This window comes from Lactuca sativa, chromosome 8 (genome assembly GCF_002870075.4).
Source record: "Lactuca sativa cultivar Salinas chromosome 8, Lsat_Salinas_v11, whole genome shotgun sequence".
In the NCBI taxonomy this organism is placed as follows: domain Eukaryota; kingdom Viridiplantae; phylum Streptophyta; class Magnoliopsida; order Asterales; family Asteraceae; genus Lactuca; species Lactuca sativa.
The window spans coordinates 189,227,704-189,371,882 of NC_056630.2; positions in this window are offsets into that span (position 1 = coordinate 189,227,704).

The window sequence follows — 144,179 nt, forward strand, 5'->3', positions numbered from 1 at the left end:
CTATTTGATAGCGGAGCGGAGAGAAGTTTTGTAAATCAGAAATTTGCATGCTTCCTTAAACAACAACCACACACACTTAAGGAACCATTCACTGTAGAAATGCCTAATAGGAAGACTGAGAGCACTAGTAACATATACATAGGATGTACTCTAACTCTAGATAGTCATTCATTTCCTATCGACCTCATGCCGATTTCGATTAAAAGATTCGACGTCATTATCGGCATGGATTGGTTGAGTCTTGATCGTACCAACATCATGTGTTACTAAAAGGTTGTACGCCTTAATCATCCGTCTAACGAAACTCTAATTATCTATAGCGACAAACCCGACACTAGCCTTAGCATCATCTCAAGTATTCAAGCTCAAAAGTACCTACGAAAGGATTATCGTGCATTCCTTGTACACGTTGTCGATATGAGCGAAGAAACCAAAGATCTGAAAAACATTCCCGTAGTACGCGACTTTCCCGACATCTTTCCAGAAGAACTGTCAGGGTTACCCCCGCCGCGATAGGTTGAGTTCTGAATCGACTTCGTTCCAGGAGCTACCCCGGTAGCCAAATCGCCTTATCGACTAGCACCAACTGAGATGCAGGAACTATCCGGTCAACTTAACGAACTGCAGAACAAGGGCATTATTAGACCATGCTTCTCACCCTGGGGAGCATCGGTCTTGTTCGTCTAGAAGAAAGATGGATCGTTTGGAATGTACATCGACTACATAGAGATCAACAAGGTAATGGTTAAAAATCGTTACCCTTTGCCTCGCATAGATGATTTGTTTGACCAACTGCAAGGGGCGTCTTACTTCTCAAAGATTGATCTGAGGTCCGGGTATCACCAATTGCGAGTGTTAGAGGAGGATGTTCCAAAGACAGCCTTCCGAACTCGTTACGGACAGTATGAGTTCGGGTGATGCCATTCGGATTGACGAATGCACCCGCAGTATTCATTTATCTAATGAATCGAGTATGTCGTCCTTACTTGGATCAGTTCGTCATTGTCTTCATCGATGCATACTTATCTACTCTCGAAGTGAGGAGGAACATAGTGAACATATGCGGCAAGTCCTAGGAACCCTACGAACAGAGAAGCTCTACGCGGAATTCTCTAAATGCGAATTTTAGATCCGAAGGGTCGAGTTCTTAGGACACGTGGTTAGCGAAGAGGGAATCCATGTAGACCCTTCCAAAATTAAGGCTATTGAGAATTGGTCAGCACTGAAGAGACCTACAGAAATTCGCCAATTTCTAGGCCTCACTTGCTACTACCACAGATTCATACAGAACTTCTCCCGAATTGTGAAACCCCTTACGACGTTGACCTAGAAGGGTGTGGCCTTTAACTGGGAAAAGAAACAAGAGTAGGCATTCCAAACGTTGAAACGAGCCTTGTGCACCGCATTGATACTATCCCTTCCCGAAGGAATAGAAGACTTCATAGTCTATTGTGATGCATCAAATCAAGGACTTGGGTGTCTTCTGATACAACGAGGTAAGGTCATCGCCTATGCCTCAGGATAGCTGAAGACACATGAAATGAACTACACCACACACGATATTGAGCTAGGAGTAGTAGTGTTTGCTCTAAAGATCTGGAGGCACTACCTGTATGGTACCAAAAGCACGATCTTTACAAACTACAAAAGCCTACAACACATATTCAACCAAAAGGAACTTAATATGAGGCAACGACGGTGGGTCGAGTTACTCAATGATTACGAATGCGAAATTCGTTATCATCCGGGTAAAGCCAATGTAGTAGCATACGCCTTAAGTCGGAAAGAATATTTTGGTCGAAGAGTCAGATCACTGAACATGACTATCCATTCGCATCTGTCCACACAAATTAAGGAGGCTCAGCTTGAAGCTTTGAAACCTAAAAATGTGGCGGGTGAATCCTTGCGAGTGATGGAAAAGAATCTGGAAGTCAAGGGTAGCGGAGCCTTATTCCTCATGGACCGGATCTGGACAATGAAACATGATGACTTCAGAGACTTGGTCATGACCGAGGCGCACAACACTCAATATTCCGTCCACCCGGGTTCAGATAAGATGCATTTGGATCTTAAAAAGCTTTACCGGTGACCTAACATGAAAGCAGAGATTGCTACCTTCGTGAGTAAATGCCTTACTTGCGCAAAGGTTAAGGTCGAATACCAGAAACTATTAGGCTTACTTCAACAACTGGAGATACCAGAGTGGAAATGGGAGCGGATTACTATGGACTTCATAACCAAGATACCCAAGACAACGGGTCGACTTGATACCATTTGGGTCATCGTCGATAGATTGACCAAATCCGCGCATTTCCTACCACTCAAAGAGACTGATAAAATGGAGAAGCTTACAAGAACTTACATTAGGGAAATTGTACGACTGCATGGTGTCCCTATATCCATTATCTCCGATAGACATAGTAGGTTCAATTCAAGGTTCTGGCAGTCACTACAAAGTTCCCTGGGGACGAGCCTGGACATGAGTACAACCTATCACCCACAGACCGACAAACAAAGTGATAGAACGATACAAACACTGGAAGATATGCTGAGAGCCTGTGTGATTGATTTTGGGAAGGCATGGGATACTCACTTACCCCTTTTCAAGTTTTCCTACAACAACAGTTGTCAAATAAGCATAAAGGCCGCTCCATTTGAAGGCCTCTATGGCTGGAAATGTAGATCCCCTCTGTGTTGGGATGAGGTGGGTGACACTTAGTTAGCTAAAGGACAAGTTCCTGACAACACTCTCATAGGTCCGAAGATCATTCCGGAAATAACGGAGAAGATCGTTCAGATTCGTGAACGATTGACAGCCTCTAGAGACCGACAGAAAAGCTATGCAGACAAGCGAAGGAAACCTTTTGAATTCTAGGTGGGAGACCGCGTTCTTTTGAAAGTCTTACCCTGGAAGGGCTTGATACACTTCAGAAAGCGTGGGAAGCTAAATCCAAGGTACATAGGGCGTTTCGAGATTCTTGCCCGAATCAGCCCAGTAGCTTACAAATTCAATCTACCGCGCGAACTCAGAAATGTACATTCTACATTCCATGTCTCCAACTTGAAAAAGTGTCTGTCCGACGAGACTCTTGTAATCCCACTCGACGAGATCGAGATCAACGAGAGCCTCAACTTCGTGGAAGAACCTGTAGAGATCATGGACCGTGAGCTCAAGCAAACGAAGCAACGCTGCATTCCGATAGTGAAGGTTCACTGGAATGCCAAGCAAGGACCTGAATTCACTTGGGAGCGCGAGGATCAAATAAAATTGAAATATCCTCATCTTTTCGCTTAGTTATTTGTAAAGTTAATTGCTTAAACTCTAATTTCGGGACAAAATTCCCTCTAACGGGTGGGGGGGATGATGTGACAACCCGAAATTTACACTTGTGCAAACCACATAGTGAAACACTTCAAATAAAAGTTAAATACTTTTCTGCTAATTTTTAGCCGGTTTAAAGTCCGTTTGAGTGTTTTCATTAATTATTCTTGAAACGAACGAACAAAAGGAAGTATTTTCTAAGATTTTGGTGAAACAATAAATCGATGAACACCATGTTTAGGTGTTCATGGCCAAACAAAGGGGGGTTTGGGCCGTGAACTCCCTTAGGGCCGCAAACTCATGCTTAAGGCATGAGTTTACTCTCCATTCTTTCATTCCGCAACTTCCTAACTCAAGAACTCCCACCATTCTCTCTCAAGTATCATCCCACATTCTTTACTTCATTTGTTGTTATAACCTTACATCTAGTTGTTATACATCATTTCATCCATACATTCTTTATTTTCACTTAGATCTTCAAGTGTTCTTCAGAACACCAAGAACACCAAGAGCACACACTAGGTTTCTTGGACCTTAAACACCCAATCAAGCTTCTAGATTGTCACTACACAAATCCTAGCTTTTTATACACTTGACATGAACTTGTTGTTAGATAAGGTGTCTAAGTCCATAACTATTTCGGGTGTGTACTTGACCCGACCCGGCATGGTCCATTTGGGTTGCATGGCACCATGCAATTGGATAGACTAAATGAGAGAAATAACACTTGGAGATTATTAATATATTATAAGTTCTAATATATTAATAATATTATTTGATTAGTTTGATCAATAATTAATTTAGAATTAATTAAGTGGTCAAAAGAGAACTAATTAAATATATGGGTTGATTATGTAAATCATCCATATCTTGTATAGTGGGCTAAGAGGCTCCATGGATTATCAATTTGGGTTCTACCCATAGGATGCTCCATGGATGCTCCATGGGAGTTACAAACCCATGGGTCATGGAAATGAAGAGTCATGACACATTAGGGTTTACATGGTGTAACCCTAGATGTGTCAACACTATATAAGAAGCATATTCTCCACCAAAATCGGCTACACTAAGAAACTAGAGGGCTTGGCCGATTTTGAGAAGTGTGTGTTATCTCAAGAGTCTTTCCAAGAGCATTTGGTGTTGTGTGAAGCATTTGAGGCATCACACTTGGGGTGCTAGGCTCAGAAGGTTTCAAGGAACACAAGCAACAACAAGGTAAGTTATTCTATCTATGATTCAAGTTAAAATTGTTCCCCATGTATGCTAGATAGGAATATAACCTTGGAATTCAACTTTGCATGATAATTAGACAAACATAGATCCAAGGTTATTAGGGTTGCATGTACACTTAGGAAGTGTTAGAATGCTCAAAACCCATCAGTGGTTTACATCTAGAAATAAAAAACAAACACAAGATCAAAGGTGTTTACGGCGAAGGCATGTTCTTGGGGCAGAGTGCACCCTAGTCCCTTTGTTGGCCTTGTATACTTGTCTAGATCACTTCCTTGAAGTGTTTAGGACCTTAAACATCTAAAAGATCAAGTCCACATAGATTTTACGGTCGTAAACTCATAAGGAAATGGACCTTAGGCCGTAAACTCTATAAAGTGGTGCCATTGTGCCCCTAATGCTTCCTAAGGCTTGGACTTGATCATACGATGCTCAATCTTAACTTATAAGACCTCAAATCACCAAATGGCACTAATTACCATGAGGTTACGTCCGTAAACTGATGGGGTAAATGACCTTAGGTCGTAAACTCCTTAAGTAGTCGTCCTTGGTCCATAAGCTCAAATGCAATGCCATACAACCTTTAGATACAACCCTAATGTAGTACTAGCACTTGAATCAAAGTGACATCCATGTTTCAAGGTGTCTTTACTTGATTAATTAGTTGTTAAATGACTAATTGGATACATATATGTGTTATTATATGTTAATTAGGATCCGTGTATGTATTCAAGTCTTCACTTGACACTTAGCATCCTATACCATTCGTTCATCCAAACCACTCACGACAGGTGAGTTCATACCCCTTAATTAACCTATTAAATGTGTTTAAATGCTTTTATGGGGGGAGGGATACAAGTTGAATCATATTAGTTAATATATCAATTACATGTGATTAATAACTAGTATGCTAATGGATTTACTATGCTTAAAACTGTCTTGTCAACAAAACTACTTCAAAATGATTTCCAAACACTTTTACATGTTAATCTCGTTATAAAACTTAGCCGCCCATATTCTTAATCTAGTCCCTACAAAGAAAGTTGCCAAAACTCCTAAAGAGATGTGGACTGGTAAAGTACCTAAACTAGACCACATCAAGATTTGGGGTTGCGAGGCTTTCGTGAGACGCGAGACTCATGATAAGCTCGAACCTCGAAGCGAGAGGTGTATTTTCATCGGTTACCCACAGCGATCCTTTGGTTACCTCTTCTACAGACCTAGTGACAATGTGGTCTTTGTAGCAAGAAGAGGAGTCTTTTGAGAAAGAGAGTTTATAAGCCAAGGAGACAGTGGGAGGCAAATTGATCTTGAAGAAATTCAAGAATCAAGCAGTGAAGGAACTTCAAACTCTAGCCCTCAACTTGAGGAGGAAACTCCTGTTGAGCCAATTGACAAATCTGTACCTCTGAGACGTTCCACGAGAGTTAGGAGTACACCTGAGCATTACTATGGATTCCATATTACTGCAGAAGGTGAGACACTTATTAGTGATGGGACACTAGTAAGTCAAGATGACCCTAACAGCTACGAGGAAGCCATGGCAGGCCCCGAGTCTGCTAAATGGAAAGAGGCTATGGATAGCGAGATACAATCCATGTATGACAATCAAGTTTGGAACTTGGTTGACAATGTACCAGGTCGTAAGACAGTAGGGTGCAAATGGGTCTTCAAGAAGAAGACCGACATGGATGGTAAAGTACACACTTATAAGGCTAGACTGGTTGCAAAGGGCTTCTCTCAAATTCCTGGAGTGGATTATGATGAGACCTTTTCTCCGGTAGCCAAGATTAAGTCTATTCGGGTTCTGTTAGCCATAGCTGCATTTCATGATTATGAAATATGGCAGATGGATGTCAAAACCGCTTTCCTTAATGGAAAGTTGGCTGAAGATGTTTACATGAGTTAGCCAGAGGGTTTTGTCAGCAAAGAGTACCCTAATAGAGTGTGTAAGCTTGAGAAATCCATTTATGGATTGAAGCAAGCACCTCGCAGATGGAATCTTTGCTTTGATGAAAAGGTCAAGGAATTTGGCTTTTCTAGGAGTGAAGATGAATCTTGTGTGTATGTCAAGGCTAGTGGGAGTATAGTTAGCTTTTTGGTATTGTATGTGGATGACATACTACTCATAGGAAACGACATTCCAACCCTGCAGGAAGTAAAGTCCTGGCTTGGGAAGTGTTTCGCTATGAAGGACCTTGGTGAAGCTGCCTATATTTTAGGGATAAGGATCTTGAGAGATCGGAGTAAAAGACTAATTGGACTTAGTCAGAGTACCTACTTGGATAAGGTGCTGAAGAGATTCAGCATGCAGGATTCCAAGAAAGGAGAGTTACCCATCCAGAGTAACACCAGATTGAGTAAGACACAAAGCCCTAGCATTGAGGCTGAGATAGCAGAAATGAGTCGAACACCTTATGCTTCGGCTGTAGGATCGATCATGTATGCTATGATGTGTACTCGACCCGATGTAGCTTTTGCCTTGAGCATGGTTAGCAGGTATCAGGCGAACCCTGGCAAGGCACACTGGACTGCGGTAAAGAATATCCTCAAGTACCTGCGGAGGACTAAGGACTGGGTTCTTACCCTCGGTGGGAGTGATGACTTGAGAGTTGTAGGGTATAGTGATGCTAGCTTCCAGACTGATAGGGATAATTTCCGCTCTCAGTCGGGCTGGGTCTTTACCCTAAACGGAGGAGCAATTTCTTGGAAGAGTTCCAAGCAAGAGACAGTGGCAGATTCTACTTGTGAATCAGAGTATATTGCAGCTAGCGAGGCAGCAAAGGAGGCGATATGGCTGAAGAACTTCATTGGAGACCTTGGAGTTGTACCAGCTATTAAAGAGCCAATGGAAATTTTCTGTGATAGTGAAAGTGCTGTTGCCTTAGCCAAGGAACCAAGGGATCATGGGAGATCCAGGCACATCGACAGAAAATACCACTTCATTAGACATCGGATCGAAGAAGGACACCTCGTGGCAAAGAGGGTATCATCAGATGAGAATCCGGCAGATCCCCTCACAAAGGGACTGACTCGGGTTAAGCATCTTCAGCATGCTCGGAGCATAGGGCTGAAGGATGATATTAGATTTAGTAGTTAGATAACCCAGAAATTTGTAAAGTGTAATTGACATTAGATGATGAATAAAAGATGTTTTATTTATGAGTAAAGTGTTGCTATCTCTTGTCGATCGTTTACTATATTTCTTTTGCATGTTTTGACTTCCAGAATAATTTTGTTTGGTATAACATATTATTCAAACCTCCACAGTCGGTCATATGTTGGAAGTAGATATGAATCAAGACTGTCATGGTTGGTTGTAGAGGTCTTGGACAAGGCTACAACAATCATGAGTGCTCATAAGTTTTGAGCATTGGACTCAATCCACGCTCACTGGAATCACTTCATGGAATTCTATCTCGAGTGATCGTGAGACGGTAATATCATATAAGTCTTCAAACCTAGAGATATGATTTGTTACTTACAAGTTGGTTATGCATTGACTGTACGAAACCTCATTGGTAACTCGATGTCATAAAACGTACTTTTGTGTGTAATTCAATGAGTGGTAGAACAAACATATGAGTCGAAGTTTATCTGTTCCTTCTTGGATTAGAAGCTGATATCTGGGCCCCTCGATGATTTTGTTTTGACCCATGTACCGGGCCCGGTCAGAACTAAGTTGATGTGTTCAATTAAGTTCTATGTCAAACAAATCGGAAATCGGGAAACAAATGCTGGACAATAAGCAAGACAATGTTCCATGTATTTGTCCGGCTGATATCTAGAACGGAGGATTATATGATCACTTATCTTAAATGGCGTACCATCATCTTCTCAGTTCCGAGAAACCTTGAAAAGAGCTACGATTGCCGATCGGTTCCTGAAGTACTAGAGATATAGTTATTAGACTTATCCAAGTGGGAGACTGTTGGATAAGGTGTCTAAGTCCATAACTATTTCGGGTGTGTACTTGACCCGACCCGGCATGGTCCATTTGGGTTGCATGGCACCATCCAATTGGATAGACTAAATGAGAGAAATAACACTTGGAGATTATTAATATATTATAAGTTCTAATATATCAATAATATTATTTGATTAGTTTGATCAATAATTAATTTAGAATTAATTAAGTGGTCAAAAGAGAACTAATTAAATATATGGGTTGATTATGTAAATCATCCATATCTTGTATAGTGGGCTAAGAGGCTCCATGGATTATCAAGTTGGGTTCTACCCATAGGATGCTCCATGGGAGTTACAAACCCATGGGTCATGGAAATGAAGAGTCATGACACATTAGGGTTTACATGGTGTAACCCTAGATGTGTCAACACTATATAAGAAGCATATTCTCCACCAAAATCGGCTACACTAAGAAACTAGAGGGCTTGGCCGATTTTGAGAAGTGTGTGTTATCTCAAGAGTCTTTCCAAGAGCATTTGGTGTTGTGTGAAGCATTTGAGGCATCACACTTGGGGTGCTAGGCTCAGAAGGTTTCAAGGAACACAAGCAACAACAAGGTAAGTTATTCTATCTATGATTCAAGTTAAAATTGTTCCCCATGTATGCTAGATAGGAATATAACCTTGGAATTCAACTTTGTATGATAATTAGACAAACATAGATCCAAGGTTATTAGGGTTGCATGTACACTTAGGAAGTGTTAGAATGCTCAAAACCCATCAGTTGTTTACATCTAGAAATAAAAAACAAACACAAGATCAAAGGTGTTTACGGCGAAGGCATGTTCTTGGGGCAGAGTGCACCCTAGTCCCTTTGTTGGCCTTGTATACTTGTCTAGATCACTTCCTTGAAGTGTTTAGGACCTTAAACATCAAAAAGATCAAGTCCACATAGATTTTACGGTCGTAAACTCATAAGGAAATGGACCTTAGGCCGTAAACTCTATAAAGTGGTGCCATTGTGCCCCTAATGCTTCCTAAGGCTTGGACTTGATCATACGATGCTCAATCTTAACTTATAAGACCTCAAATCACCAAATGGCACTAATTACCATGAGGTTACGTCCGTAAACTGATGGGGTAAATGACCTTAGGTCGTAAACTCCTTAAGTAGTCGTCCTTGGTCCATAAGCTCAAATGCAATGCCATACAACCTTTAGATACAACCCTAATGTAGTACTAGCACTTGAATCAAAGTGACATCCATGTTTCAAGGTGTCTTTACTTGATTAATTAGTTGTTAAATGACTAATTGGATACATATATGTGTTATTATATGTTAATTAGGATCCGTGTATGTATTCAAGTCTTCACTTGACACTTAGCATCCTATACCATTCGTTCATCCAAACCACTCACGACAGGTGAGTTCATACCCCTTAATTAACCTATTAAATGTGTTTAAATGCTTTTATGGGGGGAGGGATACAAGTTGAATCATATTAGTTAATATATCAATTACATGTGATTAATAACTAGTATGCTAATGGATTTACTATGCTTAAAACTGTCTTGTCAACAAAACTACTTCAAAATGATTTCCAAACACTTTTACATGTTAATCTCGTTATAAAACTTAGCCGCCCATATTCTTAATCTAGTCCCTACAAAGAAAGTTGCCAAAACTCCTAAAGAGATGTGGACTGGTAAAGTACCTAAACTAGACCACATCAAGATTTGGGGTTGCGAGGCTTTCGTGAGACGCGAGACTCATGATAAGCTCGAACCTCGAAGCGAGAGGTGTATTTTCATCGGTTACCCACAGCGATCCTTTGGTTACCTCTTCTACAGACCTAGTGACAATGTGGTCTTTGTAGCAAGAAGAGGAGTCTTTTGAGAAAGAGAGTTTATAAGCCAAGGAGACAGTGGGAGGCAAATTGATCTTGAAGAAATTCAAGAATCAAGCAGTGAAGGAACTTCAAACTCTAGCCCTCAACTTGAGGAGGAAACTCCTGTTGAGCCAATTGACAAATCTGTACCTCTGAGACGTTCCACGAGAGTTAGGAGTACACCTGAGCATTACTATGGATTCCATATTACTGCAGAAGGTGAGACACTTATTAGTGATGGGACACTAGTAAGTCAAGATGACCCTAACAGCTACGAGGAAGCCATGGCAGGCCCCGAGTCTGCTAAATGGAAAGAGGCTATGGATAGCGAGATACAATCCATGTATGACAATCAAGTTTGGAACTTGGTTGACAATGTACCAGGTCGTAAGACAGTAGGGTGCAAATGGGTCTTCAAGAAGAAGACCGACATGGATGGTAAAGTACACACTTATAAGGCTAGACTGGTTGCAAAGGGCTTCTCTCAAATTCCTGGAGTGGATTATGATGAGACCTTTTCTCCGGTAGCCAAGATTAAGTCTATTCGGGTTCTGTTAGCCATAGCTGCATTTCATGATTATGAAATATGGCAGATGGATGTCAAAACCGCTTTCCTTAATGGAAAGTTGGCTGAAGATGTTTACATGAGTTAGCCAGAGGGTTTTGTCAGCAAAGAGTACCCTAATAGAGTGTGTAAGCTTGAGAAATCCATTTATGGATTGAAGCAAGCACCTTGCAGATGGAATCTTTGCTTTGATGAAAAGGTCAAGGAATTTGGCTTTTCTAGGAGTGAAGATGAATCTTGTGTGTATGTCAAGGCTAGTGGGAGTATAGTTAGCTTTTTGGTATTGTATGTGGATGACATACTACTCATAGGAAACGACATTCCAACCCTGCAGGAAGTAAAGTCCTGGCTTGGGAAGTGTTTCGCTATGAAGGACCTTGGTGAAGCTGCCTATATTTTAGGGATAAGGATCTTGAGAGATCGGAGTAAAAGACTAATTGGACTTAGTCAGAGTACCTACTTGGATAAGGTGCTGAAGAGATTCAGCATGCAGGATTCCAAGAAAGGAGAGTTACCCATCCAGAGTAACACCAGATTGAGTAAGACACAAAGCCCTAGCATTGAGGCTGAGATAGCAGAAATGAGTCGAACACCTTATGCTTCGGCTGTAGGATCGATCATGTATGCTATGATGTGTACTCGACCCGATGTAGCTTTTGCCTTGAGCATGGTTAGCAGGTATCAGGCGAACCCTGGCAAGGCACACTGGACTGCGGTAAAGAATATCCTCAAGTACCTGCGGAGGACTAAGGACTGGGTTCTTACCCTCGGTGGGAGTGATGACTTGAGAGTTGTAGGGTATAGTGATGCTAGCTTCCAGACTGATAGGGATAATTTCCGCTCTCAGTCGGGCTGGGTCTTTACCCTAAACGGAGGAGCAATTTCTTGGAAGAGTTCCAAGCAAGAGACAGTGGCAGATTCTACTTGTGAATCAGAGTATATTGCAGCTAGCGAGGCAGCAAAGGAGGCGATATGGCTGAAGAACTTCATTGGAGACCTTGGAGTTGTACCAGCTATTAAAGAGCCAATGGAAATTTTCTGTGATAGTGAAAGTGCTGTTGCCTTAGCCAAGGAACCAAGGGATCATGGGAGATCCAGGCACATCGACAGAAAATACCACTTCATTAGACATCGGATCGAAGAAGGACACCTCGTGGCAAAGAGGGTATCATCAGATGAGAATCCGGCAGATCCCCTCACAAAGGGACTGACTCGGGTTAAGCATCTTCAGCATGCTCGGAGCATAGGGCTGAAGGATGATATTAGATTTAGTAGTTAGATAACCCAGAAATTTGTAAAGTGTAATTGACATTAGATGATGAATAAAAGATGTTTTATTTATGAGTAAAGTGTTGCTATCTCTTGTCGATCGTTTACTATATTTCTTTTGCATGTTTTGACTTCCAGAATAATTTTGTTTGGTATAACATATTATTCAAACCTCCACAGTCGGTCATATGTTGGAAGTAGATATGAATCAAGACTGTCATGGTTGGTTGTAGAGGTCTTGGACAAGGCTACAACAATCATGAGTGCTCATAAGTTTTGAGCATTGGACTCAATCCACGCTCACTGGAATCACTTCATGGAATTCTATCTCGAGTGATCGTGAGACGGTAATATCATATAAGTCTTCAAACCTAGAGATATGATTTGTTACTTACAAGTTGGTTATGCATTGACTGTACGAAACCTCATTGGTAACTCGATGTCATAAAACGTACTTTTGTGTGTAATTCAATGAGTGGTAGAACAAACATATGAGTCGAAGTTTATCTGTTCCTTCTTGGATTAGAAGCTGATATCTGGGCCCCTCGATGATTTTGTTTTGACCCATGTACCGGGCCCGGTCAGAACTAAGTTGATGTGTTCAATTAAGTTCTATGTCAAACAAATCGGAAATCGGGAAACAAATGCTGGACAATAAGCAAGACAATGTTCCATGTATTTGTCCGGCTGATATCTAGAACGGAGGATTATATGATCACTTATCTTAAATGGCGTACCATCATCTTCTCAGTTCCGAGAAACCTTGAAAAGAGCTACGATTGCCGATCGGTTCCTGAAGTACTAGAGATATAGTTATTAGACTTATCCAAGTGGGAGACTGTTGGATAAGGTGTCTAAGTCCATAACTATTTCGGGTGTGTACTTGACCCGACCCGGCATGGTCCATTTGGGTTGCATGGCACCATCCAATTGGATAGACTAAATGAGAGAAATAACACTTGGAGATTATTAATATATTATAAGTTCTAATATATCAATAATATTATTTGATTAGTTTGATCAATAATTAATTTAGAATTAATTAAGTGGTCAAAAGAGAACTAATTAAATATATGGGTTGATTATGTAAATCATCCATATCTTGTATAGTGGGCTAAGAGGCTCCATGGATTATCAAGTTGGGTTCTACCCATAGGATGCTCCATGGGAGTTACAAACCCATGGGTCATGGAAATGAAGAGTCATGACACATTAGGGTTTACATGGTGTAACCCTAGATGTGTCAACACTATATAAGAAGCATATTCTCCACCAAAATCGGCTACACTAAGAAACTAGAGGGCTTGGCCGATTTTGAGAAGTGTGTGTTATCTCAAGAGTCTTTCCAAGAGCATTTGGTGTTGTGTGAAGCATTTGAGGCATCACACTTGGGGTGCTAGGCTCAGAAGGTTTCAAGGAACACAAGCAACAACAAGGTAAGTTATTCTATCTATGATTCAAGTTAAAATTGTTCCCCATGTATGCTAGATAGGAATATAACCTTGGAATTCAACTTTGTATGATAATTAGACAAACATAGATCCAAGGTTATTAGGGTTGCATGTACACTTAGGAAGTGTTAGAATGCTCAAAACCCATCAGTTGTTTACATCTAGAAATAAAAAACAAACACAAGATCAAAGGTGTTTACGGCGAAGGCATGTTCTTGGGGCAGAGTGCACCCTAGTCCCTTTGTTGGCCTTGTATACTTGTCTAGATCACTTCCTTGAAGTGTTTAGGACCTTAAACATCAAAAAGATCAAGTCCACATAGATTTTACGGTCGTAAACTCATAAGGAAATGGACCTTAGGCCGTAAACTCTATAAAGTGGTGCCATTGTGCCCCTAATGCTTCCTAAGGCTTGGACTTGATCATACGATGCTCAATCTTAACTTATAAGACCTCAAATCACCAAATGGCACTAATTACCATGAGGTTACGTCCGTAAACTGATGGGGTAAATGACCTTAGGTCGTAAACTCCTTAAGTAGTCGTCCTTGGACCATAAGCTCAAATGCAATGCCATACAACCTTTAGATACAACCCTAATGTAGTACTAGCACTTGAATCAAAGTGACATCCATGTTTCAAGGTGTCTTTACTTGATTAATTAGTTGTTAAATGACTAATTGGATACATATATGTGTTATTATATGTTAATTAGGATCCGTGTATGTATTCAAGTCTTCACTTGACACTTAGCATCCTATACCATTCGTTCATCCAAACCACTCACGACAGGTGAGTTCATACCCCTTAATTAACCTATTAAATGTGTTTAAATGCTTTTATGGGGGGAGGGATACAAGTTGAATCATATTAGTTAATATATCAATTACATGTGATTAATAACTAGTATGCTAATGGATTTACTATGCTTAAAACTGTCTTGTCAACAAAACTACTTCAAAATGATTTCCAAACACTTTTACATGTTAATCTCGTTATAAAACTTAGCCGCCCATATTCTTAATCTAGTCCCTACAAAGAAAGTTGCCAAAACTCCTAAAGAGATGTGGACTGGTAAAGTACCTAAACTAGACCACATCAAGATTTGGGGTTGCGAGGCTTTCGTGAGACGCGAGACTCATGATAAGCTCGAACCTCGAAGCGAGAGGTGTATTTTCATCGGTTACCCACAGCGATCCTTTGGTTACCTCTTCTACAGACCTAGTGACAATGTGGTCTTTGTAGCAAGAAGAGGAGTCTTTTGAGAAAGAGAGTTTATAAGCCAAGGAGACAGTGGGAGGCAAATTGATCTTGAAGAAATTCAAGAATCAAGCAGTGAAGGAACTTCAAACTCTAGCCCTCAACTTGAGGAGGAAACTCCTGTTGAGCCAATTGACAAATCTGTACCTCTGAGACGTTCCACGAGAGTTAGGAGTACACCTGAGCATTACTATGGATTCCATATTACTGCAGAAGGTGAGACACTTATTAGTGATGGGACACTAGTAAGTCAAGATGACCCTAACAGCTACGAGGAAGCCATGGCAGGCCCCGAGTCTGCTAAATGGAAAGAGGCTATGGATAGCGAGATACAATCCATGTATGACAATCAAGTTTGGAACTTGGTTGACAATGTACCAGGTCGTAAGACAGTAGGGTGCAAATGGGTCTTCAAGAAGAAGACCGACATGGATGGTAAAGTACACACTTATAAGGCTAGACTGGTTGCAAAGGGCTTCTCTCAAATTCCTGGAGTGGATTATGATGAGACCTTTTCTCCGGTAGCCAAGATTATGTCTATTCGGGTTCTGTTAGCCATAGCTGCATTTCATGATTATGAAATATGGCAGATGGATGTCAAAACCGCTTTCCTTAATGGAAAGTTGGCTGAAGATGTTTACATGAGTTAGCCAGAGGGTTTTGTCAGCAAAGAGTACCCTAATAGAGTGTGTAAGCTTGAGAAATCCATTTATGGATTGAAGCAAGCACCTCGCAGATGGAATCTTTGCTTTGATGAAAAGGTCAAGGAATTTGGCTTTTCTAGGAGTGAAGATGAATCTTGTGTGTATGTCAAGGCTAGTGGGAGTATAGTTAGCTTTTTGGTATTGTATGTGGATGACATACTACTCATAGGAAACGACATTCCAACCCTGCAGGAAGTAAAGTCCTGGCTTGGGAAGTGTTTCGCTATGAAGGACCTTGGTGAAGCTGCCTATATTTTAGGGATAAGGATCTTGAGAGATCGCCCTCTCATGGAACATCCTGGTGCTCACATTAAAAGACTCGGTACCCTGCTTGAGGGTCAAGAGCTCCTGGGCCAAAAATTCCCTTTCCACCGGGGGAATGTACTCACCACGAAACATAATGGTGAACCTCTCCTAAGTTACCGCGGCAAGCTCTGCAGAGGAATAGTGTGCTGTCACAAACATCCACCAATCCTTCGTTCCCAAGCGAAGCTGGTTCAGCACGAACCGAACTCTCAGATGCTCTGGACATGAACACGTACAAAAGCATCCCTCAATGTCAGAAACCCATCTCATCGCAACAATCGGATCCTACGTCCCATAAAACTTTGGTGGCTTCGTGTAGCTGAACTCCCGGAACAACAACGTATCACCACCCTGAGGTCTAGCATCAACAATAGTTGCGGTAGCTGTAGCAGCTGCAACCTCAGTAACCGCTGCGTATCTCTCATCAAACGTCTCAATCAACGTGGTCTTAATAGACCCAAACATCTCTGGAATCTCTGTGTGGATAGTCGCAGCTACCTCCTTGTGGATCATCTGACGAAGCTCCTCGTCACTCACACCGTTGGTCTCTGGTCTGTGGCGTGTCCCCACCATGATGTCTCTAAAACACAACATCAGAATTATCAGAGACTCGCTCGAGCATACTCGCACTCGATAACTCAACCCTACTTGTTCCTTAGTACCCTAAGGATTCTTACTTGGACTGTGCACTGATCCAACGTCTTCAGTAGTACGGGCCCTATACTACCGTCCATGCCGCATTTGTATTCACCCTAAGTCATCCTAGGTTCCCAGATCGCAAGTACTCTAATCTCACTATGCATAGGCTACTCTCTAGCAAACCTCTCATAAGCTCCGCGTTGGTACCTACTCACTCTCAAGCGTCTCCTAGCAGCAAAACCCCTAGGCCAAGGCATCACAAATCAGGCCACTCTAGTCCTAATAAGAATACCTAGCCTACTCTAGAATACATAACATATCATATCATATCTCATAACACATAATATAAGTGTATTTTGGAAAATCACCGTTCGGGCGCAGGCTGATCGTACACACTGTTCTGCTATGCTGTTTCCAAAACCTGGTTAATCTTTTAGAAAAATTTTGGTTTTATTTCAAAAAATTTCTCAAATCCTCAGTTTGAGTTCAAATGCGCTCGAAGGTGCATCTGAATCCCTCAAACCAAGCCTCTAATACCAACTTGTAACAACGTAAATTTCAAAACAATTTTTCACTTTTAAAAATGTAATTTCATTCATAGATAATCTTGCATCTTAATATATCACATATCAAAACCATAAAAACACATCCCAATATCAAAATGTATAAAAACTCCAATAGTGTGTACTGATCATGTCGGCGCCTTCCCGCGATCCTCACTGGTACCTGGAACACATAACAAAAAACATTGTAAGCATAAATGCTTAGTGAGTTCCCCAAAATACCACATATAACACATATTAGTCAGTGGAGGCTATAACTATGTGGGCCCTCTGGCCCTAACTCTGTGGACCCTGTGGCCCTAACTCTATGGACCCCCTAGCCCTAACTATGTGGACCTCTGGTCCTAACTATATAAACTTTGGAGTACATACAACATAAATCAAATAGAAATAATGCAGTGCAACACATCACATACATAACACACAATATACTCTGTCACATAAGTCTAATTACCACTCAAGGTAATGTATAGTGAGAAGACTCACCTCGGAAAATTCGGTAGCCCTCGAACTCGTAAATACTGATCTAGCCTCCGGCTAATCACATAAAATAATTACTCTAATCAATACGACTTTCAAGACTAGGCTAATCCCTCTCCAAGTTCTCTAAGAAAGGTAAGAGACCATTCTACCCCTCCAATATCTCAAAAGTACAAACATTGACTAAACCCTAATAGTCAACGAAGTCAACTCCAGTCAATGGTCAACTTTGACCAGAGTCTTCAAGTGCACTCGGGCGACTCGACGAGACCACGCGGGTCCTCTGAATCCTTCTAAGCCTCTCTTGGCACGTCAAGTCCCTCCTTCACTCGTCAGGTTACTCGGTAACGAATCGCGGGGAAACCCCGACTCGACTCGTCGAGCCCACTTATGTACTCGGCGAGTTGCTCCCATAACAACTCTCAAATGACCTTCTAAGGTCAGATCTGCTTTTCCAAACTATAGATCTGACCTCCCGAAGACCAATAATCACGTAAAGGTCGAAACTTGACTCACATGCAATGCACCCAAGGCTTCTTTTGGTGAAATAACGACTAAAATGGCTTCCTAGGCTCATAACTCCAAAAAGGTGGCATAAAGCATAATGATAGGGACTCTCTGGATCCCTTAAGTTCCAGATCTAAGAACCATTTCACCTTGGGACATCACATATTCCAGATTCAAGCTAAAATAAAGCATAAAGCAACCGTAGTTTGACTAAACATCACAAACACGAGAATAAGCATAGATTGATTCCTCCAATAGCTTCCTCTGAACAAATGTAAGTAGATCCAAGCTCCCTAACTCGCCTAGCTTGTCCTTCCTCATCCTTCTTGCTAAAACACACAACAAAATGGTGAACAATGGCCTCCTTTCTCACTCACAAGCCTCACAGCTACTCTGGTACTATCAAGGACGAAGGTAGCCACAATTAAGGGCCATAAGGTCCTTTAAATAGGGCACAGGCCCGAGAATTTAGGGTTTCAACTCACAGCGCGGACTCGTCGAGTACAACCTTTCTGACTCGTCAAGTCCGTTCATTCATCCAGTCAGCAATCGCGGTCCTACTCGACGAGTCTATACCTCAACTCGTCGAGTTCCTCTCTTTTACCCCAAAATTTAAATGATCAAACATAATACCTGGAAATCCGGATGTTACATAGCATTTCCACCCATCGTCGTTGTCTCATGTTGAGCTCTTTTTGATTGAGAATGTGTTGCAGTCTCTTATGGTTAGTGAAGATTGTGCACTTTGTGCCATAAAGGTAGCGTCTCTAGATTTTAAGGCAAAGACTATTGCCCCCAAAATCAAGGTTGTGTGTGGTGTAGTTGACCTTAAGAGTCTTAAGTTGTCTCTGGAATCTCTTCCTCCGCAACTCTGAGTTGATGGTATCCAGGCCGTAGATCGACTTTCTGAGAAGTAGCTCGTTCCTTGAAGTTGTTTGAACAGAGCATCGATTCGGGGTAGGGGTATCGGTCCTTGATGGTGATTTTATTCGACTCTTGACAGTCAACGCACATACGGAATGATCTGCCTTTCTTCTTTACGAATCAGACTAGCGCTCCCCAAGGTGAGACGCTCGGTCTAATAAATCCTTAACTCATTAGTTCTTTAAGTTGACTGGACAATTCATGCATTTCCACCGACGCTAATCGATATGGGGATTTGGCTATAGGAGTGGCTTCAGAAATCAAATCAATTCTGAACTCGACCTGGCACACGAGTGGTATTCCCGGAAGGTCTTCTGGGAATACATCGGGAAAGTTACAGACTTATGGAATATCCTTGATGTCTTGGCCTTCCTTTTTCTCATCCACAACAGGGGCTAGGAAGTTGTGGTACCTCTTGTGTAGGTACTTATGAGCCTTGATGCAAGGACGATTCAGAGGTTTGTGTCGGGTTGTCATCATAGATGACAAGGGTTTCATTATTTGGTAAGTTAAGTTGAACGTCCTTTTTGATAACACATGAAATTGGTATGGTGACGACTTAATCAAAATATGAAAATGATCTCGTCGAAGTTACTTATTGTGAATGACATTTGGAAGATTCGGGAGGAATGATTGTTTAGAGTTAGAGTGCATCCTATATATATATATATATCCTTAGTGCTTTATGTTTTAGCATTTTCCATTTCTACGGTGAATGTTTCCTTTGGCGATTGGGGTTTCTGTTTGAGTAAATGTTTAAATTGGTGGCTCACGAAGCTTTTCTCCGCACCATTATCAATTAGTATACATGCATATGAGTTGTTTAAGAGGAACGTACCAGTAACCACGGAGGGATCCCTCATGGCCTCCTCATGTCCTATTGCCAGAACCCTTCCCATACCTCTGCTATTTCTGTTTAGTGCCTTCGGGTAATCCTTCATGAAATGCCCGGTCTGATTGCAACCATAGCATGCGCGACTCACCCCAGCATTAGCGGTTTGGGTGGTTTGTTGTGCCATTGCTTTGCAGAAACAGGACGTGTGCCCCTTCTTGCAGCAATTGTTACATTTAATTTCTTGTAGGCTCCATGGTTGTGGTAATTGAACTTGTCACATTTCAAATGATTTCCAGCATATTACTTGGCTAGTGCGGGGGTAATAGGGGCAATCGGGGCGGTGATGGCATGGGTGGTCACTGTTTGATGTGTCTTAGTTGAGTCTTGAGCAGGTTGGCTTTTCTTTTTGTTCCAAAACTTCCTCTAGTGGTCACCTCCCTTTGGTTGTTCGGGTGTGGGGATTATAATGCCTTTATGAACTCCCTGGTTGACAAGATTATGTCTCAGATTCTTGGCCTGTCAAGGGTTCTTGGGTTGGCATATATGACCATCCCTTGGATCTGAGGGGATAGCCCCCAAATGTAATGTTCCACTTGATTGGCCTCTGGGGTGACCATTCCTAGGCACAGAGTTGCCAATTCGTTAAACTTGGAAGTGTAGGCGGCAATGTCATAACCCTTCATGGAGTGTTCCTACATCTCATGTTCCAATTTTTGCATCTCGCTCCTTGGACAGTATTCATCGAGCACCATTGCCTTTAGTGATGGGTTTTGGTCATAAGACATCCTATGTGCTCATACAAACCCTAATGCTTGGATCTAGGTTTCTCTATTGTACATGCTTTGAATCCAAGACTATAAACCCTAATTCTAGCATATGGAAATCAATATTAACATATAATTAGGTATATGATATTACCTGGATTGTTATGTAGCAATAACAATCCCAATTCCTCCCTGAATTGACTTTGGAATGCTTAGAGTCACAAGTGTCACTCCTCTAATGGCTTACAAACACCAAGAGCAAATGGAGAAGGTATAAAGAGAGAGGATAGAGGTAGGAATTCGTCCTTAGGACTTCTTGGGAAGGCTTATACGAATTCATGAGCCTTAGGGGGTTTCTATAGGTGTAAAGATTAGGGTTTTAGTCCTTATCCTTATCTAGTTGCTTGCCCATCAAGCAACCATAAAATAAGTCTTAGAAACCCTTATCCTAGTCGACTTCTAAGGCATTATCTCCTTAAATTCGTTCACCATATATTTAAGATAATCCTTACCTTATTTTGTAACTATCACATAATTACAATTCAGCCCCTCTAGTTTAATTAGTTACAATTGATCACAAAATTAACTCTTAATTAATTATTGACCAATATTAATTAAACAAATATGATTTCTCCTTTAATATATTATTCTTATAACATATTAATAAATCATAATAACCTCTCTCTCTATTTATTTCTCCAATCAAGTAGCTTTAGTGAAGGCAACCCAAAAGGACCATGCACCATCGGGTCAAGTACATACCAAAAGAGTTATGGACTTAGACACTAATCCAACAGTCTCCCACTTGGATAAGTCTAATAACTATTGTGCGTATGACTTCAGATCCTGATCTGCAATCGTAGGTTTCCAAAGCCGCTATCAACTCTGATCCTATCAGATATGCATGTCCTTTAGATAAGGGATCATATATTCCTCCATTCTAGATATCATATGAGATATGATTTCAAATCATTCTCTTTGTACTATATCTCGATTCCCGATTTATGACGACTGACTAATTGAACAAATCAAATTAGCCCTAGCCCGGCCGAGCATTTACGTTAGTCATCACTAAATCATCGAGGGGCCCAAAGATATCGCTTTTATCTTGCTTTGGATAAAAGGAACGAATAAAATTTGATTCAATGCTCGCTTACACTCACTCACTGAATCACACACAATAATATGTTTTATGACACCAAGTTACTAGTGCGTTTACATATTATCAATGTGCAACCGATTTGCAAGATACAACTCACACATCTCGGTTTCAAGAATATAATATGTTATCGTCTCACTAATCACTCGTGATACAATTCATGGAGTGATCCAAGTGAGCGTGGGTTTAATCCAATGCTGAAATCATATTCATAAGCACTCATGAACGTTGCATCAAACATGTGCTTATGTCAAATACTCTTTTAAACAATCCACACACCAATTCACGACAGTCTTCATTCATATCTACTTCCAACATATGAACGACTGTGGCCCGTTCGAATAATTCGATTATTCTTAATAAATTCAATTATTCTGGAAGTCAAAACATGAAAATGTGAAACACAAGAACTCCTTTTATTTATAACCATATCGATTACTCATTTTTTGTCGTTTCGGTTAATCAACTTCTTACTTGAATTACAACACTTGTCCCATGCTCCTAGTATGCACACAATGTTTTCCTATGGTTCTTACTTTTGTGAAATAGATCAAATTGAACACATTTCCAATCATTCTCATTTCATAACTCCAAATCCTTTTTCATAAGTGTGAGAATATCAATTCTTGTTACTTATAAAATATGCTAGATTCTATCATTCTATGCAATGATCCTTTGATAATGTCACCGCACCAAAGTCACAAAGACTATTGCCAATGATATTACAAAGTTCTCCATCAGAGATTGTTACAAGACAATTCCTTAGATATGATGTCTCTCACTCAAAGTACTTTCCTTTGAACATCCTTTTGCATAAAAGTTTCTAATCTTAGACATAGATTTTTCAATATTCAATTCCCAATATGGACACGCTTCCATATTTTCCATATGACAACTCATTCTTAATAGAATCTTATCTATTCATAATAATGTCGATATTGTCCATTCAATATGGAAACATTTCCATATTTTCCAATACTATACTTCCAACTACTCACAAGCGACCAATCCTCGTCGAACTTTGGATTGTCCTTTGATAGTTGTTTAATTCTTTTAGTCAAAACCAATTCTAGTCCCTTTTCCCTCTAAATGCGCTCGACATTTGGAAAATTTTTGAATGGTCAAACATTAAAGCATTTGCAGTAGATCCTATACCCGAAGCGTATGGGACACGACGCATAATGTTTTATTTGCTATGTTCTCAAAATTCGAATTGTGAAGAGGGATGCCGTAATCATAATCGAAATTTTAAGAACACACTATGTACCTTTGACTAAATTTATTAACATTTCTCAACCTAATCCTTTAGATTTGAAATGAAGCATAATATTCTCTCCCTTAATTATAGCAAAACAACTTTACAACCCTTATGACTTTGCAAGGTATAACTCTTGTTTTCTATAATTAATATTGCCAACTTGCAATGTGTGCCTTAATAATCATACAATCATAACATTTATGCTCCCACTATCATGATGTTTATTATAAAACATAACACTTATGCTCCCACTAGCTTCGACATGTATTCATAAACATCTTAACTTTCAGAAAAACAATACTTATTGAATTTCTTAAGTTCATGTTTCTAATACTTAGTGCTTTGATAATCTTTTATCAAGTCTTCTTGAACTTATACACCTTTGCCTTAGATAGTTCATATATGTGTGTAAACACTTGCCAAACCTCAGAATTCAAATTATGGAAAGGGATACCATAACCATGATTGAATTCGAGAATGCAATTTTACAATTACTATCTTCTTAAAGTCTTTCTTAGTGAAAGCATTTCCTCTCAATCATTTTCATGAAGGAGGAAATCTTATGACACTTAGATTTAAATGGTGTATGTGTTCTTATCCATTTGAATTTGTCAAAACTAAAGTTTACGACAAATTCAAACTCATATGGACCGAACTTTCTTAATCTTGATTTCTTGCCTTATGGTAGCACAGCTGCCCACCATGTCTTCCATGTAGTGAAGCAACTCACCTTTTCTTATCAATGTACTTTCCATTGATCAAGGTGCTTTGCCTTTTATGCGTTCAAATGAGAACTCATAGGACTCACATGCATAATTAACTCGATTGGATTGGCACAAAAACAAAATAATGTCAACACGATAGGTTGTAAACCTCAACTCGTGTGCTAGTGATGATCGATATGGTTTATTTGATTTGTTCTTGAAACCTTTCAAGACCATTAAGACTCCCACTGACTCCTTGCATATAAGATTCTCTTGTCAATAACCATTTCTTGACAAACAAATATTCAAGAGTTAGTGTAGCTTTTATCAAAACACTTCATAAATTGGTCCTAGTTGGTCTTTGTCTTATCCAATACATCACAACTTTCCACATTTGATGAATGTTATAAACCTTTAATACTTTTCACTCATTGTCACAATCTTCACTTTAAGACTTGTTATTGGAACGAAGTATGATAGACTTCTTGATTTAACCATTTCTTCAATTCTTGATTACTCTTCTTAGTCATACAATTGTACTAAGACTCATTTAGAGGATCAATTGAGATATGGTTCTTAATCATTAAGACTTATCATCAAGCATAAAAGGTACTCTCCCATCTTCTTAGAATGGAGAAACTTTTATCTTTCTGCCTACTTGATTCTTCCTATTCGTTCTGCCATTGATCTAAACCCTTTAATCAATTCAGAATTACACTTAATCTTGTAAGTATAATCATATTTACTAAACCTTTAGTAAATCATGACGAATATCTTTGATACTCTTATGGTGGACTTGATCAACACGCAACTTTGTGTATTCGATCTCCAAGTCCTTCACTTGACACTTTGTCAATGAATTTGTCTAATTTCCAAATATCAAGTTTCTCATTCATCGTGCAACCAAGTTGCATGATTCCAAATTTCTGTCCAATTGAAACTTGGGCGATGACAAACTCTCTCTATTTGGTAAATTCTCGATTTTCCATAAATAATATAATAATAGAAACATTTTAACATCAATTTTTCATACACGCCATTGCAAGAATAAATAAATAAAATCAAATTTTATTTTATTGCGGAAAAATTTGTCCTTACAATGCAATTCATTGAAAAACTTATGTTAATACATCTTTCTTAGCAATCTAACTCTAACTTTAAGTAGTAGCTTAAGAATCTAATCTTCGAGAAATGCGATCGAAATCCATTCCTTCATGGTTAGATTCTGCTCAATTCTTCTTTTAAGCTCCCTTTCTTTTCTTTGATTCTACAAAACATCAATTGTAATCTTATCACATTTTGTATTAAGAATCTAGAATGAAGCTTAAAAGAGTTAGTCAATGGATTTTACCTATATTAGAGCCATACGTTTCGACTCTCCCATCTCTTAGATCTCTTAGGTAAATGGGGCAGCTTCGTCTCCAATGCCTTTTTCTCTTGGCAATAAAAGCAAATTGACTCTTTTGGAACATGACATAGAACTACTTCAGACATCGCCTTTCTCTTATGATCAAACATTTCGATCATAGCATGTCTTTCGTTGCCATTGTCTATATCCATAGAGGTCTTGAAAGCAGATTCACCAATCAACTTTGCTTTTCTATTGCGCCAAACAATTGCTGATTTAGTAGCAATAAGCATATAGGTGAGATCTATAAGGGTCACGTCGCGGTTCATCATATGGTACTCTTTTACGAACTCACTATATGAGTTAGGAAGTGACTAAAGAACAGCCATCTCCTCACAGACAACGGATCCCAACGTTCTTAACCTATCAATGTGTGACTTCATCCCTAGGACGTGTGCACACACCGACTTTCCTTCTTTATGTTTACTTGCCGAAAGGGCTTGAGTGATCTTGAACTTTTCAAGCCTTTGAACTTGTGGGTTAGGGAGAATAATTGGAGGAGGTGGAGCAAGTGAAGTATGATCTCTTGTTCCTCGATCGAATCGTGGAATATCATCTTCATGTGGAATGCTTGTTCCACGGGATTTGAGAAGACCATATTTGTCAAACTTTGACATCTACAAAACGGGAGAAAACGAATTCAAGTTAGTTGATTGATTGAGTCCTTAGTAAATCACCCAAATGAGATACTAAGGCTAGGACCCAACACAATATTCTACAACTCGGGAGAGGGATGCCGTAACCCTAATTGCAGAATATTTGAAGGTAAGTGAATGACGATTCACTAATTTCCACCACGAAAAACGAAAAAGAAATTTAAGTTTTAAATCTATGAAAACTCCTAGATCCTTTGAGATTCATTGAACTTTCAATGGCATGTTTAAATCTCGATATGCCCCTCTTGTTTGTGACTGGGATGTCGAGGATCACAAAGCGGGTGTGAATAACCATGCAAACTTACATGGTGCCCTCACATGTTACAGTCACCTATTCGATGTGCCGGTAAACCACACATGCTCCACCGAACTATGACAAATATTGAGTCACCCTTTGCTACCTTTGCTTAGAACCATTTAGTGTGCCGGTAAACCACACACGCTCCACTAACGTCTTCGCAAGGGCACAAAGTGTAATTTCATGGAATTGCATCAATTCACTTTTACCTAAGTAACTAAGATTGGGAATTTTATGAAAACATTTAGTTACTTTAATAATTCATTATACTTATAATGGAAGGTTTCGTCCTATCCTACCCATTCGGCTAACGACCCTCCACTAGTCAAGAGTGCGGTGGGTAAGAGTGGATACCCATTTAATCGCCATTTTATAGGCAATTTCCTTAAACACCCCTTATAGACCAGCTTCGTGAATGAGGCCTACTAACGGTAAGACTGACTTTTACTCATACATATATATAATGTTAGACTTTTAATGTTATATATAGTATAGGGTGTATTTTACACTTTTTAAAATACTAGGTGGTCTAATTTAACAATTATACTTTTAATTCAATTAAATTGTAATCCTAAACTTTTATGGATTTATTAAACCTCTTTTAATTATACACCTTAATTAATTAATAAAACCATAAGGGTGTGATTTGAATTTTTTTCGAAAGAATACTAGAGTTTTAGAATTTAACATTCCTAATTAAACTTTTAATCAACTTTTAAATTCAAAAACTTGAGGGCAAGTTTTGAAACATTTCAACACATTAGGGTTTAGAATTTAAATATACATCAACATTAAACTATTAATCAAAATTTAAATTCCAAAACTTGAGGGCAAGTTTTGAAACCTTTTTCAAAACATAAGGGTTTTAACTATTTAAATTTCAAAACAACAAAACTTTTGGGTTCAAATTTAAACTATAAAACCTAAAGGGCAAAATATGAAACTTTTCATAACCACAAGGATCAAATAACAAATAATTCAAATTAAAATTTAATCACATAATTATCCATATTTGATTTGTTTAATGATTTCTTGCAAAACAATTTATCAATTTAGTCAAAATAATTAATCAATTATCACATAAGGAAACAATTATCTTATTAATTGATAAATATCTTCAATTAGATCAAAATTATAGTCAAATATATCATATAATCGGATTAATATTGATCTAGCATGATAAGGTAACCATCCATAATCAAAAACAACAACAAATCTCGAATATACCTCTGTCTGACGCACCGACTCGCCGAGTCACCCTCTGGAACTCGCCGAGTAGGGGCAACTCGTCGAGTCCACAGTGCGACTCGCCGAGTCCATCAAGCAAGACACCAAAAATCGAATTTTTTTATAATATCTCAAGCATCAATACAATAGAAACCAATCAAGGCTCTGATACCACTGATGTGTTTTGGTCATAAGACATCCTATGTGCTCATACAAACCCTAATGCTTGGATCTAGGTTTCTCTATTGTACATGCTTTGAATCCGAGACTATAAACCCTAATTCTAGCATATGGAAATCAATATTAACATATAATTAGGTTTATGATATTACCTTGATTGTTATGTACCAATAACAATCCCAATTCCTCCTTGAATTCACTTTGGAATGCTTAGAGTCACAAGTGTCACTCCTCTAATGGCTTACAAACATCAAGAGAAAATGGAGAAGGTATAAAGAGAGAGGATAGAGGTAGGAATTTGTCCTTAGGACTTCTTGGGAAGGCTTATACGAATTCATGAGCCTTAGGGAGTTTATATAGGTGTAAAGATTAGGGTTTTAGTCCTTATCCTTATCTAGTTGCTTGCCCACCAAGCAACCATAAGATAAGTCTTAGAAACCCTTATCCTAGTCGAATTCTAAGGCATTATCTCCTTAAATTCGTTCACCATATATTTAAGATAATCCTTACCTTATTTTGTAACTATCACATAATTACAATTCAGCCCCTCTAGTTTAATTAATTACAATTGATCACAAAATTAACTCTTAATTAATTATTGACCAATATTAATTAAACAAATATGATTTCTCCTTTAATATATTATTCTTATAACATATTAATAAATCATAATAACCTCTCTCTCTATTTATTTCTCCAATCAAGTTGCTTTGGTGAAGACAACCCAAAAGGACCATGCACCATCGGGTCAAGTACATACCAAAATAGTTATGGACTTAGACACTAATCCAACATTTAGGTCCTCTTAACTCATAGAGTTGTCAATAGCTGGAGTCAATGTTTTACTGTGGCTATTCCACCAGGACAAGGTTGTGTTGGTAAATCTACATGTGGCATCTTTGACCTAGAACTCGTCTGGGCAGGCATAGATTTCGAAGATGGACTCATTTTGTCAAACCATCTTGTCTAAGTAACGACCCGTCATTTCCATGATACGTCCTGGGCTGTCAGTTCATGAATTATTTATATGAGCACATCCACTGGTGCCCTTGGTTTTCTCCCTGATTGGAACTACCAGTCCCGTTCCTCTTTCGTTGTTGTTACTGTTGATTTGGGACACAACGGCTGTTAGGGCAGCCTAGAACACAACAAAATCCATTTGTGGAGGTGGTGGCGGTGGTGGGGCTACTGGTTTGTTGCTCTTGCGCCTGTTTGACTTCCTTGGTGGCATACTTTTGCCCTAAAGTTTACAGGTGGAATGACGATAAGTATTTGATAAGAGTCTAGGAATCGGACATTGCCATAATGAAACGCCTTGTTTAGTATATGTTTCAAGTCTAGTGGTTATTGAAATTTGGAAACAATTCACAATGAAATTTACTATAAGAAGTAAACAATTGCATAACAAATAACAACATCCAATGAAATAAAAATGCATAACTATTTCATTGATACTATAGTACTAGTATGTAGTTTTTGAAAATTTGACCTTTAAGAAGGTCTACATGAAAAAGTAGCACCACCTTACTCATAAATAAAATCAAGACCTGAGTAGGATAAGCCTTACTCACGGCAGGTAGTCTCTTGTGGGCTAGAGGATGAAGTCATGGAAATCTGCATCCCCGCTATCCGGCGCTCAGCTGCAATCACCCTCTCCTCGAGAGCCGAGTGCCACTCCTGGTACTCTCACTTCCGCTCGAGTGGTGGTAAGGTCCACATGGAGACCGTCAATGAGCTGACGTACCCGGGGTAGTCCCTCTCCAGCAATCGAGTTTGTACGTCATTGGCATCACTAGCAGCCCCAAGCTCCATGATTTGATTTTCCGATGCCCTGGTCTGGTCTCTGAGGTGTGTGACTCAATAACGCATAATAGGGAGGGCCCTGTCTGCCGGTCCTCCATGACTGAGGTTATAGAAAGCTCATTCATTGACATATAGAGAACGCTGATGTTGCTGCCTGCTCCACCTTTCCTGGACCTATACCCAGTGGGGCGTCGGTCCCTGGTTGCGCAGTCGGAGTACGAGAAATGGAGCAATGTAAGGAGGATTTATGACTTCGGACTCTTCGTCCGAGTCCTTCACTTCCTCTTCCTCGTCTGCTTCGTTCTCCTCCTCTGGATCGTATTTGGGATCCTTTTTGGGTTCTTCTTCGAGTTCTTCTTCCATTAGTTCCTTAGGATCCTCTTCGTGATCCTATTAGATCCACCCACCATTTCCCTGGTTAGGGAAATAGGGGTCTTCGGGCATGTGAAATCCAGCCATGATGTCTGTGCGAGAATAGAGATATGAGAAATACATGAAAGGATTAAGTGTATGATTTTGTAGTGTTTCTGAAATACTCGTATAGTATTTTAATCTTTATGTTTGATTCTAAAGTTTCTTGGTATTCAGGTGTAATGACCCAAAAATCATGGGTAAAAATTTCATTTTTAAAATAGCTAAAACATTAATACCATTTACTTCAAACTTTACAAACCATCGTTAAGTAAAACATTTATCAGAGCTCATCGCAAAATCATTTATTGCGGAAATCTAAGGTGCGTCCACTACGATCAATCCGAGCTCTTCACTTCCAAATCGATGATACCTGAAACCAAAATTTTAAACTGTAAGCACAAAGCTTAGTGAGTCCCCCAACGCATACCCCACACACAATCCACATAACACATATCATATTAGCTATAATAGTTATCTCTACCACATAAGCCTGCTCGGCACACAAAAACTTGATGATTCCCAATCCTCATTATGTTCTAATGTTCACCTTGCTGACGACTGGTGCTTACCAAAGCTAGAACACCATGAATAACCCTTCCAAAACAACACAATTCCCGAAAACCAACTAACACATCTCGTTTCCCAACACATCAATGACTTCAAAATTCTTAAAAGCGCTATCACGCCCAGACCTCGGAGTCCAACAAACGGGTAGTCTAACCAAAACATGAACGACAACTCTCCCTTCCTTCGACAATCCCGACGGATCTTCCAAACATAATTACTAAGGCTACTGGAAAGTAGTCACAACTCCCTCATTCATGCCCTTAAACCAACCTTAAAAATGACTGGAGCAGGTACACTCACTGCTCCTCCCTGATCGTTAGACAGTCGACCTCCTTGCCGTCCACCTGAACACAATGATAATATAACGGGCTTGCTCCCTATGGGAAATTCCTGAAGACGTGGCCAAACCTGCTACACCCGTAGCGATCGAGATCCCTTAACAGATTCCGCCAACTACTCGGAGCAATCATGGTACACGAGGAATCCTCTTTGTGAGATATATCCATCTAAAGATCCCTCAGTGATTCCTCGACATGCATAATGGCATTTGACAACCCTTGCTAACCAAGACAATAACAGAAAACCGACCCAAGATCAAACTTATCACAATTCCAAAGCGATACAAATACCTGATATCCATCGGAAATGGCGGAAGATAGCATATCCGCGAACATCTGAAGGAATCCTGACCCCCTCTTCCTGTGGTACCTCGACCACCCTAAGAACAAAATGTAATACCTTATTCCAATCCTAATGACGATCCAAACCCTTGGAATGAAACTTCTTGACGTAGTTTCTGCAAACGTTGCACTGCATCTGACCCTGCTGGCCTCTCAATAGTTGATCAAAACTCTTGGGTCTCCGCCCGAGACCCTCCAACAAATTCACCTAACCTGAAACCTCGCATTGAGGTATTTTTAATCAATCTTCCATCCTCAGCTCTGTGATCCATTTCATTCAGGGTTTCGCACTCTTATCCACTTACTTGTTTAATCACCGCGGCTACGTTGCAATAGCTGGAGCAATCTCTGCTCTAAACCTGGCTACAAACTATCCCTGAGGCTTGGTCTCTAATCCCGAATGTTCAATAAGTCGCACAATCCTTGCCTCCTGATCCAAGCTGAACTCAAAATCATGGTAGTCCCTCTACTAACTGGCTCACCACCGGAGTTGGGACCAAACCCTGGTCCTACTCATTCACGCTCATCCTCATTCTGCGAAGCAACTATTTCCCACAATCAAGGCATAACCAAGAGTCCTCCTTTCAATTAGTTTCTCAGATTCTCCAAGACTCTCACTGATTCGAGTATGGATCATGTGCTTTCAGTAGTACGGGCCCAATACTACCTTCCACACCTATGCATACTTTCCTCGACAGTCCTCCTGAATCCTCTGAGTCACTTACTCCACCGATATACTAAACGTTTGCTAAACAGCAAAACAATCTCTACTGTAGTACCTCCTAGGCTCCCTCTAGGTTCCCAACTTCACCGAACCGCCCCACTAAGCTCACTGGAGCATATCTTAGGCTTTCCTAGGTTCCCAACCTCAACCTGCCCTCAGTTGCTGAGAGATTCCCATTAATGTCAACTAGCTACCTCATGAATATAGCCACGTGTAGCATAGATCAGATAATCCTTCAAATAAAAGACCCATCCATAGAACGGTTGGACTCATACAAAAGTTGCGCAATAGGGTCAAGTCCATCACTCTGATATTATCCATTTTGTGCCACATATGACTTAGCGTATTCACTTAATAGTTAACTCACATTAATCAAAGTCCTACAAAGTACAAAGCAAGCAGCATTCAGGTAATCAGTAAATCTAACCCGCATACAGTAGACAAATCAGTCTCTCCACACATCCAATCCACAAGCAGGTAACACCTGTCATTACTCTCATCCTAGGCTCTCCCTAGGGCACTCTATAACCTTCGAAGCTATCATCGAACATTTAGTCCACGTACCACAACCGGTGTTGTCCACATCCATCCATCCATCCACATTGTCAGCTGCCTCATGCATGCAAATTGTACACATAACATGATCTAATAGACCGTCGAATAATAGACTCTACCCTAAGACCACATCAAATAAGGCCAAATCAACTATTCTAAGGCTATAAGATCCTAACCGTGTATAATTTTCAAAACATACACATTCCAGTTACAATTACCAATTATCATTCTCATTCCAGCATGACATCCAATATCCTCATGGATACAAGTATCACATATCAGGCCAACCTGTTGCTGACTACTCAACACTAACATGCAGCTATACTAGCTCATACAACATATACATGCATCTCCCCTATCCCTAACTAGCATGTGATTCATAGATTCATAATCAAATCATAACTGATAACAAATGTAGGTATTTTGGGGAAACTTTCTTGAGCTCGACTGATTGCATGCACCATACCCTTTCTTGTCTTAGAAATTCTTTACTTAACACATTTTCTTTTGAAAGCTTTTGAAAACTTTACAGATCCTCAGTTTGAGTTCAGGCACACTCAAAGGTATCCTCGAATCCCTCAAACCAAGGCTCTGATACCAACTTGTAACGACCCAAAAATCATGGGTAAAAAATTCATTTTTAATATAGCTAAAACACTAATAACATTTACTCAAACTTTACAAATCATCATTAAGTAAAACATTTATTAGTGTTCATCGCAAAATTGTTCATTGCAGAAATCTTAGGTGTGTGCACTATGATTAATCCGAGCTCTTCACTTCCAGATCGATGATACCTGAAACCAAAACTATAAATCGTAAGCACAAAGCTTAGTGAGTCCCCCAGAGCATACCCCACGCACAATCCATATAACACATATCATATTAGCTATAAGAGTTATCTCTAGCACACAAGCCCTGCTTAGAATCATATAAAGAAGCCATGGAAACCCCCCAAGGTCTTACACCTAGCGCCACAGGAACCCCCATGTGGTCTTATTTGCCATGGGAACCCCCACATGGTCTTCTTTAATTAGGAACCACCACAAGGTCTTCATGCCAAACAATACATAATGGGAACTATACATATAAACATATGAGCTAAACATACAAACATATAAGGATGCACTGCAGAACCTCAAAGGTCTTACATCGTGTGCCACGGGAACCCCCACGTGGTCTTAGCCCACTACCATGGGAACCCCCCACATGGTCTTAGCCTGGAAATCCGTGGGAACCCCCACATGTTCTTACGTTCAAGTGCCTCGGGAACTCCCGGTGGTCTTCCATGCAAGTATCATAAAGACAACTAGTATACCAAATACCACACAATCAACTAGCATACTACATGTATAACAGTTTCCCGTGGGAACCCCCACATGGTCTTCACATAATACATAATGTATCAATAGCACATTAGCCACAATCATCACAACTAGATAAATGTGTCGGCCTTGGTGTCTTAGCCATATGGGTATGGTGAGAAGACTCACCTCTCGAATGCTGAAGTGATAAGCTGAAGTATGATATATCCCACACGTTGCTCCTTCTCAACTGCCCATAATCATAAGGTAATTAGATTAACACAATTACGTAAATACCCTCGACTCAACCTCGGTCAATGTCAAGATCCATTGTCAAGGTCAATAGTCCATTTTGATCTCAACTCGTTGAGTACAACAAGCCACTCGTCGAGTTCCTTGATTAACTCATCAACACGCCGAGTCACCCGATGGACTCATCGAGTTCCTTGATGTTTACGGCCATAAACCACCAACCGAACACCCTGAACCGTAAACCCTTAGCCGTGAACCCTTGACCATAAACTCTTGATCTTGAACAAGAAAACCTCTCGACTCGCCGAGTCACTTGCACGACTCACCGAGTCCCCTTAGTCCCTTATGTTTACGGACCTTTTCAGTGGGACTCAAGGTCCCAAACTTCAGATATATACTCTACTAGTGATAATATTTGACAACCTGAAATTTCTATTTCGTACAGTCATTCAATCTAGTTGAAGTCAAAACAGTTCCAACTAACTTTCAAACTTTTAGGAATAAGTTTGATTATTTTAAAGTTAGTACATCAAAAGATATCAGGAGAGAGGATACCCTAGGGTTTATTATGTAGCAATAAGTGCCAAAAACTTAAAGAGTTTGGAGTTGACGGTCCAAAATGGTATCGGGACCGTAAACCCTAAAGACTCTATACGTGAGACATAGATATTTTTCTCACTTTTTCACATTTCCAAGACTAGAGCCATTTCTCTCTCAAGTATCATCCCATTTTTCTTCAAGATCTTCAACTTGTAAGTATTTCTAAGCCCAAATAAGTTGATATCTACCTCAATCTAGTGATCTAGCATGATTTCATCCGTGAAATCATTGCAAAAGTGTATATCTTCAAGTTTCACCAAGAACACCAAGAACACATACTAGTGTTCTTGGACTTTTAGCACCTTTTCAAGCTTCTACCTTGTAAGTACTTCTATCCTAGAGTCTTATAAGCTTTCTTACACTTCTAGACACCAACCAAACACCCAGGAAACTAAGGATCATGGGTTTTTACGGTCCAAGAACATCTTGGACCGTAAACCCTAATTTTGGTGCCAAAGTGTGCCTTATCCTTTCATAAGCCTTGGAAACTAGCCTAGAACCCTACCTTGATGTTCTAGGTACTTAAAAACATCAAATGAACATAAACCATTTGGGTTTACAGTCGTAAACCCAATGAGAAATGGTACAAAAACCGTAAACCCCATAAAGGGGTGAAATGTTGCCCTAAACACTTCCTAAGGCTTAACCATGAAGTAGGAATGCTTAGTATGACTTGAAAGGCTTCAAAACACAAAATGATCAAAGTACCATGATTTTACGGCTATAAGCTCATAGGTTTACGACCTTAAACTCAAGTGGAGTTGGTTACAAAACCGTAAACACCCTTAGATGCCATTTCACTTCCCTTTGATGAATCACATGTGATTCCGACACTTAATCAAGGTGTTTCCTAGTCTCGGAAGGTGTTTCCTTTCATATAGTTGTTTATAAACACTATATTCATGTCAATATGTGTCCATATATGTCATTTAAGACTTGTTGTGTCTCGGTACATCATTCGTGGAACTTCTCATCCTTACATGCATACCCGATTGAAGAACCCACATCAGGTGAGTTCATACCCTATAATGAATCTTTTAACTGTTTTAACTGTTTAAGGGGGGGATACAACTTGAACACAATGATAATTGTGTAAATGTTTGTCGTTAAAAATCTTTCAAAATGTTATTTATGTTATTTATAAGTTGTCAAAACATTTCAAAACTCTTTAAAGTTATCTTACTTTATAGTTATTCAAAACTTTGTTTTAAAAGTATAAACATAACTTATTATATAAAAGAGTCTTTTCAGCAACAGTCCAAGTAGAACATTAGTAAACTAAAATAGGTATAGTTTAGGAGAATGCTATTCATTACTTATACTACAATGAAGCACACAAAGAGTCAGTTCATGCAAGAATCAAACAAACAGTGAAGAGAATCAAACAATACCATACAGAACATGTAGTAAAGAGATACAAAACAGTACCATACAGAAAAAAAAGTTAGGTTTCTATAGCATGAGAACACACAAACAAGATCTAATTATACCAATGAATCACTAACTCATTGTTTTAAACAAAAGCAGATAGTTATATTGGGTATACATGATCATATAACTTTAATGTGAATTACACGGCTTGCAAGAATTTGCAGGGGTCGCGTTTGGTTCCTTTAATCTCTTGACAGGGAGAGCGTTTAGTAGGGGTTCTAGCCTTTATATTATGACTGTAATAAAACAAATATGTTTTTAGGTTATTTAGTACATCCGTATGTCATTATAAACGACATCTGTGTACTTACTTTTCCCATTACTTTCATAAAGTGACAATACCACTTGAAAGTTGAACTATTTTTCTAGTCAAGATAGTTATAAACTAGGGAAAATATACTTTTTACAAATCAACAAAGGAACAGTCGGATCAGCACAAAACAGAAGATGCCTTGGTAGAAGGCTACGATTAAAGGATAGGACCATAATGCTAGTCTTATGATTCCTTAATGTATACATCACAGGATACATATATACTAATAGTTTCTGACAGCTAATAGGATGTGTGCTCTCCGCTTCATTTCCTGTTCCTCGTTGGGTTGTGGGCTTGGAACAGATTCACCCACTCTATTATCTGTCCGATTCCAGATATATGTATGTTTAGTATACATTGAGTCATCATAAGAGTACCAGGTATGGGTCAGGTTATAGGGCACAGAGTCAGAGTGCGGTTTTCTAGTACAAAACATACTTTCCAAAGTCAGTACTTTTGAGTATTCAAAACTAGAAACTTCCCAGTAAAGGGTTTAATCCATTTTATTAAACCGGTACAATTTTGAAGACTTTAGGTGAGTAACTCTATAATACCTTAGTTTATACACCATGTTTATATATATATAACTAATACACAATAGGTATTTAAATGTGTGTTTTCTTCCTTAATTCTTGTTCCTTGTTGGGTTGTGGGCTTAGGGCAGATTCACCCAATTAACTTTCTAATCAATATTAGATTATATATAGCAGTATAAACTAAGCTATTATAAAAGTAGTCACTGTGGTCACTATTTTTACTATAAGAAAAATAGGTTTTCTTAAAGAACTTTTCATATATAAAGGAATCATTACAACTAACTCCATGAGTAACAAGTGAATACACCAGGGTTATATATGACAACGATCTAACAACCAATGGGATGTGTGCTATCCGCCTTACTTTATGTTCCTTGTTGGCTTGTGAACTTAGGGCAGATACGTACAATCGATTGTTTGTTTACTCCGAGACTTATATAACTTGTACCCACTTAGTACCCATAGAATGGCTTGTAGTGTTATTTGACATAACTTTCATTCAAGTATGGCTTGTAGGAACAGGTGAACTTTTCAAAACAGAACTTACAGCTTACACCACTTTTACATATACATTTTCAACCACATTTTACATCTTACTCACATCACTAAAATCTTATGAACTCACCAGCTTAATTGTTGATCAACTCTTTCAAATAAGTTGTATTCTTAGGAGACTATTAGACAATTGCTCGTGCTGGGAAATCAGAAGATGGAGCATTATAGCTTCAAGTCTTGTTTTGTTATTTGTTGATGAATTCTATGTTTTGTGAACACACAGATTGTAAACACTTTCTTTTCTAAATGAAATGGTTGTTCATTACTTGCTTACCATATACATATCTCGTGATACTAAACATGACGTCCTCCACCCCTGAACGTTTTCTCCATTCTGGTTTTGGGGTGTGACAGATTGGTATCAGAGCATTATATATAGTGAACTAAGTATATCAACTGATAAAAGATATAGAGCTATAAATACAATGGGGCTTAAGTGCTCTGGATAATGATATATTTTAGAATATCAATACAAGTTATAAAAATATACCTACTAGCTCATACATGTAAATAATACAACTAGTGTCACGAGGAGAACAAAACTAAAGTAGTTAAAGGTTGGGCCCTGTCGTCAACCTGAATAGTTATGTAATCATAGCTAGGATCAATATAGCCTGGTAAACTATATTCATTCAAGATGTGACTGACATGTGTTTGGGAATGATGTGGTGTTGCAACATTGTTAAAACTTACGAGAACGCCAGAACAAGTACATTCACAGTTAGAATACTATAGGAGTATTTTAGTCCTGATAAACAACTTAATTGAGAATTTAAAGGACTCTTATGGATAAGTCTATAATCTTGCAAGGTATATTCCTAAAGTGTTATATATAATCAGGATCTTATAGACATAGAATCTATGGCCTACGCTTCGCTGTCCATTCTTAAGGATGTAGTGTTGGATTGGGATCACTTATTCGAAGGTCTATTTAATCTTAAATTATATACAAACTTGTGAACCTTGTTCCATTTTAGGAGGATTCTGTAAGGATCACCCCATAAAGTTCCCTTAAAGCTCATAGGTTCTTTAGTCACTTCCACTCTCGCACGACAAGCCCAGATAAACGTAACCACTCCCTCATAGTATACAATAGAAGAGTCCAGGAGGAACAAGGATAAGTTCATGAGAATTTTTCAAGGAAAGATCAGCCGGAGTAACCAAAACGTCTTACACGTCACACTAATAAATATTAATCCTGTTAATTTGTCGAGCAAGTGCAAACACTGTTCACATTACATGTGTTAGGATTTTTTTTCTTACATGCAGCTGGTAACAATTATTCAGGAAACCGATATTCATTCGAGGATAGTTATTTTAAATTCATAGAGTTTATTAGGTATAGACTCGTTTATGAATTGTTTCTAGAACCCTGTGGAAGTCAGGACCTGATACGTCCAGAACCGGGATAACCTTGTCTTTTCAGCTTTCGACTTGTTTCCATTGCTATAGACTTATTTTGTCTCATCTTTGTTTTCTTTTAGCATAGATGCCTCCTCGCAGATCACCCATACATGCTACCCCGATAACTCCCATACCTTCTCCACAAATCGATGCAACAACTCTGAATGCTGCAGTGGCCGCGGCTGTGGCAACAACCATGGCTCAATGTCACCCCATCAGTACAGGTGGAGGTGAAACCCCTGCTGATTCTATGCAAGGTGAAGTCCCTGTGCGCCCGGGAGAGTTCTCCTAGAAGGACTAAACCAGATGCCAACCATTGTCCTTTAAAGGGATTGAAGGAGTCATTACCCTCATGTACTGGTTCGAGAAAACAGAGTCGATCTTCGAAATCTATTTATGCCCAGATGGAAGCAAAGTGAATTTTGCTGCATGGACCTTCTCTGGCAAGGCCCTAACATGGTGGAACAGCCATGTTAAGTCACTGACCCTATCAGTGGAAAACTCAATAGGTTGGTAAAACCTAAAAGAGTTAATGCGAGAGGAATACTCCTCGTTAGGCGAGATTCAAAAACTGGAACAAGAGCTGTGGGATATCACTATGGTCGGCTCAGACATAGTGACCTACACTGACCGGTTCAACGAGCTAGCAACTCTATGCCCCGAGATGATTACCTCGGAGAGCAAGAAGATAGAAATATACATTTGGGGTATGACTGCTCCGACCCAAGGAAATGTGTTGTCTTCTAACCCAGGCACGTTCGATAGTGCTAAACGCCTGGCTCAGCGACTCATCAACCATGGAGTCCGCCATGGTGTAAAAGTCCCTATTCCCGAACCATCAAGGGAAGAGGACTATAATCAGAATTCGGGGAACACGAGGAAGAAGAAGAGAACAACACAAGACACCCCGCAAGAACAACGAGCGAGTACTATGTACGCCGCTACGACACCTACTGCATCAGTACCTGCCAGTCGATATGCTGGAAACCTTCCAAAGTGTGGAAAGTGCAACTTTCACCACACCAGAGTGTGTCGGGAAATGCAGTGCCTGAACTACCACAGAAAGGGCACACAGTCCATTACTGTAGGGCACCGGCTCAACCGATCTCCCAAGTCCCCAGAGCTGAAGAAAACCAAGCCTGCTATGGATGTGGTGAGTCAAGACACAATTAGAGGAACTGCCCGATAATCAGGAACTCAGGCGCGGATGGACACATTCTGATGATCACCGCAGGAGAATCTACGTTGGAGTCGTCGACAAGTAGTGGTACGTTTTCAAAATGGTAATTACTTTTAAAATTAATATTCATATAAGATTAAAATTTGGGGATAACACTTAAAAGTAACTATCACAACTCACATGTTGAAATAGGTCACAGTATTCAAGAGAACTAAAAGATCCCATAGAGAAGCTATTATGGCTCATCATATACGTCAGGGTTGTGCGCAACTAAGGTGTTGCAGACTAAGAGTGAGTGACTTTGATTTGGTCCCCTTTCCTTAATTTTGTTGAGGATTTGAGGCAGAAATACTCAGTCGACTGCCTAGTTCATCTTAAAAATTCATAACTTGTATATGACGAGTGATAGTAGTGGTACCAGGGAGTATTATGGTATAAAGTATCCCCACCAGTTGGTAGAACACTTTTGTTTGTATGTATGCACACATAGCAGTACGATACGTAGGAGTGTTAACTTCAATTAGAAAACAGGAAACACGAGAATAGTTACGAGGAGTACATTGGTGAACATACTACGAGTACAGTATCGAGCATATAAGGGATACATCATCGTTTATCAGACGCTTCTTTCATTTGACTAAAACTTTGTTCAGTATAGAGTCCGTGGTTTTCATTCGTCATGAGTTGGTGTGGTCCTCACCATGCTGAGTTCATATTGTTCTATCGCCTCGATCTGCAAGTTCTCGAAACTTTCGTCCTTCGTATCGAAAGTCTGACCTAAACCTCAGTTTTATCTTTCGTATTCTAAACCCCGTAGTACTTGTATGAAGAGTAGTTTGTTCTCCGAAGCCTTATCGTCAGATGTCTGCAGATTGTCATGAAATACCACTTGTCTAGCAGACCAAGTTCGAGCTCAGAGGCTATGGACGAATACAACCCACCTATTAGTATTGGGTGTATACGTGAGGGTGGTGTATGATTATGATTATGCAGACTTAGTATGTGTGTTTCCGCCCTTTCTCCTGTTCCTCGTTGGGTGTGGACCTGGGGCAGAGTCACACATCCGACCGTCCTACTAACCGTAATTATATACGACTTATATACACGAGGTAACGACAGATGGACCAGGTATAAATCCTATCATGAACAAAAGGGCAAAGTTGCCAAGTCTACGAGTGAGTATTCTGACAATAAGAAGAGAGTAACCCCAGTAGTAATGCTAAGATAGCTAATTTCGGGATAAAATTCCTTCTAACGGGGGGATGATGTGACAACCCAAAATTTCTATATTGTACAGTCATTCAATCCAGTTGAAGTCACAACATTTCCTGCTAACTTTCAAACTTTTAGGAATAAGCTTGAGTATTTCAAAGTTAGTACATCAAGAGATATCAGGAGAGAGGATACCCTAGGGTTTATTATGTAGCAATAAGTGCCCAAGACTTCAGGATTTTGGATTTTACGGTCCAAAATGGTATTGGGACCGTAAACCCTAAAGACTATATACGTGAGACTTAGATATTTTTCTCACTTTTTCACATTTCCAAGACTAGAGCCATTTCTCTCTCAAGTATCATCCCATTTTTCTTCAAGATCTTCAACTTGTAAGTATTTCTAAGCCCAAATAAGTTGATATCTACCTCAATCTAGTGATCTAGCATGATTTCATCCGTGAAATCATTGCAAAAGTGTATATCTTCAAGTTTCACCAAGAACACCAAGAACACATACTAGTGTTCTTGGACTTTTAGCACCTTTTCAAGCTTCTACCTTGTAAGTACTTCTATCCTAGAGTCTTATAAGCTTTCTTACACTTCTAGACACCAACCAAACACCCAGGAAACTAAGGATCATGGGTTTTTACGGTCCAAGAACATCTTGGACCGTAAACCCTAATTTTGGTGCCAAAGTGTGCCTTATCCTTTCATAAGCCTTGGAAACTAGCCTAGAACCCTACCTTGATGTTCTAGGTACTTAAAAACATCAAATGAACATAAACCATTTGGGTTTACAGTCGTAAACCCAATGAGAAATGGTACAAAAACCGTAAACCCCATAAAGGGGTGAAATGTTGCCCTAAACACTTCCTAAGGCTTAACCATGAAGTAGGAATGCTTAGTATGACTTGAAAGGCTTCAAAACACAAAATGATCAAAGTACCATGATTTTACGGCTATAAGCTCATAGGTTTACGACCTTAAACTCAAGTGGAGTTGGTTACAAAACCGTAAACACCCTTAGATGCCATTTCACTTCCCTTTGATGAATCACATGTGATTCCGACACTTAATCAAGGTGTTTCCTAGTCTCGGAAGGTGTTTCCTTTCATATAGTTGTTTATAAACACTATATTCATGTCAATATGTGTCCATATATGTCATTTAAGACTTGTAAGTATTTCTAAGCCCTAATAAGTTGATATCTACCTTAATCTATTGATCTAACATGATTTCATCCATGAAATCATTGGAAAAGTGTAGATCTTCAAGTTTCACCAAGAACACAAAGAACACACACTAGTGTTCTTGGACTTTTAGCACCTTTTCAAGCTTCTACCTTGTAAGTACTTCTATCCTAGAGTCTTATAAGCTTTGTTACACTTCTAGAAACCAAGAAAACACCCAAGAAACCAAGGATCAAGGGTGTTTACGGTCCAAGAACATCTTGGCCCGTAAACCCTAATTTTGGTGCCAAAGTGTGCCTTATCCTTTCATAAGCCTTGGAAACTAGCCTAGAACCCTACCTTGATGTGCTACGTACTTAAAAACATCAAATGAACATAAACCATTTGGGTTTACGGCCATAAACCCAATGGCAAATGGTACAAAAATTGTGAACCCCATAAAGGGGTGAAATGTTGCCCTAAACACTTCGTAAGGCTTAACCATGAAGTAGGAATGCTTAGTATGACTTGAAAGGCTTCAAAACACAAAATGGTCAAAGTAACATGAGTTTATGGCCGTAAACTCATGGGTTTATGACCGTAAACTCAAGTGGAGTTGGTTACAAAACCATAAACACCCTTAGATGCCATTTCACTTCCCTTTGATGAATCACATGTGATTCCAACACTTAATCAAGTTGTTTCCTAGTATCGGAAGGTGTTTCCTTTAATATAGTTGCTTATAAACACTATATTCATGTCAATATGTGTCCCTATATGTCATTTAGGACTTTTTGTATCTTGGGACATCATTTGTGGAACTTCTCATCCTTACACGCATACCCGATTGAAGCACCCACATCAGGTGAGTTCATACCCCATAGTGAGTCTTTTAACTCTTTTAACTCTTTTAACTGTTTAAGGGGGGATACAAGTTGAACACAATGATAATTGTGTAAACGTTTGTTGTTAAACATCTTTCAAAATGTTACTTATGTTATTTATAAGTTGTCAAAACATTTCAAAACTTTTTAAAGTTATGTTACTATATAGTTATACAAAACTTTGTTTTAAAAGTATAAACATAACTTAGTATATAAAAGAGTCTTTCCAGCAACAGTCCAAGTAGAACATTAGTAAACTATAATAGGTGTAGTTTAGGAAAATGCTATTCATTACTTCTAGTACAATGAAGCACACAAAGAGTCAGTTCATGCAAGAATCAAACAATACCATACAGAACATGTTGTAAACAGATACAGAACAATACCATATAGAACAAACAAGTTGGATTTCTATAGTATGAGAACACACAAAAAGGATCTAATTATAGCAATGAATCACTAACTCATTATTTTAAACAAAAGGTGATAGTTATATTGGGTATAGATGATCATATAACTTTAATGTGAATTACACGGCTTGCAAAAATTTGCAGGGGTCGCGTTTGGTTCCCTTAATCTCTTGACAGGGAGAGCGTTTAGTAGGGGTTCTAGCCTTCACATTATGATTGTAAGAAAACAAAAATGTTTTTAGGTTATTTAGTACATCTACATGTCATTATAAACGACATCTGTGTACTTACTTTTCCCATTACTTTCATAAAGTGACAGTACCACTTGAAAGTTGAACTATTTTTCTAGTCAAGATAGTTATAAACTAGGGAAAATATACTTTCTACAAATCGAAAAAGGAACAGTCGGGTCAACACAGAACAGAAGATGCCTTGGTAGAAGGCTACGATTAAAGGGTAGGACCATAATGCTAGTCTTATGATTCCTTAATGTATACATCACAGGATACATATATACCAATAGTTTCCGACAGCTAATAGGATGTGTGCTCTCCACTTTATTTCCTATTCCTCGTTGGGTTGTGGGCTTGGAACAGATTCACCCAATCTATTATCTATCCGATTCCATATATGTGTATGCTTAGTATACATTGAGTCATCATAAGAGTACCAGGTATGGGTCAGGTTATAGGACACAGAGTCAGAGTGCGGTTTTCTAGTACAAAACATACTTTCCAAAGTCAGTACTTTTGAGTACTCAAAACTAGAAACTTCCCAGTAAAGGGTTTAATCCATTTTATTAAACCAAGACAACTTTAAAGACTTTAGGTGAGTAACTCTATAATACCTTCGTTTATACACTATGTTTATATATATATATATATATATATATATATATATATATATATATATATATATACATATAAAACTAATACCCAATAGGTAGTTAAATGTAGGTTTTCTGCCTTACTTCCTGTTCCTCGTTGGGTTGTGGGCTTAGGGCAGATTCACCCAATTAACTTTCTAATCAATATTAGATTATATATAGCAATATAAACTAAGGTATTATAAATGTAGTCACTATGGTCACTATTTTTTCTATAAGAAAAATAGGTTTTCTTAAATAACTTTTCATTAGGTATAAAGGAATCATTACAACCAACTCCATGAGTAACAAGTGAATACACCAGGGTTATATATGACAACAATCTAACAACCAATGGGATGTGTGCTATCCGCCTTACTTTCTGTTCCTCGTTGGGTTGTGAACTTAGGGCAGATACGCACAATCGATTGTTTGTTTACTCCGAGACTTATATAACTTGTGCCCACTTAGTACCCATAGAAAGGCTTGTAGTGTTATTTAACTTAACTTTCATTCAAGTAGGAAATAAAGGATTTCTAGAGGAACAGGGGAACTTTTAAAAGCAGAACATACAACTTACACCACTTTTACATATACATTTTTAACCACATTTTACATCTTACTCACATCACTAAAATCTTATGAACTCACCAGCTTAATTTCTGATCAACTGTTTCAAATTACTTGTATTCTCAGGAGACTATTAGACAGTTGCTCGTGCTGGGAAATCAGAAGATGGAGCATTGTAGCTTGAAGTCTTATTTTGTTATTTCTTTATGAATTCTATGTTTTGTGAACACACTCGTTGTAAACACTTTCTTTTCTAAATGAAATGGTTGTTCATTACTTGCTTACCATATACATATCTCTTGATACTAAACATGACGTCCTCCACCCCTGAATGTTTCCGCCGTTCCGGTTTTGGGGTGTGACATAATACCACGTAAAGTTGCCAACTTTACGTTCATACAAAGTCTCATAATGCCAAAACTACATCAACAAGCTTCTTGCAAGTCTCTAATGCATGAATAAGAATTAGGGTGCACCAAGGAGACAACTGTATGAAAATTGGGACCTAAGAAGGTCTTGATCTGGACTCATATCCTATTGATAGGTCCAGATCCAAACTTGGTTCTATTTTCTCAAAGATTGCCATAATCTTCCGAAGATATCAAAGCTTAAGATAGCAGATGAATACTTCATTCAAGAGTCCAACTCGAAATAAATGCTTGATCTAGAACTTCCCCCTTGATACTTCCTCTTCAAGCTTGGAATCCTTCCCAAGATTCACCAATTTATCTCACCAAGGCTCTCACTTCTCTCACAAGAAGTTTTCGCGGCCAAAAATGCTCTCTTATGATGTTAAGGAAGGCTACAAAGGCGTATAATGATGTTTATATAGGGGCAAACCCCGAAACTATGGTTTTCTCTAAACAACTTTGAGTCGCCGAGTCGGGCCTTCCGACTCGCCAAGTCAGTTGCGACCAGTATCTAATATGTCTCGACTCTACTTAACGAGTTGTCCCCTAACTCGCCGAGTCCATGCATAAAACCTCCCTATGTTGGCAACTTTCCAACCAACACCGGAACCAGGTGTTACATAAGGGTTGGTAAGTCTTCGATTTGTTACCCACCACGACAATTCCTAAACACATGTTGGTCATATCTCGTATAAATATAGTTGATCAGGCTATAGTTATCCGATATATGATTACATAGTTGTCTAGACTTAATCGTAGTGTTTAAATCTTCTAAATACTTTTTATACATGTCTTATTATAACAATGTCCTAGTATGCATTCATGTAAGTATACTTTTTATAAAGATACTGTTATATTTTAAATGTATACTTTTAGTCAGAGTGTTTTAGCCCCATTGTATATATATATATATATATATATATATATATGTATGTATATATATTTATATATATATATATATATATATATATGTATGTATATATATATATATATATATATATATATATATATACACATATAGTTATATATATTGTGTTAGGGCTTATTGTGTTGCGTCTTAGGCTTTTTGTATTATATCTGGCTTGGGCCTGTCCATCCGTGATTATCCTGTAGGGTTAGACTATATATATGCATGCATGTATGCATAATGATAGACGTATTATTAATTACACTTGTGTTTTGTAACCCAAAACACCTCTGTAGTTGAAGTTCTTAATCGAGCTCTTCTGAGGTGTTGAAGCATTAATCATTCAACGTATTCAAGCCATATTCGTGTTCACTTTTACGTGCTTATTTGTTTGCATGCTTAGAATCAATCGATCCTGATAGAACAATGTTGTAACAATTGGTATCAGAGCAGGAGACTGTGTGATCAATACACATTCCTTCTGTATTCAGAATTCCTTAGGGTTTCCGCTTTTATCATATAAATAACAAGTCGTCTTCTTTGTTTTGAAGGCAATATTGTTTTAGATAAAACCCTAATCCGAAGTTTACAAGTTTGATTCTAAAAACTCACCATGTCTCATGACGATTCGCAAACAAATCCGATCAACATGTCAAACAACATTGGATCTACAACCAGGATACCCATACTCGACACTCAAGACTATGAAGTATGGGCGCTTGAATTTGAAGACTACGTGATCGGTTCTGAAGATAATGGCTATCTAATCTGGGAAGCCATCACTCTTGGACCGTTTTTTCATTCGGGAACGAACACAACAGTCACGACTCAACAGGAGTATAACAAGCTGGTGGTAGATGAACAGAAGATGCCACAGGATAACAAAGACAAGTTGCGGTGTAACGTGAAAGCCATGCGAATGATAACATTCACCTTGCAATCTGAAACCTTTCGGTTGGTTGGTTCATGCACGACGGCTAAAGAAATCTGGGATAGGTTGAAAGAACTCTATTCAACTAATGAAGATCTAGAACACTCTACTCGGACCTTGTTGCTGTCAGAATTTGGAGCTTTCATACATAAACCAGAGGAGAAACTCATCCAAACGTTCAATCAGTTCAATCATCTTCTAAGTAGGATGATCAAGCATAGAATAGAAAGAAAGTTGATTGAGCAGAAGGTGACTTTCATGAACGGACTAAGACCTGAATGGATGGCGGTGGTCTCTATTGTAAAAGTGCATAAGCAGTTGAAGTCGTACTCACTTGCAAAACTTATGGGAATCCTTAAGTCCCATGAAAGTGAAGTAACCAAAGAAGCGAAAGTGGTTTCTGGTATGGGATCACTGGCCCTTATCTCAAAAGGAAAAAGTATTGCAAAAGAAGAAGAAGAGTCAGATGTGTCTGAGTATGACCTTACAAGCGAAGAGTATGCTATGATGGTCACCAATCCAAACAAGTTTGCAAAAAGAAAATTTCCTATCAACAAGAACCAAAACTGGCAGGGAAGATATAGCTCTGAGAAGGTGAAGGATGGAGCGAAAATCACCTCTCAACAGAATGAAGACAAGAAGGAGAGCAGACTTGCAGGAGACTTTGGATACGAATGCAATTATTGCCGCGACAAGAACCACTTTGCCAAGGATTATATGCTAAGGAAATTGGCTGAGAAAAGAGATGGGGAAGGTGATGAGGTTTATTACGTGCACAAGTTGGAAGAGATCAAGAACAATAAGACATCTAACAGTGCAAAAGGTAAAATGAATGCTTTGATTGTGCAGGAAAATGTTGATGAAGATGAGTTCGGTGGCATGGAAGTCTGGTCACCGACTCTGAGGATGAAGAGGTAAGAAAGCCTACTCATGGAAAGGATTATGTAGCAAAGGAAGTAGGTTCGGCTGGGAAGTGCATGATGGTCCTTGCTAGATCATCAATCGAAAGTGCAAATGAAGAACCGAACCTGACTGAAAACAAATGCTTCGCAACAAAGCCAATCAGTGAGTAGATCAACGACTGCAATCATTTGATCAAAAAGGTACAAACCATCCTTGAGTCACTTAAAGTACCATTAACAAATTATGAAGAAGAATTAAATGAATTAAAACTTAAATTCTCTAACTTAAGTGGTAGTCGCATGCAAACTCGCTTAGCGAATTCTAACCTAACTGACCAACTCAGCAGGGTGTCTTCAAAGATTGATGAGAGAAGGATGTGGATCGAGTTGAAGGAGGCGGAATTAGTTCAAGCTAGGGATGAAAGTTTTTATTTGCAAAAAGACAATTTGAAAATTTTGAAACAAAGAAATGTTTTTTGTTTAATTGCTAAGCATTTATACACAAATATAGCTCAATTGCATTTATGTTGTGAGATAGGAAAGAAAATTCATAAGATGATTTTGCCATTTCTTGAATTTAAGGAAGACGAGGTAATAGCAGAATGTGAATCTGAAGTATCATCCGAAGAGACGTCCATGTCATACAAAATTGGTCTGGACAAAATAGAAACCTTTATTGATTCAAAGGAACACAAACGTATGTTAAAAGACATTTTAGATGAAAATGATAAGTTGAAAATTAAGTCGGACACAATTCACTCATTTGACCAATCTAATGCCAAACTAGCTTCTGAAATAAAATAGACTTACAAAATACGTCTGAATTTGATGAAGAAAGTGAGATGAGTGAGATATCTATCGAAGAGGTAGTTGATTGCTCTGAGTTTATGAAGAGCGAAACTGAGAATGAGAAACCACTAATCTCAGAAGATTTGGTGGAATTTGCTCGTCTAGCAAAAAACATAAGGAAAAGAAGCTCATGGAAAAGGCTACGGTTTACCAAAAGGTTCAAATGGTGTCGAATCAAGTATACGCAGCTAAAGGAGTTACTCCTAGATAAACAACAGAACTAAGAGTCTTGGTGGAAAATGACAATGCAGAAGGGTGCGAAGATTTCTTCTGGTCTGCTCCCATAGATAATGCAGACGAAACAGTAGGCTTATATGAGCAGACTTCTTGGAGAGTTAAAGGAAGATACATAGCTGAACCCTTAAATTGTAGAGTGTATGAATTGTAAAAGTCGAAGTGGTTGTTTCTTTAGTTTCGCATTTTTAGTTATTTTACTAAGTCATAGTTTTATGTGAAGCGCTTTGTAATAGACTTAGAATATTTTATGTACACTCAGGTTTCCTATAAATAGGAACTGAGGATAGAAGTAGAAAGGACTTTTGCTCTCGAGTATTCTTTCTGCTTAAAGCTTTGTAATCAGTCTTCATCAATATAAGATATGATTAATATTTACTTGTTGTGTTCTTAGTTTTTCAATCATTCAATCATAATTGTGAAAAATCAAAAGTTTCATAAAGTTGGCAAATTCACGAATGATTCATCATCTTTGAATGTCACAACTCAAACAAAAATGAAGTTTGCTCCTAAACAACCAAATTTTCCAAATCCTTCAGTTTCAAAACCGACCAAAGTTTCGTATACAAAAGGAAAATTTGATGTAGGTATGATCAATCTTTGGCTTGAAGGGAAAGGAAGACAATATCAAAATGGGAAGTTTTCAGAGCAACAAATAAAAAATACATTTGAAAGTTCGCAAATAACTCTTCCACTGATAGTTCATCATCTTATAATTCGCAAGTTCTAGTACAAAAATGGAAACCAGTTATCAAAGTTGCGAATGTTGTGAAAGATGAGATGAAACTCAATGAAAATCCAAAACTGTTGAACAACTATATTTCAATATTTCGATCTGATGATGTTGATATAATTGATAGTGTCACAAACAAAGTGAAAACATGGTTTTTAAATTCAAAGCATTTGTTCAAATATACTAATGTAGGACCCAATAAGTCTTGGGTTCATAAATTTTTTCAATAAATGCAAGTGATGTGTGATAAGCAATATGATGTGAAATTGTATATTGATAGTGGTTGCTCTCGTCACATGACTGGAAGAAAGGAAAACTTGCGAGATTATCGAAGCTTGGAAAATGCAGGAGTAGTCAAATTCGGAAATAATCACAAATGTCAAGTGAGAGGCTATGGGAAAGTAACAAATGGACAATTCACTGTTAACATGGTTGCTTATGTTGAAGGTCTTCAACATAACTTGATTAGTGTTTCGCAACTTCTTGTGGGTACTGGAAACCAGGTTGTGTTTAATGAAGAAGGAAGTATCATTTCAAATGCGAAGACAAATGAAGTACTTCTCAAATCTAAAAGAAATGGTGATATGTTTACACTGGACATCAAACCAATCGTGGCAAACCTGTTGTGTGTTAACTATCAAAGGCATCTAATGATGTCAGCTGGCTTTGGCATAGAAGATTGTTACATTTGAACTTTTGCAATATTAACAAACTTGTCACTGAATATTTTGTTCGAGGATTACCTATACTAAAATTTGACAATGATTCTCTGTGTGCAGCTTGCGAACAAGGAAAACAACATACAAAAGGTCATCCGATTGTGATAGATTCAAAAATCCTAGAACCATTGGAACTTCTTCACATTGACTTATGTGGACCGTCGACTGTTGCTACAATCAATAAAAAGCGGTACATTTTAGTTATTGTTGATGATTTTTCTCGATTCACATGGGTATTTTTTCTCAGGTTAAAATCTGAAGTTACTCAGACGATGATTGATTTTATCAAAATGATTGAGATTAGCCTTAAAAGGAATGTTCGCAAAATTAAAAGTGATAATGGTTCTGAGTTTAAAAATCAAACTCTTGATTCATTTCTCATAGGCAAAGGAATTTCGCAAAATTTCTCATCACCATATACTCCACAACAAAATGGTGTTGTTGAAACAAGAAATCGATCTCTATGTGAAGCAGCCAGAACCATGTTAACATATGCGAATCTACCTCAATATCTTTGGGCTGAAGCAGTTTCTACTACGTGCTTTACTCAGAATCGATCATTCATTCATTGCAGATTCAATATTACTCCATATGAAATACTCAACAATCGAAAACCTAATGTCAATTTTTTTTCATTTTTTTGGTTGTAGGTGTTTCATAATGAATCCCAAAGATAATTTGACAATGTTCCAAGCTAAAGCTGATGAAGGCATATTCTTAGGATATTCGCAAAATTCAGTTGCATATAGGGTGCTAAACAAGCGAACAAGAAAAGTTGAAGAAACTTTCAACTTAACTTTCGATGATTACTATCTTAAACAAATGGATAGTAAATTTGAAAATAAATCAATTCTTGTTGATTCAGATACACAAATTGATAATTTTGAAATAAATGATTTTGATTATGACTTAATTTTTGGAATTTCTGACAGGGCAATTAATGCGGAAAACAATGCTCCTGATAATCAAACATTAGAATCCTCAAAACATACTGATGATTCAACAATATCTTGCGAAAGTGTGCCTGAAGTTCGTATGGAGGGGGAGCATACGATTAACAATGAACTCAGAAAGCAAACTTTCTAGGGGGAGAATGAAAATAGGAATCATCAAGGTTAGGGGGAGCATTCGCAAATTCAATAGGATCATCATTTTGAGGGGTAGCATCAAGATGAACATCATGTTGAGGGGGAGCATGATGAAACAGAGACAATTAATCTTGATGAAAATGATGAGTTTCATGAACTAAATGATAATTTTTCTGTTGCAGGATCTGAAAATGAAGATATGTATGAAGATGCACCATTGGAATTTAATCCTGATTTTCCACAACTTGAGAAATGGACAAGAAATCATCCCAATGAACAGGTAATTCGCAATCCACAAGATGGTGTGTTGACAAGAGCTCAAATTCGTGCGAAAAATGAAGTACTGAATGCGAACCAAGAACTGTGTATGTTTAATGTTTTTATTTCGAAAATAGAGCCAAAGACAGTAAAGGATGCTATGGAACAATCAGATTGGGTTGTTGCTATGCAATCTGAACTGGCTGAATTTGAACGAAACAAGGTTTGGAGATTAATTCCTAAACCTTCTGATGTTTCAATTGTCGGATTAAAATGGATTTTTAAAAATAAAACCGACAAAGATGGCAATATTATTCGCAACAAAGCTAGACTAGTTGTTAAAGGTTATTCGCAACAAGAAGGAATAGACTATGAAGAAACATTTGCTCCTGTTGCAAGACTCGAAGTAGTTCGCATATTTTTAGCTTATGCAGCTCACAAGGACTTTGATGTTTTTGTTGGATTAATGTCTAAGTCCATAACTATAATTGGAAAGACTTGACCCGACCTGGCATGGTCCATTTGGGTTGCATGGCATCATGTACTTGGATAGACTAAATGAGAGAAATAAGACACTTATGGTTATTAATATATTATAAGTTCTAGTATATTAATAATAAAAATAATAAGATTATTTAATTAGTATTGGTCAAGAATTAATCTAGGATTAATTAAGTGATCAAAAGAAGACTAATTAAATATATGGGTTGATTGTGCAAATCATCCATACTTATATAGTGGGCTAATGCTCCATGGATTATCTAGTTGGGCTAAAACCCATATGATGATCCATGGATGCTCCATGGTGTATTTGTACCCATGCGTCATGGAAATGAAAGGCCATGACAATTAGGGTTTACATGGTGTAACCCCAAGTATATATGCATCTTATTCTTGACCAAAATCGGACACTAGTGTGTGTAAAAGAAGGGCTAGCCGATTTCATGAAGTGTAGAATTCTCTCAAGTTATTCCAAGTGTATTTGGTGTTGTGTGAACCATTTGAGGTGTCACACTTGGGGCACTTGGCACTCAAGCTTCATGAAGACTTTCTACATGAAAGAGGTATGCATTATATCTTGTTATATTCATTATTTTATATGCTAGATTAGGATAATACCTTGGATGTTCATATTTGTATGTATAATAAAGAAAGAATAGATCCAAGGCATTTAGGGTTGCATGTACACTTAGGAGTGTTAGAATGCTCAAAACCCAACAGTGGTATCAAAGCCTAGGCTTGTTTTCTTGTTATACTTGCAAAAGAAGCTGAAAAATCGAGTTTTGATGTTGTCTGCCCAGCAGACTCGCCGATTCCATGAATGGACTCGCCGAGTCCAAGGCTAAAGGCATCCAACTCGCCGAGTTGGTTCGTGCACTCGACGAGTTGGACCCCCAGACAGCATAAATTCGACTTTTTTGGCTGGAATTGGACTAGGAACAGTACCCTAAGATGTTTTTAGACTTATGAACTTGTTTTTGATGTGGTAATGTTCATGCTAATCCAATTTCAAAGATAATTTTCGATAGATTCATGTTTTGTATTAGTTTAAGGTTTAGACTAATTACATGAAAAAGTTTGATTTGAATTATCTTGTTCTTATGAGTTGCTTCGATTAATAGAAATTTTGAGTGAAATAGTTGTTTTCAACCCAAATTAATCTAAGATTTGATTCTAAAATGTGTTTTTGTAACTTGTCCTCAAGTTATATGAAAAGTCACATTTAAGTTTCATAAAACTCATAAAAGTTGGCAAAGGTTACCAAAATGAAGAGTCTAGTTCGAATTAAATGGTTTTATGACTCCATAACTTGTCCTCAAGTTATGGAGGACCAAGAGTCTCTTCATTAAATAATTAATAAATTAAAAAAAGTGTAACCTTAATTAATTCCATAAGTTATAAAATAAAGAAAAGTTAATTCTTTAATTAGTTTAAAGTCTTCCATAACTTGTCCTCAAGTTATGGAACTTGAGGAGTTTTTGGATTAAAACTACTTTAAACACATAAGTTATGGAATTAATTAGCTTTGAATAGTTTCAAAACTTGCCCTCGAGTTTTGGAATTTGTAAAGTTTTCTCTTATGAATACTTTAATTCAGAGTTAGCCCTTAGAATTTTAAAAGTTAAAATTCAACCCTTATACTTTATAATATTATAAGTTAACTATATATATATATATATATATATATATATATATATATATATATATATATATATATATATATGTATAAGAGTAAAGTCAGTCTTACCGCTAGTACGCCTCATTCACGAAGCCGGTCTATAAGGTGGGTATAAGGTCGTTGCCTATAAAATGGCAACTTAATGGGTGTCCACTCTCACCCACCGCTTGCTTGACTGGTGGAGGGTCGTTAGCCGAACGGGTTTGACAGGACTAAAATTCTCCCTTCATTAAAAGTATTAATGATAAATACTAAGTAACTAAACTCTTAATAATACCCAATCGTAGTTACTTAGGAAAATGTGAATAATGTGCTAATCAATGAAATTACACTTTGTGCTTTGTTTAAGTCGGTTAGTGGAGCGTGTGTGGTTAACCGGCAAACTAACTCGTATTTAACAAGGTAGGTAAAGGGTAACTTAATGTTTATCATAGTATCGATGGAGCGTGTGTGGTTAACCGGAACATCGATTGAGGAGTAAACACTTAAGGGTACCAAGTAATTTTCATGGTTACTTCACACCTTGTTTTGTGATCCTCGGCATCCCAGTCACAAAACCTGAAGGGCATACTCGAGATTGAAACATGCCAATGAACAGTTTAATGAATCTCAAAGATCTAGGAGTTTCAAAACCAATTAAAACCTAATAATACATTTCGTTTATCTTGGTGGAAATTGGTGAATCGTCATTCACCTACCTTCAAATATTTTATAGCTTGGATTACGGCATACCTCTTCTAAGTTATAAAATAGTTTGTTGGGTCCTAGCCTTAATATTTCATATTGGGTGTCATATTAAGGACTTAAGATCAACTATCTTGAATATCTCCCAAAAGATGTCTGGTTTAGACATTTATGATCTTCCTAAATCTCTTGAAACAAGCTTTCCTAAATGAAGATGATGTCCCATGGAAATCATACTTCTTTCACCTCCTCCAATTATTTTCCCTAGCCCACAAGTTCTCGAAAATTTTAATGTCACTCAATCCCTATTGGCAAGCAAAGGTCTATGTGTGATCACATCTTGGAGATGTAGTCACATATTGACAAGCCGGGAGAGTTGGGTGTCAAAGTCTTGAGAAAGTTGGTGGTTCAACTACTTTCTAAGTCACATAGTGAGTTCTTTTGGAACACCTATGAAACAGACTGTGACAAGACCCTTAATGATCTTATCTATTTGATAAGATCAACTTCCTAAAACTTTATGGACATTGACAATGATGACATTGGATATCTAGTAAAGCTCCCTATTCCCAGTGGAAAGGGATCGGCCATAGTCAACTGCCTTGACCAAATGGTAAAGAGAAAAGCTAAGTTTGTGATAGTCCCATGTACCATTACCAAAGGGTCCATATGTTTATATTGCCAAAGGAAGGGGCATTGGTTGCAAAGCTGCCAAATTTACCTAAGGATGTTAATGTCAATAAGTTTGACACTACTTCAGGTAAAGTCCACTATCTAACTCTGCTAAGTTTCTATTCTGAGATTCTTGATACATGATGTGACTAGGTCACATGGTGATATTTTAAGAATCAAAGAAAAGTGAAGAAACTTAAAGAAAGAATATGTTGAATCTGATGGCGTAGATGGATTTCTATCGCGTAGTTTGAAGATCGGATTCTTGAGCTACTTCTTTGGAGTTATGAGATATTGCTTAGGAATAGATAACAACAAGTTTTCATATGGATTGTAAGGATAAGTTTTTCCGCAAAGTTTTAAAATAAAAGAAAATTTTTGATTTTATTTATTTTAAAATATCCTTACAATGGCATTTGAGGAAAAATTGTTGCTTATATGATTCCATTAATTGCAAGAGTGGAAATATGAAATTGATTCCTTCATTTGTGGTAATGTCTAAATTTACCAAATAAGGAAAGATTCTCATCACCCAAGTTTCAATTGGACCGGAACTTGGAATCATGCAAGTTGTATAGCATGATGAATAAGAACTTTTAAGTATTGGAAAATTAAGACTAACTACTTGTTCACATGGATGTGTGAGTCAAGTAACGGACTAAGGGATCGAGTACACATTCTTGTGCACTGATTAAGTCCACCACAAAAGATCGATAAGATTATTCGTCATAATTTACTAAAGCTTAGTAAATATGGTTATACTTACAGGCTAAAGTATAATTCTGAGACATTGGAAATGTTTCAATGTAAGGTAGAGCGAATAAGAAGAATCAACTTAGGCAGAAGGATAAAAGGTTCTCAAATCTGAAAAGATGGGAGAGTACTTTAGTATCAGTTTTTGTGATCATCTTAATGATTAAGAAACCATAGCACAATTAGTTCTCTAAGGAAATCATAGTGCATTCTTATGACTAAGAAGAGGGATCTTGAATTTTTGAAATGGTTAAATCAAAAAGATGAGTCATACTTCGTTCCAATACAAGTCTTAGAGTCATACTCCAAGATTGTAACTTGAGTGACATGTATTAAAGAAGGTTTAAAACACTTGTCAAATGTAAAAGTAAAAGTTTTCTACTCTTGTACAATTGAAATTGGTAAGTTGTGATGTTTTGGATAAAACAAAGACCAACTTAAGCCAATTGTGTGAAGTGTTTGTCTTGGTTAGAATCCACACTATCTCTTGAATAACTGACAAGAAAGTCTTATAGGTCAAGAGGACAGTGGGAGTCTTAAAGGTCTTGAAAGTCTCAAGAACTAATCAAGAATAAAACCTGAAGTTCTTCACTAGCACACGACTTGAGGTTTATAACCTATCGTGTTGACATATTATGTGCCCATTCTAGTTAAAGTTGGCTTTGCATATGAGTTCTTAGAGTTCTCAGTTGGTTGCATAACAAATTGGAAGCAATGGCAAGCCCTTGAGCTGCCAGGTGGCAAGAAGTTAAGATTGAGTTCAATCCATATGAGTTTGGATTTGTCATTATCCCTGTCTTGTGACTATGGTTTTGACAATTCACATGGATAAGAACACATACACCAGTAAATCTAAGTGTCATAAGGTTTCTCTCCGATTCATGAAAATGATGGTGAGGAAACACTTTCCTTAAGTAGATTTTAGCTAGATAGCAATTGTGATATTTGCATTCTCAAAGTCGATAGTGGAGCGTGTGTGGTTTATCAGCACACTAACCTGGACTTGTGAGAAGTGGAAAAAAGCTCTAACCATTATGATTACGGCATCCCTCTTCATAAATGTTTAGACACACAAGTGAGATATCTAAAGGAAGGTGTATGATTTTGATAAAGTCTTATAAAAAACAATCTAGTATCAGAAATCTGAACTTTGGTAAGAAAGTCAATGAAGTATTGATTTCTAGAAGTCCAGCTGATTTCTGAGTACATGTCAAAGCTAGTGGGAGCATAAGTGTTATGCTAATAATCATCATGTTAGTGGGAGCTTGATAATTATGATAAGTATTGCAAGTTAGCAATGTTAATTATAGAAAAACAAAAGTTTCAATTGGGAAAGAGTTGTTTTGCTATAATTAAGGGAAAGGAAATTATACTTCATCTCAAATCTATAAGCTTAGATCGTGAGGTTTTAATCATTTAGTCAAGGAAATATATATGAATTTCATGTTGGAATGGCTCAACATAAGGAAGTTCTGTATATGGGTCCATTATTTGAGTTCTAAAATTCGATGATGATTACGACATCCCTTTTTCATAATCTGAATTATGAGAACTTGGCAAATTGAAATGGACATATTATAGCAAAAGACTGGTTTAGTCTTTATGTGAGACATCATGAATCGTATCCCATATGCTTCAGATATAGGATCGATTACATGTGCTATATTCATCCTTTCTAAAATTTTCCAAATGCCTGGGGCATTAAGAAAGGAAAGGGTTTAGAACTGGATATGACTAAAAGGATTAAACAATTGTCGAGGACAATCTAAGGATTACCAAATATTGGGTGCTCAAGGACAGTTGGAGGTATAGTGATAATTTTGGAAGGACGATATTTACATAATCTGTAAGGAGGCAACTCCTGTTCAGAAGTGATAGTCAAAATGGAATATGGAAATGTTTCAAAGTTAGAAATTATTCAATCTGTGTAAGATTAGGAAACTTAATGCAAGAAGGATGTTTCCAAGGAGCTGATCTCCTAAGGAATACTTTGTAATGGTTGTTGTCGAGTCCTTGTGATTTTGTGCATAATCATTACAAGAGGATCAATGCATATAAGTTTAGAATCTAACATATTTCAGTAAATGACATGAATTTGGAATTCTTGCATTTGTAGTAAGGATTTGGGAGTGTGAAAAGAGAATCATTGAAGTTATGTTCAATTGATCTAGTTTATAAAGTAAAGATCATAGACAAACATAGTATGCATACTTGGTGTATGGCATGACTAGTGTTTAGAAAACATAGTGTACATGCTTGGAGCATGGGACAACTATCGTTTTAAATTCAAGAATAAAGTTGATAGCTGAAACAGTATACAATCAATAATGTGTAATCATATGGTGATAAATAAAAGGTGTTTTATTTATGTTCATAGGTTTTGATACCATATTGGATTTAATTATTATGGTGTTTCATTTTGCATGTTTTGACTTCTAGAATAAACTAGGTTATTCTTCTGGAATCACTAAGTTATTCAAACCATCCACAATCGGTCATATGTTGGCAGTAGAAATGAATTAAGACTGTCATGGGTTGGCTTGTAGAGGTCTAAGGTGTTGGACAAAGGGCTACAAAACTCATCAGTGCTCATAAGTTCTGAGTATTGGATTCAACCAGTGCTCATTGGAATCACTTCATGGATTTTATCACGAGTGATCATGAGACGATAATATCTTATATTCTTCAAATCTAGAGATATGAGTTGTTACTATCAGTTGGTTGTACATTGATTACACGAAAACACATTTGGTAACTCGGTGCTATAAAACGTGTCTTTGTGTATGATTCAACAAGTAGTAGAACAAGCCATATGAGTCGAAATTTATCCATTCCTTTTACCTTCGGGATAAAAGCGATATCTGTGGGCCCCTCGATGATTTGATGATGACAAATGGAAGTGCTCGGCTGGGCCAGGACTGATTTGATTTGTTCAATTAGTCAGTCATCATAAATCGGAAATCGGGAAACAACAAATGGACAGAGAGAATGATTATAATCCATGTCTCAGTTCATACGATATCTAGAATGGAGGATTATATCTGATCCCTTATCTATTGGACAAGTCATTGACAAAGGTCAGAGTTCATCGACAAGGTCAGAGTTCGACAGAAGCTTTTGAGAGCTACGATTGCCAGTTGGTTCCTGAAGTCATACGCAATAATAGTTTTAGACTTATCCAAGTGGGAGACTGTTGGATTAATGTCTAAGTCCATAACTATAATTGGTAAGACTTGACCCGACCCGGTATGGTCCATTTGGGTTGCATGGCATCATGCACTTGGATAGACTAAATGAGAGAAATAAGACACTTATGGTTATTAATATATTATAAGTTCTAGTATATTAATAATAAGAATAGTAAGATTATTTAATTAGTATTGGTCAATAATTAATCTAGGATTAATTAAGTGATCAAAAGAAGACTAATTAAATATATGGGTTGATTGTGCAAATCATCCATACTTATATAGTGGGATAATGCTCCATAGATTATCTAGTTGGGCTAAAACCCATATGATGATCCATGGATGCTCCATGGTGTATTTGTACCCATGGGTCATGGAAATGAAAGGCCATGACAATTAGGGTTTACATGGTGTAATCCTAATTATATATGCATCTTATTCATGACCAAAATCGGACACTAGTGTGTGTAAAAGAAGAGCTAGCCGATTTCATGAAGTGTAGAATTCTCTCAAGTTATTCGAAGTGTATTTGGTGTTGTGTGAACCATTTGAGGTGTCACACTTGGTGCACTTGGCACTCAAGCTTCATGAATATTTTCTACATGAAAGAGGTATGTATTCTATCTTGTTATATTCATTATTTTATATGCTAGATTAGGATAATACCTTGGATGTTCATATTTGTATGTATAATAGAGAAAACATAGATCCAAGGCATTTAGGGTTGCATGTACACTTAGGAGTGTTAGAATGCTCAAAGCCCAATAGTTTTTCAAATGGATGTTAAGTGTGCATTCTTAAATGGAGAACTTGAAGAAACAGTCTATGTTGAACAACCACCAGGACTTATAAATGATGAACATTCTGATCATGTTTACATTCTAGACAAAGCAATGTATGGGTTAAAACAAGCACCAAGAGCCTGGTACGCAACACTTACAAATTCCTTGAAACAATCTAAATTTAAACAAGGATTAGTTGACCCCACATTATTTCGCAAGAAAGTTGGGAATCATCTTATGCTTGTTCAAATTTATGTTGATGATATTATTTTTGGCTCAACTAACCCAACATTGTCAATTGAATTTGAAAATCTAATGAAGAGTCAATTTGAAATGAGTATCATGGGAAATATTAATAATTTTCTTGGATTTAACATAAGACAGAACATGGATGGAATTTTAATCAATCAAGAAAAATACACGAAGAACTTGCTTAAAAAGTTTGGAATGACCAACACCACGAAACTGAGAGTACCAATGGCAGTGGGAACAAGACTAACTCCTTCGTTAGATGCTCCTGCTGTTGACTTAACACTTTATCAAAGCATGATAGGGTCTTTATTGTACTTAACTGCAAGTAGACCTGATATTATGTTTTCGGTATGTAATTGTGCTAGATATCAAGCTAATCCCAGAGAACCTCATTTGACTGCAGTGAAAAATATTTTTCGCTATCTTAAGGGAACAATTTCGTTAGGACTTTGGTATCCTTCGAAATCGGGATTTTTCATTCAAGCTTTTTTCAGATTCTGATCTAGGAGATTGTACTTTGGATAGGAAAAGTACAAGTGGTGGATGCCAACTATTGGATGGGAAGTTCCTAAGTTGGCAATCGAAGAAGCAAACTTGTGTTGCTATATCAACTGCTAAGGCTGAATACATTGCAGCTGCTGCTTGCACTTCGTAAATTATTTGGATTCAGAGTCAATTTCGTGACTATGCAATAAACATGAAAAAGATTCCCTTGTATTGTGATTCGCAAAGTGTAATTCGCATTTCTCATAATCCAGTACAACATTCAAAGACAAAACACATTGATCTTCGATATCAGTTTATCAAAGATCATGTGGAAGATGGGAATATTGAAATTCATTTTGTTAAAACCACTGAACAACTTGCTGATATTTTTACTAAACCTCTTGATGAAAAATCATTTGTAAGAATTTTAGCAGGTTTGGGGATGATTGATGTGAATTCAATTTCAAAATATCAAGCATGAAAGGTCCATTCAGCAGTTATGAGTCAGAATTGTTCAGATGTTACTGTTCATCCAGAGGCTTCGCATGGCTTCGCATCCACATTTCTTTGCATTTGCACACATGAAAACTAAGGTTAGCTTTACGATTCATTTTGTATTTTTTTTATTTTTTTTTGAAAAACTTGAAAAATCCAAAAAGATTTTATGTTTATTCATTTTCATTTTTGAAAAATCAAAAATCCAAAAAGGTATTATTTTGTTATGTTTTTATTTTTGAAAAGTTTAAAAATCACAAAAATATTCTTTAGTGTGTTTTGAGTTTAGTCCAGGGCTTAATGCGAAGAGGTCATGCTTATATGTTTCTATGGGAAGGTATCATTTTTTTTAAATCTGAACTAGTTAGGATGTCCCTAGAAGCATGCTGCAACATGTTGACTCAAGCCTCATGTGACTCTATGTGTGAGAAAAGAAAGCCTTAATGAAATTATCACATGAAAATTTCTTCCCAAAAAGGCTTGTATTCACATTAGTCAAAAGAGCTACCTTACTCTTCTCATATGAGTTAAGAGTTTTCTGTTTGGTCCACAAATATCAGAGGTACATTTGATCTTATAACCAATCTTTTTCATCTCAAAAATCTTCACACAAATCACACACAAAGACGTATGTCCGAGAGGTCTCTGATCAAACCCATCGAGACATAGATATACAAAAATTTTGTGTTTATGATCTGACATCATGAATCCGTGATGAAAGTGAAACCCAAACAACATAAACTTTGAGGAATTGACGGGGAACATAGTTCCAGATATTAACGAAACTTTTGATTCAGTATAAAGTTTCAAAACTCCAAATCGTATTCAATTCGCATGTGTGGTCTTGATCAAAAATTCGCAACCCACGATGTTTGTTACCCAACAAGATCCAGTACAAAAAATTTTATGAATATGATTTCTGTGTGAGTTTCATTCGCAAATCCTAGTCATGTTAAATATTTTCAAAAGCCAACTTGTCACTGACTACACTGGTAATACAAGTAATTTCAGTTACAATTTCTCACCTTATGTTAAGGTTGATACGTAATGAAATTTGAAACCAACCCAAAAGTATCCTTCAAAAGAAGCCCTTTGATACTTATCAAAAAGTATTCGATTGTAATTCACGGGAACATACACAAGATGTTGACCATCTCTCTTGATGATTAACGAAGCAACCTTTAGTTGGGGTTTAACTGCCTTCGTGTCAAATTGAATTTTTGACATCACAGAATTCCAAATTTTTTTTATTGTTGTTTCTCATCTTATTTCATTGGAACACTACACTCACGAAATCCTTGAGGTTTTGAGTAATACCAACTCAGGCTGATGATTTCGCAAATCTGGCATATGACTTCACTTTATATCCCAAAAGTGAAAGAGCCTTGCCTCCATGCGAAGGGTTTTAACGGTTCAAAATCCATAACGGGAAAATTCACAGGTTGTGTACTCAAGATGGTTGGTATTCAGTCCGGTTTTCTAGGAGATGTGACAGTTACTTTTTGCAGCATTGCTATCTTTTACAGTCATGGTCCGATTATCAAGGTGCCACATCGGATAACATTAAATGTATCTCAGTTAAATTTCAAATTGATTTGGGTTACGTATAAAAGGGGATCAAGATCATTGTATATGGTTATGCGAACAAAACTCTCACAATCCTAAATTTCTTCAAACTTCTTCAACTTCATCTTGTTCAAACCCTTACAATGGCTGGTACTCAATCAAACATTGATGAAGTTCTTTTACAATCACTCATGAAGATTCAAAGCACCAACTATCTGGTTGATCCCAATGTATCATCATACCCAGAAGGATTAAAGATGTTAATAGTTGCCTTGAAAAGATCTCCTCTGTCTACTGCAATGTTCAGTTCTTTCTCAGTTCCGATGACTTGGTTGTCATTGGCAGCATCATCGACTTCATACGACTATGCCACTAATGTTATTACCTTCAATCTGATGAACAACAAAAGGGTTAAACTCACCAAAAAACTATTCATTGAGTTCTTGAACATTCCCAACAACCCTCCCTTTGTCAAACCTCTCAATTCCTAAATAATCTTTATGTTCAATGAGATGGGTCATCAGCCAGCACTTGAGAAGATTAGTGATTTCAGAAAGTCTGGATTACCTTGTATGTGGAATTTTGTATTTGGAATTTTCCTCAGATGTTTGACAGGAAGAACAGTAGGTCTTGACAGGGCGTATGGAAGTCTACGCGATGGTGATGGGCTTATACTATGATATTAGTGTCGATTACGGAACACCATTATGGAAGGAGTTCGTAAAAAGTTTGGAAAACACTAATCCTGAGAAAGGTATCTCATGTGCAAGGTATTGGAGCCTTATTCTGGAAAAGGTGTATGAAAAAGAGGGAATTCAAGTTCCAGAGGGTGCTGAGGTTGCGGAATTTTCTTTGTATCAATTTTCGAAGGAGGTGGAGGATGATGAAAGCATTTTTACTCATGTTGCTCGTATTCCAGATGCGATGCTTCGCAAAGTATCATCCACTCACAAAGTGTTGGTACGATACATGAAGACGTTTGATCCAGCTGTGCAGACTGGGATCTTATTGGAAGTCACTGCCAAAACCCCAAAGAAGAAGAAGGCCACCAAGAAGGATGAAAACGTTCAATCTTCGAAACATAGTCAAAAAGAAGAAGTTCAGATAGAGGAGACCTCATCAAAATCAAAGAAGGAAACTATACCCTCAAAATCTGGGGTACTGAAAAACATTCGCAAAACTGAAGTGAGCAGTATTCCAGCTCCTGTTTCTCCAGGATCAAAGAGGAAAAGAGCTCAGGATGTTGCAAAACAGATGCAACAAAATCTGTTGAATAAGCGAAAGTTGATTATTCGCAATGAGTCTTCTGATGAAGAGGTGGTTCCAGACACTCCACCTGTTTCTACGCCGGTAAATGTTTCTCTTCCAATTGTTTCAATTACACTAGTTTCGCAAATTTCCACACAACCCATTTCACTTGAAATAGTCACTACCAAATCAGTTTCTGAGGAGGTACCTATTTTGGATATGGTTGTCAACGTATCTGATACGGGGGCACCTATCACAAGTGTTGCAACCACTCTGCCCGTTAGCCTACCTGTTACATTAGCTATTTCATTACCACCAGTATCACTTCCAACTTCTACCCTTTCTACCTCATCCATTTTTGACCATCCTTTACAAAATCCATTCACAACCTTATTTCCATCACAATCACCTGAAACTCCTCAACCTTCGCAACCCATATCTGATAATGAAACCGAAGGAGGAGATTTTGGAGGAGTATTTGAGGATATACACTTTGATTCAGAGGAGGAGGATATACATGATGATATGCATATGACAGGAAAGCAATTTAATGTCCTGAATCAAAAGTTGAATGCCATTATCCAGTCACAAGTTAATTCTGGCAGAATGTCATCTATATCAGGATTGGAGGTTGATGTAATGATCAAGGCTGCTGAGAAAAGAATACTTGATAAAGTTGATCAGACAGACGAGAATAATGAGCTTCGCATTAAAGCTTAGAGAAGTTCATTTAATGGAGTTGTCAAGGATTTACAAACTGTTGCAAAAGAACGCCATGTTCTGTTTCTGCAGGATGTAAAGAAAGTTCGGGAGGATGTGAACTTCAAGATTGAAGAATTAAGGACAGAACTTGAGAAGGAGCTTCGAGATATTACTTCTCAACAGATTGAAGTACATAAATGGGTTGATGTGGTTGTCTCAGACATCAACAAAGTTTTTGATGCTCCTATCTTTGAAGCGAATCACAAAGAATACAAGGAGAAGTTTGATCAGCTAATTCAACTGGTGACTGAGTTGAAAACCCTGGTTTCGCAATCTTCGTCTCCGTCCATTCTCACTCCTGAATTCTTGTCTCTCAAAGTCAATACTTTGGAACAAGTAATTCAGAAGGCACTTGCTCCGATTGCGAACTTTACCTCTTTATTACTGAAGAGTGCCCCACCTGCTTTCACAGGGGTGCAAGGGGGAGAGAAGAATACAATTAAAGAGGATGATGTGAAGACTGTGGGGAAAGTCATATCTACTCAGCTCAAAACTACTCTTCCAATATTCACTATGCTGATTTCCTCAACAACAATAACCACAAGACCAATTGCCAAAGGAATAACCATTGGGTCAAAAGAAAGAAGTTCTAGTGCGAAACCTCCAACTGATGATGTGGGAAAAGGGAAAGGAATTTTATATGAAAAGTCTAAGGAGGAGAAGAAAGCAGAAGAAGAGGCTGAATTGGAAAGGCTGAGGCAAGTTCAAAGCATAATGAAGCAAAGGGCAAGTGATCCTCCTACAATGAATAAAGGAGATCCTGCAAAGTTATACTCTTATGAAACTATAGAGTCGAAAGTGGTGGGAAGAGAGATGTATGAATTTGAGAAAAAGCCAAAGAGGAGCTACGATATTACGAACTCGGACAAATGCCAGTTGGATTTTCCAATCAATGATATGCTTTTCATAACAGCTCAGTACAAGATTAGCGAGAAGTTTGATAATGCTGATGACTACATACACATGAAAATCAGATTTCATGCTGTATTGGGAAAGAATCAAGATGAAGTATGGTCCTTAATGGAGATCAAAAAAGTGTTGACGATCAAGAAGGATATGATGTTTGAAGACATGCTTTAGAATTTTTGCTATTTTGTCATTCAAGCTGATAACAAGGAATATGACTTCACAATAGCTGACTTCCCTCTGATGAACTGCAATGATCTTATTCAAATGGCTCTTATTTTGAAACATATGGAAGACCACAAGCTCAAGGGATCTGCAACTGAAGTGTTTAGAATCGGTTTCGCACATGTCAAGACTTTTATTGATAATTACTTTGATTGTTTGGCATTAACCGACGAAGAACTCGCAACTAATTTGGGAAGACAAGTGAATGTTCCTTGGGAAGATACCTTGACCCAGTCAGCAATATCTAAGTATGTTGTTGGGGAAATATGCCTGAAACCTTTTGGCATGGTATTTTCAGGAAGAGATACGAAGGGGAAGCCGAAGAAATTTTTGTTCAAGGTCTCGGAGGTTGAAAGATATACTTCTTTGCAATATACGAACTTTATTGTTCGTATGAACAACTGCAAGAAGAATAATGAAGGAGACAAGAGGGAGCTTAAGAAGGTAATTTATTGGTATGGAGAAGTGCGAAAGACAATTCACTCAGCTGTTTATAGGCTTATGGACTGAATAGCTTTGACTGTTTACAAAGGGGGAGATTGTAGAGTGTATGATTTGTAAAAGTCGAAGTGGTTGTTTCTTTAGTTTCGCATTTTTAGTTATTTTACTAAGTCACAGTTCTATGCGAAGCACTTTGTAATAGACTTAGTATATTTTTTGTAGACTCAGGTTTCCTATAAATAGGAACTGAGGATAGATGTAGAAAGGACTTTTGCTCTCGAGTATTCTTTCTTCTTAAAGCTTTGTAATCAGTCTTCATCAATATAAGATCTGATTAATATTTACTTGTTGTGTTCTTACTTTTTAAATCATTCAATCATAATTGCTTTCATAATCTCGATAACAATTCTCATCATCAATAAACCCTCAAGTTCTGACAAACCAAGCACAAGTGGAACCAAATACATTCCTGCAGAACCGAAAGAAGAACCGAAAGCTCGAGTCAAAACAACCGCAACTCAAAGAGAGAAGCAAAAGGCGAGCTTCAATATGCACAAATCACATAAGGAACTGGCTGAGCAAAAACGATTAAGAAATCAAAGATATGTAAAGAATCTAAATGAGCGAAAGAGTTACTGGAATTCACAAAATTCCAACTATGTTCCTCCCAAGAAAATCTCAAAGGACAAGGGAAAGGAAATAGTAAAGGAAAATTTCAGCCCTAGTTCTTACTATTCCAAGTCTAAGAACCGAAAGTCATGTTTCGGTCCGAATGTCACTCAAAACCGAAAGTCCACTTTCGATCTGCAGACTGGTTTCGGTCCTAAGTCAAGATTCGGTCCCCCTACTAGTTCTAAACCTAGTTTCGGCCCTCAGTTAAGTTTCGGTTACAACAAACCTCAAAGCAAAGCAAATTTCAAGGAAAATATCAAGGGAAACGGAAAGCCAACTTCCGATACTAGGATCCATAATAAGCAATCATCAGCTAATCCTATGTGTCAGATGCCATCAAACAAACTAACCAACAAATTCAAATTTAAACAAGATAAAACCAAAATTAAGGTATATACAATTAAAAGAAAAGATCAAACTACTTTGGTAAAAAGAACATACTAAGTTGATATCTCCACTTCAATACCTTTCTCTGTGAAAAAACTCACAAGGACCCAAGCGACTTTGGGTTCCTAAATCTGCTTGAATTTGCAGGTAATAAGTGACGAGCAGTTCGATGAAGAATGGTATATAGAGAGTGGTTGCTCACGTCACATGACAGGAAGGAGGGAAGAGTTAAGGGAATTTCTATCACTGAAAGATGGTGGCTGGGTGAAATATGGAAATAACTCATGTGGTATAATCAATGGATATGGCATGATAACAAATGGAGACTTCACGATTCGGAAAGTCGCTTATGTAGAGGGTTTGCAGCACAACCTCATTAGTGTGTCACAATTAGTTGTCGGCACAGGTCTAAAAGTATCATTCGATGATGAGGGTTCTGAGATAATTGAGAAACAATCCAAGAAGGTTCTGTTGAAATCTGAACGTAAGGGAGAGATGTACCCTTCAAATCTCAAACCCATACGAGGAAAACCAACAATATGTTTGCTGACAAAGGCAAACACCGATGATAGTTGGTTGTGGCATTGACGACTATCGCACCTGAACTTTAAAGACATTAAAAAGTTGGTGCTTGGTGATCATGTTTGTGGACTTCCGCTTCTCAAGTTCGACAAGGACCATCTGTGTGCAGCATGTGAAATGGGCAAACAAAGCAGAAAGAGCCACCCTACACGAATCAACACATAGATAATTCAAGCTCTTGAACTCTTGCACATCGACTTATGTGGAACTTCGGCTATTGAAAGATTTGGTGGAAGTAAGTATATTCTTGTGATTGTAGATGACTTTTCACGCATCACCTGGGTTTTCTTTCTTAAACAGAAATCAGATGCAACTCCCAAGCTGAAAACATTCATTAAGCAAGTGGAAGTACAGCTGAGGAAAATAGTAAGGAATATCAGAAGCGACAACGGTCTGGAATTCAAGAATAATGATTTTGATAGCTTTCTGGCTGACAAGGGAATAACTCATAATTTTTCAGCCCCTTATACACCACAACATAATGGGATTGTTGAAAGACAAAACCGTTCTTTGTGTGAAGCAGCCAGAACGATGCTCAATTTCGCTTCACTTCCATTATGCTTCTAGACTGATGCTGTTGCAACTGCGTGCTATACTCAAAATCGGTCGTTATTGAACAAGAGATTCTCAATTACTCCATATGCGATACTGAACAACCGAAAGCCAGATGTCATTTTTTTCCACATATTCGGTTCAAGGTGTTTCATTTTCAAATTGAAAGAGAACCGAAATAAGTTTGATGTTAAAGTCAATGAAGGAATTTTTCTGGGTTATTCACTAACGTCGAAAGCATACAGAGTGTTGAATAAACACTCAAAACGATTTGAAGAAACTTATCATGTCACCTTCGACGATAGTTATATGAAGAAAGTTCAAAGAAGTGAAAATGACCTGGGAGACATTTTTCCAGAATCAGGACAACTCTCGGTTCCTATATCCAACTTGTTTGAGGAATACATGCACCTGTTTGATGAACCAGAGAAGGCAGCAACCTCAGAAGCTAAAGCCATAGATAACAAAGTTGAAAATCTTTAGAAAATCATCGATGAAGCTGCTAAAGAGATGGAAAGTGAACCTCCAACTGCTAAGAGCAATCCACCATTACAAGGGGAAAGTTCAAAAGCATCAGAAACAAACAATGCTTCTTTCGAGGGGGAGGATTCAGTTTCGTCTCCATCTCATAAAGGCTTAGAAAAAGAGGATAGTTCGGCTCAAAATCCACCTATCGATAGTGCAACTGAGGGGGAGAATTCAACTCCCACAGAGAATGCAACCTTGAGTGAAGACACAGATTATACTTCACCGGTCGAGGGGGAGAAAGAGACCCAAAGTACAACTGACGAAGGCGAAGGTGATCTATCTGAAGTTGAAGTCGAAGTAAATGCTGAATTGGATCCCACATATGATCCAAATTATCCTCCATTAGTGAAATGGACCAGAGACCATCCCAAAGAACAAATAATTGGTGAATATTCTGAAAATGTTCTCACTCGGTCTCAATTAAAGGCGAAACAAACTGCATTATTCTCTAAAGTTGAATTATGTATGTTTCATTCGTTTGTTTCAAAGATTAAACCGAAAACTGTATATGTTGCACTTGATCATTCAGATTGGGTCCAGGCAATGCAAGATGAGCTTCATGAGTTTGAACGAAACCGGTTTTGGATGTTGATACCTACACTAAAGGATGCGTCTGTAGTTGGCTTGAATGGGTTTTCAGAAATAAGTTGGATAAAGAAGGGAATGTCATTCGCAACAAGGCTCGATTGGTGGTGAAAGGATACGGTCAAGAAGAGGGGATAGATTATGACGAAACCTTTGCTCCAGTAGCCAGGTTAGAATCAGTAAGGATCTTCTTGCCATATGTTGCTCATTAAAACATGAAAGTTTTCCAAATGGATGTCAAATGTGCCTTCTTGAATGGAGAAATTGAAGAAACAGTTTACCTTGAGCAACCGCCTGGGTTTGTGAACGAAAAAATCCCTGATCATTGCTATGTGCTAGATAAAGTGGTGTATGGATTAAAGCAAGGTTCGGTTGACCCTACCTTCTTCCGAAAGAAAGAAGGTGAACATCTAATGATCGTTCAAATTTATGTTGATGAAATCATCTTCGGCTCTACGAATCCTAGCTTAACAGCTGAATTCAGAAAGTTCACGGAGACTACATTTGAAATGAGCGCAATGGGTCCAATTAGCGTTTTTTTTTTGGTTTAAACATTAGAAAGGGAACCGAAGGTATATTCATCAATCAGGAGGCTTATACAAAGACCTTACTAACGAAATTCGGTATGACAGGTGACTCAAAAGTGAAAGTTCCAATGGCTTTTGTCACTAAACACCATCACTAGAAAAACCTGCTGTTCACATAACACAATATTGTCAAATGATAGGGTCACTTATGTATTTAACGGCCAGTAGACCGTATATTATGTTTTCTGTGTGTTATTGACATTGTGCTAGGTTTCAAGCTAATCCAAGAGAAACTCACATGGTTGTTGGGAAGAACATATGTCGTTACCTAAAGCGAACCTCATCTCTCGGTCTCTGGTATCCTGCAAGAACTGGATTCTTCATTTAATCTTATTCTGATGCTGATCTAGTAGGATGTGGACTGGATAGAAAGAGCACTACAGGTGGATGCCAATTTCTTGATGGAAAACTTGTTAGCTGGCAGTCCAAGAAGCAAACATGTGTGACATTGTCTACAACCGAAGCTGAGTATATTGCTGCAGCCTGTTGCACTTCTCAAGTAATTTGGATTCAAAGTCAGCTGAGAGATTACGGGCTAAGCATGAAGAAGATACCTCTTTATTGTGACTCGGAAAGTGCAATCTGGATTTGTCACAATCCGATACAACACTCAAAGACTAAGCACATTGCACTTAGCTACCACTTCATAAAATATCATGTCGGAGATGGGAACATAGAAGTACATTTTGTTCGATCTAGTGATCAACTCGCCGACATATTTAGTAAGCCATTACCTGAAGCACTCTTTAACAGAATCTTACAAGGGGTGGGTATGATGGAAGCAGAGTCGGTACCGAATCCTTTATCCTCTCACTAAAAATTAGACAAGCGAAATGGAGCGATCGCTCGGTCTACTTCGGCTCCTTAAATTTTGGGAACCGAAATTAACCGACCGCTCGGTCTATTTCGGCTCCTTAAATTTTTTGGAACCGAAATGCACCGACCGCTCGGTCTATTTCGCTTCATTCAACTTAGATAAGGTTTTGGTTGTATATTATATATGTTTCTTTTCTTGTCTTTAAATTGTCTAATGCTTATTTGCATATTTTTCTTTTTCTGTTTTTATTCTTTTTCAGATAACTTCAAAATCCAAAAATATTTTTCTTTTTCTGTTTCTACTTTTTTTTCAGAAAACTTAAAAAAAATTCCAAAAATATTTTCTCTTTCTGTTTTTATTATTTTTCAGAATGGTCCATCTCTCGAAAATATTTTTTGTTTAGTGTATGTGGTATATTTGTGTGATCTTGACTCTATTCAGTCACAAGGATACAAGTATAACAGAAGTTGGAGCTGGGACAGGTATGATGCGTCTTTTATGAACTACTTAAGGTTCCCTAGAAGCATGCTGCTACATGTTGACCCAAGCCTCTACGACCTAGAGCAAGGCCTTAATGATTCGATCAAAACCTGTCGTTTCTTCCAAATCAGGCTATTCTTATTTACTTGGTCTAGAGCTACCTAACTCTTCTCACATGAGTTAAGAGTTTCTCTGCTTTGTCCTATTATATAGCATAATGTACTTTCTGTTTCTTTCACCATCCTCAAACCATTCTCCATCTACTCTCGGTTCACAATAGTAACCCTTAAGACTCTCGGTTCTTACCACTAAGGTTTATGGTTGCACAACATCTGTGTTTATGATCTTAGATACGTATACCACGTGCTGAGTGAAACCCAAAATTCAACACCCATAATGAATTAACGGTAAATTTCTATATTCAAGCTCTTACTTGTTACCTCATGAAATCTTTTTTCTTTGCGGGGTCTATTATGAATTTGTCTAAAACCCAAACTATTCTTCCCATAATGATCCAATGTTTTTTTTTTGAGATTTTTGTACACTCTATTATCATCACAACATATAACCTGCCTACTTGTTCAACAGACCACATCGGTCTCACAGTTACTTCTTCCAATATTCGGTCTCATTTTGAGAATCGATGTTCGGTTGAAGATAAACCACTGTGAGCCTTTGTCATGACAAGAAGCCTTTCAATGTTTATTTACAAGCAATTGATCGTATTCTCGGGAATCCACACAAGCACTTCGAGTCACATTTGACTTCGAAGGAAGCGATTCTTGCCCGGAATCCCCTGTCTTTCGTCTGATAATCAGACATCACTCACATCCCATACACATTTTCTTTATTTCTTTATCGATTGTCACTCTATTGCATGAAAATTTTATTTTCCAAAGCTTTAGTTGCTGTTGGTTCAAGTTTTGTTTACGCAGGGAAATTCAAGTCTCTTAAAGTCATATTGAAGTTCAATCGACGATTAAGGATAAGTACTTGGTGCGTGAATTTGAAAGGTCCCTATCCGCAAGTGTGCTGATGTATTTCTAATTTTTTGGAGCACCCAACCTGTCACATAGCACTTTTTTCAGGAGACGTTTTAGTGATCACGTCATTATCCTCATGATTTTTCTCTCTCCTAGCAACGGTATATAAAAGGTTTTGATGATTCTTTTTCTTTTACCAGTCACAAAATTTTCTCTACTATAGCGGTGAATTGAACAGTTCATCTTCCTTCTTCGATCAACAATGGCTACTTCTTCTTCAGTTCAAGCTCAGGCAGCTTCTTTGGCTCTTCTCTCCAGTAAGCCAAATCAAAACATGATCATTGAACTCACTCCCTTCTTGTATGATTCCTATATGTTGCACATTGTGGAATGTTTGAAGTATTCTACATTGGTTCTTGCCCTAACCAAATTCGAGGCTATTCCGATTTCTTTATTGTCTCAAGTTTTTTCTTCTGCATCATATGACAAGAAAAGGAACGCATATATTTTCAAATCCACTCCAAGAAGGCCTCTATTTCCAAGGTGAGGTTTTGTTCCTTACTTAATCTTCCCATGGATTCTTCGGTGATTTCTGCAGACTTTATCACCACAACACAACTCTTCTCAATGTTGTATGAAATGGGTCATACCGATGTACTGACAACCATTGCCAAAGTCAAGAAGTCATGTCTGCCATCTCAGTGGAACGGTCTTCTCACTTTTCTGATCAAAGGCTTGGCGGAACGAAGTGCTGGATCAGATGGCACTCGTAAAGCTTTCCTGACCATTCTTTATGGTCTGTATAATGGTCTAAACCTGGACTATGGGTCTATCATATGGTCTCAGGTTGTGCAGAGCCTGAATACTTCCACTCGTCACTCCGAAATTTCATGTGGAATGTTTTGGACTATCATTACTCAAAGGGCCATCGATACTTTGGAAATTCCGGTGATGCAGGATGCTCTCATCGCGTCCATTACATCTTTTCACACGAAGAAGATCATCATCTCGGATCCCACAAAGTTTCATCACTATGGTTCCATTCCGGAGATCATGTACATGAATGTTACAGCTGAAAGTAACATCATGGTTGAGTATAAAAAACTTCCTCCAAAGCAACCGAGAGTTCTAACTCCGGAACAACAGGCTGCTTTGGATGCCCTTGACAAGCCGAGTAACCGAGGAAAAAGGGTAACTGTAAAAAAGGAGACAATTGAGCAAGAAACTTCTAAGCCTTCCAAATCCAAGAAGCGAAAGTCAGAGAAAGGGAGTTATTCTAAGCCGAAGAGATTAAACGAATGTCATGAAAGTTTAAGAGTCCAAATCCTCCACACTCCGATAATGACGATGATGAAGAAGAAGAATCTCGTAAAGAATCTCCAAGAGGTAATACTCCACCCCGATCTCCTACTCCAATAGCAGAAGATAAAATTCCAACCCCACCTCCATCACCAAAACAGACACCTCCCACACCGACACCGAAAGTCCTAGTTTCGGTTGTTCCCACTTCTACAATAGAAACCTCTTTACCACCACCATCAGTTTCTTCTGTTTCCATTCCCATAACACCCTTCTCAACTCCAATTATTACCCCAGTCACTACCACTACACTTCCTGAACAATCAGCAAGTGTCAACGTATCTGATACGGGGACACTTACTAGAACCGAACCCCTGTCATCTCTAAAACTCTCTCTCTAAGCCACTCCACAAAGTCCGATAATACTCTAGGCGGAGACAATGATGAGTATGACTCCACATACTTTATTCCCTATCGGCTCCAATCTGATGAAGATACCGATGTTCCTGTCAACCAACAACATTTATAGCACATTCATGAAAAGTTGGATCAGTTGCTTGGACATATTAATGCTTATGGAGGGGTTATTCTCAAAGCTTTTCTGAAGACTGCTATCGAGCAATATACACAGGCAATGGATAATTCAACTGCTGCCATCAAGGAATCAACTTCTGTCTGCAAGAAAGCATATGCTGATGTTACTAAATTTATTCGCACCATGCAAATATTTTTAGATTCTTTAAAAGGGCATGCTGATATGAATGCTGCCAAAATTCATGAGTCGGTTGAATCTCTCTCACAATCTCTGCAGAATGAAGAACAAAAGTTTGATGATGTTCGGTCCTCTATCCAGGCTGACAACGCTTCTCTAATCAGTTCAGTATCTTCTAAACTGGATTAACTGCATGCCGACATTGCCAAAGAGAGTGCTTTGAAAGAAGAGATAGCTCGACAAACCTTTACAATTGCAGTTCAGCAAGTCCAACTTGCTCAAGCAGAGAAGGAAATTTCTCTGTTAAAAACCGAGAGAGGTGTCAAGGACATGTTCACCAATCTCATTGGTGCTCATGATTCGATTCTGACTGTCAACATCCGCAATCATCTAACTAGCAAACTGCTTCCCGCTCTTTTCATATTTCATGAAATGAATGGTGTTTCGGAGCCTTTCGTTACTCCAAAACAAGGGGGAGAGGGATCTCAGACAATAATTATAACAAAAGAACTGAAGGATCATTTAGCTTCAGGTTCTAGTCCAACAGACAAGCTGAAAAATATTATTAATGACAGTGATAGGGATGCAGATGAAAGTATTGATGATGCCCTTAAACGAAAGAAGAGGGATAAAGAGTTGGATGACAATCTAAAAATCACAAAGGAGGCTGAGGCAACAGAGAAACGCAACAAAGAAAAAGAAGATATCTTGCAGTGTAAGAAGACTCTATTTCCTGAATGGACTCGAGATGTGTTGATCAGTCAAGCAGTTGAATCACCGAGTATCTATTGGTTAGAACCGATTGCTTCTTTTGACTGCGAAAACTCCAAGGACTCACAATTTGATATGCCGATTAGAAGGAAGGCATTTACATTTCACTGTTTTGACTCAACTGTTGAGGTTCCTTTTCCAAGTCCAAAAGTTGACCGAGAGGTCATCGACTTTTACTTAAAGTATGGCCAAACTCAATACCTGACATGGGGTGCGCAGAAAATTATAACTGTCAAGGTATTGAAGCCGACTCCTGCTGACAAATTTGTGAATGTGCATTTCAAGATTACACGAGGGTCTTCAAACTCTGTTTCGATGATATCTTTAGCAGATCTTCCCAATCTCAATCCTCATGATTGGATATTGCTATACAAAATTCTGCTCAATAATACAAACTCAAAGGAGTATGAGCCAATTGTAGAACATTTAAATCCGATGGTAATGAACAAAAAGCAATGATGGATCAGGAGATAGCGAGAGTAATGAACAAAAAGCCGATGGTCAAGCCTACTCAAAAGCCAGGAGATGTGAACAAGATGAGGATAGGGCAAATTGACACAACTCATTTGACTTTGATGTTTAAGAAAGTTGAAGCTCACAAGTTTTTGTTTGCTCTGGTAGATAAACATCTGTTTTCTAGTAACTGCTTGGAGCACATTATCAACTTGATACATCGGTGCAAGCAGAACTCGGATGCTGACACGAAAAATTTCACTGATATGCTTTGTTGGTACATTACCTTTCGGTACCATCTTTTGGCTATCATCCCTAGGATATTCAAGACAGTGAAGAAGTCTTCGGTTGTTAAACAGAGTTGAAGTTTCGGTCCAAAAGACGCAAAAGGGGAGATTGTTAGGGCTTATTGTATTGCGTCTTGGGCTTTTTGTATTATATCCGGATTGGACCTGTCCATCCGTGATTATCCTATAGGGTTACACTATATATATATGCATGCATGTATGCGTAATAATAGACATATTATTAATTACTCTTGTGTTTTGTAACCCTAAACACCTCTATAATTGAAGTTCTTAATCAAGCTCTACTGAGGTGTTGAAGCATTAATCATTCCACGTATTCAAACCATATTCATGTTTACTTTTACGTACTTATTTGTTTGCATGCTTCGAATCAATCGATCCTGATAGAACAACGTTCTAACATATTATATGGTTTGATATACTTAGTTCACTATAAACAATGCTCTAATACCAATTTGTACACCCCCAAACCAGAACGGCGGAAACATCTGGGAGAAGATGACTTTCATGTATAGTATCGTAACAATTGAATAATAGCGATCAAAGCATTACAATCATTGTATTGAATATTTAGTAAGTTTACAGTGTGCTGAAAACTATGTTATATGACAAAAATAAATAACGAGATGCGATGACGTCCCATCCACCAAAAACTCTTGCGGTTACCTGTTTACTAGTTTCCTGAGAATACAAGTAATTTTGAAAAGTGTCAACAATTAAGTTGGTGAGTTCATAAGTGTTTTGTATGAGAAGGATTTGTAACTGTTTCGTGTAAAATGATAGTGTATACTTCCAAAAGATTTGATATTTTCTTTATAAATGAGTTATAAGTCTTAAATCCCAAGACTAAAAATCTAAGTAATAATGTACTGAAAAATGGTGTTATGAAGTTTTATCATTACATAAAACTACTTGAATGCATGTTAACCTGTAAATCAAATGTGTTGTCAATACCCTATGTGAGTTATTATAACCATTGCCTGGACGACGTTCTTCAGGCGTCGGAACTGTTACGACATTTGTCACCCCATACCTGCTGGTCTAACTGTAGCTAACATTTTAGGTGTGGGGTTATCAATCCCGTATAGATCTATACACAAGTGTCACGCTCTCCCTACAAGAGACTTTGGTTATAATTTAGGACTTAATGTGGACTCTGGTAGGTACGGTGATGCTAAATGTATCACAACCAGTTTCAACCGATTTACGTGAACTAAAAACTCCTTTTTCTTGTAAATGAAATAAATATGCCTTTAAATAATTATATATTTCTTTTGAAATGATAGCGTAGTTTTGTGACTCCTAACTATACCAATTATAGTTTGTTTTCTTTGTTTGTTGAGACTATTTATATAATCTTTTATATAAATACAATGTTGTTATCTTGTCTAGTGTCAAAATGTATGGTCAAAACATTTATATTTTTGGGTTGTAATCCACAAAATGGTGAAATAACTATAATGTTCTCCTTTTTGTTAGAAAAGCTATATTTTTCGTAAAAAGCTTCCAAAAACCTTGTAGTTTTACAAATCATAATGGTTCTTATGATTTTATAATATATATTATATTTTGTTTTTTTTAGTTTTGCATTTGAAAACTAATATATCACAAATATTTGTATCAAAGCTAGTAACCACCATAACTCATGCAAATAATATCTTATTTTTAACATAAAGCTGAAACATTGCATGTATTTGTGTGGTAAACCATGAAAAACTCGAAAATGTGGGGGTATGAACACACCTTGATTGGATTTGTAGGCTGTTTGAAGAGATGGTGTGGAGATGTCCGAGCCTAAAACACTTGAATGTGGTATATGAACTCTTTGAAGGTGATATTATCCTAAGAGTTTTAACACATAATAATATGTATAAATATGATGAAACTAACATGATAGTGTCTAAGAACACTAGATTAACAAGAGAACTTACCAAAACTCTAAGAATAAACTTGAAGATTTAATCTTTGGAAGCTTGAACTTGGTTATTTAAGAGTAAATGAAGTTAACAGAAAGTAGTATGTGAATGGTGGATAACTTAAGGGGTGATTCAGCCTTAGATAAAGAAATAAAGTGATGGGATATTTGCTTGGTTGTTTGCTGGACAATTACCTTGATAACTGTTCGATATTAATGTAACAACGTAAATTTTTCAACCAAAATTTTCATTTTTAACACAATAAAAACGTGTATCATAATTCTCAAAACACATATTTCTCAAATGTCAATAAAAGGAAACACAATGCCAAAATCATAAAAACTGTAACATCCGGATTTTCAGGGTTATTATTGTGTAGTTTAATCTCTTGATTAAAAGAGACACTCGACGAGTTGAGGATCCAACTCGTCGAGTCGAGTCGGGCTTTTCATGTGGATTTGATGAGTGGACTCGATGAGTTTGAGGGACTCTCTGAGTAGGTGTTGGGCAGAGAAACCTTAATTTCTCAGCTTTGGGACCTATTTAAAGGTCCTTATGGCCTATATTTGCGGCTATTACACCCTGAGGAACCCTAGAGACCTGAGAGAAAGCATATGGTGCAAGAGGAGGGCTAATTCATCATCTTTTAGTGTGTCTTAGCAAAGGGAAGGATGGATTTCGAGCTAGGATGTCTTGTGGGACTCAAATCTTCTATCATTTCATTCAGAGATGTTGTGAGAGGTAAGGATTCATGTCCATCTTCGTTTGGGTGATAGATTTCATGAATCTAGGGTTTCTTCTCTTCTTTCGGTAAGAGATCTAGAGTATGTGATGCCCCCTTGTGTATATATCTTTAGATCTAGACCTTGAGAGGTCCAAAGAGTCCCTATTTCCCAGCTTTATGCAGTCCTTTATGAGTTTAGGGCTAAGGTTATCATTTTAAGGGTCATTTCTCCATTTATGGCTATATGTGAGTTGCATGAACGTAATGTTTGACCCTTTACGTGTTTATTTAGCTTGGGAAGGTTGGATCTATGGATTAGAGGAACAGATCTGACCTCAGGAGGTCGTTTGAGTATGATCATGAAAGAAACTCGCCGAGTTCATATTTGGACTCTACGAGTCGAGTCAGGTTGCCCCGCGATTCGAATCCAGTAGAAACCCGTTGAGTGGAAGGTTCACTCGACGAGTCGAGTGATGCCTTGATGAGTCAGAAGACACGCATGGACTCGCCGAGTCACCCCTGTGTACTCGCCGAGTCTGGTCAGAGTTGACCGTTGTCTTGTGTTGACTTTTTTTGACTTTGGGGTTTGGTCAACATAGTTAATAGAGGCCTTGGAGGGGTAAAATGGTCTTTTACCCACTATCTGATTAGAGAGGGAAAGAGTAATGGCTGGTTTAATTAGAGTAGAGACTTCGAGTGTTAATTAGAGATATTTTCCTTATGTGTTAGGTGGTGGCGTGTTCGAGATTCAAGTGTGAGGATATCTGGTTTCTGCTTGCCAGGTGAGTCTTCTCACTATACTTTATCTAGAGTGGTAATAGAGTTATGTGACAAAGTTATTGTATGCTATCTATGCAATGTGTGGTACTGCATTATTTCTATGTGATTTATGATGTGTGTATATTAGAGTTAGGACCGAAAGGTCCATAGAGCTAGGACCAGAGGGTCCACAGAGTTTGGTTTAGAGTTATGTGCCCGTGTATTTGTATGCTATTTATTTTATGAGATTTATTGTGATATGTGATATGCATGATTCAGAGTTATCAGAGTTAGGACCTTTGGGTCCATAGAGTTAGGGCCAGAGGGTCCACAGAGAGTTGGGATTGGAGGGTCCCACTGAGACACACTAACCAGAGGGTTATCAAAGTTATAGCCTTGAGTGGCTAATATATGTTAGAGTGGTATTTTGGGGAGCTCACTAAGCTTCGTACTTATAGTGTTTTGTGTTATATGTTTCAGGTTTTCTCAGGATCACGGGACGGCACTGGCTCGATTGTACACACCAGAGGAAGCGTTTGTTTTGAGGATCTTGGTTTATTAATTGATTGAACAAAAGAGTCATGCATTGTAATTTAAACAAAAAGGAGATTTTTATGAAAAGTGTTAAAGAGATAAATGATTTTAAATGAAAATTTTGTTTTAAAAATTTCGGTGTTACAAAAACAATCTCCTACCGGTGTGTACAATAATGCCGGTGCCTTGTCGCAATCCTCGGAACTACATGAAACACATAACACATAACACGGTAAGCATAAAAGCTTAGTGAGTTCCCCAAAGTACCACACACAGCACAGTAGCCACTCGAGGCTATAAATCAATTAGACCCTCTTGCCAATGTGTCTTAGTGGGACCTTCTGGTCCCACAACTCATATGGACCCTCTGGTCCCTCAACTCAGTATCACAATATATTACTCATCAAGCATAACACAATTAAATAGCAAGATATCTCATTACACAGTTCATGCACATAAGACCCTCTGGTCACACATAAGGTTTACCACTCAAGGTAAGTATAGTGAGAAGACTCACCTTGTAAGCTAACGAATGAAAATCTCGCAATCGGGATCGTGATCTCTACTCCCGGGTCTAGCTCCCACCTAACACATAATAATTATCCCTAATTAATATTGGCCCCAAAGAAGCTAGACTAATCCTTCTACAACTCATACAAGGGTAAAAGACCATTTTACCCCTCCAATGGTCAATAGCCCTCAATCTTGACCAAACCCTAAAAGTCAACAGCAGGAGTATGCGGCGCGTACCAGCTGTGTATACGGGGAATACCTCATGGCTAACCAAAAACGGGGAACTCGACCCCCTAAGCTGCGTGTACTGGGATTACGCCCGACGTATGTCCCAGTTTCACACTTCTCATGGTTTTTCGTCTGAATCGGCAAAGACAAAGGCTCAAATCCCATATCTAGATACTCTAATGCCTCTTAATCCATAAGACTTTAAGCCTTTACATGTCTATAAAGGTCACCAACACCCAAATCATGCGATTTCCTTCCTTAAAAGACTCATAACTCATGCATGGTCAACACTTAATGACCAAGATTAGATTTTTATGGCTCAACAACACAAAATAAGACAACATGGGACAAATCTCGGGTTCTAGGGGCTTATCAACTCATAAAGCCATCAACTTTGAGGACAAAAACCCTAAAACACCCCACACATGAACACAACAAAAGAGTAGGAAAGCTTGGAGATTTTTGCCTCCAAATGAAGCCTCTCCCATTGCTATGCTCAGATCCCAGAGCCTGGGCTCTAACTCCTTCTTCTCCAAAGCTTCCTTTCCACTCCAAAAGCTTAAGAACACACCCACAAGCTCTTAAAGGCACTCTCTTGATTCAACAATGATATTTAGCGTTTTGGGGAGGTTAAGTCTCTGGAAATGGTGTGTGACAACCCGATATTTCAACACGATATGTTGGGACGCAAGTCAAATTTAGGTCAAAATTTTATTTGGGTTAAATAAAGTAGAAGGAATCGTATCAAGGTTTCCAAGCATATAAAGAACAATAAAATCCGAGTTATAACGAAGGAGTTATGACCATTCTAAATTTTTCCGTCAGAAAAACGACAATACGAAGTTACGTAAAACTCGAATCGGAGATCGAGCGACTTTTGGCCAAAATGACCTAAACGAGAATTGAAGGTCTCGTCAATGGTATTTCAGCGGTAAAAAGTCTAGCAAAAACCGACGTCAAATAAAGATGTTATGAATTTTTAAAGAAATTTCTTAATCACGTCATTTTAATAAATAAATAATAAATATTATTTCATAATTTGCCAACGGAATCTAAACGAAAGTTGTAGATCATAGTCTCACCTTCGCGGGGATATAAAGAACGTCGAAAACGGAGTTCGTATAAAGGAGATATGAATTTTTGAAGTTTAATTAAAATAATTATAAAATTTAATTAAAAACCCCCGGTATTATCCGAAGGGGAGTCATCGGATAGGACCGAAGTACGCCCTGCGTACCTTCGTACGCCCCGCGTACTGAGATCAAGGGCCTCGGATCGTCCACGTCGCCCTATCCGAGGCATCCGACCCGTCCGAAGCGCCCGACCCGTCCGACCCGCCGACCCGTCCGACCCGCCGTCCCATCCGACCCGCCTCCCCAGCAACCCGTCCCATCCGAAGCCGAGGCAGTCGAGGCTTCGGTCATGCATGACGTACGCGTACGCGCTGCGTACGAGCATACGCCCCGCGTACCGAGGCGATTCAGCCTTCCTATAAATAAGATGCGAGGCTTTCCGAAAAATTTGCTCAATTCTCTCATTTCTCTCGCGGTCTTACCTCGTTTTCCGTGCCCGTTCAAACCCGAAGCTCTGGCCTTTTTGCTCAAGTCCCGAGGGTCGATTTTACTCCCGAGATTCCCGAGAATCCCGAGAAAAATCCGTTTCCCGAGACGAAACTCTGCCCGGTTTTCCATCTCGCTATCTTCAAACTTTCAGGTGAGTTCATACCCCTATGATCCAACCTTTTAAATGTTTTATAAATATTTTTATATGCTTTTAAGGGGGGGAATACAAGTAAAACACAAGATGATTATCATATGTTATATAAAGTTTCGTTTTATACTTTTTATCAACGGAATCGCATGTGATTTATAATTATTATAAAGAAACTTTCGTATGCAAAATGTATCACGATAACATCATATCTTTTGAAATGAAAAGTGTTGTTATTTATATATAAATCAAACACACTGCTTATACTGTATGTATATGTGTCCACCTATCATACTACAAACATACGATTGTTTTGGCATGAAAAACATCAATATTTTGGGATACTTCTTGTTAATAAATCAATCTTATGTGATTTATAACTAGTATACAAATGGATTTACTACAAGTTTAACAGTTTCACTAAACATATTACTTCAAATGACTTTCTTAAACGTTTTTACATGAATTAAGCTCGTTATCAAACTGTCTTACACACTGTAAGCTTCCTTTCAAAATCGGTTACAAAGGTGTTTTCAAACAATGGTTTTCCGTGTACTTAAACTGTCTTATTAAACAAAATACTTTCAATCATTTTATAAACTGACATCAAGTCACAAATTCTTTATTAGACTTTTCAACGGTTTTACAAAACTTCTTTATGCTTCTATATTATAAATTGCATGCCTCTATATGTATAGTTATATAAGAAATGTTTAAAAGACTTAGGAAGGCTATCCACCCTATTTCCATTTCGCGCCTTGAGATGTGGTCTGGTGGGATATTGGGCATTCGTCCGAAAGTCGTTTAAATATTAGTTATATATCATGTATACATATATGGTCATAAATGTTCCATCAGTTAATTTAGTTCCGATACTCGTAGATAGCAATGGTGTATAAACCTACTTGGTCACTCATCAATTACATTTTAGTAAACTATTATAGGAATAGTTTAGAGTAAGCAAAACATTTTCCCTACTACAAGAAATTACACCAGAGTCAGTTCATTCATGAGTCCATACTACATGTTATATGAAGGAACACTCTTATGTGAATACTTATACATGAATACTTTTACATAGACATTATATGGCAAATTACTACTACATGTTATATGAAGGAATACTCTTACATGAATACTTATACATGAATACTTTTACATAGACATTATATGGCAAATTACTACTACATGTTATATGAAGGAATACTCTTACATGAATACTTATACATGAATACTTTTACATAGACATTATATCGCAAATTTCTATTACATGTTATATGCCTAGATACGGTTATATTGTTCGCCTTTCTATCTTTACCTTGTGATTCAATCACATCATCGACGAGATAGACTGGGACTTTATCTCCTAGTACCACATCATACTTTGAGGGACTAACCATTCCGACAACCACTGTTAGCTACAGAGGTAAATGAACAATCTACGGATGTTCTAGGTTGATACCATCGTGGGTATACATAAGGGACTAACTATTCCTAAACCTGGCTGTTAGCAACAGAGGTAAATGAACAGTCTACGGATGTTCTAGGTTGATACCATTTCAGGTATACTTAAGGGACTACTAATAATAGTTAAACAAGGAAAAAACATCACATTTTCAAGAGATGTGTACTTTCAAAACAGTCAGGTCTAGGTAAAAGACTACTTTCAAAACATTCGAGTCTTGGTAGAAGACTACTTTTATACTAGTAGGAAATATGGGATTTTCTAGAGCTTTTCATACTTATAGTAAATATTTCATCATTCATTTACCAGTCTTTCATATCAACTAATCAAAGCAATGGCATTAAATACTTATGAACTCACCAGCTTAAATGCTGATCTACTCTTTCAAAATAACTTGTATTCTCAGGTTACAAATAGACAGGTGTCGATACAAGGTTTAGAGAAGACGGAGCAGTCAAGACTCGTCTTTTATTTTGATAAGTTATCATCATGTCTTGTACTATGAAAGAAAACACTTGTAACTAAAATTATACTATTAATGTAATGGATGATGTTGTTGCTTGTTTACTACTTTACATTTGTTGTGATGCATACATGACGTCCTCCGCCCCAGAACGTTTCCGCCGTTCTCGGTTTTGGGGTGTGACAGATTGGTATCAGAGCATTGTTTATAGTGAATTGAGTATATCAACCCATAAAAGATATACTAACTATAAATACAATGGGATTAAAAATACTCTGATTTAGAGTATATACTTTAAATAATAAGATATTTAAGTAAGTATACGTGTTGCATTCATACTAAAATCAGTGTCACTAGGACAGTACAAAAGAATTACGATTGTTGGGCAACACAAGTAGGCTTAGAGACATATGGTCAAAACTGGGAAGATATAGCCTGATCGCCTATATTATCCGAGGGTTGACTAGCATGTGCCTAAGTTTAAGTGTGTAGTCGCAGCAATGCTAAAATCTTACCAACCCTACCACAATGAGAACAATAGAACATAACATAAAAATTAAAATAATATAGGAGTATTTGGTGTTACTATAAGTACTTTATACTTGAGAATTAAAACGGGATCCTCATTACTAAGTTGATAGTTGCTAAGAGGATACACTAAGGCTACATGTAATTAGGATGTTATAGACTTAGAATCAGTAGTAATTTTGCCTTACCCCTATTCTGTGTGAATTTGGAAATAAGGTCACTTATTCGAAGGTCTATCATGTTTAGATTACACATAGCTGGTATGCACTTCACAAATAGTGATGTAACTAATGAGGGTTTTCTAAATAATTATCTAGATAGTTCGTCTAATAATTATCCACTTACCCTAAATTCTCGCATAGAAATCATAGTTGGACTCCATCCCCTTGACAACCAGTATCTTCCGAATGAAGTCATAACTGGTTGGTTTGGAGAAGAACCAGAGAATGATCATCCTATCCCTTTGGATGATCTCCATGATGAAAACCTTTCAGCCGATGCTAATTCCGAACTAGAGGTTGAGAACCTACCCCGAGCAACTCCCTTTCCAATTCCTAACCCTCGTCTTGCTTTTCAAGGCCCGACGCCTGATTCGGTGGAATGCTTGGAAACATGGAGCCAAGAACAAGATCAGCCCATGCCATTTATTGGTGACCGAAACTTTTACGACCTGAGCAATGGGGGCTCAGCAGGTAGAATCTTGACAATTATGGTCCGCAGAGTGGCCCAAAACGAGATTCAAGGCAGGACAGCCCAACATCAGATTGCCGAAGTTGTCACCGATGCGAGAATGCATACCCTCCACACCACTCATCTAGAAGATGCTCACAAGAGATCAGAAAGAAACCATGAGAACCTGCTGCAAACACTAGCTGAAAACCCGAGCCAAAGTCATAGAGCTCCAAGTACGCCAGAGGGTGTATTAGAGACACCTACTTGACATGGAACGTCAATTGGTTGAACAAAGAATTCACCAGAGGAATTACCGTCGCCAGTAGTAGACGCTTTACTTTATTTCCCTTATAAAAAGAGGAATCGTATTTTTCTGTCTATGCCTAATGTGGCATTTTCTATGAAATTATCTGGTACCGTAAGTACTTTAGTTAGGTCTTTATGCTGTCAGGAACTATCTCCTGTGGATATGATGTAAGACCTTTACAAGGTCATTTTCCTGAACCTTTACGCCGTAAATATCCAAGATATTGACAGCCGGCTAACTTTTGTGTCAATTCCTTCATTCAAGTACTCTTATCATACTCTCATTGGAGTCTATCTGAAACCTGCTTTAGTTAAGTCATTGGACCATAGCAAGTTAGATACGGAGACATTTCCATGTCTCTTTCAGTGGTTGGATTTTGTTTTTCACCAATCCACGATACCTCAACTTGTACAACAAACGTCTTGAGACCATTCTACGAACTTACCTCTATTCATTACTAGGACTGCATCATAGGGATGTAGGTCAAACCTTCGAGAACATCGTCGTACTCTTTACATGAACAATCTAAGTACATCAGGGTCAACCCCTTATACACACACTTCCATCCAGCACTAGGACTGCATCATAGGGATGTAGGTCAATCCTTCAAAAACATACTTCTATTATTTACATGAACGATCGAAGTACGTCTAGGTTCAACCATACTCGCTCACAAATTCATTTTTCTTTTCGTATAACAGAATCATGTCGCCGAAGAAAAACGATCAACCCACCTACCAAACACCAACTCTTCAGATTGATGCAGCTACCTTTCAAGCTACAGTCTCGGCTGCCGTGTCAGCTGTTCTGACCCTCCTTAACGCTAACAACGCGAATGTTAGCGGGATCGTTAACAATAATTCCAATCCAAGTAACATTCAAGTACCTCAACGAGAAACAAACTACCACGACACCCCGAATCCCAAGCCCAAGAATAACAAACGAAAGTTCTGGGCTAAGACTAAAGGCGAATCACCCCAAGGGACGAGCAAAAGACAACAACATGTGGCAACCTTCGCAGCCACGACTTCTGTATCTCATACTACCATCCCTAACCCGGTCAGACAGTATGCTGGCAATCTCCTAAAGTGTAACAAATGCAAATATCACCATCATGGATTTTGTCGGAAAATGCAGTGCTTAAACTGCAATAAAAAGGGACACACCGTCCGTTACTGCAAGAGTCGGATCCAACACATTACTTCAACCACCAATGTCGAAATCTCTCGAATATGCCATCTATGTGGCGTCATGGGACATTTCAAGAGGGACTGTCCAACAGAGGAGAATGATGGTGAATCCGGAGGAGTTTGACCTCATTATGGAAAGAGACAACGAAGGACCCTACTATAGTATAGGTTCACTTCCAACCGTCAGTAATATGTATGTTTTATAAACCATCTAGAACTAGTGCAACTAGAGTCTTACCTGTTGCGAGATCCTGTCTGTATAGGAATTCTCATCCTGCGTATACTTGTCTTTTGTAGTATATCATATTCGCAGCAAGTCTTGTGGTAAATCTAAAGTACCAAACCTTTGTTGATGGTTGCACGGTTGTTTTGTCTGTAAACATCTTTTGTTCAAATCTAATGTCTTTAAGTTTCCTTATGATTACGACATTATCATACTACTTGATTCAATTCTATCCTCACAAAAACAGCTTCATACGTACATCTATTCCTCCAAAATCGTCTTTCTAGCAAAACCGTTATTCCGGAACAACAAAGTACTCGTTCATAGAGCACCTCATGTTTCTCATCCTCTCCAAAGAGAAATTTAGCAAACCACCCGAAGTACCACTCGTTCAATACGTCAAGTTCAATCCAAAGACCCACAGTTTCAAGCTTATTTATATAGGACTCGTATACCCGAGACTACGATTGGTGAGCCTGGTATAGGTTCTACTATGAACTTCAGGACGGAGACTGCCCAAGATTTACAAGTGATTATGCTACCATGCGAATAAACTTAGAAGCCAACACGTGCCCTTTCTGTCGATTAGGACAAGAAAGTCAGATAGAACAAAAGTACCTATCCTTTTTCCTTAAGTCATGAGTAATCATACTTTATTTTAGATCTTCACGTCATCTAATCAACCACAAGGTTCTGACTTCATAATCAGTATGAATTGGTTTTGTTCTTATACAAGAGGAAAGGTCACTGCCTATACCTCGAGTCAGCTTAAGACGCAGGAAGTTAACTATACAACACATAATCTTGAGTCAGGGACAGCAGTAATTATTTGGAAGATCTGGAGGCACTACTTGTAGGATACAAGATGTACTATCCTCACGGGCCACAAAAACATTCAACATACGTTCGACCAAGAAGAGTTATCACACCAGTAAGGCCAACAAAAGAAACAAAGCCGTTCCCCTATAGTGAAAGGTTCGCTGGAAGGCCATGCGAGGATCTAAATTCACTTAGGAATGCAAAGATCAAATAAAACTTCTATCTGTAGCTTAGTATCAATTCTTCTTAAACTCTAATTTCGGGACGAAATTCCCTCTAACGGGGGGATGATGTGACAACCCGATATTTCAAGACGATATGTTGGGACGCAAGTCAAATTTAGGTCAAAATTTAACTTTCCTAAAATCTTATTTGGGTTAAATAAAGTAGAAGGAATCGTATCAAGGTTTCCAAGCATATAAAGAACACTAAAATCCGAGTTATAACGAAGGAGTTATGACCATTCTAAATTTTTCCGTCAGAAAAACGACAATACGAAGTTACGTAAAACTCGAATCGGAGATCGAGCGACTTTTGGCCGAAATGACCTAAACGAGAATTGAAGGTCTCGTCAATGGTATTTCAACGGTAAAAAGTCTAGCAAAAACCGACGTCAAATAAAGATGTTATGAATTTTTAAAGAAATTTCTTAATCACGTCATTTTAATAAATAAATAATAAAAATTATTTCCTAATTTGCCAACGGAATCTAAACGAAAGTTGTAGATCATAGTCTCACCTTCGCGGGGATATAAAGAACGTCGAATACGGAGTTCGTATGAAGGAGATATGAATTTTTGAAGTTTAATTAAAATAATTATAAAATTTAATTAAAAACCCCCGGTATTATCCGAAGGGGAGTCATCGGATAGGACCGAAGTACGCCCTGCGTACCTTCGTACGCCCCGCGTACTGAGATCAAGGGCCTCGGATCGTCCACGTCGCCCTATCCGAGGCATCCGATCCGTCCGAAGCGCCCGACCCGTCCGACCCGCCGTCCCATCCGACCCGCCTCCCCAGCAACCCGTCCCATCCGAAGCCGAGGCAGTCGAGGCTTCGGTCATGCATGACGTACGCGTACGCACTGCGTACGAGCGTATGCCCCGTGTACCGAGGCGGTTCAGCCTTCCTATAAATAGGATGCGAGGCTTTCCGAAAAATTTGCTCAATTCTCTCATTTCTCTCGTGGTCTTGCCTCGTTTTCCGTGCCCGTTCAAACCCGAAGCTCTGGCCTTTTTGCTCAAGTCCCGAGGGTCGATTTTACTCCCGAGATTCCCGAGAATCCCGAGAAAAATCCGTTTCTCGAGACGAAACTCTGCCCGGTTTTCCATCTCGCTATCTTCAAACTTTCAGGTGAGTTCATACCCCTATGATCCACACTTTTAAATGTTTTATAAATATTTTTATATGCTTTTAAGGGGGGGAATACAAGTAAAACACACGATGATTATCGTATGTTATATAAAGTTTCGTTTTATACTTTTTATCAACGGAATCGCATGTGATTTATAATTATTATAAAGAAACTTTCGTATGCAAAATGTATCACGATAACATCATATCTTTTGAAATGAAAAGTGTTGTTATTTATATATAAATCAAACACACTGCTTATAATGTATGTATATGTGTCCACCTATCATACTACAAACATACGATTGTTTTGGCACGAAAAACATCAATATTTTGGGATACTTCTTGTTAATAAATCAATCTTATGTGATTTATAACTAGTATACAAATGGATTTACTACAAGTTTAACAGTTTCACTAAACATATTACTTCAAATGACTTTCTTAAACGTTTTTACATGAATTAAGCTCGTTATCAAACTGTCTTACACACTGTAAGCTTCCTTTCAAAATCGGTTACAAAGGTGTTTTCAAACAATGGTTTTCCGTGTACTTAAACTGTCTTATCAAACAAAATACTTTCAATCATTTTATAAACTGACATCAAGTCACAAATTCTTTATTAGACTTTTCAACGGTTTTACAAAACTTCTTTATGCTTCTATATTATAAATTGCATGCCTCTATATGTATAGTTATATAAGAAATGTTTAAAAGACTTAGGAAGGCTATCCACCCTATTTCCATTTCGCGCCTTGAGATGTGGTCTGGTGGGATATTTGGCATTCGTCCGAAAGTCGTTTAAATATTAGTTATATATCATGTATACATATATGGTCATAAATGTTCCATCAGTTAATTTAGTTCCGATACTCGTAGATAGCAATGGTGTATAAACCTACTTGGTCACTCATCAATTACATTTTAGTAAACTATTATAGGAATAGTTTAGAGTAAGCAAAACATTTTCCCTACTACAAGAAATTACACCAGAGTCAGTTCATTCATGAGTCCAGACTACATGTTATATGAAGGAACACTCTTACGTGAATACTTATACATGAATACTTTTACATAGACATTATATGGCAAATTACTACTACATGTTATATGAAGGAATACTCTTACATGAATACTTATACATGAATACTTTTACATAGACATTATATGGCAAATTACTACTACATGTTATATGAAGGAATACTCTTACATGAATACTTATACATGAATACTTTTACATAGACATTATATGGCAAATTTCTATTACATGTTATATGCCTAGATACGGTTATATTGTTCGCCTTTCTATCTTTACCTTGTGATTCAATCACATCATCGACGAGATAGACTGGGACTTTATCTCCTAGTACCACATCATACTTTGAGGGACTAACCATTCCGACAACCACTGTTAGCTACAGAGGTAAATGAACAATCTACGGATGTTCTAGGTTGATACCATCGTGGGTATACATAAGGGACTAACTATTCCTAAACTTGGCTGTTAGCAACAGAGGTAAATGAACAGTCTACGGATGTTCTAGGTTGATACCAATTTAGGTATACTTAAGGGACTACTAATAATAGTTAAACAGGGAAAAACCATCACATTTTCAAGAGATGCGTACTTTGAAAACAGTCAGGTCTAGGTAAAAGACTACTTTCAAAACATTCGAGTCTTGGTAAAAGACTACTTTTATACTAGTAGGAAATATGGGATTTTCTAGAGCTTTTCATACTTATAGTAAATATTTCATCATTCATTTACCAGTCTTTCATATCAACTAATCAAAGCAATGACATTAAATACTTATGAACTCACCAGCTTAAATGTTGATCTACTCTTTCAAAATAACTTGTATTCTCAGGTTACAAATAGACAGGTGTCGATACAAGGTTTAGAGAAGACGGAGCAGTCAAGACTCGTCTTTTATTTTGATAAGTTATCATCATGTCTTGTACTATGAAAGAAAACACTTGTTACTAAAATTATACTATTAATGCAATGGATGATGTTGTTGCTTGTTTACTACTTTACATTTGTTGTGATGCATACATGACGTCCTCCGCCCCAGAACGTTTCCGCCGTTCTCGGTTTTGGGGTGTGACATGGTGGCTACAAGGAGGTCATAACACTCTTTAAATGGGGGACACCCCAAATATTAAAGTTACAAATTGGGCCTGGTACGCCTCGCGTACACCTTGGTACGCCCGACGTACTAGGCAGCCCTTCGCGATCCAACACGCATGACTACGTTGAACGTACACCCCAGTACGCCCATCATACCCATCTACCACCCCTTTTTCTTATCAAGGACCAATATTGACAATTACTTCAAAGATTAGGGTTCACAAGGTATACCTGGGTTTTTGGATGTTACAATTCTCCCCCACTAGAATCAGACTTTGCCCCTGAAGTCATGCTCCACGTACAACTCTGGATGTTGCTCTCGCATCTAAGACTCCGATTCCCAAGTCATTTTGGACCATCTCCGATGTTGCCACTGAACTTTCACCAAAGGCACCTCCTTGACCTCAGAACCTTCACCCTTCGATCCGGAATCACAATCGGTCTTTCGATGTAATTCAGGCCCACATCAACCTGAATATCCTCTAGTGGTACCACTGTCGTCTCATCGGCTACACACTTCCTCAACTGGGATATATGGAAGGTGTTATGGATCTGACTCAACTTCTTAGGTAGCTCCAAACGGTATGCTACCTTTCCCACTCTCACAGTCACCCTGAAAGGACCAATGTATCGGGGCCCCAGCTAACTCCTCTTCCTGAATCGGATCACTCCTTTCCAAGGAGATACCTTTAGGAGGACAAAGTCTCCAACCTGGAACTCGAGCTCGGATCGCCGCCTATCCGCGTAACTCTTCTGGTGGCTCTGGGCTGTCTGTAACCTCTGTCTGACCTCTTGTATTTGCTCAGTCGTATTAAGCACTATCTCAGTGCTTCCCATCATTCGCTTCCCTACCTCTCCCCAACAATGGGGGTCCGACACCTCCTCCCATATAAAAGCTCAAAGGGAGGCATCCCAATACTCGAATAGTGGCTGTTGTTGTACGAAAACTCAACTAAACTTAGGTATGTGTCCCAACTTCCACCGAGGTCCATAACACATGCTCAAAGCATGTCCTCTAGTGTTTGTATCGTCCACTGACTCTGCCCGCATGTCTGTGGGTGATAAGCAGTGTTGAAGTGCAATCTCGTACCCAACTCCTCATGAAACTTCTTCCAGAACATGGAAGTGAAACACACATATCTATCTGACACAATCGAGATCGGCATTCCATGCCGAGACACGACCTTTCTCACGTATATCTCTACCAGCCTCTCTGCAGAATAGCTCTCACCGATAGCAAGGAAATGAGCGCTCTTTGTCATCTGATCCACAATCACCCAAATTCCATGAACACCCCTTGCGGTCCTCGGCAATTTGGTGATGAAATCCATAGAAATATGTTCTTACTTCCACTGGGGGACCTCTAACGGATTAAACTTGTCGTGCGGACACTGGTGATCGTCCTTGTCCCAACGACAGGTCAAGCACATTTCTACAACCCACGCAACACCCCTCTTCATATAGGGCCACCAGTAATCTCTTTTCAGATCCAAATATATCCTATTGGCCTCGGGATGGATCGAGAATCTCGATCGATGCGCCTCCTCCATCAATATGCTATGTCCCCCGCCCATAAACGGCACCCAAACCCGACTGTGAAAGGTCATAAGCCCTCAACTATCAATAAAAAACTTGGACACCTGCCTAATCACCCGCTCTCTCTTCCGGTTATCCGGTCTCATAGTCGGCCTCTTGGATGGTATCCAATATCGGAGTCATCACCGTCATCCTCATGCATATATCTCGAATCAGGGCACTCTCCGCCGTGCGGCTCAGAGCATTGGCTACCACCTTATCCTTGCCCTGGTGGTACATGATTTCATAGTCATAATCCTTTGCCACATCCAACCATCACCTCTTACACATGTTGCTGATCCATCAGATACTTCAAACTCTTGTGGTCCGTGTATATGGTACACCGAACCCCATACAAATAATGGCGCCATATCTTGAGGGCGAACACTACTGCCCCCTACTCCAAATCATGGGTGGGATACATCGTCTCATGAGGCTGCAATTGCCTCGATGCGTATGCTATCACATGCCCTCTCTGCATAACCACTGCAGCCAACCCTGATATAGACGCGTCACAGTACACCACAAAATCCTCCATTTCCTCCGAAATGACTAACACCAGGGCATCACATAATCTCTGGCGAAGAGTCTCATATAAGGTCTGCTACTTGGGACTCCAAGAAGAAGTAGTGCCTTTCCGGGTCAATCTGGTGAGGGGAACTACAATCTTCGAGAAATCCCTGATAAATCTCCGATAGTAGCCGGCCAACCCTAGAAAGATCCTGATCTTGGTGGGGGATCTCGACACCTCCGATCTCATAACAGCCTCAATCTTGGCCGGATCGACCAATATCCCATTCTGATTAACGAGGTCTCCCAAAAACTGGACCTCTCGTAACCAGAAATCACACTTGGAGAATTTGGCATCAAGCCTCTCCGATCTCAATACCCCAAAAATCTCCATCAGACGCTCCTCACGTTGCTCCCTGGATCTCGAATACACCAAAATATTGTCGATTAACAAGATCACTGATCGATCCAACAACGGCTTGCATACTCGGTTCATGAGATCCATGAACGTTGCTGGTGCATTGGTGAGCCCGAAAGGCATCACCGCGAATTCATAGTGCCCATAACAAGTCCTAAACGCCGTCTTCTAGATATCCTCATCTCGCACCCTGATCCGGTGATATCCCGACCTCAACTCTATCTTGGAGAACCAAGAAGCTCCCTGCAACTAATCGAACAAATCATCGATCCTCGGTAATGGAAGACAGTTCTTGACCGTCAACTTGTTCAACTCTCGGTAATCAACATACATCAGGTGTGAGCCATCCTTTTTCTTGACAAAAAGTATCGGCGCTCCACACGGCGAGCTACTCGGTCGAATGAATCCCTTCCTCAACAGCTCCTGAAGCTACGAGGATAACTCATGCATCTCCGATCGCGCAAGGCGATAAGGTGTCTTGGCAATAGGTGCCGCACCCGAAACCAAATCGATGCGAATCTCCACCTGCCTATCGGGAGACACACCCGACAATTCCTCGAGGTAAACATCCGGAAACTCTCACACTATCGGAACCTCACTGATCGAACTCGGCGTCTCTGTGGCAACTCGTGTATCAATCACGTAGGCTACAAACCCTCTACAGCCCTACTGTAGACTCTGCCTCGCTCTGGAAGCTGAGCAAAATGTTGACCCAGATCGGGTACCCTCTCCATATACCATAAGTACCCCCCCCCACGATGGTCTCGTATGGTCACCAACTGACGCTCGCAGTCGATAATAGCTCCAAATGGGCTCAAGCAGTCCATGCCCACGATGACACAGACATCCCTCATCACAATAGGTACCAAAAATTTCGAGTATACATCCTCGAATCTCCTGAGTAGCAAAAACCACTCGCTCATCAGCTACAAAAAGTCGCAGAGGTCGACTCAATGCCTCTCGTAAGATACTGATGTGCTGACTAAAAGCTAATGACATGAAAGATTCACTCGCACCTGAGTCAAATAACACCAAAGGCTCTCCCTTGAGACCTCAGTGTCTCGGCCTTCACTGGTCGGCTCTCAAAAGCACGCACAAAAGTAGGTGCAGATCCCTGCCCTAGTCCCTGCACTATCTGGGGGCACTCGGCTTTCCGGTGACCAGTCTGGTTGCAATGAAAGCAAACCGAGAATCCCTTGGGGCAATCCTTCGCTATGTTCCCTCCTTACCGCATTTGTAACAGATCCCCATTCGGCAAGAACCCTCGTGACTCTTGCCACACTTGCCACAAGTGCAGACCTTCTGGCCCCCAACTCCGGAATCAGCGGGCTTAGCCCGCTTCATCGCCGGCTGCAACTGCACTGGCCTCTGGTCCTTCCCCCGGGACTCCTCCTCATCCTCCCTGGTGTGAAGCTCAAGCTCAATCTCTCTCGTCCTGGAATTGGCCTGGAGCTCGGCCGATGTCTGGTACGACGAGTTCGTAATGAAATCTCGTATGTCCCTCCTCAGTATGCTCAGGTATCGACTCACACATGCCTGCTCAATGGACACGTGTTCGTGGAAAAACATCTCCCTCTCATGGAACATCCTCGAGATCTCAGTCACCGACTCTATCTTCTGTCTGAGAGACAGAAACTCCTGGGCCAAATGTTCCCTCTCTACTGGGGGAACATACTCGTCTCAAAACATCAGAACAAACCTCTCCCATGTCACTACAACATGATTTGTTGTGGTGAAGCCAGTTGTCGCAAACTTCCACCAGTCCTTCGCTCCCAAGCGAAGATGGTTCAGCGCAAACCGAAATCCCATATCGTCGGGACAAGACCACGTATAGAAACACCCCTTAATATTGGAGATCCACCTCATAGCAGCAATCGGATCCTGCATCGCATCAAACTCTGGTGGCTTCGTGTTGCTGAACTCTCGGAACAGCAATGTGTCACCTCCCTATCGCCTAGCAGCGACTATGGCTACAGTGGCCGCATCAGCAACAGCCTTAGTGATAGCAGCGTATCGCTCGTCAAATGTATGAATCAAGGTGGTACTCTTGATAGACCCAAACATCTCCGGAATCTCTGCTCGGATAGCGGCAGCCACCTCCTTGTGGATCATCCTCCGTATCTCCTCATCGCTACTCCCACTCCTCCCAGGGTTTTGGCGTGTCCTCACCATGATGTCTCTAAAACACAATACAATATAATTAGAGACTCGCTCGAGCCTACTCACACACGATCACCCGTCCCTACTTGTTCCTTAGCATCCCTAGGATTCTTACTTTGGCCGCTCATTGATCCGGTGCTTCCAGTAGTACGGGCCCAATACTACCTTCCACACCACATCAGTGTTCACCCCAAGTCCTCCTCCTCGAATCCCAATTTACAAGTACTCTATGCCTCACAAGCTAGTCTCACAGTAGTTCTCTCATTGGCTCGCTCCTGCTACGTACTCATACTCAAGCTAAACACTAATAGAAGAAATCCCTAGGCTAAGGCATCACAAATTCAGCAACCCTAGTCCTAATATATGAATCACCTAGCCTACTCTCTACCATGTATCATATCACATAAAGTATCTCATAACACAAAATGAAGGTATTTTGAGAAATCACCACTCGGCCCTGGCTGATTGTACATACTGATTCGACTCGAATTCTCTTAAACTCTTGCTCATTTTTAGAAAAATTCATCTCTTTTTGAAAATCTATCTCAAATCCTCAGTTTGAGTCCAAACACACCCGAGGGTGCATCCGAATCCCTCAAACCAAGGCTCTGATACCAACTTGTAACAATGTAAAATTTTCAACCAAAATTTTCATTTTTAATACAATAAAAACTTGTAGCATAATTCTCAAAAGACATATTTCTCAAATGTCAATAAAACGAAACACAATCCAAAAATCATAAAAACAATCTCTTGCCGGTGTGTACAATCATGTCGGTGCCTTGTCGCGATCCTCGGAACTACCTGTAATACATACCACATAACACGGTAAGCATAAACGCTTAGTGAGTTCCCCAAAATACCACACACAACACAGTAGCCACTCGAGGCTATAACTCAATTAGACCCTCTGGTCAATGTGTCTCAGTGGGACCCTCTGGTCCCACAACTCATATGGACCCTCTGGTCCCTCAACTCATCATCACAATATAATACTTATAAAGCATAACACAAGTTAATAGCAGGATATCTCATTACACAGTTCATGCACATAAGACCCTCTAGACATGCATAAGGTTTACCACTCAACGTAAGTATAGTGAGAAGACTCACCTTGTAAGCTAACGAATGAAAATCTCGCAATCGGGATCGTGATCTCTACTGTCGGGTCTAGCTCCAGCCTAACACATAATAATTATCCCTAATTAATATTGGCCTTCAGGAAGCTAGACTAATCCTTCTACAACTCACAGAAGGGTAAAAGACCGTTTTACCGTTCCAATGCTCAATAGCCCTCAATCTTGACCAATCCCTAAAAGTCAACAAAAGTCAACAGCGGGAGTACATGGCACATACCAGCTCTATACGCGGAGCATACCCGGTGGCTAACTAGAAACGGGGAACTCGACCCCCTACACTGCGCGTACTGGGATTACGCCCGACGTAAGTCCCAGTTTCACTCTTCTCGTGGTTTTTGGTCTGAAACGGCTAAGACAAAGGCTCAAATCCTAGATCTAGTTTCTCTAATGCGTTTTAATCCACAAAGTCAGTGGCTTTAAGCCTTTGGATGGCTATAAAGGTCACCAACTCCCAAATCATGCCATTTCCTTCCTTAAAAGACTCATAACTTATGCATGGTCAACTCTTAATGACCAAGATTAGATTTTTTTTGCTCAACAACACAAAATAACCCAACATGGGACAGATCTTGGGTTCTAGGGGCTTATCAGCTCATAAAGCCATCAACATTGGGGACAAAAACCCTAAAACACCCCACACATAAACACAACAAAAGAGTAGTAAATCTCGGAGCTTTTTACCTCCAAATGAAGCCTCTCCCACTCCTAAGCTCGGACGCAAGAGCTTGGGCTCTAGCTCTTTCTCCTCCAAAGCTTCCTTTCCACTCCAAAAGCTCTTGAACACACCCACAAGCTCTCAAAGGAACTGTCTTGCTTCAAGAACGAGATTTAGGGTTTTGGGGAGGTTAAGTCTCTAAAATTGGTGGCCACAAGGAGGCCATAACACTATTTAAATAGGGGACACCCTAAATATTAGGGTTACAAACTGGGCCTGGTACGCCCCGCGTACACCTTAGTACGTCCGGCATACTAGGCGGTCCTCCAAGATCCAACACGCACACGAGTACGCTGAGTGTACACCCCAATATGCCCTGCATACCTGTCTACCACCCCTTTTTCTTATCAAGGACGAATATAAACAAGTTCAACAAAGATTAGGGTTCAGAAGGTATAGCTGGATTTTTGGATGTTACAACTAATTTGCATGGGAAAAGATGGAACTTCAAATCACCAAGTCAACCCCTAATCTACTTTTACAGCCGAAAAACCACTAGGAAAAGGATCAATTTGGTGATTTCGGCCAAGGCGTGACCGAAATCACCTTGTATACCATGTGATTTCGGTGCTGATGGTTTCCTAGCTTGTGAATTCGGTCCTAAACCATTGTCTCATGGGTTTTTCGGTTTTGTATTACCCACTAAAGGGTGATTTCGGTCCTAGGCACAGCGAAATCACTAGATTGTTGGGGTCATAGGCCTAAAATTCTAATTGCAAGGGTTAATTCATGATTTATGCTCTAACTTGTTGACTTTTCAAAGGCTCCTTACAAGTATGATTTTCATGCATATTATTTACTTATACAAATAATGCCCTTGTGGCATTCAAAGTCTTATTGCAACAAAGTTATGTTGTGGTTTTACATTATACATAGATACACCTTAGACATTGTTTGGCCCAAAATTTTCCAGTTGTCACAGTTGGTTTCGAAGGTGTCAGGAATAGAGTCTGAAGTCGAATCTTCTGATGTTGATGGTTTTGGTGATGAAGGTTTTCTCATGAATTCGGAAGATGAAGCTATGGATTATTATTCAAACAACAAAGTTAAAATGTTCTTTAAGAAGCCATTTAACCCAAAGTTCAAATGAAAAAGTCATTTCAAAGGAAACTCATCATCTTGGAAGAATGTTAGAGAAGAGTCGAAGGTTGAGAAGAAAGTGAGTAAGGTTACTGGTGAGAAGGTGGAGAAGAAATGAAAAGAAGATTATAGTTTTGATTGCCACAACTATAAGGGTGTAAATCATATGGCAGTTGATTGCATGTTGAGGATGAGAGAGGAGAAGAAAGATAAAGTGAAGGACGAAGCTTATTATGTTGAAAGGCTGGAGGAAGTGAGAGAAAGGACTAAGGGGATGTCGCTGGAAGCGAACGGAAGTGGTAATGGGGATGGCAAAATCTGGTCATCTGGATGAGATGATGAAGAAATGAGAAACCCCACACACGGGGCGATGTATGCAAGGTATGAAGAGGAAAGTCAAGATGAGGAAAAAATGACCGGAAAATGTTTCGTTTCTACTGCCGCACACAATTATCCAATGACTTCGAAGGTACGTTCTATTATCGAATCCTTTAATATTCCTTTTAGTTAATATGATATTTTTTTGTGTGACTTCGATGATACTATTATCGTATTACTTGTGTTAATGACTTGCTTATCTTTGTTAGTAGTGATGCTGAAAAATCAAAACATGTACTGCTAGAAACACAAAAACAATCGAAGTCGAAGAGGATTATAATAGACAATATTGAGTTGCAATGGAATAACGTTACTATTGATAGGGATTATGTAAGAACTGATAATGTATTTTAATGAAACATTGTAACATCTATTGCAATTCAGCTAAGAGATTGTATGCTAAACTATTAGATTTACATCATTCCTTTGACATTAGTAAGGAACAACTTAGGAAGCTATTTCCCTTTTTAGTCTTTGAAAGGGAGAAAATAGATTCAACATCCTATGATTATGAGAAAAAGACTTATAAATTTGACAAAGTCCCAAATGATTCATATGCATAAGGTATTGTTAAAATAGATGAACGTTTAGATGCTAACGATTTGGTTCATATTATGAATGAGACTTTAACCAAGACCGAACAAATAAAGATTTGAAAAAGACTGAAAATATGACAGCTGACTCTCAACAAAATTTTGTTGATATCGAAGACAATTGTTACAATATCAGTTAAATTGGGGAGGAAGAAGTTGTTGATCGTTCTCAGTTATCTGTCATTAATATCACTTCGACAGCTAACGGTAAGGAAATTTGTAATAAATCAATGGAAAAGGTTAACACTAACCAACCCTCAACATTGAAAGTTCATGACTATGATCGTGTGATTGTCGAACATAGTCAAACTGATAGTCAAAATGATGAAGAAGACGTTCCAATCAAAACAATGATTCCCAAAATTATTGTCGATTAATTTTATGAGGAAACATAATAATTCGAAAAAGTGATGAAGGAAAAAGGTCCTCATTATCTTGAATCGAACTCAGTTGTTTGACAACTTTCAAATGCACCGATGATGTGGTGTTTCCCAATTAGGTGTTTATCACTACAGGCATTGGAGAAAAAGTGAATTCTGAGATCAACAAAATTTGTGTTGAAGATAACAAAGAAGTTTTGAAAGAAGGGTTTTTTTCTAACCAAAGCACGGTTAAGAATAATCTTAACAGGAACTCATCTACTTTTCAAAGGAAAAAACCAAAAATAACTTGGGAAGTTAAGACATAAAAAGCTAATGTTGACAAACAGTCAAATGAATTGGTTTCTCAAAATCAAAAGACAAAAACAAAAATTTTCAATTAACAAATTCAAAAGGTTTCAAAAGAAGAAGGAATTTCGATCTCAAAAGCTCGAAGTAAGGTGTATTGGAAAAATAAAAAGTCTTTTTAGAAATCAAAGAAATTTGCACAAAAATCATCTGATTAGTAAACGACTGAACAAGTTCATACTTTTCCACAAAATAGGTCTTTTGTTCAGCACAAACCCGCTCTAAAACAAAATGCTTTCTCAAAAAGTCATTCAAAAGTTCAAAAACCAATTCAAAAACCGAATGTTCAAAATCTAAGAAATGAGAATTTTGTTCAAAACCAACAACAAAGGGATTTTGTTCCTAATCATCAAAATGCAAGGTTTTCACAAAACAATTTTCATAGAAATGGTTTTAAATAAAATGAACAATGAAATTTTCATTAATTTAAAAATCAAAGATGACTTTCGAATATGCAACAAGTAAATAATCGAACATCTGTTGGTTATAACAAACTTTTTTCAAAATCCTTTTCAAATCCATCCAAACCATCATTTCCAAAAAGAGAATTCAAAAATTTGGATGTGAGAGGAAAGAGAAATGAACCATTTAAACCAAAACCACCTCATTTTCCCAATCATGATCCGAAGCAACAAGTCAAAGCTTCATTTGTAAAAGAGAAAACTTACTCAAAGAATATTAATCATTGGCTTGAAAGAAAAGGAAAGCCATATAAATTAGAGAATTTTTCACAAGAGGAAATAAAGTATGCCTACGAAAGTTACTTGAATGAGACTCAAACTGGAAGCTCTTCATCAAAGGAATCTAATCCTTATGTTCGAAAATGGAAAGTTGTTCCAAAGAAAAAATTGAAGTAAAACAAATTGTTGATGAAAAAGGGAAAGTCAGTGTAGAACCTAAACAAATGAATAATTTGATTTCGATACCTAAGTCTATTGAAGTTGACTTGATCGATAGTTTGAAATCCAAGGTTTGCAATTGGGTATTAGGTTTAGCATTTCATAATGCATTTCACTCTAATCACTAAGGACCAAAAAAGCCTTGGGGACCTAAATTCTTTAATTGATCGCATGTGTTGAGTGACGAGCAATACCATGAACACTGGTACATCGAAAGTGGTTACTCTCGTCACATGACAGGTCGCAAGGAAAATCTACAAAATTATAAAAGTTTGGAGAATGTTGGAGTTGTGAAATTTGGAAATAATAAAAACTGCAAGGTTAAAGGCTATGGGAAAGTTACAAATGGCAAGTTCGTAGTCAATCGAGTAGCATACGTCAATGGTCTTAAACACAACTTGGTAAGTGTTTCACAAATTGGTATGGGCACTGGTAATCAAGTAGTCTTCGATGAGAGAGGTAGTGTCATTTCGAACAAAGAAACCAAAGAATTTTTTTCTCAAATCTATAAGGAAAGGTGATATGTTCAGTCTTGACATCAAGTCAATCGTTGGTGTACCATGAGTTTGCTTACTTTCGAAGGCATCATCTGATTAGATTTGGTTGTGGCATCGAAGACTATCTCATCTGAATTTCAAAAATCTGAACAAATTAGTGGTAAATGATCTTATTCGAGGCTTACCCGTTTTAAAATTTGATGATGATTCGTTATGTGAAGTATGCGAACAGAGGAAGCAACACCATCAACGTCATCCAATAGTCATCGATTCGAAGATCGTTAAACCTCTGGAACTTCCTCATATTGACCTTTGTGGACCTTGGACTATTGAGACCCTCAACAAGAAAAGGAACATCTTGGTCATTGTCGATGATTTTTCATGGTTTACTTGGGTTTTCTTTCTTTGTCAAATGTCTGAAACTGCTCAAGTAATGATCGATTTCATCAAGCACATTGAACTCAGTTTGAGAAAGAAATTTAGAAAGATCGAAAGTAATAATGTCTCAGAATTCAAGAATCATGTTCTTGATTCATTTTTCAGTGATCTAGGGATTGCACATAATTTTCCATCTCCTTATACACCTCAACAAAATGGTGTTGTTGAAAGGGGAGACAGGTCTCTTTGTGAAGCAACTAGGAGTATGCTCACCTACATGAATTTACCACAATATCTTTGGGCATAAGCATTTTCGACAACATGTTTCACTCAAAAGCGATTTTTCGCTTTAATATCACACCCAACGAAATAATTAACAATCGAAACCCAATGTGAAATTTTTCCAAGTTTTTGTTTGTAGATGATATATGATGAATCTCAAAGATAACCATTCAAAATTTCAGTCCAAAGTTGATGATGGGATATTCAATCAATTCAGTCGCATATCGGGTGTTGAATAAGCGAAAGAGGATGATTGAAAAGACTTTCAATCTAACTTTTTATGATTACTATGTTAAGCGTGTCGAAAAGACTTTTGAACAAAAGCCAATCCTCACAGAAGCAAATGATGAGTCTAAAATTTTTTATTCTTTCGATTTTGATTGACTAAATTTTTGGTGTTCCTGACAAGGAAATAGATGTAGAACTTCAGGCTGATGATAATCAGATTCCTGAAGCATCGAAACATTCAGATGATTCGAAAATTACTCAGGAAGATTATGTTTCACATTCAACAACAAAATCTCCAATTCATTTCGAAAGTCAGCTGATGTTGCAAGATGATCAAGTGGAAGGGAAGCACTTGAATTCACATGATAGTTTCGAAGAGGAACCTGGATGTTCGACTACTCATGTTGATGGGGAGCATCAAAATATCAATCGAATTGCCGCGGGGGGGGGGGGGGGGGGGGGGGCAAAATGGATTTATACCTACTAATTCGAATAAACAAACTTAAGTTTTTCATGATGTGGCTGATAATGTGTCTAATGTAAGTGAAGGTTTTGAAATGGATGAAGTGTTCAAAGATGCACCTTTGAATTTCGATCCTGCATTTCAACCTATGGACAGATCGACTCAAAATCAAACTAAAGAACAAGTTCTTGGTGATCCTAAAGTTGGCATTTTGACAAGAGCTCAGCTTCATGCTAAGAATGAGGTAGTAAATGTGCATCAAGAATTTTACATGTTTAATGTTTTTATCTCAAAAATAGACCGAAATCAGTCAAGGTTGCCTTGGGAGATCCTGATTGGATTGTTTCAATGCAATCTAAACTTGCTGAATTTGAAAGAAACAAGGTTTGGTGACTAGTTCCAAAACCTGATTGTGTATCAATTATAGGCTTAAAATGGATTTTTAAAAATAAAACTGAGAAAAAAGGAAATGTGGTTCAAAACAAATAAAGTTTGGTTGTTAAGGGATATTCACAACAAGAAGGTATTGACTATGATAAAACCTTTGCTCTTGTCGCGAGACTCGAGGTTGTTCGAATATTTCTTGCTTATGCATCACACAAAAACTTTGATGTTTATCCGATCGATGTCATATGCGCTTTTCTCAAATAAGTATTAGAAGAAACTGTTTATTTTGAACAACCACCGGGTTTCGTAAATGATAAATACCCTGATCATCGCTATGTTCTCAATAAAGCTATTTATGGATTAAAACAAGCACCTCAAGCCCGGTATGAAACTCTTACCAATTTTTTGAAACTCTTGAAATTTAAACAAGGATTTATTCATCCCACTCTATTTCAAAAGAAAGTGGCGGATCACTTCATGCTCGTTCAAATTTATGTAGATGATATTATTGTTGCTTCGACTGACCCTTTATTGTCTAGTGAATTTGAACATATGATGAAAAGTCAATTTGAGATGAGTATGATGGGTAAGATCAATAATTTTCTGGGATTGAATATTCATCAAAACAGATATGGAGTTTTCATAAATCAAGAGAAGTTTTCTGGTAATCTACTTGAGAAGTTTGGAATGACGAATAGTTCGAAATTACGAGTACCTATGGCTGTCGGCACACGCTTTAGGCCTTCGATAGATAAGCCTGATGCCGATATTACGTTGTACAGGAGCATGATTGGTTCCTTGCTATACTTAACTGCTAGTAGACCTGGCATTATGTTGTCTATTTGCAATTGTGCCAGGTATCAGTCGAATCCTAAGGAACCCTATCTAACAGTTGTACAGAATATTTTTCGATAACTCAAAGGGATGGTGTCATTGGGTTTATGGTACCCTTTGAAGATAGGTTTCTTTATTCAGGCATTTTCCGATGCAGATCTTGGTGGATGTAAACTCGATAAAAAAGCACTAGTGGTGGTTGTAAACTTTTGGACAAGAATCTTGTTAGCTGGCAATCGAAGAAACAAACTTGTGTTTCGAATTCCACAGCAGAAGCAGAATATATTGCCGCTGCAACTTGGACTTCTCAAGTCATATGGATACAAAATCAACTTCGTGATTATGCAATTAACATGAAAAATATACCTATGTATTGTAATTCACAAAGTGCAATACGTATCTGCCATATTCCGGTGCAACATTCAAAAACCAAGCATATAGCACTTCGCTATCATTTAATCAAGGATCATGTTGAGGATGGAAATATCGAGGATGGAAATATCGAGGTTCACTTTGTGAAAATGATGGATCAACTTGCTGACATCTTTACAAAACCTTTGAATGATAAGCATTTTCTAAGGATCTTGTCCGGATTAGGAATGCTTGATGTAATCGTTGTTCGAAGTTTGACTTCCTTGTGAAATAACAAGTAGTCAAAACATCGTTGAATGATTTAGAAGTTACTGTTCACTATTCAGCGTTCGACATCTCTTTGAATGATTTAGAACATACTTCGTTGTTTGAGCAGACTTGCTATTTCAAAGTCCAATATCTAAATGGCAATACTCTTCACTTCAATTATATGGTAACATTTACTTGTTTTTACTATCATTTTTATTAATGAAAAATACCAAAAAGATTTTATTTCTTTTATTTTTAATTTTCAAAAACCCTAAAACTTCAAAAATATTTTTTCATTTGTCTTTAAATTTCAAAAAGAAAATTCCAAAAAGATTTTCTTATTTCTGTATTTTTCATTTCAAAAGCAAAAATCCAATTTTTTTTTGTATGTTTAATTATTTTATGTGTAGTTCCCAATTGACATATTTTGATAGATATTTCTTTGCAAAGACGAGACATGTATTCATTTTAATCTTTAAACTAGTTAAGTGTCAAAGCATGCTGATGTATGTCGACCTAAGCCTCATAGACTCAATGTGTTTTCAAGCCTTAATGGATCACTCACTATGAGGGTCCTTCCCAATTAGGCTATATTCTCATTAGTCGAAGAGCTACCATTCTGTTCTCATTTCGAGTTAACATATTTCTGCTTAGTCCTTATCATTAGCAGAGGTACACTATGTTTCTTTACCAATCTTTTTCATCAACTTAATTCTTCACGATTCACTCACTTCACTCGCGTATCCTCGACATCTCTAGTATAAACTGATCAGAATGTCAATACTATACATGTCTATATTAATGATCTTGATTCATGAGTCTATGATGAAAGTGAAACCCAATATTTCTAACTTATGAAGGAATTCACGGTGAACTATACGTTCAAGATTATCACGAAACATTTTTTTCAGTACCTTTCTTCGATATTCAAAATCGTATTCCTCTCATTTTGTGTGATCTTGAAAAAATGTTCTTTAACCATGACATTGGTGCCCAACTGGATCCAGTTCTTTTTTTTTGTTTCGAATATTGTTTCCATTTGAATATTAATTAGTATTCTTTTCACTTTACACTTTTATCTCATCTTTGCTTTTCACTGACAATACAGGAAATTTTGATCATTAAATTCACACTTATGTTAAGTTGTGATCATGAAGAAAATTGAGCTACCTTCTGTAAGTCCACAAATCTGGATCCAACCAGTGATCAAACACAAGATCAAGCTAAGATCAATAAGCATAATAAGAAGTAGAAGAAAGAGAGTTCCCAAATGCACACATTTATAAATGGTTGTAAACGTCCGGTACACAGGAACAAACACATACAACCGATTACTATTTGAACAAGACTGACACCTATTTATAGGAACAGTGGACAGCAAACGGGTTCACGGCCGCAAACATGTGTACGGCCGCAAACACCATGTGAATCGAAAAAACATGTTTTCGGTTCACCCAACCTCAAACAGCCTAAATACATAAACACAAACTAACAAGACTCATACAGATAGATGCCTAGCCCAGAGCAACAAAATATGACCTAACATTTTCCCCCTTGGTTTGAGGCTAGGATAAATTTAGTCTTTCTCAACGACCAGCACGTCCGATCTTCCCATTTCACCCAGCCACATCTTTTTCTCGATAATCTCTACAATCATGCTTGTGAACTCCTTAGCAGCAGCGTCAAAAATCTCTTCATGGCATAAAATTTGACGATGATCCAAAGTGTCGATGTCCCTTTCACCTAATTGTAGCAGATCCCATTTTTCAACAATACGAAAAACACCATCTGGGAATTTGATGAAAACTGAAGTTGTGCATCATCATAGACCCAGTATTCCATCTTGCATAGTGATTTATCATAAACGTTCTTCACAATCGAAATCTGTTTCATCTAATCTATCGGGGACCACATGACATTCGTGAACTTCTTATTGGTCTTTGGGTCAAACACATCTTTAGCTCTCTTCAGGAAAGATTCAGAGGTCTTCATCCCATCAAGTAGTCTCTTAACATGGTTTTCCAAGAAGAGTTTGAAGTCTGTTCCACGAGGGTCATTAGCAGGATTGGATAATGGAGTTGCAGAGATCTCAATAAGATCCACCTTCATCAAAGAAGAGAAGTCATTTTTGTCTTTGTAGTACTCTACATTCCCGCTCTTGCGTTTGATCAAAAAGCAGTTTAATTTATCGTGAAAACCCCACATACGAACCCATGATCGGTCACCATATCTATCTATGAACCGCCTTTTTCCGAGATCCGTCGCAATGAGTTGGGGTTGGTCTCCATCAACATTCTGATCAGAATTTTTAATGAAGAGCTATTTCCCCTTATTCTTAGAAGATTCCGATTGCTAGGCTCACTTAAGAGTAACTTTTGAAGGCGCTTGAGTTGGTTCAGTTTCAAATTGGTCAACGATTGATGTGTCTCTGACTGTAGGATTGTTATCAAGATGATCAGATTGTGATGTATTGGCTGGGATAGATTGAGAAGTCTCAGATGCCTTTGGATCTTCAACTATGGTCTTGAGCTTCTCACTAAATTCTACAATAAGCTTGTTCTTCAAGTCGAAGTATCCAGTAGTTAGGGCTCCAAGTTTGACTTGTAGAATAGATATTTATTTTGACTTTAATGTATTTTCTTCTTCAAGCTCGGAAACGTGAACATCGAGGTTGACAATCAAAACGTCTTTTTAATAATCTTCTGGTTCAATACTCCAATCTCTGCTTTATGATCTGATATCGATGGGTTTGTTCCCCCTGAGCTTCCTTCACCAATAGATATGCCTTTGCCTAGGTTAGAAGGGCTAAAATGGTGTTGCGCCAATAACTTGGCAAGCCTCTCAGAGGTAGCATCATGCGTAGGTAGTGGTGGAGAGGAACCCCCAGGAGCTGAAGAGCTCCCAGCTTCATGAGAAAATTGAATAACACTTGGACCCTCTTTCAGCACTTGACTTTCTTCAGGGGTTTGTTGGGCTGGTGTTGCAGCAACAATTAATTGTTGGATAGGCAACGCTTGTTCCCTTAGAAGCACTCCCAGCCTAGGATCAGCTTTTCTTCGTTTGATTTGAGGCTGGGAGGCTTGTGTCAAAGTGAGATCACCATCAGATGACAAGGAAGTTGGAATAGCAACTGGAAGGGGAGGAATCCTTGAAGTTGTAATCATAATTGTTGAAGGGTCGTCCATATGAGTAGAAGTTGGAGGCGTTGTCTTGAGAACATCATCGGATCCCTCTGTCTCCATTGCAAGTTGTGCAACAACATTGTGTCACACCCCCAAACCTGAACGGCGGAAACGTTCGGGGGCAGATGACTTCATGTGGTAACGTAACAAATGAATACATAGTAAAGAAAGCAATACAACCATCATATATATAATTGAAAGTTTACATTTGTCAAAATTTACATGTTCAAAACTCAATTACAATATGATGTCAAAAATACAAGATTAAACTGGTGCCGCAACACCCCTTCATCAAAAGCGTAATGAATACCTGAAATTACTGATTTCCTGGGACATACAAGTAATTTTGAAAGAGTAGATCAGCATTTAAGCTGGTGAATTTCATAAGTATTTAAGTGACAATGTTTGAATGAAATGAAATGTTTTATCTTTGTTTGTTTGTGTTTAGAAAATCCTATATTTTCTACTAGTATAAAAGTAGCCTTCACTCAAGACCAATGTTTGTTTCCAAAATGTATGTAAGTGTAAAATCACCAATGAGTTTGAAAACCTTGTAAAACAATGCATTTTTAATACCCCATGTGAGTTTTATAACCATACTATTGACTCGGAATGCCTATATACAACGTTCTTCAGGCGTTGGAATGTTATGACGTTTGTTACCCCAAACGGTGGACTGCAGCTAACAGTTAGGGCGCGGGTTGTCAAGCCCGTATAGATCTATACACAAACACCATGCTCCCCCTTCAAGGGATTCTGGTATATAATACAGGACTTGAAATGTATACTCGAACGTACATGAAGTTAGTGTCTCATAAAACCGTGGTACAAAAACAGATCTACTTGTTAAAATGTTACTTTTGTTCTTGTATACGAAAGTAAACTTCTTGAAATTCATGTTTCTAGTACATAAGAGTTAGAAATCTGTTCGTAAAACTATACCTATTATAGTTTTCAAAAAGTGTGTCTTGTTTGTTTAGAAATACCTAGAAAAAGAATCACTTGTTTATGAAAGCATAGATTTTTGGTGTAGAGTCTAAGATAGACAAGAATAATCTAAGAAAAGTTTAGTTTATACATGCATTACAACAAATTTATATTTCAAAAGATAGAATACTATTTTAACATATGTTATATATATATATATATATATATATATATATATATATATATATATATATATAAGTTCCTTAAAGGTTTATAAATCACATGTGATTTGGATATATAACAGCATATAAAAGAGTTTCTTTATGTAACACACGATAATACTCGTGTGTTTTACTTGTAATCCCCCCCTTGAAAGCATATAAAAGCATTTAAAATATTTAAAAAGGTTGATTAAGGGGTATGAAACTCACTTGAAAGTTTTGGAGATAGCGAAGTGGAAAACCGGGCAGAGTTTCGTCTCGGGAAACGGATTTTCCTCGGGATTCTCGGGAATCTCGGGAGTAAAATCGACCCTCGGGACTTGAGCCAAAAAGACCAGAGCTTCGGGTTTGAGCGGACACGGAAAACGAGGCAAGATTGTGAGAGAGAGGAGAGAAATGAGCCCTTTTCTCGGAAGCCCTCGCATCCTATTTATAGGAAGGCTGGTCTGCCTCGGTACGCGGGGCGTACGCTCGTACGCAGTGTGTACGCGTACGTCATGCATGACCGAAGCCTCGACTGCCTCGGCTTCGGATGGGACGGGTTGCTGGGTACGCGGGTCGGATGGGACGGGTTGCTGGGGAGACGGGTCGGATGGGACGGCGGGTCGGACGGGTCGGATGCTTCGGACGGGTCGGACGGGTCGGACGCCTCGGATAGGGCGACGTGGACGATCAGAGGCCAAGTCTCTCGGGTACGCTAGGCGTACAGGGGTACGCAGCGCATACCTCGGATGAGGACGCTGACTCCCCTTCGGATAATGTCCGAATTTTGATTTAAATAAATAATTAATTTGTTTAATAAACTTCAAAAATTCATATCTTCTTCATACGAACTCCGTTTTCGATGGTCTTTATATCCACGCGTAGGTGAGACTACGCTCTACAACTTTCGTTTAGACTCCGTCGACAAATTCCGAATTTTTTTTTATTTATTATAAACTCATCGTGTTTAAGGAATTTCTTTGAAAATTCATAACTTCTTTATCTGATGTCGGTTTTTGCCAGACATTTTACCGCTGGAATACCATTGTCGAGACCTTCGATTCTCGTTTAGGTCATTCCGGCCAAAAGTCGCTCGATCTCCGATTCGAGTGTTTAGCTGTCTGTTGCTAAGCCGAACTTGGAAAAATCATAACTTCGCTATATGAAGTCGGATTTGGGCGTTCTTTTCACGTACGATCATGGTTCAAAGACATTTAAACATAGAAGGAAATTAAATAGAACTATTTGTACATTTTATTATGAAAGTAAATTTTATTACTCAAAAGTGGTTACAATACTTGACCCTTTTTGGTCATTTACAAAGAGTTGAACTATCGGGTTGTCACATCATCCCCCCGTTAGAGAGAATTTCGTCCCGAAATTTAAAGTAGTAAAGATACTAGTGAACATGAAAGAGATGAGGGTACTTTTGTTTCATCTGATCTTCGCGTTCCCATGTGAATTCAGGTCCCCGCTTGGCGTTCCAGCGAACCTTCACGATGGGTATGCTACTTTGTTTTGTTTGTTTGACCTCTCGGTCCATGATTTCTACTCGTTCTTCCACAAAGTTGAGGCTCTCGTTGATCTCGATCTCGTCGAGTGGAATAACAAGAGTCTCGTCGGACAGACACTTTTTCAAGTTTGAGACGTGGAAGGTTGGATGGATGTTACTAAGTTCGCGCGGTAGGTTAAGCTTGTAAGCCACAGGGCCGATTCTGGCAAGAATCTCGAAAGGCCCTATGTATCTTGGATTTAGTTTCCCACGCTTTCCAAAGCATATTAAACCCTTCCACGGTGAGACCTTTAATAAGGCGTGGTCTCCTACCTGGAATTCCAAAGGTTTCCTCCTTTGGTCTGCGTAGCTTTTCTGTCGGTCTCTAGAGGCTTTCAATCGTTCACGAATCTGAACGATCTTCTCTGTCGTTTCTCGTATGATTTCCAGACCGGTGAGAGTGCTTTCAGGAACTCTTCCTCTAGCTAACTGGGTATCGCCAACTTCAGTCCAGCACAGAGGGGATCTGCACTTTCGACCATAGAGGGCTTCAAACGGAGCAACCTTTATGCTTGTATGATAACTATTGTTGTATGAAAATTCGACAAGGGGTAAATGAATATCCCATGCCTTTCCAAAGTCAATCACACAGGCTGTCAGCATATCTTCTAAAGTTTGTATTGTTCTCTCACTTTGTCCGTCTGTTTGTGGGTGGTAGGTTGTACTCATGTCTAGCCTAGTTCCCAGGGAACCTTGTAGTGACTGCCAGAATCTTGAAGTGAATCTACTATCTCGATCGGAGATAATGGATATCGGAACACTCGGAGATAATGGATATCGGAACACCATGCAGTCGCACTACTTCCCTTAAGTAAGTTCTTGTAAGCTTCTCCATTTTGTCAGTCTCCTTGATGGGTAGGAAATGTGCGGATTTGGTCAATCTGTCGACAATGACCCATATGGTATCGAGTCCACTTGTCGTCTTGGGTAACTTGGTTATGAAGTCCATAGTAATCCGCTCCCATTTCCATTCTGGTATCTCTGGTTGTTGTAGTAATCCTAACGGTTTTTGATACTCGACCTTAACCTTAGCGCAAGTAAGACATTTACTCATGAAGGTAGCAATTTCTGCTTTCATGTTAGGCCACCAGTACTGCTTCTTAAGATCCAGATACATTTTATCTGAACCCGGGTGAACGGAATATCTTGAGTTGTGAGCCTCGGTCATGGCAACGTTTCTGAAACCACCATGTTTCGGGGTCCAGATTCGGTCCATGAGATAGTAGGCTCCGCCACCCTTGACTTCTAGGTTCTTCTCCATTCCTCGCAGGGATTCACCCGCCACATTTTCAGGTTGCAAAGCTTCCATTTGTGCCTCCTTAATTTGTGTGGATAAGTGGGAATGGATGGTCATGGTCAGAGATTTGACCCTCCGACCAGTGTATTCCTTTCGACTGAGGGCGTCAGCTACTACGTTGGCCTTGCCAGGGTGATAACGAATTTCGCATTTGTAGTCATTCAGTAACTCAACCCATCGTCGTTGTTGCATGTTGAGTTCCTTCTGATCGAAAATGTGTTGAAGGCTCTTGTGATCGGTAAAAATAGTACTCTTTGTTCCGTATAAGTAGTGCCTCCAGATCTTTAGAGCAAATACCACTGCTCCTAACTCGAGATCGTGTGTCGTATAGTTCACTTCGTGTGTCTTAAGTTGTCGGGAGGCATAAGCGATAACCTTCCCTCTCTGCATAAGAACACAACCAAGTCCTTGATTTGACGCATCGCAATACACTACGAAGTCTTCTATCCCTTCGGGGAGGGATAGTATCGGTGCGGTGCACAAGGCCTGCTTTAGTGTCTAGAATGCCTTCTCTTGTTTCGCTTCCCAGTCAAAGGCCACACCTTTCTGGGTTAATGTAGTAAGGGGTTTCGTAATGCTCGAAAAGTTCTTTATGAATCTGCGATAGTAGCCAGCTAGACCTAGAAATTGACGAATTTCTGTAGGTGTCTTTGGTGCCGACCAGTTCTCAATAGCCTTAATTTTGGAGGGGTCCACGTGTATACCTTCCTCGCTAACAACGTGACCTAAAAATTCGACTATTCAAATCCAAAATTCGCATTTAGAGAACTTCACATAGAGTTTCTCCGTTCGCAGTGTTTCTAGGACTTTTCGTAGGTGCTGACTATGCTCTTCCTCACTTCGAGAGTAAATAAGTATATCATCGATAAAGACGATGACGAACTGATCCAAGTAAGGGCGGCACACCCTATTCATTAGGTCCATAAATACTGCTGGTGCATTGGTTAATCCGAACGGCATCACTACGAATTCGTAGTGTCCATAACGAGTTCGGAAAGCTGTCTTTGGAATGTCCCCCTCTAGAACTCGTAATTGGTGATATCTGGATCGTAGGTCTATCTTTGAGAAGTAGTTCGCTCCTTGAAGTTGATCGAATAGGTCGTCGATACGGGGTAGAGGATAGCGGTTCTTGACAGTAAGTTTGTTCATTTCTCTGTAGTCGATGCACATACGGAACGATCTGTCTTTCTTCTTTACAAACAAGACCGGTGCTCCCCATGGTGAGAAACTTGGTCTTATGGATCCTTTTTGAAGGAGTTCATTAAGTTGACTGGAAAGTTCCTGCATCTCTGCTGGTGCGAGACGGTAAGGCGACTTCGCTACTGGGGTAGCTCCTGGAATTAAGTCGATTCTGAACTCGACTTGGCGTTGCGGTGCTAATCCTGGTAGTTCTTCTGGAAAGATATCGGGAAAGTCGCGTACTACCGAGATGCTCTTGATGTCCTTCAGTTCTTGACTTGTATCAACGATGTGCGCTAGGAATGCTCGACAATCCTTCCGCAAGCAGTTTCGAGCTTGGATGCACGAAATGATTCGAAGGTTTGTACTAGATTTGTCGCCATAGATAACTAAGGTTTCATTGTTAGGGAGGTTAAAACGGACTGCTTTCTCAAAGCACATGATGTCGGCGCGAAGAAGACTCAACCAATCCATGCCGACTATGACGTCGAAACTTTTAATTTGGACCGGCATGAGATTGATTGGGAAAGAATGGCCGTCTAATGTTAACGTACAGCCCATGTATATGCAATTAGTGTTTTCGGTTTTTCCATTGGCCATCTCTACAGTGAATGATTTTTCTAACTTGCTAGGTTTAGGTTTAAGTAAATGAATAAAGTTTTGACTCACGAAGCTTCTCTCCGCTCCACTATCGAATAATATGCATGCGTATGAATTATCGAGAAGGAACGTACCAGCAACTATAGTTGGGTCAGCTACAGCTTCGTCGTGGCCTATTGCCAAAACTCGTCCTACACCTCCGGTGCCTGCTGCCTTAGGACAGTTCCTCTTATAGTGGCCCACCTCGCCACAACCGTAGCAAGTCTGCCCTACACCCGCACCGGGAACTTGAGTGATCGGCCTTGCGGGTTCCTTGCAGAAACGGGTTGTGTGTCCTTTCCTGTTGCAGTTGGCGCACTGCATTTCTCGACAAGGTTCATGGTGGTGGTAATTGCATTTGGTGCACTTTGGGAAGTTACCTATATAAGGCTTTGTTGGGTAGGTATTTGTAGGGGCTGTAGTAGGTACAGTGGCAGCATTCACTGAAACCAGTTGTTTCTTTGCGGATTCTTGGGAAGACCCACCCTTCCCTTTATTCCACACCCTCTTCTTGCTGTAGTTGTTGTTGTTGTTGTTGTTGTTGTTGTAGTTGTTGTTGTTGTTGTTGTTTCCTTTCTGTGGTTCTGGTACATGAGTGGTTGAGTTCTGATGACCTCCGTAGTCAATCAGAGATTGTGCCAGTTCCTTAGCACTTTCAAAGGTGTCAGGTTTGGAAGCTAACACGCTTGATCGAAGTTGGGGCGTCAGTCCCCAGATGTACCTTTCTATCTTCTTGCTCTCTGGAGCAATCATATCTGGACAAAGGATTGCCAGCTCGCAGAATCTGTTTGTATAAGTAGCGATGTCGGTACCAACCATTCCGAGAGTCCATAGCTCGTGTTCAAGCTTTTGAATCTCTCCCCGTGGGTAGTATTCTCTCATCATCATGGCTTTCAGGCTCTCCCAGCTTATGGAGTTTGCCACGATTAGGGTAAGTACTTTAACGTGGCCATTCCACCAGGTCAAAGCTTTATCAATAAAGGTGAAAGTTGCAAATTTGACTTTGCTGTGCTCGGGACAAGAGCAGATTTCAAAGACTGCCTCCGTCCTTTCAATCCACTGCCTCAGGGCCATCACACCACCAGTTCCATAAAATATCCGGGGCTTGGCATTAGTGAAGTCCTTATAGGTACATTCTCGCGGTGGTCCACGACTCTCGCCATGGTTGGATGGGTGTGTGCCAGATCCCGAGCCATTAGTACTTGTGTTATTGATCTGTGACATGGCAGCTGCCACCGCTGCGGTGACTGTTGCTTGAAACATAACAGCATCGAATTGAGGTGGTGGAGGTGGTGGTGGTATTGGTGCTTCTTCACCGTTGTTTCGCCTTGGGTTTCTACGCGGAGGCATCCTTCAACTATAGTTTGAAAAGACAAGGATAAGAATTTCATAGAATAGAAAATGTATGTGTCTCATGAACTAAATCGCCATAGTTCAACAACAGATGATAGTATGAGTCCTAAAATAGAAGAATGAAAGTTATTTGTAAGACTGAAGGTATGAAACAAGTATTTGGCTTCCCAAAGACCATTCAAGGTTTGAACGAAATACTCAACATAGTAGTAATAGTGCCACTTATATTAATATAGAAGTTGTTACAACGATCATGAAAATTTGACCCCTATAAGGCTCTCCGATTACAAATTTCGAGAAATTTAAAGACTTTTAGGCGAGGTCCTAAGCTATAACAAAATTTGAGTCCTTGACAAGCACTACTTGCGTCGAAGGTTGTGCTTGGAGCTTGACTCCGCATCTGATTGCTTTGACTCCATTAGACGCCTATCAAAAGCGGCTTGTTGTTCCCTCAGTTCAGCGAGGGCTACAATCACTTGCGCTTGAAATGCTTCAGTTTGGAGTTGAGCATTGTCTTGTATCTTGTCCAGCCTATGGATGTCGGAAGTGTGAACCTGCACTTCCACGTTGACATCCCGGAGTCGACTAGCTTGAACTCCAGACTGATAGGATTGATTGGCTAACTTACCCACCATTACCAGGAGTGCTCGATCAGCTGAACCTCCGCCGCGGACATCATAGAAGTCTCGGCACATGCCGTAGGGAGGGCGTAGGTTTTGCTGTTGGCTCCAATGGTGGAGGTGACTTCCCCAGACGGGAGTCGGTCCTTGAAAGTTCCTTACGAAGACGGGAGGTTGAATGGGTGGTGGATCGATTACTTCCGGCTCTGAGTCGGTATCGGAGTCATCACCCACTTCTATGGGTTCCTCGTCCTCTTCGGGATCATCTTCGATCAATCCTCCGTTGCCTTGGTTGGGAAAGTAGGGGTCGCCAGGGTGGTGAAATCCAGCCATTTGACTGTACGAGAAATAGGGTTATAAGAATTGCATAAAGTCGGAACATGCAAAACATGTAAGTTAAACTAGTTTAGATCGAAAATACTCCTATAGTATTTTAATTCTTGTGTTTGATTCTTGTAATGGTTTGGTAAGGTTTGACTTGTTTCTTACTACGATCATTCCTCGATATACGTTGGTCCAATCTCGGGCAAATATAGTTGATCACGCTATATTTGTCCCAAATCAGATTACATATATCGAGTCTTAATCGTAGTGTCAACTTGTCTAAATACTTGTTGTATAGTTAGATATCATGAAAATAATTTGTTGTATGCATGTAATTGTACTTAAATGAACTATCAATTTAAGTTGAACGAAATGCTGCTTAAGCGTAAAAAGAAAATTTGTTTTGTCAGAGAGTATTAGTCCCTTAAGCATTTATAGTTTGTATATCTTATGTGGTTCGATATACTTAGTTCACTATAAACATTGCTCTGATACCAATCTGTCACACCCCCAAACCTGAACGGCGGAAACGTTCGGGGGCGGATGACTTCATGTGGTAACGTAACAAATGAATACATAGTAAAGAAAGCAATACAACCATCATATATATAATTGAAAGTTTACATTTGTCAAAAGTTACATGTTCAAAACTCAATTACAATATGATGTCAAAAATATGAGATTAAACTGGCGCCGCAGCATCCCTTCATCAAAAGCGTAATGAATACCTGAAATTACTGATTTCCTGGGACATACAAGTAATTTTGAAAGAGTAGATCAGCATTTAAGCTGGTGAATTTCATAAGTATTGAAAACCTTCACTCAAGAGCAATGTTTGTTTCCAAAATGTATGTAAGTGTAAAATAACCAATGAGTTTAAAAACCTTGTAAATCAATGCATTTTTAATACCCCATGTGAGTTTTATAACCATACTATTGACTCAGAATGCCTATACACAACGTTCTTCAGGCGTTGGAATGTTATGACGTTTGTTACCCCAAACGGTGGACTGCAGCTAACAGTCAGGGCGCGGGTTGTCAAGCCCGTATAGATCTATACACAAACACCATGCTCCCCCTTCAAGGGATTCTGGTATATAATACAGGACTTGAAATGTGTACTCGAACGTACATGAAGTTAGTGTCTCACAAAACCGTGGTATAAAAACAGATCTAGTTGTTAAAATGTTACTTTTGTTCTTGTATACGAAAGTAAACTTCTTGAAATTCATGTTTCTAGTACATAAGAGTTAGAAATCTGTTCGTAAAACTATACCTATTATAGTTTTCAAAAAGTGTGTCTTGTTTGTTTAGAAATACCTAGAAAAAGAATCACTTGTTTATGAAAGCATAGATTTTTGGTGTAGAGTCTAAGATAGACAAGAATAATCTAAGAAAATTTTAGTTTATACATGCATTACAACAAATTTATATTTCAAAAGATAGAATACTATTTTAACATATGTTATATATATATATATATATATATATATATATATATATATATATATATATATATATATATATATATATATAAGTCACTTAAAGGTTTATAAATCGCATGTGATTTGGATATATAACAGCATATAAAAGAGTTTCTTTATGTAACACACGATAATACTCGTGTGTTTTACTTGTAATCCCCCCCTTGAAAGCATATAAAAGCATTTAAAATATTTAAAAAGGTTGATTAAGGGGTATGAAACTCACTTGAAAGTTTTGGAGATAGCGAGGTGGAAAACCGGGCAGAGTTTCGTCTCGGGAAACGGATTTTCCTCGGGATTCTCGGGAATCTCGGGAGTAAAATCGACCCTCGGGACTTGAGCCAAAAAGACCAGAGCTTCGGGTTTGAACGGACATGGAAAACGAGGCAAGATTGTGAGAGAGAGGAGAGAAATGAGCCCTTTTCTCGGAAGCCCTCGCATCCTATTTATAGGAAGGCTGGTCTGCCTCGGTACGCGGGGCGTATGCTCGTACGCAGCGCGTACGCGTACGTCATGCATGACCGAAGCCTCGACTGCCTCGGCTTCGGATGGGACGGGTTGCTGGGTACGCGGGTCGGATGGGACGGGTTGCTGGGGAGACGGGTCGGATGGGACGGCGGGTCGGACGGGTCGGATGCTTCGGACGGGTCGGACGGGTCGGACGCCTCGGATAGGGCGACGTGGACGATCAGAGGCCAAGTCTCTCGGGTACGCTGGGCGTACAGGGGTACGCAGCGCGTACCTCGGATGAGGACGCTGACTCCCCTTCGGATAATGTCCGAATTTTGATTTATATAAATAATTAATTTATTTAATAAACTTCAAAAATTCATATCTTCTTCATACGAACTCCGTTTTCGATGGTCTTTATATCCACGCGTAGGTGAGACTACGCTCTACAACTTTCGTTTAGACTCCGTAGGCAAATTCCGAATTTTTTTTTATTTATTATAAACTCATCGTGTTTAAGGAATTTCTTTGAAAATTCATAACTTCTTTATCTGATGTCGGTTTTTGCCAGACTTTTTACCGCTGGAATACCATTGTCGAGACCTTCGATTCTCGTTTAGGTCATTCCGGCCAAAAGTCGCTCGATCTCCGATTCGAGTGTTTAGCTGTCTGTTGCTAAGCCGAACTTGGAAAATCATAACTTCGCTATATGAAGTCGGATTTGGGCGTTCTTTTCACGTACGATCATGGTTCAAAGACATTTAAACATAGAAGGAAATTAAATAGAACTATTTGTACATTTTATTATGAAAGTAAATTTTATTACTCAAAAGTGGTTACAATACTTGACCCTTTTTGGTCATTTACAAAGAGTTGAACTATCGGATTGTCATACATTGACGTTGTCAAAAAAGCATCGAGGTCTTCACTGCTTAGTCTTATATCATGACTTTGCTCAAGACCGAAGAAGAAGTCATCATTATCATAACCAGACAGATCACCACCAAGATCCATATTCTCTTCATCATCATCTTCATCATCATCATCATCATCATCCCTTTCTACATTAACCATTGGAACATGTTCCTCAGCATTGATTGCAACTGTAGGAACATGCCCATCTTCATGCTCTGAGGCAAAAATAACATCGTCTTCAGTATCTTCATCATCAGATGAGATTTCTGATTCAAATGCATCATTCATTTCCACAAATAGCCCAAACTTTTCAGAGGGTATTTTTGTTTAAATTCAAATATAGTACCCTTCGATTCTGCTTCATCAACCCAAAAGTGTTTGATCCCAAGGACTTCAAGTCTAAGGTTTCTCCCTTTCTTTCCAAGTCTAGATATTTTCTGTCAAAGATCATGTGAAGAAATCTCGGGAACATTGCAAACTTATCCTTCCTCTTTCCTTCCAAGTTACTCATCATCTCGTTCAAGAGGTATATGGAAAAGTTGAAATCTAGACCCGCAGCAAGAGCATATATGGCACCGCTGTTTAGCAATGAGATCTCATCAGCACCGGCTCTCCTGCCAGAGATGTAGATAATCAAAGAGTGCGCCAGAAATCTCCAATAAGGAGGCAACAACTTCTTTATGGTCGGAGGAAACACTCCCTCATATCCCATCCTTTCTAGAATTTCTTCTGTCTGCTCCATGGAGATCTCAGTGGGAAATCTGGGCCTGTCATTTATCTGCAATGCCTCCCAAATAATTTGCTCAGCCATAATGATCTTCTTTCCATTAATGAGTGATTCTACTGAGTCTTCATTGTTTTCCTTTTTCTGCACAGAGGCGTTAAACCATAATTCCTTACTCAGGTCTTGGCAGATAATGGGATTTTTCTTGAAAGCGTGTGCGAGACAGCATCTTTTGAGTCCATGAAACATGGCTTTGAACTCCTGGTGAGCAGTTAGTGGATCAAATAGAAAGCCAGCTATGTTGTGATCGTAAGAAAATTCCAGGTCTGCCTTTTGATCTGCACCAATCGAGCCAAGTGAGAAAACTAATGATTTAAACAATTAAAATTAATTTTTCTCATTTATCTCTTAATTAGGCTTTAATAAAAAAGATTTAAATGAAAAACAATTTTTAAGGCTAAACAGAGGTTCACGGCCGCAAACGGGTTTACGGCCGTAAACACTGTTCATCGTCAAAAATGGTTTTTCCATCAAATAGACCCTCAAAACATGATCGATTTGCATGAAAAATAGATTTGTGAGGTTCGCCTTTCATGTACCTACAAGATTCACGAGTCAATTTCAAATATTAACAACAAAAAAAGTGATGAATCGAAGAGAGGATCTGTGAACGGTTGAGAGGATCTGAGTTCGTGTATGCGGTCGTAAACAAAAAATGAGGGGGAAGAGTCTTTACAGTCGGAAACCAACTTATTTATACCTTGGATCATCTCCGCCCGTGTCACATGGGATGTAAACCCAATAAGCTTCAAACCCAAACCCAATACATCCAAAATTTCAAAAATAAAATGTTTTGAGGACTTAAAAATTAAAATTAAAATAAAATAAAAATTAAAAAATCTAAACTAAACTAATTTTTACCAAAATTTAAAATTTTCAATTTTTTAGAAAAATAAAATAAAAATAACATAACACAAATTTCTTTTCACCATTTCTAATATTCTTTTTATGATTTTGGGATCAAAGTTTTAGGACAATCTTAATCCGTTTTTTAGTACCTCCACCTTCATGGCTAGATCTGGTCAATCATCGGTATTGTGGTCCACTTAAACACAAAAGATTGTGAAAAATTCGGACATACGACAAGTGACAAGACATTTGACCTTATTATCGTAAATAATGTTCCTAAAAGACCATTTAGCTGACGACTACCATGGATATTGTTTTCCACCTAAATTTAGCATCGAGATCTACAGAAAACCTATTGAATGTTCAAATTTTGAAGAACTAGAATGTGTTTCCCGCTTCCTGACATACTCCGGTAATAAAGAACTTCCGAAATACTCCTTACTTTATATGAGCAGACAATATTAGGAGGGAAGTCATATTTAGAATGAATATGTTGTACACCTAGGTCAGATCTTTCAATCACGCAGAGGGGTTATCATATGACTAACTAGATAGATGGATTGAGAAATAGAATGGTGCATATACTACATTCCAGTTCGGATAAGAACTTATCATGCAAAGAAGACAGCATATGACTAACAGACAAAAAGAATTTGCATTGATAAGAAGTTGCATAGAAATAGAGTTGCATATTTTGCAGTCCAGGTCAAATCTCCCGATGACGGAGAGGAGGCAACATATGACTAATAGAAAGAAAGCAAGAAAATAATCCTTCTACATATCTACTTTATCGGCATTCCCCAATCGCCCTATCAGTACCGGAATTAAGGACATGTGTCCATACATCGAGGAAAAGTTACGCCACAAATCTAGATACATATAACTTTAGTGTAGCCCATGGATTTCCATGTATATCTCACTGCTCAATCTAGCCGAGCGTAGTATTGTCAGACCAAACTGAACTATCTAAGTCAATTGCTTGTCAAGTCCCTTTTTAAACGTCAATTTATACCTATTCCGGTCCATTTAAATTTTTTGTGCCTACCAGCGCATCGAACACAGAGCCTACACAGTTCAGGCTTGGTACCCTACACAAATCAAAATTTCCTATTACCACTGAGTTAATATCACTTCCAAACACATCACCTGTAGACAGGCTATCATAAGACACTATTTTTGGGTTTTTTGTTTTTCTAATTTTTGTTTTGTTTTTGTTTATTTCTCCCGAAAAATTTGTCCATAGGAGAGAATGGAAACTAAATGCGCAAATTTCAACTACCTAAAACAAAAATCAATCCTCAAAACGTAGCATTTTTAGAAAGCCCACAAGCAATCGAATCGAGCTTTGTTAAACGGTTTGGTGGACAGATCTGCTAAATTATTATCAGTGGGGATCTATTCTAACCGAATGAGCAAACGCTCATAAAAATCTCTGATAAAATGAACTTTGATGTCAATGTGCTTGGTTTTAGAGTGTTGTACATGGTTTTTGGCTGTTTGGATTGCAGCATCGTTATCGCAAAAGATAAGGGTTTCAAGAAAATTCAAATTGTAGTCCAACAACTGATGTTGAATCCAAATGACTTCAAAACAACATGTAGGAGTAGCAACGTATTCTGCCTTCGCCATTGAGTTTGAGACAGTTTGTTGTTTCTTGCATTGCCAAGACACCAGACGGTCGCCTAAGAATTGACATCCCCTGGAAGTTGATTTCCTGTCAAGTTCACAACCTCCATAATTATTGTCAGCAAATGCAAAAAAATCAAAATCAGAATTTTTAGGATACCAAAGACCTAGTTTTGGGCTAACTTCGAGATACCTATGGATTCTTTTGACAACAATTAAATTATATACAGTTTAGGATTAGCGTGATATCATGCACACTGACAGACAATGAACATGATGTCGGGTCTGCTCGCAGTCAGATACATCAGGGATCTGATCATCGATTTGTATTCTGTCAGATCTACGGATTTACCTTCAGGGTCTGGAGACAACAGGGGTCGCTCAACCATCGGCATCAAGGCATATTTGGAGTCTATAAACCCGAACCTCTCAACCATGTATTCAACCTATTTTCCTTGCTATAGAAGGATTTTGGTTGAATCTTGACGAACCTGCAACCCTAAAAACATGGTCATTTCCCCCAAGGAGCTCATCTCAAATCTCTTCTTCACAACAGTCTTGAACTCGGTGCACAACTTTGGACGCATTGAACCGAGAATGATGTCATCAACATCGATTTGAACAAGAATTATGTCTCCATCCACATGCTTGATAAAGAGCATCTGATCAATCATGCCTCTGGTATAACTATGCTCGAGCAAATAATATGTTAGGGTAGCATACCAGGCCCGAGGAGTCTGATGTAACCCATACAAGGCCTTGTCTAATTTGTAGACATGATTTGGAAACTTTGAGTTAACAAAACCAGGAGGCTGATCAACAAAAAATTCTTCTTTCACGGCTCCATATAGAAAGGCAGTCTTAACATCCATTTGATAAAGTGTGAACCCCATGTAGGAGGCATAAGCCAAGAAGATATGGATAGCTTCAAGGCGCGCTAGAGGAGCATACACTTCAGTGTAGTCAAGCCCTTCAATTTTCCGAAATCCACAAACCACCAGACGGGCTTTGTTTCGCACAATCACCCCACAATCATCTTTCTTATTACGGAACACCCAACGTGTGTTTAAAGACTTTTTTCCCTTTAGCAGCTCAACTAATTTCAAAACCCCTTGTTTCTCAAATTGATTAAGTTCCTCGTGCATTACATCAACCTAACTAGGCTCATTCAATACCATTTCCACATTCTTTGGCTCTATCTAAGAAATGAAGCAACAGTAGAGACATGTGTTGACATCTCCACTCTGACTCCTCGTTTTGACTTCGTTGCCTAGTGGACCAATGACGTTTTCAATCGGATGATCGCATTGAAGTCTAGTGGGAACTTCATGGCTGATGTCATTGAATGTGATAGGAAGGTTATTGATGTTGATAAGTCTGTCATTTGTTGAATCATTCGCCTCATATGATCTTGAACCATGAGAGGTGCTTGACACGTACTCATTTGCAATCGGCTCCAGAAAGAGAAGCTCCATGAAAGTTTGATTTGCAGCAGAAGTATCTCTGGTCATGAACTCTCTTTCATCAGAAGTGAGTGGAGTGGCTTCAGCATCAGGATTGATTGTTTGACCTGGAGAATCTAAAGAAGTACATGGAACAACCTCATCCACCCTAGGAGTCGTAGAAAGCACGAAAAGTGGTCTCTACACAACATCTTCCTCTTTGTCTTTAATAACAACCTCCGTACCTAAGCAACAACTTGACTGATGAGTTTATAAAACTCCTTGATCGATTAGATCTTATAACAGGTAAATCAAGAGAACAAAAACAACAAGATAAAGACACAAGAATGAATCTGAATGTGTCGAATGATTCAATTAACACAATCCTCAGTAGAGCTCGATGAAGAACTTCCGCTGTAGAGGATTTTAGGGTTACAAAAGATTAGAACTGTGAACGCTATCAAAATCTCTATCAAAAGCTTACGTTCCAGGATGCATACAAGCATCTATAAATATTAAACCCTACAAAATAACTCATGGATGGAAAGCCTATACCGGAGACTAAACTGGACTAACTATCGAGCCCAAGACGCAACACTAACTGGACCTTACAATCTCCCCCTTTGCGTCAATTGGAGCGAGACTATCACTTATTCTTACTGGGTCCAGCTGTAGGAACCTTCTTAGTGGTATCAAACAGACGAGGAATAAGAGCGGGGATTTTCTGTCTGAAGCGAATGTACCACTGAATCATGTCATCGAAGTACTTCTTGTCATCTGCTGAATTCTGCTTGCAACGATGAATGATCCCTAAAACATGTTCCAGACATGCAGTGGTGTAGAGATGTTTGTCTGCCAAAGCGAACAGGCATTTTTGGCCTTCATTTCTGGTAAACATGACAGAATTGCGTTTCGGGTCAATCTTTCCCATCTGCATCATGTTTAGGTCACTGGCAGAGCCAACAGGTGAGATAGTAGGCTATTTCTTGAATACACTAGCGATCTCCTGATCCATGTTGGCAACTTCCATTATATAGCATACAAGCATCCTCTTGAAGTGATCAATGATCGGACCATATTATGCTTCATTTTTGAGAAGGATGTTGTGCAAAATTATACAATCATGTGGATTCAAATTGGGAAGATCAGCTAGCGATATGGCATGTTCGGTCTTAGTAGAACCCCTCAGCACCTTGAACCGAACGTTCGTGAAGTTCCATTCTCTAAACAGCTTGAGGACCCGAATGTTGATTATTTTCTGAGCGCTCCAAGTTTGATATTGTGGTTTAGTAGCCCTCAGGTGGAATTCGACGAGATCCCTATCAACCTTTGGATGAGGATGAGGGATATCAACAACGTTATCAAAGGCATGGAAGATGAAGGCCTTTCGGGTCAGTGACATATCAAAATGTGAATCAACAGAATTGATCCGATACAGTGAAATCACCGGTTCAAGCCACAAAATGCTGGGTGTTTCACTCGCTTCTTTCAGCAGCTTCTCAAGAGTCCACGGAGGAAAAAGAGCTTTCCTGCTCTCAAGAAGGTCATGAGCCTCTTTTATTTTTTGTTTCATATTCCTCAGCCTCTCTAGCAACGCGAGGGCTCATATCAGCATCCTTGTCGCGACCTTGCTTCTTTAAGAGATCTGCAATTGTCTCTTTATCGTCATCGCTCTCTTCAGCAATTTTCTTCCCCTTGTCTTTGACACCCGAACCTGAGGCTTGGCATGTTGAAGGAGGTTCGGTTGTTTTTGTTGCTATAGAAGTTGGAGGCGGTTGAGATACATTCTCTCCCCCTTGTTTCGGAATGGACATGAACTCAAGGAGCCCTTTAATTTTGCTCAGGAGAGAAAGGGCAGGAGCAAGCTTTTCCGCGAGAACACGCCTGACTGAGTAATTCAGTATTGGATCATGTGCTTCAAGGATGTTGGAAAGGGCGTCGTAGACATCCGAAACACGTGAAGACACAATCTCTCGTTCAGATCGAAGAGATTCAATCTCCTTTTGAGAATTGGAGAGTTGAAGATTCTTGACCTTGAGAGGAGTGGTCTTTTGAGCGAGAGCATCCATGAGGGAGTTCTCGGCAGCCAGATCTTCTTGTAGTTTAGTGAGGTGCTCCTCAATAGTCGCCTTAAATGCAAAGTTGTCATCGGTGAGAGTTTGACGAAGAGTGGCGAAGGACTGCAGTTCTGAGGCAACTGAGGTAGCCAGCTTGTTGACAATAGGGTCAAGCTTCGTTTTATTGGCATCGGCAGTTTCCTGTAAAGACTGCAAAAGAGAAGAAGCATCAGCAAATAGTTTTTCAACTTTTTCGGTCGCAGCAGCACAGGCGTTGGTGGAGGCGTCAATAGCGGCAGTGGCTGAGTTGATGGAGGCTTCATGATCTTTAGAAAAAGCATCAACAATCTTCTGAATAGCAGCTTCAGAGATGGTAGACTGTGATGTAGAAGAGGAGGAAGGATTGAGCGAATTAATCTTCTTGTGAAGCTCCTTGAGATGCTTCTTCGTGGTAGGAGCATCATCGTCGTCGTCACTTTGTACCTGACACGGACTGTAATAGACCGAATCAAATGTCATGTCCTCCCCACCTAGAAAAGGTTCTTCATTGTCTGCGGATCGAGCAGGAGATGAGGGTGGAGGTGATGGTGGAGGCTCGTTTGTGCAAGTAGGTTCGGGTTTGGATGTGTGTTCGGTAGTGGGAGTGGGTTCGGGTGCTTTAGTAGGAGCCACCGTATCAGATACGTTGGTTCTTACTTCAGCGGTTGTTGTGGTAGCTTCAGTGAAAATGGGAGGGGGTACTGGGATAGAGGTAGGTGGCATTTGAGTGGTGGAGGTTATGGGGGGAATGGAAATAGAAATGGTGATTGGTGGAGAAGAGATAGGTGAACAGGGGGACTCTTCGGAGTCTGAATTTTCTTCCTCAGATTCGCTTGAGGAGGAAGCAAGTATCAGCTTTCGCCTAGGTTGGGTTTTCCTCTTCTTTAGTGGAGGAGATTGAGCCGCCTTGGTAGTTTTACGTTTCTTTGGAGAAAGGCCTTTTGCTCCCTTGCCAACCTGCTTGTCTTTTCCTTTTTCATTTTTCTTTCCCCTTGGAGCGGGCCTATCAGCTTCATGGACCGACTTGATCATATCAGGAGTGAGCTCTCTAGGACCAGAGCGACGAAACTCCTTGTATGTTCTGATGATACGGCTGTCGCTAGGAACGTCTCCAAACATCGACTCAGGGATGGATCCAATGAACTGAAATTTAGATGCATCGGAGACAATGATCTTCGTAGTATGGAAAGTACCTATCGAAGAGAGGAGAGAATCAGCAACAATGGGGACGTGATACTTGTCCATCACCCATTTTGTGACCAGAGTCCTGAAGCGAGCGTAGGAGATCTCGGAATGGCGAGATGTAGAGGCAAGACTCTGAATCAATTGTTGCCATAAAACCAACCCATAGTCTAGGTTGATGTTGTTGTATACGCCATAAAGAATCGTGATGAACAGACGACTCGCTCCGTCTGAACCGGCGGTGCGTTCCGATAACCCCTTGAATAACACTGTAAATAACCCGTTCCATTGAGGAGGCAAGCACGATTTCTTGAACTTGGTGACCGTCGTCAGAACTTCAGTGTATCCCATGTTATAGAACATGGAAAACAAGTGACCCACTGGAATGGATTCAGGGTTAACCCTAGATGAATCGGGTGCAAACCCTAAAAGTGAATAGAATCGCTGCTTGGAGATGGATGCCTTGTGATCAAGAATGTCGAAGAAGATTCTATCGACAGACTTATCTTAATGAGCTGTGGCGAAGATTTGCGATAAACATTCCATTGGAACAGCTTCAACTTTGGTGAGAGCAGGAGCAAGCGGCGAATATTTGAGGCATTCAATGATCAGGAACATGAAGGCATCATAAACGTGTGGAGTAAGATCGATGATCAGACTCTGCTGAGAATGAATCGGCAGAATCTGGGAAGTGGCATGAACAGAAGATGAATCCGCCATTTAAGTGAAGAAGTTGGGAGAGATGATGAACAGTAGAAGGAAGAATGCTTTTCTTGCTCTATGAATTTTGGGTGCAGTAATGAGGTAAATAATGGTCGAAGATACCTTTTATACTGTGGTGAGAGGAGAGAGAAGAATCTGTTCCAAATCTTCGAGGGAAATACTAAGGGTTTTCGTAGGTGATTGATGCGTGACAATTGGTAGCCCCGATGAATACGCAGGAGAGATAAGAACTGTCCCGATTCACACGCCTTCCCATCAGTCGTCGTTTTAAAAAAAAAACGGTTCCACTTCGCACGCCTGCCCTTCAAGCGTCGTTTGAAAATCAAAGCGATTGGACTCCCGGCTGAGTCAGCATCTTATCCCTTTAGAGGGAACGTCATCTTAAATCAAAATGACCACGCGTAACAATGTGAGCCACAACTCTTTCAAAAAAAATTGCCTTGTAAGTAATGAAACCAGAATTTAGGACAATCAAAAAGATTTTCGTGCTTAGTGTGTAAAAGAAAAAGAAATAAAGCAACACATATGTGGGAAATTGTGATGTCAATAAAGACACGAAACAATGGATCCCGGGCACGAATCGCTTCCTTCAAAGTCAAGAGAGACCTTAAAGTGTTTGTTTGGTTTCCCGTTGAATAACGATCAGACACTTATTGAGAAGTGTTGAAAGGCTTCTTTTAATCAGGCTAATTTGGGTGGCTTCGCTTCAGTTCAGAAGACTGATCTTGACATAAGACAGAAATCGACTGAAGTACTTGTGAAACCAATGTAGTCTGTTGAACAAGTAGGTTTGAAAAGGATTTAAGTAGCATCGTGAAAATGTTTGTAGGTGAAATCTCAAAAAAAAAAAAATTAAAACTGGATTCCATGGGAAGAAATGTTATGGGATTTAACAATTTCATAGGAATCACACAAAGATAAAATTCAGAGATTTCAAGGTACATTCTTAAGGCTGAATTCGTCAATTCTTTAGTGAAAGCTAGATCAAAGTTAATTGTTCACCGTCAATGCATAGAAGGTAGTGAATTGTGGGTTTCACTTACCACGTAGTGGCACGAAGCTAAGATCATGAACAAATAAATTGTGTAACCATAAACCTCAGTGGTAATTTCTGAGAGTCTCATGGGTTACGTGTATGACATCGAAATATAATGGAGAAAAATAATTGAGATGGTGTAAAGAAACCAAAGTACCTCTGCTATTTAAATAAGGACAAAGCAGAAAACTCTTATCTCATGTGAAAAGAGAGTTAGGTAGCTCATGATTAGAATAAATATAAAAGCCTAATTGGGAAGACAAGGTTTGTATATACCAAGTCAGTAAGGCTGTTATTCAGAATCAGGTGAGGCTTTGGACACATACAGCAGCATGCTTCTAGGGACACTTAACTAATGCAAGAATTTCCCCACAAATATCCACAAAAAAATATTAACAAACACAAACAAAAGAAAAAAATGTTTTTGGAGTTTTTGATTTTTAAAAAATTTCGGAATTTTTGATAAAAGAAAATAAAACAAAACAGACACAAAAAAAATTTGGAAACGAACCCGAGCGTTCGGTCTATTTCGGTTGCAAAAAAATGAAGTTGAAAAAGAAAGGGACTTTGAAAATACGAGAGATGAAATTGAGAAAAGGATATAAAAGGTTTACAACCAAAGAAACTACCTTTGAGTGATAAGCGAAGAAAAGAGAATAGGACCGAACCCGAGCGTTCGGTGCATTTCGGCACACATGTGAACCGAACCCGAACGTTCGGTTCATTTCGCTTCCAATTTTTAGTTTTGAGAAGTAGTTTTTGGTACTGACTCCGATTCCATCATTCCTAGCCCTTGTAAAATTTTATTGAAACTCGCTTCAGGAAGAGCTTTGGTGAAGATATCGGCCAGTTGATCAGTGGTGCGAACAAAGTGAATTTCGACGTTTCCATCTTCCACATGATCCTTTATGAAGTGATATCTCAGTGCTATATGCTTTGTCTTGGAGTGTTGCGCTGGATTATGACAGATCCTAATTGCACTTTTTGAATCGCAATATAGTGGGATATTTTTCATATTAAGTCCATAATCACGGAGCTGGCTTTAGATCCAAATCACTTGAGATGTACAGGAGGCAGCTGCAATGTACTCTGCTTCGGCTGTAGACAGAGAAACACATGTCTGTTTCTTTCATTGCCAGCTAACCAACTACCCATCTAGGAATTGGCAGCCTCCTGTGGTGCTTTTCCTGTCTAAACCACATCCTCCAAGGTCTGCATCTGAGTAGGCTTGAACAAAGAAACCTGAATTTGATGGATACCATAGACCGAGGGAGGTGGTTCGTTTCAGATACCGGAGTATGTTTTTCACTGCAAGCATATGTGGTTCACGAGGATTTGCCTGAAATCTAGCACAATAACACACATAAAACATTATATCAGGCTTGCTAGCAGTGAGATATATCAAGGAACCAATCATCTGGCGGTATAACGTAATATCGACTGCCGGTTTTTCCAAGGATGGTGTGAGCTTGGTGTCGAACACCATTGGAACTTTGACCTTTGAGTCTCCCATCATGCCGAACTTAGTAAGAAGAGTCTTGGTGTATGCTTCCTGGTTGATAAAGATGCATTCGGGTCCCTGTCTAATATTTAAACCAAGGAAAAAGTTAATCGGACCCATTGAGCTCATTTCAAATTTAGTCTCCATCAGCTTTCTGAATTCAGCTGTTAAGCTAGGATTCGTTGAGCCAAAGATGATATCATCGACGTAGATTTGAACAATCATAAGGTGGTTACCTTCCTTCTTATGAAAGAAGGTTGGGTCAATCGAACCTTGTTTGAATTTTGACATCTTTAAGAACTTAGTTAGCGTTTGATACCATGCCCTCGGTGCTTGTTTCAGACCGTAAACTTCCTTGTGCAGAATATAAAAGTGATTGGGATGTTTTTCATTCAAAAAACCAGGAGGTTACTCCACGTAAACCGTTTCTTCAAGTTCTCCATTCAGAAAGGCGCATTGTATGTCCATTTGGTAGACCTCGAAGTTCTTGTGTGCAGCATAGGCCAGAAATATTCGAACAAATTCTAGCCTTGCTACCGGAGCAAAAGTTTCTTCGTAATCAATTCCTTCTTCCTGGCAGTATCCTTTCACCATGAGACGAGCTTTATTTCGAATTACATAACCTTCCTTGTCCATTTTGTTTCTGAATACCCATTTGAGACCAACGACTGAGGCATCTTTAGGAGTTGGAATAAGGCGCCATACCTTGTTTCTTTCAAACTCATTGAGTTCATCCTCCATGGCTTGTACCCAATCGGAATGATCAAGAGATGTGTTAACTGTCTTTGGCTTAACTTTGGATACGAAAGAATTATACATGCATACTCTACTTTGGAGAATAGAGACGATTGCATTGCCTTCAGTTGGGATCGGGTCAGGACCTTTTCAGAGACATTACCCACTATCTGAGATACAAGATGATCTCTGGTCCATTTACTAAGAGGAGGATAATTTGAATCATAAGATGGATCCAATTCGGCGTTGACCATTTCTTCCATTTCGGATTGACTATCGTCATCGTAAAAGATGTCGGAATTTTGCCCCTCGACTGATGAATCTCTTTGGTATTCAGGTTGGTTCATACCTTTGGGTGCAACAGAACTTTCAGGTGTAGCTGGACTTTCTAGAGCTACGGGACTTTCGGGTGTAGCAGAGCTTTCGGGTGCTATAGGACTTTCGGGTGTAGCAGAGCTTTCGGGAGCTACAGGAATTTCGGGTGTCACAGGAATAGAATTCTCCCCCTGAAAGTGTGAGTTCGGTTGATTTGAAGAAAATGGATTCTCCCCCTCAACTGAAGTACCCTGTTGAGGAGGTTCGTTTGGAACTTGTTCTCCTTCACCCATTTGTTTGGCTGCATCTTCGACGATTTGCTTCAGATGATCGATTTTGTTGTCTGTTGCCTCTGCTTCCGAGAGAGTAGCTTTCTCAGGTTCATCGAATAAGTCCACAAACTGATCGAACAAATTAGCAATCGTGGCCGTGACTTGACCTGTTTGAGAGAAAATCTCTCCAATTGCTTCTTCAGTAGTCTTTAGCTTCTTGACGTAGCTATCATCGAAAGTCACGTAATAAATTTCTTCAATCTTTCTAAAAAGCTTATTTAAGACCCGGTATGCTTTTGAAGTAAGAGAATATCCCAGAAAAATTCCTTCATCAGCTTTAACGTCAAACTTGTTACGATGTTCTTTGGAGTTGAAGATGAAACATCGTGAGCCGAACACCTGGAAGAATTTTACGTTCGGCTTCCTGTTATTGATGATCTCATAAGGAGTAAGAGAGAAACGCTTGTTGAGATAAGACCTATTCTGCGTAAAACATGCTGCAGCAATAGCATCAGCCCAGAAATATAAGGGAAGAGAAGAGAAACTTAGCATAGTTCGGGCCGCCTCACACAAGGATCGGTTTTGCCTTTCGACAATTCCGTTCTGTTGAGGCGTGTAGGGGGCTGAGAAGTTGTGACTGGTTCCTTTATCTGCCAAAATGTCTTCAAATTCTTTGTTCTTGAACTCCAGTCCATTGTCGTTCCTAATCTTGCGAATGACTTTTCTCAGTTGCACTTCAACCTTCTTGATAAAAATCTTTAGCTTAGAAGTAGCCTCAAATTTGTGTTTCAGAAAGAACACCCATGTAAAACATGAGAAATCATCAACAATAACAAGAATATACTTGCTACCGCCAGTGCTTTCGATTGATGATGGACCACACAAGCCGATGTGAAGCAACTCAAGTGGTTCAACAACTTTTGTGTTTATAATTGATGGGTGACTTTGACGACTTTGTTTCCCCATTTCACATGCAACGCATAAGTGTTCTCGATCAAACTTGAGCAAGGGAAGACCCCGAACATGACCTCCAGTGACAAGCTTGTTGATGTCTTTGAAGTTGAGATGTGAGAGCCTTCGGTGCCACAACCAGCTTTCGTCAGAATGAGCTTTGGACAAAAGACATATTGTTGGATTTCCTTTGATTGGTTTGAGATTGAGAGGAAACATTTCGCCTTTTCAGTCTGATTTAAGAATGACCTTGTTGGATTTCTTCTCTATAATCTCTGAACCTTCGTCGTCAAATGAAACCTTGAGACCAGTACCGCCCATCAGTTGAGATACACTGATGAGATTATGCTGCAACCCTTCAACGTACGCCACCTTTCTTATTGTGAAGTCTCCATTGGTTATCATCCCAAAAACCTTTATCTTTCCATAAGAGTTGTTACCGAACTTGACATTCCCACCATTTTGAAGAGATCGAAACTCCCTTAGCTCTTCCTTCCTTCCTGTCATGTGACGTGAGTAGCCACTGTCAATGTACCATTCTTCGTCGAACTGCTCATCACTTATAACCTGCAAAAATTAAGCAGATTTAGGAACCCAAAGTTTCTTCGGTCCACGTGAGCTTTTCACAGGAATAGGAATAGTAAGAGATACAGTCGTTTTGGTTTCAGATTCTGGTGTTTGGGCATTATTCTGCTTTCAGTCTTCCTAGACTGAGGAAATCTTCGATTTTCCTTTCTAGTTCGTTGATGATTTTGAATTTTGTGCAGGAACAAAATTGGGTTTAGAAGAGAATTAAGAATGAGAAGAATTAGAAAAAGAGAATTTAGAATGGGAATTTCTTCTGACTTGAGGTTCGAAATGACCCCTTTGTTTATGGTCATTGGAGGGACCGAACCTAGACCTTCGGTAGCTGCTCGATGATGAGCTGATGTTGGATTTTTGGTTGTTGTTGGCTGGTGGTCTGAAACTTGATCTTTTATTATAAAATCTTGAAGGACTGAAACTAGGTCTTTGCTTGTTATTACTTGGCGGACTGAAACTCGCTTTTCGGTTGCTGTTGCTCTCGGGACCGAACCTATCCTTTCGGTTCTGTGTGGCCCGAAAGTCTTTTTCTCTGACTTAGAATCTTTATCATGGTAAGAGTAATGAGCATTTTGAGAGCGCCAAAACTACTTTCACTCTGAGAGATTCTTTTTATATCTCAGGTTTCTCTGCTACTTTTAATTTTTCACCTGTTTCGGTTGTCTATGGATATTAGCCTTTTGCTTTAGCTTCTTGACAGTTGATTCACTCTTCATAGATGAGGTTTCGCTTGTGGAGGTGACTTCTTCTGCAGGTATTTCTTTTGTGCCACTTGTACTTGGCACGTCAAAGTTGTCAGGCTTATTCAGCGGCTCTGGTACATATCTTCCTTTGGTTTTCCAGGACGTTCGCTCTGACAGACCAACTGTTTCGTCTGCATTATCTATAGGAGCTGACCAGAAAAACTCATCAGAGCCATATGCGTTATCTTCGTTCACTATGGCAGTGAGTTCGGCTGTTTGATGTTCGGTTACTCTTGTGACTTTATATACCTAATTTGGGGTAGTTCTAACCTTCTGAAACACAAGAGCTTTTTCTTTGAGGGCCGGGGACTTATTATTGGACAAACGAGTGAATTCCACAGAATTTTCAGAAATTAGATTTTTGTGATTTTCGGGTTCGCTCTTGACAAACTCAGAACAGTCAACTTCAACCTCTACAGAAATTTCACTCATATCATCATCCTCATTAAGTTCAGATGCGTTTTCAACATCAATTTTATTTTCTAAACTTAAATTGGCACTTAATGTCACACCCCAAAACCAAGAATGGCGGAAACGTTCCGGGGTGGAGGACGTCATGTGAAGTATCATAACAGTGTAAAGTAGTAAACAAGCAACAACATCATCCATTTCATTAAAAGGTAAAGTTTTAATACATGTGTGTTCTTTCATAATGTACAAAAATAAAAATGAATAATCAAAATATGGTGAGTCTTGACTGTGCTCCATCTTCTCAAGGCCTGGACATCGTACCTGTCAAACTGATGACCTGAGAATACAAGTTATTTTGAAAGCGAGTATCAGCTATAAAGCTGGTGAATTCATAAGTATTTAGGTGTTATTGTCCTATTTTGGAATGTTGTTAAGAATGTCGTATAAATCCTTAAATAGAACAGTTGATATAAGTATGAAATGTGGTCTTCTACCAAGACTCGAATGTTCTGTAAGTAAAATGGTAGTTTTTCCTTTCTAATGACTAGTACTAAAAGTACGTATTCTAACTCATCGTTTATGTGAATATATCACAAAATAAAATAAAATAGGAAAATAGTATGATAGTCTTCTACCAAGACTCGAATGTTCCGTAAGTAAAATGGTAGTTTTTCCTTTCTAATGACTAGTACTAAAAGTACGTAGTCTAACTCATCGTTTGTGTGAATATATCACAAAATAAAGTAAAATAGGAAAATGATATGATAGTCTTCTACCAAGACTCGAATGTTCTGTAAGTAAAATGGTAGTTTTTCCATTCTAATGACTAGTACTAAAAGTACGTAGTCTAACTCATCCTTTATGTGAATATATCACAAAATAAAGTAAAATAGGAAAATGATATGATAGTCTTCTACCAAGACCCTAATGTTCTGTAAGTAAAATGATAGTTTTTCCTTTCTAATGACTAGTACTAAAAGTACGTAGTCTAACTCATCGTTTATGTGAATATATCACAAAATAAAGTAAACAGGAAAAAGCATAATCATGTAAGTGTTACCCCTGGGTGACCAGGATTAACACGACATCGCCAAAGCGAAAGGTATACCCTATGAACATCCGAAGATTGTCCCCTCACCCTCTGTAGCGGCAGCAGGGTGGAGGGAGGGTTAGTCCCATAACAGCGTTAACATAAGATTGATTTAATAACATACTATTTTCTACTTGTATCCCCCCCCCCATTAAAGCATTTAAAATCATTTAAAACATTGATTAAGGGGTATGAACTCACCTGTAGATGGTGATTGGGATGAACTGAACGATATAGGATTGCTAGGTGTCAAGCGAGGACTTGTACACACACTACGATCCTATTGAACATATAATCACACATATATGCACTCAATTAGTCTTAAGTTACTAATTGATAAAGCTAAGACATCCTAGACATAATAAACACTTTATATAAGTGTTTTAAGCCCTAAGGATTGCATCTAAGCTATTGTGGGACAAGGTACTTGTGTTTAGGGTTCCAAAGGACCCCATATATGAGTTTACTCCTCATACACTAACACACATGGAGTTTACGGTTGTAAACTCATGAGTTTACAGCCGTAAACTCCCAACCATGGGGGTATTGTATGTTTTGAAGTCCCAAATGATTCCTAGAATTATTCCAACTTGGTGGTTAAGTCCTTGGAAGGGTTTAAGGCCTAGAAACACTCCCTAGAGGAGTTTACGGCCCCAAGGCCATTTCCTTTGGAGTTTACAGCTGTAAACTCCCTTGGAATGGTGTTTTTGTTGTTTTCAAGTCTCTTGTATATGAAGGATAGGTTCTAAACATTTGTTTAAAGCTAATGAGGACCCTAGGCACACTTTGGTGCCCTTGTTTGGTGTTTACGGCCTAGGAGCATTACCAGGGCCGTAAACTCACTTCAAGAGGTGATTTTGATGTGTTTTTGTCCTTCAATTAAGTGGGAACAATTCCTAGTAAATGTCCAATGCTTTAGGTGCCTTAAAAGCACCATTTGGAGCTTGAATTTGGAGTTTACGGCCTAAGAAACTCTTGGGCCATGAACTCCCAAACTTGGGTGGATTTTGCTTGATTTCATGTCCCTAACACACTTATAAATGAGTCTAAGGTAGTAGCATAACACAAGGTTCGGTCTCGGCTTTGTTTCGGGAGTTTACTGCCCAAGAACACCTTGGGGAGTAAACTCCTAAATCTAGTGATTTAGCCTTCTAAATCATGTTATAAACACATATAAAGCTTTCTAACACTACTAGAAAGAGGTACTCACGATTTGGGATAAAAAACCCAAAGATCCGTGAGAGAGAAAATGGCTTTTCTCTAGTTGGAAATGTGAATAATGAATGAATTTGGTTCAGAATTCTATTTATAGTCCTGAGATATTTTTGGCAGAAAATATTTTTATTCCTGAAATGATTTCTCATATAACAGAGTGTTGGAATAACAGTGTTGCACAAAACCCTAGTGCAACCACTCTCTTGGTATCTCCTTAAGTGTAAATCCTGAAAAACTGCCAAGCCTATACCCGAAGTCTGGAATTTCACTGAAACTGTTCTAAGCTCTATTGGCTTGATATGGTTTGTTCGGAATGGAAATTTCGGGTTGTCACACTTAATGAGTCAAATTTTTGTATGGTTTCGGTTCTTAGTTTTAGCTTATCGTTTTCATCCAAAAGATTTTTAAGCATGTCCTTACGGTCTTAGGACTTTATAAAAGATTCTATTTTGTCCAGACCATACATATAAGTAGGATTCACATCATCGGAATATACAACACTTTCACAGTTGTATGCTTCGACATCGATTTCATCCTCCTTAAACTCAAGGAAGGGTAGAATCATGCGATGTATTTTCTGCCCTATTTCACAATTCAGATGCAGTTGAGTAATGTTAGCATAAAGTCTTTTAGAAATCAAACAAAAAACATTCCTTTGTTTTAACAGTTTCAAATTGTCTCTTTGCAAATAAATGTTTTCATCCTTAGACTTAATCAGCTCCGACTCCTTCTGCTCAATCCATATCCTTCGCTCCTCACTCTTGGATGACACCCTGCTTATTTGGTCAGTTAGGTTAGAATTTGTGACCCGTGTTTGAGTTAAACAACTATCCAGATTTGAGATTCTTGAATTTAAGTTATTTAATTCCTTTTCATATGATTTCTGTGGAATTTTGAACGAAATAAAAAGAGATTGTACCTTCTTGATCAGTTCATCAAGTTCACTGATCTGCACACTGAGAGGTTTTGCTGTGAAGCATAAGTCCTCTCGCTCCTTGGCGTCTTCGTTTCCACCATCAGTATTATATCCCCTCATGTGAGATACGTCAGTCACCATCAGACACTTTCCACTGCTTTCACCACCTCTTGCGACATAAGCCTTTCCATGAGAAGGCTTTCTCACCTCATCGTCTTCCAAGTCGGTCGACCAAACCTGTATGCCACCGAACTCATCATCCTCTACCAAACCCTGTACAATAAGAGCATTCATAGAAGGATTAGTAGCAGCTTTCTTCCTTTTAATCTCTTCTAGCTTTTTCATCAGGATTGCCTCTTCATCTTTCTCCTCATCTTTCTCCGTCATTTTCTTCAAAACACAATCTTTGGCATAACGATTCTTTCCTCCACAGTAATAGCAGCTGACACCAGAATCCGCTTCAACCTTCACCTCTTTCTTTGGATCTTCAGTCTTCGGCTCCTCCCTCACTTTTTCTGAACTGTAGCTTCCCTGCCAATTTCGGTTCTTATTGGTAGGAAACCTCTTCTTGATGAACCTTTTTGGATTGGACACCATCATAGCGTAATCTTCTGAAGTTAGATCGTAGTCCTCCAGGTTCAGATCTTCGCCTTCTACTGCATTCTTACTTTTAGACAGGAGGGCCAAGGACCCCAAGTTTGAGACCACACTCTTCTCTTGCATCACTATCTTTTCTTGGGATTTCAGAATTCCCACCAGTTTCGCTAGCGAATATGATTTGAACTATTCGTGAGCTTTAACTGTAGACACAACAGCTCTCCATTCGGATCTTAAGCCATTCAAAAAGGTAACCTTCTGTTCAATAAGCTTCCTTTCGATATCATGTTTGATCATCTTGCTGAGAAGATGATTGAAGCGAGCAAACGTTTGAGTAACGGACTCATCGGAATTTTGCTTGAACTCCCCAAACTCAGACAAAAGCAAGGTCTGAATAGAGTGCTCCAAGTCTTCATCTGTGGAATACAGCTCTCGCAGCCAATCCCAGATTTCTTTAGCGGTACTGCAGGAACTCACCAACCTAAACGTGTCAGATTGAAGAGTGAATCGAATTAGTCTCATTGCTTTGATGTTGCATTGAAACTTCTCCTTTTCGTCCTGATTGACGTCTTTCACATCCTTTAACAGATCCTTATACTCCTTCTGAGTTTTAATAATTCTGGATGTTCCTGAATGAGCAAATGGTCTAGACACAATGGCTTCCCATATTAGATACCCATTATCTTCAGATCCGATGATGTAGTCTTCGAAATGATGCGCCCAAACCTCGTAATCTTGAGTGTAAAGAATTGTAATCTTTGTTGTTAATCCAATACTGTTTGAGATGTTGATAGGATTAGATTGAGAATCGTCCATGCTTGATCGTTTAACCTGTTGCAAGATCAGACTTGTAATATGTAATCTTAGGGCAAAACGAATAAATAATGAGATACGTCAATTATGGACTGACGGCTCAATAAATATCAGTTAATGCGGAATAAACCCTAATCACTTCTTTTACAGAAGAGATGTGTATGAATTACACAGCCTCCTGCTCTGATACCAATTGATGAGTTTATAAAACTCCTTGATCGATTAGATCTTATAACAGGTAAATCAAGAGAACAAAAACAGCAAGATAAAGACATGAGAATGAATCTGAATGTGTTGAATGATTCAATTAACACAATCCTCAGCAGAGCTCGATGAAGAACTTCCGCTGTAGAGGATTTTAGGGTTACAAAAGAAAAGAACTGTGAACGCTATCAAAATCTCTATCAAAAGCTTACGTTTCAGGATGCATGCAAGCATCTATAAATATTAAACCCTACAAAATAACTCACGGATGGACAGGCCCATATCGGAGACTAAACTGGACTAACAATCGAGCCCATGACGCAACACTAACTGGACCTTACATTGACACATCAACTGAAAAACACATTAAATGATTTAAATTAAAGAAGCGTAATCAAAAACCTAGTCAGGACCGACTCGGGCGTCTGTCTTATTCTCCTCCAGCCAGCGCACATTGAAAGATTCAACAATCTGCTTGGTTTTCTTGTTGTATACACGATAAGTAGTGCGCGCGACGTAACCCACAAAGTAACAGTCATCAGCCTTCAAGTTAAACTTGGGGTTGGATTCTAAGTGAAGCAGGGTGCAAGGACATCCAAAAATTTGGAAGTGAGCAACGGATGGCTTATGATTGTACAGAATTTCATATGGGGTCTTCATCTAGGCTTTGTTAATCAGGACACCATTCTGGACGTAGCAAGAAGTGTTGATCGCCTCTAACCAAAAGAAGACTGGAAGTTTAAAATCACATAACATTGTCCTTGCGGCGTCCATTAGAGTACGATTGTGCCGTTCAGCAACACTAATTTGTCGAGGTGTACGAACAACACTGTACTAACGTATTATACCCTTCTCAGCACAGAAATGAACCAGAACTACATTCTTGAATTATGTGTCATTATCCGTTTTGAGCGCCTTCACTTTCTCATTTGTTTGATTCTCAATCATCACCACGAACTTCTTGATCAGATCAACAATTTTGCTCTTGTTAGATAAGTAAAAACCCAAGTGAACCTCGAGTAGTCATCTATCACAAACAAGAAATATGAGCTCTTGTTGATGCTAAGAACATTAACCGGACAAAATAAAATAACAATTGGAGAACCTTGTTGATTGAGTTTACTTCCTTTGGAAAATGGTGCTTGCGATGATGTTTTCCTTGTGCACACGCTACACATTTTTCAAAAGTAATAAAGTCTTTGATAGGGAGGCTACGCACTATCTCGTTTTTAGCAAGACGATTCAGAGACTTTAGAGAAAGGACATGTGACTTGATCCGGGATATTATGGTTCATGTCTATGATGTAAGCATTGCCATCCCGCTTTGATTTCACTAAGATCCAATCTTCGGGAATAATGATTCCAGGCTTCAAAATAAGGCATTGTTTATTAGTGAAATGAGTTGAGTAGCCTTTTTCGCAGATTTGAGACACTCAATAATCTATGCTTTAACTTGGGAGCGTAGTTGAAGTTCTCAAAACTAGACACTCCATTTGTAATAGTCCCTTTCTGCATGATCTTCCCGCCTTCTCCTCCCGTGAAGGAAACATAACACCCATTGAAGTTCTGAATGTTATGCAGCTGGGATATGTCTCCTGTTATGTGCCTAGAACAACCACTATCGACATACCAGGGTCTGATGACATTCCTCCGTAGTTGTTCCTGCACGATTTGCGATATTAGTTAGATTTTGGAACCCAGGTCATTGAAAAACTGGGTTTTCCCTTTTTAGCAACAACAATTTCTTTTTCACTATTTGATTTTGATTTATCACCAGATGCACAAGCAGAAGATTCAAATGATTGGACATTTAAATTCTTGGGCACTGTTAGGTCACAATTTTGTGGTTTGAGCTAGGCATTCATCTTGTATAGCTCTTGGTAGGGTCTTGGGGTTTGCTATGTTGGTTGTAGTATGTTAGCGATTGTGTGCGGCTGCACACTCTGTGTGCGGCCATACACGTGTGTGCGGCTGAACACATGTGTGCGGCTATACAAACGTGTGCAGCTGGTGGTCCTATAAATAGAGTGTGTCAGTGCCATTTGTATAGAGACGTCAGTGACATATGTTTGTGTTTTCCAATGGTGTACCTGACATTTATTCGTAATAAACATGTGCATGCTTGGATTAATTCTTCTTCTACTCCTTCTACACTCTGTTTGATTGTTTACTTAATTGATCACTGATTTGGATCCATAGTTTTTGGGACTTACAATTGGTATCAGAGTCAGGTTCAGTATCAATTTGAAGGTGTGCGGTTGGAACTTTGAAGGTGTGCGGTTGGAACTTTGAATGTGTGCGGTTGGAGTTTGAAGGTGTGCAGTTGGAGTTTGAAGGTCTGCGGTCGGAACATTGAAGGTGTGCGGTTGGAGTTTGAAGGTGTGCGGTTGGAGTTTGAAGGTGTGTGGTTGAGTGTGCAGTTGGAGTGTGCGGTTGAGTGTGTGGTTATAGTGTGCGGTTGAGTGTGCGGTTGAAGTGTGCGGTTGAGTGTGTGGTTGAGTGTGCGGTTGGAGTGTGCGGTTGGGACCCAGGCTTATAATGACCTGGGTCCCCAAATCTAAATAATCCTGCTCATTGTACAGGAACAGCTGTGGATGAATGTCGTCAAACCTTGGTATGTCGACATCGGTTGTTCTAGGCACATTAACAGGAGACATCTCCCAACTGCACATCATTCATACTTTTAATGGGGGCTATGTTTCCTTCACGCGAGGAGACGAAGGGAAGATCACTCAAAAAGGAATAGTTGTAAATGGAGTGTTGTGTTTTGAGAATGTCATCTACGCTCCTGAGTTAAAGTATAGCTTGTTGAGTGTCTCATAGATCGGATTATAGACTACAGATAATGATATAAGGTTAAGAAGTGAAGACCTCGATGCAATAGTGTTTACAGAGTGTTCCATCGAGTTGTACCTGACGTTTTTCTGATATAAACGTGTTCAAGCTCGATTTCTTTTCATCTTCTTATTCTATTGCGATTGTTTGTTGCTTGATCATTGACAGAAGGAGTTAGTGGTGTTCTCAAAGTGACGTCTCCAACTTTTGATCTGATGGCCGACACCTTTCAACCGATATGGATATAAGTTCAAGGATTCCACCCCTTAATTCTGCTATTCCTACATCCGTGCCATCAACAAGTGATCCGACACCGACACAAATCTCCCTGCCTTTTATAAAAAGAAGTTGACTCGATCCGAGGCAAGGAGTGTTTATTTAAGATCAAGAACCACCAGTACAACAACCCTCCACAGCTGCTACACCAACTCAATTGACCCTAAAAGGACCAAGTAATGTTAGATCTTCATTTGAAGTTGGGAGTTCTTCTACTCCTGGGGTTCTTCTCCTCCACAACCTGTGCATGATGTTGCCTCCTTGAGGCTGGCCAGGTTTCTTGCTCAACAAGATCCATATCCTTTACCTCATGGCAAATGAATATCAATAAGTGAAGGAAGTTCAGGGGGAGTAGGCCCATCTATCTCAGAGCTCAAAGAGGAGATCACTACTCTTAAACAGAAGATCATCGAGAAAGATGTTCTGATCGGAAACCTCGATATTTGAGTTTCCGAGCTTGAAGAAGAAAACTTTCAGAAGACTAAATAGATCTCCGATCTCCAGCTTAATGTTGGTGCCCTATTAGCAGGCTACCCTGACTTGAAGAACTTATTGCATAATTTGGTGACAAGTTCAAGACCACAGTCGAAGAGCCTTGCGCCACTGCAATGATCAAGTTTCAAGATAGCGATTGCGCTATTCCTCTTGTTTGATGCTAAGGAGCTTCTGCAAATCAGGAAGCGACACATACACACCTTGGTGATGCTGATTAGAAAGACTGAGTCTATTCTAGCCACAAACCAAGGGGGAGACTGTTAGGTCAAAATTTGTTTGTTTGGGCTAGGCATCTATCTGTATAAGTCTAACGTGCTTCTGATCAAAGAAGACCTGAGTCCATGCTAGCAGAAACCAAGGGGGAGATTTTTAGGTCACAATTTTGTGGTTTGAGCTAGGCATTCATCTTGTATAGGTCTTGGTAGGGTCTTGGGGTTTGCTATGTTGTTTGTAGTATGTTAGCGAGTGTGTGCGGCTATACACGTATGTAAGGTTGCACACTCTGTGTGCGGCCATACACGCGTGTGCTGCTGTACACACGTATGCGGCTGGTGGTCCTATAAATAGTTTGTGTCAGTGTCAGTTGTATAGAGACGTCAGTGATGTATGTGTGTGTTTTCCCAA